Source organism: Saimiri boliviensis, chromosome 4 (assembly GCF_048565385.1).
Source record: "Saimiri boliviensis isolate mSaiBol1 chromosome 4, mSaiBol1.pri, whole genome shotgun sequence".
Taxonomy (NCBI): domain Eukaryota; kingdom Metazoa; phylum Chordata; class Mammalia; order Primates; family Cebidae; genus Saimiri; species Saimiri boliviensis.
The window spans coordinates 10,914,992-11,050,145 of record NC_133452.1 but is presented as its reverse complement, the minus strand read 5'-3'; the positions used below and the strand labels follow the sequence as shown (position 1 = coordinate 11,050,145).

General features: G+C 43.7%; 1 protein-coding gene across 3 annotated transcripts; it reads left to right on the top strand.

Annotated features, from left to right (window-relative positions):
- The first annotated feature begins 28,371 nt into the window (after window positions 1-28,371).
- FNDC1 (fibronectin type III domain containing 1) lies at window positions 28,372-130,165 on the top strand. Of its 3 annotated transcripts, XM_039467946.2 has the most exons (23): window positions 28,372-28,644; window positions 57,791-57,985; window positions 60,351-60,437; window positions 60,859-60,927; window positions 75,248-75,454; window positions 79,263-79,361; window positions 81,175-81,292; window positions 83,181-83,368; window positions 84,093-84,200; window positions 87,952-88,140; window positions 89,726-92,341; window positions 94,043-94,143; window positions 96,359-96,470; window positions 97,612-98,052; window positions 105,054-105,122; window positions 107,497-107,640; window positions 110,020-110,250; window positions 114,998-115,106; window positions 119,755-119,834; window positions 123,058-123,087; window positions 123,829-123,990; window positions 125,631-125,753; window positions 129,386-130,165. In XM_039467946.2, exons 1-23 carry the CDS (start codon window positions 28,536-28,538, stop codon window positions 129,499-129,501), a joined length of 5,703 nt encoding a protein of 1,900 aa, XP_039323880.2. In that variant the 5' UTR covers window positions 28,372-28,535; the 3' UTR covers window positions 129,502-130,165. The 3 variants fall into 3 exon arrangements, with proteins under 3 accessions (XP_039323880.2, XP_039323879.2, XP_074253285.1); XM_074397184.1 differs by lacking the exon at window positions 28,372-28,644 and having other exon boundaries at window positions 57,750-57,985; XM_039467945.2 differs by lacking the exons at window positions 57,791-57,985; window positions 60,351-60,437; window positions 60,859-60,927.
- The last annotated feature ends 4,989 nt before the right edge of the window (window positions 130,166-135,154 follow it).

The following is a 135,154-nucleotide window of genomic DNA, read 5'->3' as shown; positions in this document are numbered from 1 at the left end:
GGATGGGGAGTTAGTTTTACACATCCTTCTTTTCTTTCTTTCTTTTTCTTTTCTTTCTTTCTTTCTTTCTTTTTTTTTTTTTTTGAGTGATAGAGTCTCTCTCTGTGGCCCAGGCTGGAGTGCAGTGGTGTGATCTCGGCTCACTGCAACCTCTGCCTCCCGGGTTCAAGCAATTCTCTACCTCAGCCTCCCAAGTAGCTGGGATTACAGGTGCCTGCCACCATGCCTGGCTAAGTTTTTATGTTTTTTATTTTTTGTATCTGTAGTAGGGACAGGGTTTCACTATATTGGCCAGGCTGGTCTTGAACTCCTGATCTTGTGATATACCTGCCTTGGCCTTCCAAAGTGCTGGGATATAGGCATAAGCCACTGCGCCCGGCCCACACATTCTTATTTTCTATACCCAAATACCTACCACACTACCACATTGCGAACACACAGCTGCTGCTCAGGAATTTCTTGGTAATTAAATGAATGACTTAGAAAGCAGAGTATTTTCTTTCTTTCTTTCTTTCTTTCTTTCTTTCTTTCTTTCTTTCTTTCTCTCTCTCTCTCTTTCTTCTTCTTTCTTTCTTTCTTCTTTCTTTTCCACTTCCATTTTAGGTTCAGAGGTGCACGTGCAGGTTTGTTATTTAGGTAAACTTGTGTCATGGAGGTTTGTTGTACAGATGATTTCATCACCCAGGTACTAAGCCTAGTACCCATTAGCTGTTTGTCCTGATCTATCCCTCCTCCCACCCTCCACCCTCTGAGAAGCCCAGTGTCTGTTGTTCCCCTTGATGTGTTAATCATTTAGCTCCCTCTTCTAAGTGAGAACATGTGGTGTTTCATTCTGTTTCCGCATTCGTTTGCTAAGGATAGTGGCCTCCCTTTATGTCCCTGCAAAGCACATGGTCTTGTTCCTTTTACAGCTACACTGTATTCCATGGTGTCACATGGAGGAGGCTATTGCCATTGCCACTACCTCTTTACCACGATGGCTCTCTGTGTCCCTCTGGTGGCAGACCCGTGCCCTGCAGTGGATATTTCTAGCACTCCCACAACATTCAATGTGAACAGCATGGATTGTTAAATCTTGAAGGTCCTAAGTCTGTGATTGCAGTATTTCTCCGGCTAGATTATTGTGACACAATCTAGACAGCCTCTGAATTTCCTACAAGATTAAACATTTGTTTAAATTTTGATGAAGTTGAAAATATAACCATCTTCTGGGTGACGCGTATCATTGCTTTCCAATTACATCCTGCACTGCAGTTCTGTTTTCACATTTGTGTTTCAAACTGCAAAACTTTTATCGGTACAGGGAGCCCCAGCAAAGCCGGCTCCCCGTACCGATAAAAGTCTTGCAGTTTGAAAACCGCAGCACGCTCTGGAATAAGCAAGCCCCGCGTAAAAGACTTGTGCCGTCAGTCCACGTTGAGTGGTGAGCGGCGATGCAGTTTCAGAAATGCCACATTCTCTCACATTCGTTTTGCCAGTTGAACTCTAGTGATTTTGGTGTTGTTATTAATTATCTTAAAAATGTGCTTTGGTGATACTTAAGCACTATATGCCCGGCTTACACTTCATTTGATAACTGTGTATTTGCATGAGTTATTACAGTAAAAATGAAGTAATTCAAATGTGGAGGTCTGCAGGCTTTCCCTTTAACAGTGGGTCAAGTGTTGACTATGTGAACAGCAAATGATGCAGCTGAGGCCCAGATGAATATGTCAATGTACCAGCAACATGTATTTAGTTGGGGGCAGACCCAGAAATGCACACGTGGAGCACGAGTTCAACCTCCCAGTCCTGCGTTCTCACCACCAGGCCACCCAAATTGTCTGGATTCAAGAAAATCTACTTTGATATTGACAAACTCCATTCTCTGCTTTCTTTTGCTTGTGGAGACCTGATCTATAATCACTTAAATATAATCTACACTGAGGCTAGTTACTTCTTTCCATGTTGATTCAAGTCACAGTGTATTTCATGTTGTCCATAGCACTTTGTTTAGCAATGTTAAAGGTATGTTATTCTTGCCCAAGAACAGCTTATAATTACATGCACTGGGGAGGAGAGACATGTGGAAATGCAAGTGATTAATGGACAGCGTGGCAAGGTAAAGCTGGCACTGCTTGTCACTGTTTTCATTCTTTGTATCCCTGCAGTAACATTTCTGAAAGTCTCCTAGGCAATCAAGAAGGCAGCCCCAGTCCGCCTTGACTCAGGTGTGTCGGTCCGGGGGTCATGGCTCATTTCTGTGTGGGAGAATCCGGCAGATGAGCCACAGGAGGAGGGTGGCTGGAAGACACACTGTTCACGAGGTCTTATTGTGTATGAGGGCCCAGCAGGAAGAATCAAACCCTCCCAAGGCTGGAGTTTCCTTCTCTCAGAGCTGGAGAGCAATTTCTTTGCCACCAGCACTGACAATGTGCCTTGGCTTGAAAAGCAGCAAGCTCTTATCGTGGCTGGCCAGGGGCCCCTGTTGCCAACAGGGCTGCACGTGCCAAAGCACTGCTGCCGTGAAGTGTCTGCCTGCATGTGCACAGTGTGTGCATGTATCAGTGTGTGCATGTGCATGTATGCAGGCATGCTCCTGTGCCTGGGTGCACACATCAGTGTGTCCACGTGCCTGGGTGCACACATTGGTGTGTCCACGTGCATGTATGCAGGCATGCTCCTGTGCCTGGGTGCACACATCAGTGTGTCCACGTGCCTGGGTGCACACATTGGTGTGTCCACGTGTATGTATGCAGGCATGCTCCTGGGCCTGGGTGCACACATCGGTGTGTCCATGTGCCTGGGTGCACACATCGGTGTGTGCACGTGCATGTATGCAGGCATGCTCCTGGGCCTGGGTGCACACACATATGTGCCTGTGTGCTGGAGGCGAGGCCAGCTTCCTTATGTGTGGGACATGCAGCAGCTCTGGGTAGAATCTGTTTTTCAGGCAGTGAGTGATCCTTCAGCTGGGGGTCCTGCAAGTTGGGACCGGGGCATTCCTGGGTCCTTTTGGCCTCTCAGACCTTATGTGACTCCAGTGTAAACCCCTAAACGCGGGCCTTAGCTGCTTCCAAGTTCCAAGATAATTCGCTATGAATGTGCTGAGTGTTTTTGAAATTGTGGCCCTCTATCTCTAGGACCTACAGAGTCCTCTACCTACAGTGTCAGGAAGAGTGTGTGGAAAGATGCCAGAGCATATGCAAACTAAGATGGCCGCTCTCCTGTGGTATACGTGATGCACTCACCCCCAAACAATGGAGTGTGTTCATTTCTCACCCCTCGGTGGGCAGTCTGGGCCAGGTGGTCTAGGATGGCTCCCTCCTGTGTCCTGTGGTTGGTGATGGCAGCTAGGGCAACGTGTGGCTCATCCTCCAGCTGGCTGGCTGGCCTGGGCTCCTTCACGCGGTGCACGGGCAAGGCTCCCTCACCTGTCACCTTGCTGATGTCCCACTGGCCAAGCCCAGCTTCAAGAGGGGTGAAGGCATACTCCACCTCTTGACAGGCATATCCACCAAGTCTTGTGGCAGATGGGTGGAGAGGGATGTCATTGAAGACTTGTTAGGAATTTTCCCTCCTTTGCAGCTGAGCAGCAAAGATGAAGACATGGACCCCACCCTCACAGGATTCAGAGTCTGGGATGGGAGTCAGGTTGAGGAGTGGGTGGGGACTAACGGGCCCCATGACCCAGCATCAGACTTGACTAAAGGCCAATAGGGCTCTCAGTGGACCCCGTAGTGTGACATAGAAGATGCCGGAGTGGGCTGCACAGAGAAGGGGCTGTCCAACCTGCCCATCAGTGGAGGGCACAGCATGCACCATGTCAGGGGCATGGAGGGGAGGGGCTGGTGGGGGAAAGGAGGCAAATGAGGCCACCAAACTGCAGCTAATTTGCCCTTATTACAGGAAGGGTGGTAGGATATTGTTATTGCTTTTAATCAGTTTCACATTCTTGCCCAGGTAACTCTTTTTTTTTTTTTTTTCCAAGGAGTAGAGTTTCTGGGTCATATGATAACTCTATGTTTAACATATCAAGGAATTGATACACTTATTAAAAGTGGTTGTACCACCTTGAAATCCCATCAGCAATGTATGAGAGTTCCAATTTCTCCATATTCTCACCAACACTCGCTATTGTCTTTTTTATTTCAGCCATCCTAGTGGGTGTGAAATAGTATCTCATGGTGGTTTTGATGTGCATTTCTCTAGTGAAATGCAAATGAGGTTCAGCAGTTTTCTTTTTTTTCCTATTATTATTTTTTTTTATAAGAAAAAGAATAAAGAAGAGGAAGAAAGAGAAAGAGGAAGAGGGAGAGAGAATGGGGGTATTGCTTTATTGCCCGGGCTAGAATGCAGTCTAAATATGGGCATGACTATAATTGTCCTTAATAATGGACACGTGAAAGAAAATGAGGGAAGAGAATAACAAACAAGGAGCCAACCAACATTTCGTTTAAACTTCTAAGTTGATATGATGTGGTACTGATCTACGTATTCCTGTATTGGATGCGTATATATTTAGGATCTTTAGCTCTTCTTGTTGTTGCGTTGATCCTTTTATCATTATATAATGTCCTTCTTTGCTTCTTTTGATCTTTGTTGCTTAATTTTAACTTCTGCTTTTTATTTATTTATTTTAGCTCTCTGTTTGGTTGTTAAATCCTTCTCCATCTCTTGTTTTAAATCTTTGTGTATCCTTGAATGTGAGATGGGTCTGGATGCAGCATACTGATCGGTTTTAGTTTTTTATTCAAATTGCCTGTCTGTCTTTGGATGGGGGATTTAGTCAATTTAAATTTAGAATCAATAATAATATATGTGAGTTTAATACTGCCAGTTAATATTAGCTGGCTATTTTGCCCATTAGTTGATGTAAATTCTTCATTATATTGATGCTCTTTTTGGTATTTTTTTAGAAAGGCTGATACTGTTTGTTCCTTTCTATGTGTAGTGGTTCTTTCAGAATCTCTTGTAAAGTAGGCCTGGTGGTGATGAAATCTCTGAGTGCTTGCTTATTCACAAAAAACTTTATTTTTCCTTCACTTATGAAGCTTAGTTTGGCTGGATGTGAAATTCTGGGTTGAAAGTTCTTTTCTTTAAGGATGTTGAATATTGGTCCCCACTCTCTTCTGGCTTGTAGGGTTTCTGCTGAGAGATCTGCTGTAAGTCTGATAGGCTTCCCTTTGTGGGTAACCTGACCTTTCTCTCTGGCTGCCCTTAGTATTTTCTCCTTCATTTCAACCCTGGTGAATCTGACGGTTATGTGCCTTGGAGTTGCTCTTCTTGAGGAATATCTCTGTGGTGTTCTCTGTATTACCTGGAGTTGAATATTATCCTGCCTTACTAGGTTGGGAAAAATTTCCTGAATAATGTCCTGAAGTGTATTTTCCAGCTTGGATTCATTCTCTTCCTCACTTTCAGGTACACCTATCAAGCGTAGATTAGGTCTTTTCACATAGTCCCATATTTCTTGGAGACTTTGCTTGTTCCTTTTTATCCTTTTTTCTCTAATCTTGTCTTCTAGTTTTATTTCATTGAGTTGGTCTTCGACCTCTGATATCCTTTCTTCTGCTTGATCAATTCGGCTGTTAAAACTTGTGCATACTTCACGAAGTTCTTGTATTGTGTTTTTCAGCTCCATCAATTCACTTATTTTCCTCTCTAAATTGTGTATTCTTGTTAACATTTCGTCAAACCTTTTTTCAAAGTTCTTAGTTTCTTTGGATTGGTTTAAAACAAGTTCTTTTAATTCACAGAAGTTTCTCATTATCCACATTTTGAAGCCTGCTTCTGTAATTGGAACACACTCGTTCTCCATCAAACCTTGTTCCGTTGCTGATGAGGAACTGTGATCCCCTGCTGAGGGAGAGGCGTTCTGATCTTGGGTATTCTCAGCCTTTTTTGGCTGTTTTCTTCCCTTCGTTATAAATTTATCCATCTGTGGTCTTTGTATTTACCGTCTTTGTAACTGGGTTTCTGAGTGGACGTCCGACTTATTGATTCTCAGCGCCGAAATCTGAGCAACCCACTGCACCGACTAAATCAGCGGCGTTAAGACTGATGGTGCTTTTCTGACTCTGCACCAAGAACCGACACTCCGAGGCGCCGGCAAAACCGCCTCGCCAGTCACAAGAGTCGCGCTGGCGACCCGTGGGGCTCCTCCGCTGGGAATCTCCTGGTGCGTGAGCAACAAGAATTCATGTGAAGGTGTGGCGTCCTCTCGTTCTTTGCGCTCTCACTGGGAGCTACAATCCCGAGCTGCTAGTGATCAGCCATCTTGGATCTCTCTGCCCAGGTAACTCTTGAGCTTACAGTAGCCCTCGCAAATTTACCGAAAGGTTCTGTTTCTCCGTTTCTCCCTTTCTGGCATTTATTGGTGCAACTGACAGAATAGAATGAAAAGTATGTGCGTGAGTTTCTACCCCAAGCCCAAGGATGATTTATGCAATCCTTTTTGCATTTCAGATGCATATTGATGTTTCTGTGGGAGTTACCTTTATTATCCCAATTATATGGTGAAAGGAAAAACACATTTATACATTCCTAGCTGAGGGGGTTGCAACTTCAGCTTTTCTGATTAAATTTGGCACACGGATTGTGGCGACACGGAAAGCTGAAATTGCTGGAGTTACTATTTATTGTGGCCTGCAGCCGCTGTAGCAGAAATGGAATTTTACTTGAGATCATAAAGAAAAAAAAAAGGCCTGGGGATTTTGGGATGCATAATTGCATGGATGTCTCTGTAAAGTGGCATCGAATGTGATTGACACTCCCGCTGGGGAGGGGTGGAGGCTTCGGCTTTATTTTGATCTCTGCGAGAATCCCTCACATTCCACCTCCCTGTCATTCTCTTCTTCCACTCTCTTTGATTCCCCTCTCCACTCCTTTGCCTCTTTTTTTCTTGCCTTACCCTGAAAGAGGAAGTAGGCGTTTGTGCACCTGAGTACATTGTGCTCATAGATCCTGAATGGAATAGACACCAGACCTGCCTCAGGGCTCAGCAAGGAAAGGACAATTCACTGGCAACTTTCCCACAGGGGCAGGCAGAATTATTCCTCGGGAGAAGAGGAGACACTACGGGAAGACAGATCAGAAACTAGAGTTAAAAAATACAATCATTTTCATCTTTGTGTTCTATTCCAGGGTTTGGCATAGAGGAAAGAGGGAGGAGAGGGGATTTTCTCATCCTTAAAGCTTCTCTTTGAGAGACAGAGAGAGAATAGAAAGAAGAAAGGGAAGAGGGGAGAGGAAAGAAGAAAAGCAGGGAGAAATTGGGGGAGAGGAGAAGATGCTGGGATGGGAGTAGGCGGTTCTGCTGCTTTGTGCTTCTCGTGCTGCCCCACAGGTGGGACTGGGACCACATGATTCCGGGGGAGGTTTGCAAAATACCCGCCCAACTAAGCATGCAAGGGTGTTAGGGCAAGGGTGTCACGGCAGCGTTGTTTATAATAGTGAAATGTTGGAAACATATTTAGTAAGAAGGCAATAGTTCAAATTATGTTTTGCTTCCAATGGAATACTATGCAGACATGAAAATTATGTAGTAGACCTCTACTTATTTGTAGTAAAAGCTATTTCATGATGCATGTTTTTAAACTAAGAAAAGCAGCTTGCAAAACTTTACAAAACAACATGTCTTGTTGGATCATCTTTTTGTAAAAACATGTATGTATAACTATATGAAAGTGCACACAGAAAAATCCAGAATGATATATGCTGAAATGTCAACTGATTTTTTTTCTGGGTAGTAGGATTTGAGGGTGCTTTTTACATTGTTCTTTATATATTCCTTTCTCTATTTTGCGGATTTTTAAAAATGGGCTTAATGTTTTGAAGCCGCCTTAGGTTCACAGCAAAACTGAGCTGAAGGTACAGAGAACGAAGCATCTCTCCCGACCCCGCCCGCAGGCACAGCCTCCCCCGCCATCGCCTTCCCGCAGCACAGTGGTTCACTTGCACTCCAGCAGACCCTCACTGACACATCACCATCACCCAGAACACAGTTTACATTAGGGTTCACGCTCGGTGTTGTAAATGTTGTGGGTTTTGATAAATGTGTAGTAGCCTGTATCTATCATGATCATATCATAGAGTACTTGCCTGCCCTAAAAATCCTGTGTTCTGCTTATTGACACATCTCCCCAACCTCTGGCAACCTGTTGTCTTTTTACCATCTCCATACCTCTGTCTTTTCCAGAATGTCAGAGCCTTTTGAGATCAGCTTCTTTTACTTAGTAATATGCATTTAAGTTTTTTTCTTTTTTATTTTATTTTTTATTTTTTTATTGCATTTTAGGTTTTGGGGTACATGTGAAGAACATGCAAGATTGTTGCATAGGCACACACATGGCAGTGTGCTTTGCTGCCTTCCGTCCCCTCACCTGTATCTGTCATTTCTCCCCATGCTATCTCTTCCCACCTCCCCACCCCCCGTCCCTCCCCCATTTCCCCCCAACAGACCCCAGTGTGTAGTGCTCCCCTCCCTGTGTCCATGTGTTCTCATTGTTCAACACCCGCCTATGAGCGAGAATATACAGTGTTTGATTTTCTGCTCTTGTGTCAGTTTGCTGAGAATGATGGTTTCCAGGTTCATCCATGTCCCTACAAAGGATGTGAACTCATCGTTTTTGATGGCTGCGTAATATTCCATGGTGTATATGTACCACATTTTCCCTATCCAGTCTATTATCGTTGGGCATTTGGGTTGGTTCCAGGTCTTTGCTATTGTAAACAGTGCTGCAATGAACATTCGTGTGCACGTGTCCTTATAGTAGAGCGATTTATAATCCTTTGGATATATACCCAGTAATGGGATTGCTGGGTCAAATGGGATTTCTATTTTTAGGTCATTGAGGAATCGCCACACTGTCTTCCACAATGGTTGAATTAATTTACATTCCCACCAACAGTGTAAAAGTGTTCCTATTTCTCCACATCCTCTCCAGCATCTGTTGTTTCCCGATTTTTTAATGATCGCCATTCTAACTGGTGTGAGATGGTATCTCAATGTGGTTTTGATTTGCATTTCTCTGATGACCAGTGATGATGAGCATTTTTTTCCTATGTTTCTTGGCCTCCTGTATGTCTTCTTTTGTAAAGTATCTGTTCATATCCTTCACCCATTTTTGAATGGGCTTGTTTGTTTTTTTCTTGTAGATCTGCTTTAGTTCTTTGTAAATTCTGGATATCAGCCCCTTGTCAGATGGGTAGACTGCAAAAATTTTTTCCCATTCTGTTGGTTGCCGATTCATTTAAGGTTTTTTCATGTCTTTTCATGGTTTGATAGCTCACTTCGTTTTAGTGCTACTAATAGTCCGTTGTTTGGATGTACTATGGTTTATTTACCCACTTACCCACTGAAGGATATCCTGGATGTTTCCAAGTTTTGACAATGATGAATTAAGCTGCTATAAAGATCTGTATGCAGATTTTTATGTGGATGTAAGTTTTCAACTCATGTGGATGGACACCAGGAGCTCAATGGCTTGACTGTGTGGTGAAGGGTAAGTTTGCATTCGTAGGAAACTGTGAAACTGTTTTCCAAGGTGACTGCACCATTCTGATTCCCACCAGCAGTGAATGAGAGTTCCTGCTGCTCCACGTCCTTGCCAGCATTTGGTGTTATCAGTGTTTTGGACTTTTGCCATTTAAAGATAAACACATAATTTTTCTGGAGTCAGAAAATCATTAGAGGTATTGTCCTTTTGAAAATAAAATCCATCTTATGTACAGCCTCAATGAGGTTATCAGAAAAACTCTGAATTCGAAGTTGGTCATCAGAGATCTTCCTGCGGACTCCGCCTTCCGTATTGTAAACTTAGCTCATTTGCCTGCTTTTCTAAATCCGTGTTTCTCCAAGCTGTGCACTGGAATCACCAGGAGAGCTTGTAAAAATGCAGGGCTGTACCCCCAGAGTTTCTGATCCAGTTGGTCTGGGGTGAGGCCTGATAACTTGCATTTCTAACAAGTTCCCAGATGAGGCTGATGCTGCTGGTGTGGAACCCGCTTGTCACACCTTGAGGCATGCTGTTCTAGATCAGGAAAAGGTGCCTCATAAAGTTAGAAGGAATAATCTCCTTTCTAACGTTTCCAAATTTTCTAGAACAAATGCTCCTTTAAAAATATCATATTTAAAATATTTTAAGAGCATTCCTGAATTTTTATGAGACCATTCTTTTCAGAAAATAGATAACACATCTATAGGAATAAATATAAAAGCCATTATCTGTACCTATAAATTGAATTTCAGACAAAGTCAGCTGTCCATGGTACGTCCTGCCTCAGGTTAGGTGTTACTGACTACCTGCATTGTGTGACCTTCTTGTAGACTGTCTATTTGATATATTTTAAGCTTAAAGCCATTGCTCAAAAAGTCATTTGACATTCCATGGTAAAGAATCTCAGTGAACCTGAAGAGTGCACACCCTTGTTTAAAGTGTTTTAAACAGCACGTTATTCTCCTCACTCTGCTGGCATTGTGTGCACAGCCACTGAGTCATTGACACCGTTCCCTGTCACACCCGCCCTCAGAGCTCCCTGCATCCCCTGTGCAGTCAGCTGGAGGATGCTGGATTTTCTGGTCAATGCTCAGGCTTTTCTCAGGTTTTCCTGAGCCCCCCTCACCAGTTCCTTGTACTCTCCTCCTCTTTCTAAAGGACTACCCTTGGGTTGGGGAAGCGGCTGGGAGCCCAGCTCTTTGGAGCCCAGCTCCTGCCTCCTGTGGGGCCCCTGGGCTTTACACCACAGGTCTCCTCTGCAGGGTCAGCTAACGCTGCCCTCTGTGGGGTCTTTGCTGGGCCTCCTCCTCCTCCCCAGCCTGCCTTTCTTGCTCCCTTCCTCTTCTGCCCTGGGAGTGCTGGCATCATAATCAATAAATCACCTACACACAAATTGTATCAGTCCATCTCACGCTGCTATAAAGAACTGCCCAAGACTAGGTAATTTATGAAGGAAAGAGGTTTAGTTGACTCACAGTTCTGTAGGGCTGGGGAGATCTTAGGAAACTTACGATAGTGGTGGAAGGGGGAAGCAAACATGTTCTTCTTCACATGGTGGCAGGAAGGAGAAGTGCTGAGCAAAAGGGGGAAAGTCCCTTATAAAACCATCAGAGAGGCCGGTCACAGTGGCTCACGCCTGTAATCCCAGCCCTTTGGGAGGCCGAGGAGGGCGGATCATGAGGTCAGGAGATTGAGGCCATCCTGGCTAACATGGTGAAACCCTATCTCTACTAAAAATACAAAAATTAGCTGAGTGTGGTGGAGCATGCCCGTAGTCCCAGCTACTCAGGAGGCTGAGTCAGGAGAATTGATTGAACCTGGGAAGCGGAGGTTGAAGTGAGCCAAGGTCACGCCCCTGTACTCCAGCCTGGCGACAGAGCAAGATGCTGTCAAAAAGAAAGAAAACAACAACAACCCATCAGCGCTCGTGATAATGTATGCACTGTCATGAGAACAGCAGCCTGGGAGTAACTGCCACCATGCTTCAGTGACCTCCCATTGGGTTCCTCCCATGACACGTGGGGATCATAGGTACTTCAGTTCAAGGTGAGATTTAGGTGGGGACACAGCCAAACTGTATTACAAATCGTCACCTTAGGGTCTACTTCTGGGAAATCTAACTTCAGATACGAGCCCTTTGTATGGTATGAACCCTAAGACATGCCTCAACAGAGGCCGTCCACACAGTATTATTAACAACAGTGAGAGTGTCCAGGTGGGAATTCTGCTAGGAGCAAGAGCATGTAGGGACGTAAGGCCCAGGTGAGGTCCTGAAAGGAATCCAACTCTTGCCCAAACATGCAAAACATATAGATGAGAAAGTTTAATAATGTGTAGGGCAGGAAAGTAGCTGGGACGTATTAGCCCACGTGTCATCTTCAGGTCCTCCTTGCCACCTGACCTCTCCCATTCACCGTTCAAGTAGTGGAATAGGATGGGGACAGGCTGTGTGCTGGGTCTGGCCTCTCTGGGCCTCTCTGAGCCAGGTGCCCCATGGGCTGCTGGAGCTGCCCAAAGGTCCCTGTGTCCTTATGTGTGGCACAGAAGTCATGAGGACAGCTGCTGGGTACAAAGGATGATGTAGTCAGGAACATGAGGAGCTTGAGTGGACAGAGGAATGAGGGCCTAGTGGTACCTTCCCCAAAGCTTCTGCACCCTCTAGGTATCCTAGAACTTAGACACAGCTCCCAGGAAAGGAGAAGGGAGACTCTGAGTTGACTGAAATTGTTCCTCCTCTTCCTGGTAGGACTGGGTATCAAAATAGAAATCCAGCTGAAGTACAGAAAATAAAGTTCTATTTTCTGCTTCCATGCATTTGAGCACTGGGGTCCATACCCACTAAAAATACAGGGGCACCTACTACATCCATAGTGTAGAATGCAGCCTGGTGGTATTTGGCATATTAAACTTTTATGGGGTCAGGTGGCTTCCGCATCTGTAAGGTCCCAAACATCTTAGACCCTCAGGAAGGTAAAGGAGTCGGTTAAATCAATGCATCACAAAAACAAAAAACAAACAAACAAACAAAAAACCCATGCAAAATTCACGCCCACATTTTATGCTTTGCTTTGACTTGCTTCGCTTTTTAAGCTTGCCCTGAAGCCAAGTAATCCCTGATTCAAGTCTTGTGAAAACTAATCAGAAGAGTTTTGTTTAACAAAGCAAAGAGAAGGCAGCTCTTCAAAGCAAAACGTTCAAGGGATTTAAGTTTTATGAACACACATGTATCGTATTTGTGGAGTCCCTAATCCGGCCCAGACACTGAGGTGGCCCCTCGGTGTCTGACAGAGATAAACAAGGGTAGGGGACCAGCGTGTCCTTTCCTCTACAGTGAAGTCTTGAAAGATGGGTGCATCAGACCCTTGTTCCCTAAGGGACTGCTGCTTCAGTCACTGGACTGGGACTGCTACTGCAAAGAAGATTGAGCCAGTGTTGTTTTTATCTGCCTGCCTTCCATTCTCTCTCTTTCTGATAATAGCGTCTCTCCATTTTCTTTTGGGGGACATGGAGATGTAATAAGAAAATGTCTCTGATTTTTGTCTTCTGCTTTTCTGTTAAATCGAATCCAAGCGGTTTGTGCTTGTCCGGCGTCCGGAGAACTCTGCATGCCGCCCTCTTGTGGAGAAAGGAGGTCATGCTGCCCAAACGGGGCCGGTCAGATGCTTCCTCCGGGGAACTGGAAGTTTTAAGAAACGCAAAAAGGGAAAATGATTGGAAATGATTTGTCCAGAAAGAGGAGCCTTAGATAAATTGGCAACGGTTTCTGCCCTAGAGCTTTTCTGATCCTGTTTTTCCTGAGACGTTGTTATTCAGCCTTTTCTTTAATCCAGCGAGATCTTCCATATTTTTCAAATACCGTGTGTTTTTTGTTTGTTGTTGACTTAATTTAGCGGGAGTGTTTCTCTACTGTTTGCCAGTGATATAAAGGATATGTTCGTTTAATACTTTGACAAATACCTCTAATTGTCCTCCAGTCGGAGGTAGCATTTGTATTTCTACTCACGGTTGGAAGCATCTGGGCTTCATTTTTATTTGGATTTCCTTTAAATATTTCTGTGGTGTTATGAACAGAGAGTCTCCTTCTATTCAATTTTCCTAATACAATACCACTTTAATTTCCCAACAGAGTGATGCTGCTTATTTCCAAATGAGGGAAATGCTGTTTGCTATAGTGGGTTGGCCAACAAATAACCTATTTATTATTGCCAAAAAACAACTGGTTGATATTAACTTGCCAGAGGTGTAACTGATGAAATGACTTAGTGTCAAATTAAGTGGAGTGATTCACAAGGATGTGAGCCACAAACTTGGACACTAAGTATTCCAAAACCAAGCATTCTTACATGATCACCTTAGCAACTGTAAATAATGACATCACCGGCAAATACCAGCAGCAGAATAGTCAGGCATGATACGAAACAATCCTTTAATTAACATCATTTTACTTTACTTTATTCTTAGGAAATTACTTTATTCTTAGGAAAACCATTTGTAGAAGTAGCATAATTTGTGATTTGAATTGAAGGCATATAAGAAAGAATTCAGATTCTCTAACTGGGCAGGTAACATTACTAAAATGATGTCCCATTTGCATAGAGAGTTCCTTGCCCTTTGTGGAAAAAGAATGTCTAGGTGATTTTTGGAAAATCTGAACAAAGATGAACGTAAGTAAAGGTGAATCACAGTGAGTACACAATCACCAAGAATTGTGTGTACTGGAGACAGTGTGAAGAAATGAAGCCATGCCCACACCCAACTCCTTGAAACATTTTCTGTAAAATGAATAAAGGAAAAAAATTATACATTTGATTTTTGTCTCCTCATTTCACCTACTTTTGTTGAGATTAAAAAATTGGAAATTGTCCAGAGCAGAGAGATGTATAGTACTGGAACGAGGACTTTCAAGGTTTTACATAAGAACAACTGTGTTACTCAAAATCTTTGACAGCCAGTAAATAATGGTAATGTAATATAAATAAATATAGAGCAAGATCAAATCAATAACCACCATATGGTTATAGGGTGTTTTATAGGATCTCAGAAAGGAAGATTACTTAAGTAAATAAAGTTGTGTTGTTTTGTTACTAAGATACGTGGAAAAGATTGCCTTTCATGTGCCAAGCAATGCAAAGGACAGCAGGAAACCCCACCAAGGGCCTGAAATAGATAGACTCCCTGCCAAGGCCTCCATTGTGGAATAGACCTCAGGGTAGTGGACATCCATGCTTCTCATATTTCACAATTAAGAGTGATGTTTGCTGTAGGTTCTTTGTGGATCCTATTCATCAGTTTATGAAATCTCTCTTGTGTTTTCAGTTTAAGAATTTTTTTTAAGATGTTGAATTTTACCAAATACTTTTTATGAGTCAAATGAGAAGACCATATGGTTTTTCTCCATCAATCTATTAAATGTGGTAAATTACATTTATTCTAATATTAAACCTCTTCTGAATTCCTGGGATAGAGCAAATTTGAACAAGATTAGACGTGGCTGGATTTGGTTTGTTAATGCTCTTTAGGATTTTTGTATCAATGTTTATCAGTTAATTGTTTGTAATTTTCCTTCATTATATCATCTTTGTCTGTTTTTGGCATCAAGGCTGTGTTAACCTCATAAGAATGCTACTAGGGGATTGTCTCATTTTTCTAAATGAAATGTTCCAATCTTTCCAGATGATTGGAACCATTTTTATTGAAAGGTTTTTAGAATTTGTCCATAAAGTTTCCTGGGCCTGTGATTTTCTTTATAGGAAGATTTTTAACTACTAATTACATTTCTTTAATAATTACAGGACCAATTGGTCATTCCCTTTGTTTTTAAGTCAAATTTTGTAAGTAACAATTCCAGGAATTAATTTTTTACATGAATTTTCAAATTTACTAGCATAACATTTGATAAGCAGATGACGTAATTATGATAGGTAGACAAAACAAGTATGATAATTCATAACAATCTTCTTTTTTTCTTTCTTCCTTTTTTTTGAGATGGAGTCTCACTCTTTTTACCCAGGCTGGAGTGCAGTGGTATGATCTCAGCTCACTGCAACCTCCACCTCCCAGGTTCAAGTGATTCTCCTGCCTCAGCCTCCCAAGTAGCTGGGATTACAGGCATGTGCCACCACACCTGTAATTTTTGTATTTTTAGTAGAGATGGGGTTTCACCATGTTGGCTAGGCTGGTCTCTGACTAAACTCCTGACCTCAGGTGATCTGCCCACCTCGGCCTCCCAAAGTGCTGGTATTATAAACTAAGCCACCATGCCGGGCCTTCTTTTCTTTTTAACATCTACTGTCGGTGTAGTTGCGCCTCCTTTAAATCTTACTAATTTTTATTTGTGCATGCTATCTTTTTTAAAAAATAAATCTCACGAAATACGTGGTGATGATATTAGTCTTAGCTAAGAACCATTTTTGTTGCATTACCCTCTGTTGTGTCTTTGTATTCCTTTTCATTAATGTCTGCTAATATCTTAATTACCTCCTTCCTTTTATTAAAAAAAGAATTTGTTAATTTCTCCTAACTTTTTAATGGGGTATTCAGCTTATTTTCATTTCTATATTTTTAAATACAGGCTATATTTAAGGCTTATATAGCTTTATATTTAAGGCTGTATATTTCCCTCATATATACATATTAAGGCTATACATTTTCCACTTTTGCAATATACTATCAGTTATGTACAAGATTTATTATTGTTCAGTTCTGAGTTTTTGAAAGTTTATATTATGATTTTGTCTATGTTTGATTTCTGAAAATATATTTTAAATTTTGATTTTTATGTCTGACTTCATTGCACTACAGTGAGAGAACATCGTATAATATTTTTTCTTTGAAATTTGATATGGCTTATTTATAGCCTAATTCATAACCAATTTTTATAAATATTCCATGTGTGTTTGAGAATAGTGTGTATTCTACACACAACAATCAAAGCAAGCTTCGGAATTGTTTAGTTCAAATTTTCTTTACTACTTTATCTGGATTATCTACCAATAATAAGAAGGAATGTTGAAATCCTCTTCCTTTATTTATTTATTTATTTATTTATTTATTCATTTATTTGAGATGGAGTTTCGCTCTTATTACCCAGGCTGGAGTGCAATGGCGTGATCTCAGCTCACCGCAACCTCCGCTTCCTGGGTTCAGGCAATTCTTCTGCCTCAGCCTCCTGAGTAGCTGGGATTACAGGCACGTGCCACCATGCCCAGCTAATTTTTTGTGTTTTTAGTAGAGACAAGGTTTCACCATGTTGACCAGGATGGTCTCCATCTCTTGACTTTGTGATCCACCCGCCTCGGTCACCCAAAGTGCTGGGATTACAGGCATGAGCCACCGAGTCGGGCCTGAGATCCTCTTCTTTTATTTATTTAGAAGTTAGACACAAAATTTGGTAGTTGTTACTCTTAAAATTTTGCCATACTTAATGAAAAAAACGATAAAGTTTACTTTCCATTTTCCCTTCTGAATAGTGTAAATTCATTTGAACATGCTTAACAATGCATACCCAACTGGATTTCACTCTTTTTCATTCACGTCTTTTGTGTATTGTTTTTAGCTGGGCATGATGACTCATGCCTGTAATCCCAGCACTTTGGGAAGCCAACGTGGGTGGATCATTTGAGGTGAGGAGTTTGAGACCAGCCTGGCCAATGTGGTGAAACCCCATCTCTACTGAAAATACAAAAATTAGCCAGGCTTGGTGGCTATCTTGATTTATTCAACTCTATCTTGAATAATTTTTTGACATAAATATGAAATGCACTTATAAGATCCTAAGTGTTTTGAAAGGAGCACAGTGGAGAAGTACCTGAGGTGGTCACAGCTACACAATTCCACCCAGCCCCTGCCAGCAGACTTTGCATTGGAAGGTGGGGCTGGAGGTGGATATACTCAGTGGATGATTTCAGGGGACTTCAGTCTGAAGAGCTAAAAAGCTAAAAAAACTTCTTTCTGATCTGAGTTTCAGTAAAGAGGAAAACAAACCCAAATAAGCCAGAGACACGATCTTGAATGAATGACAGGCAGCTCAGGGTTCAGGACATCAGAGCAAAGCAGGGGCAGGTAATATGGGGAGTGGGTCCTTCAGTCCCTTGGATGGGAGGCCATGCTTGCCATGCAGATTCTCCTTCCTAGTTGGATAATCCTGGTGAGTTTCTCATCTTGGAGAACCTGTAATAATATGATATGGTGGCTCAGCAGTTTCAAGTTTCCTTGTGATATTTGATACTTGGCATATTTTATTTTTTGCCAACAGTTAGAACAAGACATCTTGCTGTTTAAAACACACTTCAGTGACATTTTTGTGCTAGGCAATAAACCAAGCTAAGAACTGCATGGAAAGAATTTTCAGCTTGATTATTTAGTCTTGTTAAGGAGTTTGCTAGCTCTTGTAATATGCAAAGCGTATTAGTTTGTTCTTGTACTGCTGTAAAAAAACTACACGGGAGTGAGTGGTTAATTTTTTAAAAAGGAGGTTTAATTAGCTCACAGTTTCACAGGCTGTATGGGAAGTATGGCTGGGAAGGCCTCAGAAAACTTACAATCACAGTGGAAGGTGAAGGAAAAGCAGGCATATCTTCACGTGGCCAGAGCAGGAGGAAGAGAGAGAAGAGGGAGGTGCTACACGTTTTCAAAGAAGCCAATCTTGTGAGAACTCTACCATGAGAACAGCAAGGGGGAAATCCACCCCCGTGATTCAATCACCTCCCACCAGGCCTCACTTGCAACACTGGGGATCACAATTTGACATGAGATTTGGGTGGGGACACAGAGCCAAACCATTTCACAAAGCAACCACATTGATAAATACTGTGATAAATACTGATAACCACTGTGATAAATACTAAAGGTGCATGAGGAAGAAACAGCACCTGGAATTATTTTTTAGATGAATAATATTTTGGTATCAACAAAGCACAAGGCCCAATCATGTATTATGAAGCAGAAGGATTGCTTGAACCTGGGAGACGGAGGTTGCAATCAGCCCAGATCATGCCACTGCACTGCAGCCTGGGCAACAGAGTGAGACTCCATCTCAAAAAAAAAGAATTTAAAAAAAAAAAGATTTGAATAAATGTTGTAAAAGAGTTGTTGCAGTAAACTGATTAAGTGAGGGAAAAATGAGTGGGGGCTTCCAGGCCAAGGGAAGTACAGGAGAGTGAGCAGAGGAGAGGCGATCTATCAGAGCAGTAAAGTGGGCCCCCCTGCATTGTCTCCATCCGCAAACGGCTGCACAGGGGCCCCGTTAAATCAAATGAGGCTGCAAATGGAGTCTGTTCTGGATGGGCCGCTGCGTAGGATTTATGAGCGGCAATGTATGTCATATTTTATGAACACAGAAGGATACTTGCTGTAAAATCAAATAAGGCTATAATCTAGTCTTATGTATTTATTTACTGAGACAGGGTCTCACTCTGTCATCCAAGTTGGAGTGCAGTGGTGCGATCGCTGCTCACTGCAGCCTTGACCTCCTAGGCTCAAGCGAGCCTCCTGCCTCCACCTCCTGAGTACCTGGGACTATGGGTTTTGTGCCAACATGCCTGGCTAAGCTCTAGTTTTAAAATATTCTCAGGGACACAGAACAGTGGGACACACTGAGAGGCACCACAGGCCAGGGTATAAATAAGAGGGAAAAGGCCTAGAGCAGCAGAAAGTCATGTCCTGTGACCCACGTGGAGCGGGCCTGAGAGGGCCGTGCACGCATGCGCCTTCCCCAGCAGCAAAGCCTCAGCTGGAACAAAGGTGAGTGAGCCCAGAGTAGAGTCAAAGGAAGACAGTCATTGGTTCAGTGAGCCTGAAAATACACAAGAAAGCAGGGATCTTGTTGCCGTGTCAGCCTGTGGCAGTGAGACTCCACGTTGGTCCTCTGTGATCCACTAAAGGTCTTCATGCCCCTTGTATGGTCCACACCCATGTTGAATCAAGGCTGGTCTGTGTCACTAATAGAATATGGTGGTAGTGACAGTGGGTGACTTCTGAGGGTGGTCTGAAAAGGCATTGCCAGTTCTTTTTTTTTTTTTTTTTTTTTTTTTTCTGAGACGGGAGTTTCGCTCTTGTTGCCCAGGCTGGAGTGCAATGGCGCAACCTCGGCTCACCACAACCTCCGCCTCCTGTGTTCAGGCAATTCTCCTGCCTCAGCCTCCTGAATAGCTGGGATTACAGGCATGCGCCACCGTGCCCAGCTAATTTTTTGTATTTTTAGTAGAGACGGGGTTTCACCATTTTGACCTGGATGGTCTTGATCTCTTGACCTCGTGATCCATCCGCCTCGGCCTCCCAAAGTGCTGGGATTACAGGCTTGAGCCACCGCGCCCGGCCTGGCATTGCCACTTCTACCTTGGACTCCTGCTTTACTTGCTTCAGGGAAAGCCAACTGCCATGCTCTGAAGATATTCAAACAGCTTTGTGGAGAGGCACTGAGGCCACATCTCAAAGCCAGCACTTTTTTGTCAGCCCCAAGTGAGTTAGCCAGGAAGTGGATCCTCCAGCCCCATTCAAGCCTTCAGATGATGGCAGCCTAAGCCCATGCAACTCAGGAGGGACCTCCAAGCCAGACCTACCCAACCAGGCTGCTTCCAACTTCCTGACACATAGAAACTGAGAAAGATAATGGACAATTATTGCTTTTAGTCACTGCATTTTGGAGTAGCTAGAACACACATTTTCTGAACACAGACAAACAAACAAAACCTGTCACATACTCAGGTAATTGTTCAAGCATGAACTACAAGAGAAGGAGATGGTATGGGAAGTCTCCCTCAGTCAGTGCCTTTCTAATATTACCTGTTGGCCAAAGAGACTGATGACGTTATGTGAGTTTAGAGAGCTTTCTCTGGCAGCAATGATTAATATTGCATTTGCCAAACCAGCTGCACGATCTGATTAGAGAAGTTATGATGTCAGCAAATTGCAAGGCGTTCAATATCTATCTGTTGAATGAATGAAATAAACAACAAACAGGGCAAGTGTCACTAATTAATAAAAAACTTGGATTTGCTACAAAATTACTCGCACTTATCCTCCTTCACCTTAGAAACAACACACAAATATCTTTTGCAAACTGCTAGTCTCACTGTACCAGTAGAGAAATCTAACTGTATTTTAAAATGTTTTTAAAAATTTTAAAATTGCGTTTGCTAGAGTGTCTCGGCCTGAGGACATCTGTCCACTGAGTTGCTGCTTATGCATGGTGGGTGTTGCACATAGCCAGGGTCTGGGTATGAGGGGCCTGCAGCAGGGAATAGGTCCAAGCTTACACTGACTTCTTGCAGAGGGCAACTGTATTAGTCCATTCTCATACTGCTATCAAGAAATACCTGAAACTGGGTACTTTATAAAGAAAAGAGGTTTAATTGACTCACAGTTTCACAGGTTGTGCAGGAAGCATGGCTGGGAGGCCTTAGGAAACTTATAATCATGGTGGAAGGCAAAGGGGGCGCAAGCATGTCTACATGGCAGGAGCAGGAGGAAGAGAGTAAAGGGTGGGAAGTGGGGTGCTTCACACTTTGAAACAATCAGGTACCATGAGAACTGTCCCATGAGACAGCCCTAGGGGGATGGTGCTAAATCGTTAGACATCACCCCATTTTCCAATCACCTCCTACCAGGCCCCACCTCCAACACAGGGGATTACAATTCAACATGAGATTTGAGTAGGGACACAGAGCCAAACCATATCACCAATTCTACCAAGCTTGTGCTACTGCATAAAGAACTTCCTTCATGTATGCATGCATATACACGTGAACTCACAATTGTTTATTGTGTTTCTGCTGTGAGTCAGGTCCTGTGACAGGCTGTAGGGGCACAAGGTGAGCAAAAGCAGATGTGATCCCAGTCCTCACGGAGCTTACAGTCAAGCTGGATGATGGATGAGTAGCCATGGAGATAAGCATGAAAATTCAGCCATGGGAAGGACCACAAAGGCAAATTCTGTGGTGTTGTGAGTGAGTAGAAAGGGGAGATTTTACCTGGTCAAAGGGTTCTGGGAGAACTCTAATAAAAGCTGAGCTTTGAAGGATAGGTAGAAGGGAACAAGGGACACGATTAGCTGGTGCAAAAGCCCTATAAAGAGGCGGCAAGATGACCCCGAGACTGAAGGGCAGGGTGGCTGGGGGATCATGGATGGGATCTTCTATGGAGACAGGCGAATGAAAAGGGCTCAGTGCTGCAGAGGAGTTGGAGGAACAGAGGCAGTAGAAGCAGAAGACAGGCCAGGACAGGCTCTAGTGTCAGAAGTCAGGGAAAGATGCTTCCAGAATGAGGAAGAGGACTGTAGGCTGAATGCTGCTGAGGGCTCACAAAATCATGATTGAATCTAGACAGAGAGTAAGGTCCCTTCCCAGAGTGAAGGTGACCTAGAAAACAGCTCAAGCCTGCTTTTTCATTTCAGGAGCATCATATGAGTAACAACTAGCTATGACCTGTGAGCTGTGATAGGGAAGCACATTGATTTGGATGCTACAGAATCACAGAATATTTTTTCCTGGATATTTTTGTGCCGACTCTAAAGAATGTATGGAAAATTGACTTTGCTTCTCAAGTGTGGCCAGAGAGCAATGGTTATAACGTGGATGCAGACGATGGTGCTTTTTTCTGAAGTCAGGAAAATCTAACTATAAATAAGAGGCCCTCATCCAAAATGCCTTCCTGCCAACATTTTGTTACTAATTCCACACTGGAAAATGCTTCTTTTGATGGCCTATAGTGGAAAGAGCAATGCGTTTGCAGGTAGAGTTTACCTCCTGGCTATGCTATCTCCTAACTGTATGAACATTGGCTGGACACAGAACCTTCATTTCTGCCTCTGTAAAATGGGCATAATAATGTGTCTCCCTTGGTGATGGTTCACGTGGATAAATGAGTGCACACTTTGTGAGTTGCAGAGCACCACATCTTTATGGAGAAAACCAGAAAGCCTTATCAGTCACTGATTTACATTCCAGTTAGAAGGAGGTGATAGGATCCTTGAAGGAAGGCTTGATGGGTGATGAGAAGGCGCAGTATGAAAAGGCATGATGTGCCTGGGTAGGTGCCTGAGAGGGAAACGCCACCCGGGAGGGAAGGGGGCTGGGGTCACCTCTGGCCAGCTGTCTACTTCATCACTTCTTCCAGCCAGTCACATTGCACAGATGGCAAAGCCCTCACCAGCTGTCAGCTGGTGCAGATGTCACTTCATAGGTGACCACAGGTCTGTGCTCCGTTTATGGACCAGGTACACAGGTGGGGTTCATTATGAGTCTACTGAACAAATAATGAATGTCCCCATTTCCAGAGTGAATGCCTGTCTGTCCTCATGCTACCTGAGGCAGGAGGGACTTCAGTGGCACCCCCTGTACACACCAGCATGGGCTCAGGTGGCCAGCTCTGCAGTGCTCACGGACTAGCCGTTGTGGTCTGCTCTTGACAAGAGGCTGGGAGTCAGAAAAATGCATCCTGGGAAGGTGGCCAGACATATGTTTTTCTAGCTTAATGCCGGGCCAACTTTTAAAACTCCCAACTGCAACTTGAAGACGACAATTTGAGCTCTTGTTCTACTCGGACTCACTAACGTCTCCTTCCCAGACTGTGCTCTTTTTAATTCCACAGGATTAGCGCGATTAGAATGAACGTACCCCGATGTCTGCCTATGGGAAGCACACAGAGGGTTAAAAATTTCCTTGGTGGAAAAATAAGTAAAGTAAAGAAAGTGTTGGGCAACATTCATAAAAATTCCATTAAGCTCCATGGCCTGAAGATCACAGCACGTGTCACACTGGATTGTGATTGTTTTCATTTGTTTCTTTGCATATATGTTGCATTTGATTGTGAGTTCTTTGAAGCATGGGCTGTGTCTTAGTCACATTTGCAACCCCAGATTCTACCACATGGTCTGGAACAAAAATAGGGGTTCAACAAAGGATGTGTAAAGGAATAGATGAATGATTTCTCTTGTCCTCACTGACAAGCGGTAGTCGGCAGAATTGGAATACCTTCTTCCATGTGTGGAATGTGAGAAGGATTGACCAAGGCCATTGGACAGAAACTTAGAACATAAATCTGTGTGGTTTTTTTATTTAATCATGCCAGCCATCCATATGTGAGGCTGGTGTCTGACATCTTAATCCTTTATGTTTCACTAATTGCCAGTAGATTTGTACAACAGAAGAGAATTGCCTTGGCGCTGGCTTGCAGTGGAAACACGTTAGAAGTTCTGTGCAGAGAAAGTGTGTTTTGGGCAATGATGGATTCACAGCAGGGTTTTTTAAGAAGTACCATTTCTTTCCTGCATCTCTGAAACCCTAAGAACATGAATGATGCAACATTGAGGTCTCATGCAGTTGTTTGCTAAGTGGGATTCGTCCCTATCTGGATGGTAAGGAAGTGTCTCTGATAAATCTGCACTGGACATGGGGTGTGCAAAACAGACCTTTATTTATCCTCTCTCCCTTGATCCTCATATTTTAATGAACATGGGAGAGAGGGAGAAGACCTTCTGAGTGTCATGTGGTGGAGAGAGTTGTGCCCTTGAGGTCAGAGGCTCGGACTGGACTCCCAGGCTCATCAGTTAAAGGGCTGAGCACTTGCCACACAATCTCTTGGAGCCTTGGTTTTCTCCTGCAGAATCAGAATAGTGCCTCTAACGTTGTGGTGAGAATCAGAACAGAATGAATACTGTTCAAAAAAAAGTAGTAAAGCATTATTTTGTTATTTTATCTTATTCCCAGTGAGAAGTTATTTCTGTCATCCTTCTCCCAGGGCAAGGTGAAATCGAGACGGCAGTGTCTACCTGCTCGCCTCTAGTTTCTTTTTCCTTTTCCCTCTGTTCATAGACTCCTGGGGACTGAAGTGTTCCTCCAGATCTGCTCTGGTGTATTGAGCTCCCCACAGTCACCACGAGCGCTGTAGGTACATTCTCTTTTGTTCTCCTATGTAGCCTTTAAAAGCACGTCACTATTGTGTCATGCGTATTGTGTCATGTCCTGCTGCAGTCAAAATATGCAGATCTATTCAAATATAGTGCTTAAAAAGGAATTAAAGAGCCACGCGAGCCAAACTGAGGACTGAACGAAATTTGATGTCAGATGAATAATATGAGACACCCACTTTCAAAACTCGACTTGAGTCTGTACTGAAAGGTCATTTGAATTTGCTTCCCATTTATCTATATGAAACACAAGAGTAGCATTTTAATTTACCCTGTCACATAGAAATGTCAAAACAATGTGTTTAAAGGGTGCCGAACTCCTTGGATGTACAATTACTTTAAAAATAACTAGAACCAGAAACAGTGTATATGAACATAGGCTGATCTGTAAAACCAGAAAAAAAAAAAAAAAAACAAAAACCCACAGAACTAAGGCAGGCTAATAAGGCATTGATTTTAATGACTGGTCATCTAGCCTCAGAGCAACCTTTGCTCTGTTTGGTTTTGATGAACTTTTATTCTATTTTTAGAAGCAACAATCAGGAGATCAGGAAATTATGTGAAAAAATAGTAAAATCTTAAAATCTTTCACAGGACAACAGTATTGACAGAGTGGACTCAAAATTGACAAGAAGGAAGAAAACTTGAATGTGCTTCTATTTGTGAGATGACCACGTTCAGGACAGATGATTGACTCCTAGTTCCGTTTTCTTAAGATCTTTTAAACCTAAAGGTAATTATACCTTAAAAGTCACTTTTATGATACTGTTGATGAAACACACACTCTCAGATTTGTAATGAAATTAGAATCAGGACTGGTAAGTGTTGGTAATTTTATTTAATATCAAACAGCCCATGGTTGAGGGTTCTGAAACTCTAAAATTGGAAGTAATTTTACCTTGTGCTTCACTCTGAAATGTACCCCTAAGAAAGTTGCTCTGGTAAGTATCATTCTGGGGAGGAAGACAAGTGCATATGCATCCATGAGGATGCAGGGAAGGAAACTGATATCTGATGAGCTTTCACTGTGTGCCTCTACAGATTATGGCATGCGATTAGTTCATAAAACAAAATTAATGAGTGACATCCTGAAATTACGGAAGTCCCAGTGGAGAGTTAATGAGCAGCATGAGAATAGTGTGACTTGGTGTATTGCAAATCCTCTTTCTCCACGTCCAATGAGTCAGAAAATTACCTGAGCCGTATCTTTAAGATGCATCCAGAACCTCGTTTGGTTCTCATGCTCCACTGCTATCCGTCATGTTCAAGAACCGTCTTGCCCCAGTGGGATTGTAAGAGCCTGTTTACTGGTGTCTCCTCTGATCAGAATTCTCCTGTGTCGCCCTTCACCTCTTGGATAGAAAGCCTAAACCCTTCCTGCAGCCTGTAAGGTCCTCTCTGCTGCCTCCCTTCCTCTTCCTGTAACTTACTCCTGCTATTCACCTGCTTTTCATCACTGCTAATCCTCGGGGTCTAGAGCAGTGTTGGGTATAGAGTAGATCACAATAAGTATTTGCTGAATGAATGAATGAATGAATGGCAATTAACCTCAGCACTTCCTGGATGTTACTCTGTGTTTGGTTTTGTGATGGCCTCTTTTGGGCGACAGATTAGCAATAAAGATAAATCTTGTCCTCTTCAGAATAGGGGGGAGTGCACTAGCCAAGACTCATTGCTTGTAGAAAATAGACATCTCATTCCAAGTTAGCAAAAGGGAATGTGCTCTCCCCAGAACCAGTGTTCAGAAGTGCAGGGGTGAGGCTGGAGCCCAGGACTCTCACAACTGTCAGGCACTTTTCTTCCTGGTTGGCCGCTTTCTATGCATGGCTTCCTTCTCTCTGGCTGGTATACCTCAAGGCCGGAGACAGAGCCACAGGCCCATCCTGGCTACTGCACTGGTGTCCAGTGGCTGCTGTAACAAATAATTACGAACAGCGTGGGTGGCTTAAACAACAGAAATTTGCTCTCTCACTGTCTTGGAGACCAGAAGTCTGAAATCATTTCCACTGGACTGAAGTCCAACACAGGCACTGGGGGAGCCTCTTCCAGCCTCTAGTGGCTGCCAGCATCCCTTGGCTATGGGTGCATCGTTCCAATGGCTGCCCCTGTCCTCACCTGGATTTCTCTTGTGTGTGTCAAATCTCTCCTCTGTTTTATAAGTTACATACATGACTGCATTAGGGCCCACCCCAATAATCCACGATAATATCTCCATCTCAAAATTCTTAATCGCTTTTTAATAAACCATGTAAAGTGATATTCACAGGGCCAGGGACTAGGACAGGAATACCTTTTGAGGGGGCTGTGTTTCAGCCTGCCGTGGATATCATTCTTCCAAATCCATGAATAATGGGAGAAAAAGACCTTTCCACCAGTCTCTGTTAGAAACAGTCCTGCCTCTGAGTGACCCTATCTAGGCTACTGCAGAGCACTGAGCCAGTGGGGAAGTGGGGCTTTGAGAAGGAGTGGGAGTAAGGAAGGGGCCTGTCACTTGGTTATAGTTGGGCAGGGAGCCACTATTCCCCCATAATAGGCAGAGCCGGGTGGCTGCTGGTGAGACAGAAACCACACAGCTCCATGGGGGAAACATGACAACATAAGGGAGTAACGCCAGAAAGCATGTGTTTAGGCTGGGCTCCGTGGCTCACCCCTGTAATTCCAGCACTTTGGGAAGCTGAAGCGGGCGGATCACTTGAGCTCAGGAGTTGGAGACCAGCCTGGGCAATATGGGAAAACCCTGTCTCTACAAAAATACAAAAAATGAGCTGGGCATGATGGCTGGAACCTGTATTTCCAGCTACTTAGGAGGCTGAGGCAGAAGAATCGCTTGAGCCCAGGATGTGGAGGTTGCAGTGAGCCGAGATGGCGCCATTGCACTACTCCAGCCTGAGCGGCAGAGGCAGAGGGAGACCCTATCTCAAAAAACAAACAAACAAACAGTATGTCTTTAAACAGTAAAATGCTTGCAAACTTTAAGAGCCATAGAACTCACCCAGCTGCAAAGATTAATAAAGAAGAACCATCGCTGGGAAGCAGGAGAGTTTTCTGGAAAGGAAGGCGGTAGGTTTATGCCTTTCCTGGATGCACAAATTCAAAGAGATACTGTATTTCCAGTTTTCATCTATTTACAATTCATCTAGCATCTATCTCTCTCTCTCTCTCTCTCTCTCTCTCTCTCTCTCTCTCTCTCTCTGCAGAACACAAATCCTGTCAAGTTTTGGGTTGTCCCGAGGGACAGTTGACACAGCGCTGGGTGGCGAGTCCAGCCGGGTCAGCTGCCGGGTCAGCTCTGCGAGGACACCGGTCCGCGGACAGCAGCACGCGGCGCCCAGGACCCGGCCTTCCTGGCGCTCCGGTCACCGCCGCCTCCAGGGGCGCTCCGAGCCCGCCTGGAAGGAGGAATAGAGCGACCTGGGGCGGCGTTAAAATTACAGAAACGGGAAAGGCGAGGTCAGCTGAGTCCGTGGCCTGGGCAACAAAGCGCCCCGAAAACGGTTCCTTTTCGACCCGCATCGTGAGCGCCCCAGAAATGACAGCCAGACGCAGCAGGGTCTCAGGACGCTGAAAACCCCTGACGCGGGCGCGCTGGGTGCGGGGAGGGACGTGCGAGGACCGGGCTGGCCACAGGACGACAGCGCTGCGGGCTGGGTGAGGGGTCCTGGCCCGGGTCCCCACAAAGGGCATTCCTGGGCGCGATGGGCGACTTCCCCAGCCAGAAAATGAGAGGGTTAGACCAGGGGAGGAACTTCCCCAGCCACTTGGCGCAGCACAGCGACCGCCGAAAGTTCAGAACCGCTCAGTCCGTCCGGGGCGCCCCGGCCCCTCCGCCCCGCGCCCCGCCCGCCTCCGGCCCTGGTCCCGCCGCCCCCATCGCCGGGGTCGCCCCCGCCGGCCCCTCCGGCCCCGGCCCCGCCCGCCGGCAGGGGGCGCCCGAGCGCGGCTAAAAGGCGCGGCGGGAGGTCGGCGGCCTCAGTGGCGGAGCGCGGCTGCCGGTGCGCGGCCGGAGCGATCGCCGCGGGGCCGGGGCGCGGCAGGCACAGCGCAGAGCGCGCGGAACAGACGGACGGCGGCGCCTCTGCGCTCCCCAGACTCCGGCCAGCGCCCCCCCGGCCAGCCGCGAGCACCCAGCCCAGGCCCAGCCCGGGCTCCCGATGGCCCCCGAGGCTGGGGCGCCCCTGCGCGCGCCGCGCCGGCTGCCCTGGGCGGCGCTGCTGCTCGTGGCCGCGCTGCTCCCCGTCGCTTCCTCGGCGGGGGCCCCAGGTACGCGCCGCGCCCGGCCAGGCCCCCGGCGCTCCTCTGCTCCCCATGCCCCCTCCCGCGCTGGGGCCCCGCCGTCCCGCTCCGCGCTGGCTGCTCATCGTGTCACTAACCTGTGCGTCCTCGTCACTCGCGGGTCGGGACACTTGGCGCCCTGTTTGGGAGGCGGGAGCGGGGACGCCTCGGTGCCCGGGGAGCGCAGCGCGCTGGCGTTTAACTTTGCGGTCGCCCGCCCTGGGGTCCGGAGGCTCCAGTCCTCTAAGTGTCCTGGGAGATTCAGGCACAGGGGCGCGGGATGAGGGGCAAAGGGACTTTCGGCGTGCGGGCTGGGGGAATGTCTTTTTTTTTTTGCCCAGAATTTCCCGGGAGTGTAGGTTCTTTCTCCGCGTTCCCCTCTCCCGCGGACGCACTCGGGAGACGGGAGGGAGGCAGCGCGCGGCTGTTCTAGAAGGGCGCGGGGAAAGGCTGCGAGCTGCCGCGGGCCGTCGGGTGCCTCTGCGCTCGGGAGGAGCCGCGCTCCCGTGCCAGCCCCGCTCCAGGCGGCAGAGGCCCGCGCGCTCAAGCTGGGAGAAAATGTTTGTTTTGAGAGGAGGGAGAGGGAAATGAGAAAGGAGTCGCGTCCAGAGAAGCTCGCCCTTCCCCGACGGCTGAGGCACAGCCAGGATGGATGCTTGCTTTGGGAGCAGTGCTTTTCAGAAAATGCTAGCGAGCTCTTGTCAGATTTCTTGCAAGTTTCCTGCAGAGAGAGACAAGTTTGTGGCGGGGTTTTCATTCCTAAGCCTTTGGCGGACCTTGTTCCCACCTCCCGTGCAGGCATTTTTAAACTTGAAACTGTGGTTTTTAGGTCATTGGTTTGTAGAACTCCAAGAAGCAGACAATGATTGTCAGATACTATTCCAATGAGGGCACTTGCTTTAGGATGCTATTTAGTGTCTATATTGTTCTCTTACTTCAGGGGTAAAGGAAGAAAAGTTGGGGGCCACATTGCTTTGTGACTTTTTGGTAGATACATCATCCCAGTGCTTGATTCAGGTTTCTACCAGGTATTCTGACGCCAGTGCCACTTTTTCATAAAAGGCAGTGGCTGCTGTAGGGTCTTTTCCTTCCCATTAGTGATCTCTAAGAAAGTATTCACTGACTATTTTGCACAGTACTTGAGAGGAATCAAACTATTTTAAAGCCTTCCAACTTCCCCACCTACGACTCCTGGCTTTTGTTTTTCTAAGTTAAAATTTTCCGAGTGCTGGAAGAGTTTTTGTTTCTGAAAATGGTCTGAAACTGGAACCAGTGCTGCCCTGGCTTTGTGGCGATTCCAGCCTTCTGCCTTTCCGATTCCTCTGCCACCTGCCTGTGAGTTGCACGCGAGTGGGTTCCGAGTAGGGTTGTTTGAGAGAGCTCCAGGAAACCCACCGCGATCTGCGCTGTTGCTTCTTTCGCCTTCTGCTCTGTGGATCACTCAGCTGAGGAATGCTGGGGTTGGACCGCTTCCCAGCCCTTCTCTGTACTGTGTTGACGTGGGAGCTGCAGTGAAATGATGAGCAGACTAGAAGTGGGCAAAGGAGGACAAGCACATTTCAGAATGACATCTACCACATTTAAATTGAACAATAGAAGGATAGAAACAGACATAGCAGCCTGTAGATAGCTCCCCATACTGTGGATGAAATCATGGGGTACGTCATTTCTTTCATGGACTCCTTTTGACAGCAACACCATGGGCAGACTGCTCCCTCTCTCTGGCTGAATTAATGCATGGACCAAGCGAACTGCTTGTGTCCAGCCCCACTCCCCCGCCCCCACCTTTTTGGGGCCAGAATCTCTGTAAGGAAGTTACAAGGGCCACATAATAGTGACAGACATGATAGCTCCGGAGGGACTTTGTTTAAAGCAGGGCACACTGAAGATCTGAATAACCCCTTCAGCTTAGGTTCAATTAAACATAAAACAAAATAAGCAAGCAGTGCCGCTGCTCCCACATGCATCCATCCCTACAATAGGCTACTATGCAAACATTAAAGTTATGATGGGCTTGCTAGTCTGGGATGATCCATTTTTCTAAACACGTGTGGATGAACTCACACAGGCACGTATTTACAGTGGATATCTTAGGGTGGTTACGGATGATTTTTATTTTCTGCTTCAAAAACGCTTTTGGGGAATTCTCCATGTCAAAACTATTTTCAAAGTAATACTAAGATTACTAAGATGCTATTTTCCTTTTTCACAGTTGACATTTGCACTGAGGGTGTAAAAGCTTGATGGGCAAACTGCAGGCGCCTTGCTGTAAATCAAGGCAGAGATAATCACCATACCTTTATTGAATTTTGGGGGGGCCTTTGCAGTTAAAAAATATTTGCCAGTTTCGTTAAGAATGCCCTTGATGCCACAGTAAAATTATTAATTTTACCAAATCCCTGTATCTTTGAATGTGTGTCTTTTTAATAGTGTAAATAAATGGGAAGGACACATAAGGTACTACTGCTGATGACCACGTTCAGTGGCAGCCCGAAGGGGAGCACTGGTGTTATCACGTGAGTTGTGCATTAAGCTAGCTGATTTTTTTAAATGGAATGTGATATTTACCACAAAGAATGACAACAGACAAACTAGAGTTATTCTGACTTGGGTATTTGGCAGATGTTAAAAATGAACAAAGGGAGCCTGCTACTTCTAGTAAAATAACTGCTATTATTTCTTGCCAGTGATAAAATTTGAGCTTTGAAGTGAAAATTAGAATTTGCCAACTTATTTCCATCACTATAAACTTGAAATTATCCCAGTATTTACATTTTTTATGTGAGATCAATGGTGATATAAATGAATGTGATTTGTAAATGTCATATTACAAAATGTGTCAACATTTAGCCGATCTGCATGACCAAATAAACCAGCAGATCCAAATGACCAGTGTATAGCCTTACAACAATCTTGCATGGGTAAAAGATCTATTCAAAGAGCACAGTAACACAATGGATCTTTAATGTAACGAAATATGAAACATTCTTCATTCAGATTCTAAGAAATGGCTACTTGATGAGTTTTGGTGTAATATCAGAGATTTTCAAAATTATCCAAAAAAGCTATTGCAATAGTTGCCCAGTTACATATACGTGTGAGGCTGGATTTTCTCCAACCAAAACAACATACTGCAATAGATTGAATGCGTAAGCAGATCAGAGATATTCTATTAAAAAGATCTGCCAAAATGTAGAAACAATGCCACCCTTCTCACTCATTTCTCTTCATTTTGGAAAACAGTTATGTTTCATAAAAATACATTTTTATGTCAACATGTAACGGTTTATTATTGTTATTTTAAAATAATTAAGTATGTATTTTAGGCTTTTCTTAGTTTTAATTCCCAGTAGATTCAGTAAGGACAGATAAAACCCACAGACACATAACCTCCATGGCATCCTCATAAATTTAAGAGTAGAAGATAATTCAGGCGCCAAAACGTTTGAGACACACTGGTATATATGGAAGGAAGTAGGTTAAAAATCAGGGTGCCTGGGCGTGAGCAGCAGTGCTGTTCTGCACCCCGGGGCCTTGGGCCAGTCTCTGCTCTGGAATAGACCAATTGAAGGAGACTCCTTTCATCTCTGGAAACCTTTAGAAGCTTTCCTGTGGCTCAACCTGTGTGAGGCTTTTGGGGATTCCCTCTTACTTCAGTCCTCTTTGAGAGAATGTAGTGAGACCCGCTCACCTTTTATCTTGTGTATTGGAGCCCGCCAATGGCAGATGGAAGACCTGTTTGTTCATCAGCTGATCATGAAATTTATTCCTGTGGAATCAGAGGGTTGTAACAGGATTGCAGAGTGACAATTCACATCCCTGGAAAGTTATCACCAGACACTTCCAGAGCATGATCGATATGTCCTACCAAGACCATTCACGTCATATTTAAGTTCTAAAGACCCATTCCCTGAAAACGGGAGGGGAGGGGGAGTGCATTCATCTCCTTTTGCTGTAACAAGCTGCCACACACTTAATGACTTGAAACAATAGAAATGTACTAGCTTTATTGTGGTGCTAGAGATCGGAAGTCCAAAATGGGCCCCACTGGGCTAAAATCAAGGTCTGCATCGGAACTTTAAGGGAGAACTTGTTGCCTTGCTTGCCCTTTCTACCTCCCAGAGGTGCCCACATCCTTGGTTCTGGGGACTAGGACAAGGACATCTTTGGGAGACCATTCTGCCTACCTCAAGGTATGAGGGTGGGGCGGGGAGTCTGGAAGCAAACATTTCGGGAGAGGCGTCATCACCTGTGGCTGATTAAGGAGCAGACCCCTTTTCCTTGTCCCCAGTGGTACTTGGGGATTTCTTGAGTTCTAATTACACTGTTATCTGGAGTTCTTCGTTCAGTTAAAAATAGGGGTATTTAAAGGTGTAAAACTAATGGAGAGAAGAGAATATGTATATGTATGTATCGACTTGTGAGTGCATAGGGTGTGTCTGTTAGAACACCCACGAAACTGCAAACTTTGGTGACTTCGGGGAGGCGAACTGGGTCGCTGGGGACAGCGGTGGATACCGTTTCATCCGTCTCTTTTACCACCTTTCGTAGATGCATGTTAGAGCATTTGGAATCACGGAGGTGTTGGTTACTCACATTCGTGAGCACCCTCTTTTCCTCCCCAATGTTAGTTATCCTTGTCTATGAAAAACCTGCATCGTCCCTCGGCCTGGCCGGGGCAGCACTTGCGCTCTGAGGCCCTTAGAGGGCGCTCCTGGCCTTCTGGAGGCGAAGCCACCGCCCGCGGGCCCTTCCGTGCGGCCCTGGTTGGAGGGGAGCACTTAGCTGAAGCTGTGGCTTTGCAGAGATAAGCAAATTAGGACAAACATCCAGCCGTCTGCCCTGCTTCTCCCTTAGTGCTTGCCTTTTGGCAATTTTTCTGCTCCTGGGCGCTTCCTTCCAATATTACGTTGGAAAGGACAGATCACTCATTAAGAGTCGAAATGGCTGCGTGTTAGCAAATTCAAATAAGCGCTGGTGAGAAAGGAAATTGCCTAGACCTTCAGCTGGGGTCAGGAGCCCGGTGGCTGTTGGGGTGCGCTGGGGCCTCTGCAGGCCGCCACCAAAGCTGCCGCAGCTGAAAGATAGGGTGAGCCTAAGGGATGTCACAAGGGTGCCAGACTCAGTAACTGCCTCCTTTGCCCTGATGGGTCCCCTCTCAGACTCTCCTCTCCACCCTCAGGGTTACTTTTTGTATCAAGGGAGGGTAATATTACAATTATAATGTCTAATTATGATGATTATGTAGTAGTCTAATTATTATAATAACGTTACCCTTATCAATGTGCAAAAATAACTTGAGAGGTGTTTGTGTTAATTACAAAGTAGATGCCGCTCACATTCTTTTTTTTACTATGGTTTCATATCTGTGAAGGAAATGATTTAATTATGGCATCCTCATGCTCTGTAAAGTACAATCTACATAATTCTGTTTTCAGTTTTATGAGGAGTTTTTAGGTGTACATTTTCACTTCCTTTTAATAATAACTGGAAGTTTAAAGTGTTATGGAGTTTACCATTTCTCTCTGTTATTTCATTTAATTTTCGCAGTGACCTTGCAAAGTCAGTAACATCCTCATCTTGCTACTGGGGGAACTGAGGTCAGAGAGGTTAACTGGTTTTCCCAAAGTCTGTAATCTAATACTTAGTCTTTGGAACCCAGGTCCCACACTCTCCCTGCAGACACCCCTGTTCTGGGTGCTTTGAATATTTACTGTATCCTCTTGTTTTCTTCTCTAGGCTGGGTGCGAGGGTCAGTACTCACGTTTTTGATCTGTTCAGAATGCCTTCCTAAGTTTGCTTTTGTAACATTGCTGTTGGCTGTTGAGAAATGATTCTGCCAGACACTGAAATGTGTTGAACTCCAGTAGGGCTTGACTTAAGATGGAGTGGCAGTGAATCTAGCCTCTATTACAAGATGGATTTGGCCCAGGAATATGGTCCTTGCTGTGGAAAGCCCCCTTTCCTTGGTGGTTCTGTTAAAGCTCGCATGTCAGCTCCTAGAAGCCGGTGCTGGGTGTCTAACCTGTTACCCAACCCTTCACCACTTAACGTCAGGGGATCTCTGTGAATGCTTGATCTTTACCATGGAAATCATAACTTTGAACCTTTGAGACTGTATTTAAACAGAAGGCTCCTGGAAGTGCCACACCTTGTGCTAAGACATTCAGTTTTGTTTACTGGACCAAGGAACAGTGCTAAGAAACATTAGTGGCTAACGTACATGGTTGGCAACTCCCTGTGTCTCACAGAGGTGGGTGAGACTGATGCTCATAGCATTAAAATGTCTTGAACTTCTCTGGAGAAATGTGCCATTTAGGTGCTGGGCTCTGTTTTATTTAGGGACTGTTTCATGGTGCCATGTCCCTTCATCTGGTTTATTAGGTTCTGGCTGAGCCACTGATTTGGCTATGTAACCTTGGGTAGGTCATAACTCTTCAGGTCTCAGTTTTCTCATCTGCAAAATGAGGGGATTGACCTAGATGTTGTGAAGGGCCCTCCAGCTCTAACTTTGTAGGAGTCTCCATTTGAAGGATGTCCATTCAGTCATTCATTCATTCAGCAAGGGTTACCAGGAGTCAGACAAAGATGCAAAGTCAGATGAACATAGTCCCTGCTGTCAGAGGACACACAGGCAGGGAAGGCTGGATTAGGATAAGGCAGACAGGTGATATATGCTAGGACAGAGGTGCCACAGGTGTCTTGGGGGTAAATTGACTGGGAGGTCAAGGCCAGCTATATTTCAGCTGGCTTTTGAGAAGGGCGTAGGCATTAGTTGGGGAAAGACGCCGAGGAAGAACATCTCAGGTGGAGGAAAAGACCACGCTCCACGTGTGAAGGCACATGCGAGGAACCAGGAATGCTCCAGGTGGCTTGTGCTACGTGCTGCTCTGGGGCAATGGTGGCATTCAGGGTTGGAGGCATAGGAGGCAGCCAGCTCAAGAAGGTCCTGGGGTTTGACCTGAATCCACAGTGTTGGTGGCCACTGAGGGAGTGCCATAAGGTGACAGGTCTCTGGGTTAGTAGGAGGTCATGTAGCAGCCAATCCCAGTACTGCAAGGGGCTCTGGTCAGAAGGGGCCACTGAGGCTTTTGTTCATTGTTTGGGGCTTTCTTTATTATAATATAGACAAAATGCCTATATTGTGTCACCTCCTGTCTTAACTCAATTGAAGAATGATCTTGGTTCCATGTTTTCTGAAATGGCTCATATGTTCTAGATCAGTCCCATTTTGGAAAGGGCCGGTAGCGTGAGTCTCAAGTATTCAGATGTGGGCAGTCTGGTAGGATTGGTTTATAGTGCAGGTCTTGAATAGTTGAGTATAGTGGCTTTGGGGTCGGGGTGGGTCTGTGGCAGAATTCAGTGTGGTTCCCAAGGAAAGACCTTGTGTAATTTTAGGAGTTCGTGGGGAGTGCTAAGTAACTTGGCTTAAAGAGGAAATGAAAGGGCCAGGCACAGTGGTGCCAGTGGTGCATGCCTGTAATCCCAGCACTTTGGGAGACTGAGATGGGCAGCTCTCGAGGTCAGGAGTTCAAGACTAGCCTGACCAACATGGTGACACCCCGTCTCTACTAGAAATACAAAAATTAGCTGGGTATGGTGGTGCATGCCTGTAACCCCAGCTGCTGAGGAGGCTGAGGCAGAAGAATCACTTGAACTTGGGAGATGGAGGTTGCAGTGAGCTGAGATCATGCCACTGCATTCCAGCCTGGGCAACAGAGCAAGACTCCGTCTAAAAAAAGAAAAGAGGAAATGAATGGACATAATTTATTGAAACTTCTACTAAATCTGCAAACAGAGTGGAGATGAGCACAGGCTGCTCTTGAAGAAAAGTGTGGATAGTGGGTACTTTAAGCACTAGTGCTGTGGCTGGAGTTAGCTAGCATTTTCATAAAGTATCTGAGAAGGGTGTGCAGCAATGTCTCCTCATTTATCGTGACCCCACATTTGTCTGGAGATAAAGCCTCATCCACAGTCACTTATGGCAGAACTCAAGAAGTTGGATGGGGTGTGCCAGGTTTGGACAGGTGTGGTGTCCTAGGAGCTCAGGAGAAGCCACTCTAGCCAGACAGGGGAGGGCAGGACCCGGGGCAGGCGGGCTCAATGTGAGCTCCTTCTGCAAAATCAGGAGGAGAAGCTGCTTTTGACAAAAGCGCCATGAAATTTGCGGTGCTCTGGCAGAGAGTGGGGAAAGCCACCACGGTGGCACAGACTCACATATAAAATCAAACCCCGTGCAGAGAAGGCTCGCCCCCCAGTCATGGATGTGTGCTGGCGATGATGTGTCAGTCACACTTAGAGGACAGAAAGCTTAGGTGTGCCCTTCACAGAGAAGCCAGCGTGCTGTGTGTACTTCAGTGCCCGTCATGAGAAGCTTTCAGTGATTTTCCTCCTATTTTCCTTGTTTTCCCTCTTGCCCTTGGCCATGGGTTATCTCCACGGAGCGTCCAGAGCGATCATGTTAAACCACCAATCAGATCAAATCACTCCCTCGTATAACACCCTCCAATGGCATCTCAGGACATTTGGCACGAAGCCTCCGCCCTCGCCTACCAGGCGTACGGGATGTTTCCAGGTTCTGCCTCCAGAGCTCACTTGGCCCCATCTTCCCTTTCCTTGAAAAAAAAAAAAAATCTGTTCTCATGGCCGATTGTGGCGTGCCCATTTCCACCCCCAGACATAAGGGTTGGGGTTTTGGACTTCACTATAGGCTTAAATGCTATTTTTCAAAAAATGTTTTTAAAAAGTTTTAATTTTGAGATAGTCATAGATTCCTGTGCAATGATAAGCAGCATGAACGTTGTCAGGATCAAAATGCAGTCACTTGTGCTAAAAACCCTGACAAACAGAGCGAGGAAAGGCCAGGAAGGGAGGTTTCTCATGCGCGAATGCCTGGCTCCAAGGACTCTCGCCAAAGACTGAAAAATTGCAAGCTTGCAAAAGGCCATGACAACCTGACATCTCCCCAGCAACTTCCTGTCCATCCTCAGACTGGCGCTACCCTCTTCACTGATCCTTGTATTCAAGGATAATTATCTCGAGACAATCACTGTCTTCCTTATTTTCCCTTTAAAAGCCTTTGCCTTCCTTTAACTCTCTGAATATGCGTGTAGTTCACCATGGCATACAAATTCCCACTGCAGTACACACTCCTAAATCAACATCATTTTCTCTTGGAGTCTCCTTCTCTGCTGTTTCGTTTGACAGAAGTAAGGTGGACGTACCATGCACCCTCCACCAGCTTCCCCTAAAGCAGGCGTCCCCAAACTTTTTACACAGGGGGCCAGTTCACTGTCCCTCAGACCGTTGGAGGGCCGCCACGTACTGTGCTCCTCTCACTGACCACCAGTGAAAGAGGTGCCCCTTCCTGAAGTGTGGCGGGGGGCCAGATAAATGGCCTCAGGTGGCTGCATGTGGCCCGCGGGCCGTAGTTTGGGGATGCCTGCCCTAAAGGCAGAGTTTGTGTAGCTGGAATGTGGCAACCCAGCCAGGACAGTGAAGATGCAGGACCATTCTGTGAGAAGGCCCTGGAGCTACCTGATGTAGCCACATTTGCCTCCCTTCCTCCCATCCACCCGACAAATCTGTTCTCACATTTTATAATTTCATCATTTCAAGAATGTCATATAAATGCAGTTCTACACTGTCACCTTTTGGGATTGGCCAAAGCCTATTTTTAAAAAGTATTTTGCCCATTCTGCTTGTGATCAATGCAGTTAGCTTGCAAGTGTTTTTTTTTTTTTTTTTTTTTTTTTTTTTTTTTTTTTTTTTTTTTTTTTTTTTTTGTAAATAGAGAAGTCCTGGCTTGCAACTTGGCATCTCAGGGAAGTGCGGCCACCACCCTGGTCCAAGCCGTATTACCTGGATTTTTGCCGTGACCTCTCCGTCGTCTCGCTGCTTCTGTCCCCTCCCAGAGCACTCCAGTCTCAGGACAGCAGTTGCAGTGAGTCTAATGATGCACAATGTCACAGAACCTTCCAGTAGCTCCCCAACTCCCTCAGATACAAACCAGGGTCCCAACACATTTTCCAGACTATGCGTCATCTTTTCCATACCATGTCCTTCCTTAACCATCTGCCATCTGCTTTGGCTCCCCGCCCCTCACAGCCTCCTGGCTGGTCCTCTGATGTACGAGGCCCCTTCCTGCCTCAGGGCTTTTGCACTGGCTCTTCCCTTTGCCTGAATAACCTTCCATAAACATCCGTGGCTTGATGGCTGGGCACAGTGGCTCATGACTGTAATCTCAGCACTTTGGGAGGCCAAGGTGGGCAGATCACCTGAGGTGATGATTTAAGACCAACCTGGCCAACATGGTGAAACTCCGTCTCTACTAAAAATACAAAAATTAGCCAGGCATGGTGGCAGATGCCTGTAGTCCCAGCTACTCAGGAGGCTGAGGCAGGAGAATCACTTGAACCTGGGAGGTAGAGACTGCAGTGAGCCAAGATTGTGCCACTGCACTCCAGCCTGGGTGACAGAGCGAGATTCCATCTCAAACAAAAACGAAAACAAAAAGCGTCCATGGGTTGATGGCTCAACTCTTCAGGTTCTTTGTGCAGCCTCTTCTCATGGGGCCTCTGGACTTCTCCCTGCCTTTAACAGGGTAATCTCATCCTTCTCCCCAGCACATCTTGTCACTGCCTTGTTTTGCTCCACATCCTCATCAACACCCATCATTTCATGATTTTACTGGCTTATTTGATACTTGACTGTCTTCCTTTGCTGGAATGTAAGCTCCATGAGGGCAGAACATTTTGTTCGTTTTATTCCCTGCTGTAGCCTCCTTGTCTAGAATGCTGCCCATAAATAGCAGAGGCTCAGTGACTCCTTACTAAATGACTAGATGTGCTTTCTTTGGTATTAGCTACATATGATATATCTAAATATATTTATGTATGTTGACAGGCCTCCAGCAGAATATGGGGCGGTGACGAGTGTGTGACAGTGTTCTGCTTCCCTTCCACCCTAGCTGCGTAGTGTCAGCCTATGCGTTAGTGAGCGAGTTGCTTTGTGTTGGAAGTCCATCTTCAGCTAGAGAGAAGAATTGTATTTACACAGTGTGTTCATGTCCTAGGGCTGTTGTAATAAAGTTCCACAAACTGAGTGGCTTTAAACAAAAGAAATGTGTCGTCTTGCAACTCTGGAGCTGGAAGTTTAGAATCTGTAGGGCCGGTCATGCTCTCTGGTAGAGAAACTTTCCTTGCCTTTTCCTAGCATCTTGGCTTTTAGACACATTAGTCCAACCTCTGCCTCCATGTCATATGGCATTGTCCCTGTGCTACAAAGACACTCGTCATATTGGATTAGGTTTGGCCATCTTGACTCTGTAAGACCGTATTTCCAAAATTTCCAAATAAGGTCATATTCACAAAACCAGGGGTTAGAACCTCAATACATTTTTGGAAGGGATACGATTTAACTCATAACATACGGTGTGCTTACCAACATGATTTCTTTTCTTTTTTTAATTTTTAAGTTCCAGGGTACATGTGCAGGATGTGTAGGTTTGTTACACAGGTAAATGTGTGCCATGGTGGTTTGTAGCACCTATCAACCCATCACCCAGGTATTAAGCCTGGCATGGATTAGTTATGTTTCCAGCGATCTCTCTGTAGTGTTGCTGCTCCTGTCTTCTCCTCCAATACTCCAGTCAATAAGGCAGTGATAACGCAAGTGTCCATGTATCCTCATTGTTCAGCTTCCACTTATAAGTGAGAATATGCAGCATTTGGTTTTCTGTTCCTTTATTAGTTTGCTGAGGATAATGGCTTCCAGCTTCATCCATGTCCCTGCAAAGGACATGATCTCAGTCTTACGGCTGCATAGTATTCCATGGTGTATATGTACCACATTTAAAAAATCCAGTCTATCATTGATGGGCATTTGGGTTGATTTAATATCTGCTATCATGAATGGTTCTGTAATAAACATACATGTGCATCTTTCTTTATAATACAATTATTTATATTCCTTTGGGTATATACCCAGTAATGGGGTTGCTGCGTCAAATCGTGTTTACAGTTCTAAATCTTTGAGGAATCACCATACTATCTTCCACAATGGTTGGACTAATTTACATTCCCATCAATGGTGTAAAAGCATTCCTATTTCTCCATAACTTCGACAGCATCTGTTGTTTCTTGACTTCTTAATAATTGCCATTCTGACTGGCGTGAGATGGTATCTCATTGTGGTTCTGACTTGCATTTCTCTAATGAACAATGATGATTCCTTTTCAATAGGCAAAATAGTTCATCAGCTTCCAGCACTGGGCCATAGCTGAGATGAAGAAGGTATAAGCCCCTGAGCTGCATTGTGTGCTGAACTGTCAACTTGGAGTTCCAAAGACCTATGGACATTCAATTGTCTTAATTGTTTGATCAAGCCGGCCTAGGTCTTTTACTGATAGATTAAATAGTAAGTAATTAACTTATATCTTCTGTAGGCAAGGCACTGTGTGAAGCTCTGGGGTTACAAAGATTTAGTAATGAAGTTGGGATTGCTATGGCAATAAGTGACAGACAAATGTGATAAATGTAGCAATATAGGATCATCTCAGACTTTCTAATCAACTTCTACTTGCCAGAGGTAGTGTTTTTGCCCTGAAGCATAGAGAATTGTAAGATCAGGAAGAGGAACCACCAACTTTGTCTGAGGACTTTGCCTGGCAGACACACATTGGTGTTGACTCAATCTGAAACTCAATCAACACATTTTTTTTTCCTATTCTGTAAAATTTGGGATGTGCCTTTCTCTTTTCTCTGTCTAGATTGTGTTCTTGAGCTGAGACTTCCAGGCCATGAGATGAGGGTAGCCTTTCTCTGCCACAGAATGTCCATGGTCCATGGATCTGACAGCCTTTGACCTCCTCGATGCTGTGGAAAACCACCACGTTCTCTTTTTCTGTAACATGTGCTCAGCTCCAGTCTGTTTTTTAATACCATTTTGTTCCAGCCCATCCAGCGATTTTCTTCTACTGCTTTCTGATGGACTGGGAGAATTTAAGCATCTTGTTTTGGCTAATAATTCTCAGAATCCACACATGTACCTACTGATGTACAAACAGACCACACCCAAAGGATGTCAGGCCTTGGGCTGATTTATTTTCACAGCTGCATCGTGGCTGCACTTTCCATGCTGGCACCTAGGGAGGATGAAGTTCAGGGACGAACACTAGATGTCATTGGAGCAGACTGTGTGTCCTTCTTACTAAGCATGCAGAATCTGACTTGGGGTCCTTGGGATGAGTTCCGTGGGGTCCACTGCCGCTCTGAGAATGTAATGAAGTTTCATTACAGAAACTAATTCTCAGCATTTTGAGGGGTCGAGGATAGGCTGGATCACAGCCACAGAGAGGGACTGACTACATATCCTCTTGGAATTCAAGCCCTGGAAAGCAGTGACCCAGGGCTCCCACACATGGGGGAAATTTCTAGTAAAATCACTCCTTGAGTTCCACTAATGCCATACTCTGTTCTCTGATTATCCTAGCTTTGGGAGGACTTCCTTTCCTCTGGGCCCTGATAATGTTTCTTGTTAGTGGCACTCAGCTGATAGCAAATGTCTGATACCCTCCCTCTTTCGTGTGCTGATGTAGTGCTTCCTTCAGTACACTGAAACCCATTGCCTTTCTTATATGTCTCCAAATTAATTCACTTGTATTCCCAGGGGAGTGCTTTGCTTAGTAACTCTATGTCATCCAAATGAAGAGCATATTCAAAGATGTTTATCTTTGAAGGTAGGGAAATGTGTTGGAATTTGACTCGGTCTGTCCAGTCATTTTGGACTTACAATCAATAGGCAGATGGAAGAGGAGAAGTTGAATCAGATTATCTAAGTTTCCTTTCAACCATCAAGATTTTAAAATTCCAATTAAAAGTATGTTTTCCCAGATAGAAGAAAGTGAGGACCAAACAACAGCTCTGCTGTGAGAGGGAGGATTGGCCAAAAGCTGAGGTGCTGGGAATCAGGCTGGGTCATTTTGTATTGGGTTCTGATTGGTGATACCAGGTGTTCTGTGGCATTTATTCTTCATGTTGATATTATCTCGCATGTGTTGAGTGTTTCATGATTTTCTTTCATATTTTATTCTTGCATCAATCCTATGAGGTAGGTAGGATTAGCCCCATTCATAGAAAATTGACTGAGTTAGATATTTGTAGAGAGAAATTTCAGTGGCATATTTGCTTTGTTTGGGGGCCTTGAATGGTGGTGGGCACTCTCCTTCAAGAGGAGAAAAATGGGCTCTGTTCAGCCTTGATTTGACATTGATGGACATTCCCTTCTTCCTGAAAATCTCTCTTGCTTCCGTGATGCAACTTCTTCTGGTTTTTCTACCACTAAAATTTCAGATTTAAACTGTCATCCCTCAGACCTCTGTGTTCTTTGGGTGGAGATGTCGAGTAGACAGTTGGGCACACTGGAGGTTAGAGGAGAAGCCAGGACTGGAGTTGGGAATTCAGGAGTCTTCCACCTGTGGATGGCCTTTGCAGTCATAACAGCAGGTGTGCTACAGGAGTAGAGGAGGAGGCAGGAGTGCAGTAGAGAAGAGGGAAAGCCAGACCTGGGCTCTGCAGGGCTCTGCCATTTGGTGTTCTGGCAGAGGAGGAGGAGCTGGCAAAGGAGACCAAGAGGGAGTAGCCAATGACGTGGAAGAGAACCAGGGAGTATGGTGTCCTGGAAGTAGTCTAGTGGTCACGGAGGACCCAAGAAGAGGTGTCTCCAGGAGGAGATGCTCACTGTTGCTGAACATAGAGTAAGTTGAGGAGCAAGAGATGCTGATTTGGCAGCATGGAGTGCTGACAGTCACAGGATCTCATTCAGGACAGGAGCTCATGTGTCCCCAAGAATTCAGCTGCTGCCACTGGCTTTCAGTTTTATAGCTTTGGTTCTGATTTCTCTCCAGGTTTATACTTATTGCTTTTAATTATAATTATATCTGAGAGGGAACAAAGTATAGTAGAAAGATCATGGTCTATAGTTTCAGATGGGTCTGAGCTTGGCTGGCACTTACTAGCTGTGTGCCCTTGGGCAAATCACTTAACTCTCTGAGACTCAGTTTCCTCATTTATAAAAATGTGAATACCAAAGTGCAGTGCACAGGTTGGAAATGGGGATCAAAGAGAGGACAGTTATGATAATACAGAGCTCATTTTAAATCGCTTCTGTATTGCCAGTTCCTCACTTAGAATCTGACACACAGTAGGCACTCAGTAAGTATCTGTTCCATAGATGAATGAAGTGGCTGGCACTAAGTAGGTGGTAAGCAAATGTTCCTTTCCTTTCTTCTATATTTCCTTAAATATTTTTTCTGTATCACAAATGGATCCAAAACTTAAACTCTTAGTTTGTTAGGTGTGTTGTATATTTCCACCTCTTTATTGATAATTTACTTATGCCCATTCATAGTCATTAAATGAGTTATTATTGTCTGAAGTGTTTTTTAAATGGCTCATTAGCAAGTGGGGTAGTCCCTGGGTATATGTGATCATTGGTTCCTGGTCATGCCTGTCTCATTCATTCTCTTTCAAACCTACCTCTCCAGAACCTTTGCTTGTCTTCTCTTCTAAGGCTGTTTTTCAGGGAGCTTTCTGAGTAATATGAGTGGTGATTTTGGATACAGCAATGCCCAAGTGTTTAACATAGTTAGACAATGACTTTCACATTTTGGGAAAAGGAATACATTTTCAGGGAGTGTTTTTGGTCTGGTATGCCAAGCAGTTTATAGTAGGCTGAGACTAGCCGGACTAGCAAACAATGGTCATTCTTTAAGAAACTATTTCTTGGTCACAAATTGAATTTGAAGAATGTGCAAAAAATTCCACAAAAACCTGGAAAGTGCTGGCTTCTAGTTGGCTCCCTGATGCCTGTCAACGGAAGGCATGAGTCCTTCCCAAGTATAGGCATTTGCTCTTTAGTGCCTGTTTTCTTTTATGATTGTTATAAATAAATATATCTATGGAATTCCTCCAGGTCCATTTCCCTAAACCATTCTAGAAAGCTGGTGGTTTAGATGGAGGGTGGGGGGAATCTTGTTTTTTCTCTGAAACAGTAGTTTTTGCTTACAATGGTTTCTAAACAAAATGGCCAACAACTTTAAAACCTCAAATGCTAATGACTGGATTCAGCGAGATCTGATGGTGAAGTTCAGTCTGATTTATGGCTGCATCGCTTTCTGAGCAGATGTAATTACTCAAGTCAATGGCATAGTGTCAAATAAGCATTGGAACTGTCAAAATTAAATTCCCAGAGGGGATCACTTAACAGTAACAAACAGAAAGTAATGAAAATTAAACCAAAGCAGCTCTCATTTAAAAATCCGAGAGATGATTTGATTTTACAAATACAGACATGATGTTAGGTAGCAGTGGATTGGATGGTTAATAACATGGTATCTGCACAACAGTGGCTAAACCAGAGAATTGTTCATCTCGTTCACCAGTAAACTTGGGAGTAGGGAGACCAGAACTGTGTCATGGTTTAACAAGGTTATGGACACATAGCCTTGTTTCCTTTTCCACTCTGCTGTCATCATTCTCAAGATTGTCATGCCATCTTTTAAGCCGGCAGCTGCATCTCTGGGCATCATCTTGACATCCCAAAGAAAAATAAAGGAGGAAGGTTCAAAGGGCCGCAAGTCCATAACAGCCAAACCTAACTCCTTTAAAATGCTTTGTTAGAAACGTCAGGACTGACTTCTCTATGTCATTAGCTAGAGTGGATCATGTGGCCAGTTTAGCTGCAAGGGAAGCTGAAACGTCATGACAGTGTTTGGTATTCCAGCCTCTGTAGTAGAAGGCAAGGGAGAAAGAAGCTGGGAATAGCTTTTGGGTAGCCAATCCATAGTGTCTACGATGGTGGTTTTTGAATTTAATGCAAGCTGCTAGACTGTTACATAGTAGTTGGGAAACTAGACTTGAATGGGACTAATAAAAATTTAGCTTAAAATGTCTCATAGACATCTTGAGGGATAAAGGAGATTTATCTTAAGAATATTCTCTGGGAAAATTACAGTCAGTTCCTGCTGGCTTGAGAGTTTGATTTAAGATTTGCTAGTTGAAGTTTATTTTGAAACAGTTTCTTCATGCTTCATTTTATTATTCCATTTTTGTATTTTTCTGCTTTGTAGATCTTTTCCAAGTTGGTGGGCGGTGGGGAAGGAGGAAGTAAAGCAGGAAGATAGTGAAAGGGAATAATGAAAGATAAACTATATTAATGAATATTCTTTCTCTTCGCTTCAACTTCTCCTGAAATGCAAATAAACAACCTAGAATCTAACACATTCTAGGCAAACTTTGTCCATGAGGAGCCATTAACCCTTGAGGTAATGAGAGTGCTTCTGAATGGAAGGCTTAGTTTGCCAGCATCGTGCAATGGTGTAGGCAACCTTGGCTGGAGGTTGGAAGCCTTAGGTCCCTAATGGTGAAAGTGGGCTGTCCAGGCACCCTGAAAGCTCTTTCCTGGGACCTTTTCATGTGAGGCGGCATGCCTGGAAACACCCTGCATGGGCAGCTTACATGCAGCCCCCAGGCAGAGCCCAGAGACACAAGGGTCTCTGGCACAGGATGAAGTCTACCGAAGCCTGGATGTGAGGATCACCCTGATCCTTGCACTTGCACGGAAATGGGTGGAGGTGGTGGTGGTGCTGACAGTCTGCAGGGGGTAGAAATGGATCTGACAAATGCCATGTGAAGATTGGCCAGTGGCTTTTCTTTGGAGATTTGGGTGGCTTCACCATTTGGCTTCTTTGAGATGATGAAGAAAAAATGTGATTCACAACCATATTCAGTGACCATCCAGTATACCCTTATAAGCACATTGGCATGCATGCATGAAAATTTGGCCTTTTAATCTGAATAAAAGGATACTTCGCTGTTATCAAAATGCTGAAAGAATGGCCAGTGACAACCATGGGGAATTTAGCTGGGGCTGGAGTGGCTGGAGTGGTGAGCCCAGGGTGCAACTGGCTCCTCTGCTCAGGAGTGAGTGTTGGCTGCAGCCAGTGATGGGGACCTGCAGCCCAGGGCAGGGCTCCTCACTCCATCAGTGTCCACCCTCCACAGGTGAACACAAAAGGACACTTTTGGGCCTGGAGTAGACTCCAGTAAGTGAGAGTTTCATGGGGAAATTGACCAGGCAGTGAGGAATGTGAACCAGGGGTGAAGTCTGTAGGGCACAGTCTGCTTCCATAGCTGTCCCCCATCTCCCGTGGGACCTGGGACACCTGCTTGCATTGATGTTCCTCTCTGACCTGACACAGCACTGTGTGGCATCAGAGGTTTTGTTTGTAAAGCTCTTTCAGTTCCCTTGTGTGTTTTATAGTAAGTTCAGACTCTGAAGAGCTAGGGTTTGATTTTATTTTTTGTACAGTTATCCTTAAAGAACCAATGTCAACCGTGGAAAATACTTTTATTGAACCCCATGCATATTGAGAAATGTCAGAAGGGGACCCAGGTAGTTATTTTCATACCCAGACTGTGTCTACCCAACAGCAGCCTCCTCAGGGAAAATCCAATCCGCCAAATGCAAATTCTATTAGTATTGATTTTTCATCACACAGCCACAAAACAAACTGGACTTACAGGTTTTTTTTTTTTCTGGGTGTGGCTGGTTCATAAATAGTTGGCACATATAATTCCAACATTGATTTGAAAAAATATTTAAAATTTTATCAGTCATTTCAGTGATTCTAGAGTTTTATCCATGTGTTGTCAACCATGTGATGTTTCCGATTTCTGAATATTTCTATGCTGTCTGGTATCATATGAATAACAGCTGAATTTTTCCACCTTTCATCTGAATCGTAGTCTCTATGTCATACATTACATTGATTCCTACCTCTAAGCTATACTGCTATCGCAGTACATCCTAACCTTTTCTGGCTTATTATCTATTGACTTTTTGGTCCAAGATGTGTGGTTATACTGAGATCTGTGTTTTCTTCATTTCAGAGTCTGGGAAGTATTTGGCGGTTTCCAATGGAAAGTAAAACTTGAATTTCAAAAAAAGATGAAGTAGGGAGACTTAAATAAGCATGAAGGGTTTGTTGCATTGAAGAGCAATCTTTGGTATACTTAAGAAATAATTTCAGCATTTTTGGGGTTTTATGGGACCAGTGTATTTCCAAAGCCCTTGACATTCCTTTGGGGATTTATTTGTAACTTAGGCTGTCCTCACCAGCTCCTCGGCATTTGCTGCAGGCTGGGTGGGCTGCCGTGAATGCTTTGCTAGGAATGACAGTCATACCAGGTGGATCTGCCTCAATTTCTTTGGGTGTGTCCAAATACACTGGCTGCAGGGGTAGCTTCAAAAATGTTACCTTTTTTTTTTTTTAAGTGTAGTCTCATTCTGTCCACCAGGCTGGAGTGCAGTGGCGAAACCTCAGCTCATTGCAACCTCTGCCTCCCAGATTCAAGTGATTCTCCTGGTTCAGCCTCCTGAATAGCTGGGATTATAGGCACCCACCATTACACCTGCCTGGCTAATTTTTGTATTTTTGGTAGAAATGGAGTTTCACCATGTTGGCCAGGCTGGTCTTGAACTCTGACCTCAGGTGATTCACCCACTTCAGCCTCCTCAAGTGCTGGGATTATAGGTATGAGCTGCTGCACCCAGCCAATGTTTACCTTCATAGAATATCTTGATTAATAATGACCACCATGGCACATGTATGCCTATGTAACAAACCTACACATTTTGCACATGTATCCCAGAACTTAAAGCATAATAATAATAATAATAATAATAATAATAGTAATAATGTCCTAGCCCGTCAGGGTCTGACTACAGATGGCAGAAATCCAACTTGAGTTCATTTAAATTCCAGAATTCATTGGTTCTTGGAGCTATACCATGGGAAGGGCAGGGGTCCAGCTGGCCTGTGGGATGCCTAGAACTATGGCTGTAAGCATCACTGGAACTCTCTCCTCACCTCTGGTCTATTCTCCATGTGACAGCAAGAGCTGGCCACCAGCAATACCAGGTTTCTTCCTCCACAGCCTCATGAGCAGAAGCACAGGCCACATCTCCGGTCCAGCTCCAGTTAGGACAATTCCTGGAAAGTTCCCTGGGCAGTTTGGGGTCACAGGTCCATTACCAGAAGAATTAGGGGAGCTTTACTGGATAGACAGAAATAATGTGTATTCTCTTCATGGTACAGTATGGATTGGCTTCCTTATAGAGATTTTGTGGTGGACTTTAAGAATTTAGGCAAGTGGGAGGCTTTGGATTCACTTAGTCTTACTTTACGGAATCCTGAAGAAATGGCACCAATTTCAGTGAATGATGGCAGGGGCCACAGTTGCTGAGGGAACCCTCACCCCTCCTGGGCATTGGAAAGAATCTTTCTTGACTGAGGCTGAATACTATAAGACATAAAGGAGGAAGGCTATGTGGACTTTAATTTCTTTCGGTTTTAAGCTATAAGTCAAAGAAAGTCCTACTTTTGGACTTTAAATTGCCCCTGGGAATTTAGTGATGGGAAGGATTTCTGTGAAAATCTGGGTGTTTTTGTATTGCTTGTATTGTGTTATGAGCAGATGGTCATGTCATTATGTCATTTCTTTCCTGGGTCTATGCTGGGCTCTTTTGGACTATTGCATGAACTGGGCAAAATTTGGCACTGGAATAGGACAGGACAGCAGTAAGTTTTTAGCCCAGAGGTCAGCTTGACTTTGGAGTTGGCTAAGAATGAGTTCACTCATTTCAAAGCCTTCTGGGGTCCTGATAGGGGTGATATTCCCATATTTAATCCCAGGAAGACACATGGCAGGTCACTGATGAATCCAGGGCATCTCCTGAAGGTGGGGTGAGGTTGTCCTCATCCTCACTCTGAGGGGCAGCCACAGTCTGACCACAGGTTGACTGTCACACCCAGTGGGGTCAGGGACAACCAGCTGGGGATGTTCAGGGAGCTTCCATTCTCCTCTCTAAGGAGAGGAGCTGTGGTGTTGAGGAGCACAAGAGAGGATGTTTCTGGCCTGTCCCCATCCTATACCCCACGGTGCAGCTGAGGTCTATTGGGAGGAATACTGCCTGGTCGGCCTTCTTTCTTTACCTGGTGGTGTGAATGGATCAGAAGCCACAGGCATGTGTGTCTCCTCTTAGGCCTGCCTTCCTTTGGGAAGGCTCCATTTGGCATATTCCCACAACCCTGTGGGAATTCATGGGGTGAGGTCTAGGCCAGTTGCTCTCTGTCACACCTGGGAAGCTGCATGCTGAGCAGTCTGCCCTGCAGGCTCTTTCCGGGTCCTTCAGTGGTCCAGAACTGGAGCAGGGAGACCAGGAGGTAGAAAGCACAATGATGGCCACACGTTAGAGTCCATACTCTTCAATTCAGCTTTGTCAGTGATAAACCCAATATTTTACTTTCTGACTGTTACCTGTTTGTTCAATTCTGTTTTGAACTCAAATGTTCATCATCAGGACTTTCGTGTCTTATGCTTCAAATTCAGGAATGGTTGCTTTATACATTTAGCCTGGGGAAATGTAATTTGTTATTGATCAGCTCACTATAAATATATAGGCCCTTCTTTGGTTGCCCAAATGTATTACATTTGCTGTTTGTATCAGTTCGTTCTCACACTGCTATAAAGAACTACCTGAGACTGAGTAATTTATGAAGAAAAGAGATTTAATTGACTCACAATTCTGCAGATTGTATAGGAAGCGTGGGTGGGAGGCCTTAGAAAACTTACAATCTTGGCGGAAAGTGAAGGGGAAGCAAGTACATCTTTACCATGGTGGAGTAGGGGAGAGAGAGTGAAGTGGGGGACGTGCCACACACTTTCAAATAACCAGATCTTGTGAGACTCTATCATGAGACAGCATTAGGGGGATGGTGCTAAACCATTAGAAACCACTCCATGATCTAATCACCCCCCACCAGGCCCCACGTCCAATACTCAGATCACAATTCAACATGAGATTTGGGTGGGGACACAGAACTAAACCATATCACTATAAGAGATGGGTCCTAGGAATCAATGAGCTGTGTAAGTACAGTAGGACCAGGAGTTATGAGATCCAAAGAGAACTCAAATCTATTTTTGAAGACTTGATTTTCAAATCAAATCAAATGGATTTTTAGTTACTTGAATAATTTTCTCCAGGAAACACTTGGTAGAAATATCAAGAAGAAATAGCATTTGTTTTTCATGCAACTGTTCCATCACCCATTGTCTCAGAAAATATTTGGTTACCTATTCAACATTTTATTAGTGGATTTTTCTACCTCATTTGTGGATTTTGGCTTCTTGTCTACAATAATTATGTGAGTGGTAAGCACTGTTTCGGTACAATCACAGAATTAAAAAATGTAAGCATGTTTATCAGCTGCTATTTTGTTTGTAAATAGTAGACTGACTGTAAATCAAACTTAAAGTATTCGTTCATTCACCTCATATTTATTGAAGGTGTTTCTAAATGGTAGGCTAACTGTAAATCAAACTTAAAGTATTCATTTATTCACCCAGTATTTATTGAATGCTGACTCTGAGCCAGCACTTTCAGTGCTGTAGCACATTTGGCTAAAATCAGTGAGTTTCAGAGTTAAAATGGAGCATATTCAAGGGACTTGTGCCTGATAGAAGATGTTTTTTCTTTGTTTCTCCCTAGATTAATTGTGCTCTTTTTTTTTTTTTTTTTTTTTTTTTTTTTTTTTTTTTTTTGACAGGGTGACAGAGTGAGACCCTGTCTGTCTCACTCTGGGGTGGGGTGGTTCAATGATAAATCATAGCTCACTGCATTCCTGCCCTCCCAGGCTCAAGCAATGCTCCCACCTCAGCCTCCCATGTAGCTGGGACTACAGGTGCACGGCACCACGCCCAGTGAATTTTTTTTTTATTATTATAGAAATGGGGTTTCATCATGTTGCCCCAGACTGGTCTCAAACTTCTGGGCTCAGGTGGTCCACCTGCTGCAGCCTCCCAAAGTGCTGGGATTACAGACATGAGCCACCATGCCCAGCCATGTCGTGCTCTTATAACTACCCCTGTCCCACTCTAAAATCTACCATCCATTCATCTTTTTCCTTTTACCTTGAGAACTTAATGAAGTAACTATATGTGATTAAAACAACAACAACAACAACAACAACAACAACAACAACAACAACAACAACAAACCGGAAACAAAACCAAGAGAAAAGTAATGCTTTTAATCCAGAAAGTTTCAGTTACTATTTCAAATCAGTTTTCTCAGCATAATTTCTCTATGAATTGTGGCATTGTGGCATTGTTTTTACCATTGATTCACTTTATCAACTGATTCTGCACCTTCCTTCTCTTAATTCTGAGAAATCGTGCTTGATAGAGTTCACTTAAGAGGAAGCATGTTTATTTTTGTCCACCATGGATATGCCTGGACACTGAAGGATGACTCTGAACATCTAATTCAGGTGCTTGGACAGGTGGTGATGTCTGAACCAAGATTTTGAATAATTGGATATTGAATTTGATTCTGAATATATTCAGTTTGAAACTCATGTTGGACCATATAGACAGTAGGGGAATTTTGGTCTGGAATGGTTAGGCCAGAATTAGACATGCAGAAGTCAGCGGTTTTGCTGATAGTTGAAGCCTATGTAGCATCCCACATTCCTCTCCCTGAAGGCTTCCTGGGACGCGTCTCCCTACTTCTTGGAGCCCAGGACAGCTTTTTCAGAGCCTTGCAGTCTCTTGAAGGAGGGAAGAAGGTCTGGCGCTGTGATGTGATTTCTTGGACAGATCTGTACCTGATGCCTTTAGGGGCTGGGATCACTCTAGTTCCTCTCCAGACTTTAGCTTTCATCTTGATTTATAGACTTTCCTCAGGGACCCAGATTCACGGAGTCCCTGAATTGAAACTGCACATGAGGATGTTGTCTGGGACAGCAACTAAAGGATCCAAGTAGAGGTCTGGGGTCAAGGTAGAGGTCACAAACTGGCCGCCAATGGACCGAGTCTGGCCAGCTCGTGTGTATGTGTGTGTTCTTATACAGTGTGTGTGTGTGTGTATGTGTGTGTGTTTTAATGGAGTTAACCACCAATTAACATACAATTGGGAGTTTTCACACAAAAATCAGAGTTTTTAGCTTCTTAGGAAAAAAAATCTCAGAATGTCTGACAATGTGGAGCCTGGATACTTTTTGTCTGAATTTCTTTTTGTCAGCAGGAACCTAAACTGAATTGTGCCTTAGATGGAGCATATACCCTCCATAGATGTCACTTGCTGGAGGTTCGCGGTCCTTGTAGGCATTTCATGGTCTTTATGACTTGTAGGTGTGGTCATTGGAGACTCCTGGGTTGATCTCGATGGCCTGACATATTTTCCTTTAACACATAAACCATTTAAGTGAGCACCAAGTGTGTGGGCAGCACTGAGTGAGAAGGTGAGGAAGGGGCAGGTGAGATATGGTGCCCTGTCCACTCTGATGAACAGACCCTGCAGATATTGGTCAGGTTGGCCCAGGGACCTACCTCTGGACTTAGGCTTAGTTCTGGACTCAGTGTGTCAGCAGCCCTGGGGAAATCTCTGGAGGTCTGTCTGTGCAGGCTGAAGACCCTTCAAGGACAGACACTGCAGAGCCATTGGAATCTTGGAGCTCATCTATCTAAGAGCAATCATGGATCCATACTTTGACCCTTGAACCAAACTGGCCTCCTTGGGCCCTTTTGGATAAGACCAGGAGTTGGTGCTAGACCAATGTAAGAAATCTAGTTGCTGACCATGCCCTTACTTTTCATTCTCCAACAAACCAATAGAGGTCATATTCCCCATGGGAGCTATGGTGCAGAAGTATCTAGCCTGGCAATTGCTGGGTGTCTGAAAGACCACCAAATATTATCTGGCCACTCAGTCCCCAGCAAAACATTCTTAAATCTGAATAAAGCTTACTGGTATGAACTTTGGAAATGATTTTGCTGTGTTATGAAATTTTTGGAGTCATAGCAGGCTCTTACTGGGTTTCTTCTTCTGTCTGGAGCATCTTACCATCTGTCAAAGACAGCCTTGAGTGAGGAAGGACACAGACAGGAAATTCTTTTTATTTAACCCAAGTCCCTTAGGCTGCAACTTAAGCTCATTTCCTCGTTTTGGATCCTGTGAAGATAAAAAACAGCTTGTCATGGCCCTACCTGTCTTGCAGGGACTGTGAAGTTACCTCCCAGTGTTCCCTCTGTTGGACTATATAATTCCTGTTGAACTGATGTTTGAGTTTGTCCTTTCTCTTTAGAGGCACAGTGCATGGGATAGATAGCTTTAAAGAATGTATCCAGTATCGTCTTCCTTAGATGAGAATACTGTACATGATTACAAAGATTCTATGATTCATTTGTCTAGTAGAGAGGATGGTCTGTTTCAAGTTTCCAAGAATTCTTAAAAATAAATAAGGACTCACCTTGTCATATTCACCTTGGTGCTCTCAGAGTGCTGATTCCACAACCCAGACCTCAGAATGCAACCAACAGAACCTGAAACCACATTCACATTCCTTGTACCTTTATTTCACATTGAAGGATTGCACTCATGAGACATTCAAAACAGTGATCAGGAATAGAACAAAGTTTCATACTTCTAACCCCAGGAATAAGTTTTCTGTCAATATGAGCTCATGCACATTGATTTGTCTTTGCTGAAATGATTGTTCCTTAGTTAGACACTGGTTTAGTGACTTCACTCAGAGCTGAGGCACGGAGGATGAGAGGCAGGGCTGGAATGATGGGTGGGATTGGTTTTTATATGGGCCTCCTATGTATCTTTTTGTCCAGGTCTCTCTGAGTTAGGCATGGGCAAGTTAGGCATGAAGCACCAACAATGAATCAATTTTAATATCAAAGTCGATGGGAGTCCAGGAAATGAAAATATTTCCTCATCAGGTCAGGTGTTTTGTTTAATTGGCCCAGTGTGTGTTGCGGTGGGTGGGAGGAAGAGGTCATGATATTTGGCCTAAGGCATTTCAAGAACCTTAAATTCAGGATTGATCTTTATAAGGAGATGGACCATAAGGTTGCCTTGTAAGGTGTGGTTTCAGGGTCCCCAAAAGGCCTTTATGGTAAAAAACAACCTTCATTAGGTAAGTCTCTAAGGCTTAAATAGTCATTATTACAAAGTCACTCCTGTGGTTTAAAGTTTTGTCATAAGAATACAAATGTCCCTGAGAGTGAACATCACTCACTTATTCCATTCCTTCCAGAGACAGGGGCCGATGAGGACCCGCAGCACAAGGTGCAGTGATTGTGTGAGTAGGGAGGAAGAGTGCCCTGAAGAGAGGAAGATGGCGGGGGAAGGTGGGGTGGAGGCTGGTGGGAGTGGTAAACAGCTCTGGAGGTCCTACAGTTTCTTTTAGGATTGTATGCTTCTGTGGATATGGTCATTGATCATTGATAAGAGACCAATTCTGAGGGCCCATGAGCCTCTGGCAGAGCTGGGCTTTGGAGTTGGATAAAGCCGTGTTTGTGGTTGGCTCCATCCCTGGTACAACTGTGTGACTCTGGGCAATTCACTCACCCTCTCTGTTCCAGGCTTTGATTTCTTCATCTGTAATCTAGAGGGAGGAAGTATTTCCCAGGAGTGTGTGTTGTGAGCTCCTCTTGTAGTGTAAGTTTAGGTGCTTAGAACAGTGAGCACATAGTAGACTCTCCATGAGCCCATTTCCCATTCATTTCAGGTTCCCATTTTCATGTTTTAGGCTAAATCTGCATCATGTGGCCCTTTTCTTAACATGCAAATGCTGACCCAGGCAGTTATTGAGACACAGAGTTTGATGGTATTTGGTGTTTGGTGAGAGGAGGACAAACGGTCATGTGTGGACACACTTGGACTCTGATGGAGTGAGCAGATGAAATGGCGTGCATGAGATTGTGGCAACCAGAGGTAATTTCCCTTTTCCTTCTTTTTTATTTTTATTTTTTATTTTTTATTTATTTATTTATTTTTTTGAGACGGAGTTTCGCTCTTGTTACCCAGGCTGGAGTGCAATGGCGCGACCTCGGCTCACCGCAACCTCCGCCTCCTGGGTTCAGGCAATTCTCCTGCCTCAGCCTCCTGAGTAGCTGGGATTACAGGGACGCGCCACCACGCCCAGCTAGTTTTTTGTATTTTTAGTAGAGACGGGGTTTCACCATGTTGACCAGGATGGTCTCGATCTCTCGACCTCATGATCCACCCGCCTCGGCCTCCCAAAGTGCTGGGATTACAGGCTTGAGCCACCGCGCCCGGCCCCCCTTTCCCTTCTTTACCCTGCTCGTGTTATCTGAGCTTTTTGATGGGTTTGAATGGCTCTCCTTACGCTGGGCTGATGCATCCATTTGAAATGTGGATTCTCGTGTGAGTTAGAAATTATTCTGTGCTGTGTCCAAGGGTAAACGCAAGGTATCGCAGGGAAGAACAATGAACAGATTTACAAACTGCTCTTTTCACATGTCAGTAATAAAAGTAAATCATGTTCTGGCCTAAGTAGGTATGTACAGACTGAATCACATGTGCCTGGTAGAAAATGTGACAGTATTTGGGTTTCACAGTTCTCACATTTTCGAATGTCTGTTCAAGATCTCACTTTCACTGAGGGATATTTGGAATTAAACTGTAAAGAACAATGCGATTTGTATATTCATTTATTCATTTTCTTGGGAGAAACACTCAACCATGAGCTTCCATTTGCAGTTTTCGAATATCTTGTTTTGCTTTTACACACCTTTTGGTCAGTGTGAAATGTTGGATTCCTGGGAATGATTCCTGCTGAAGTTGCTTGTAGGTAAGGAAAGGTAAATGAAAATTGGAGAAGAGTAACCACGATTGCTAATTTTAAATGCCCAGAAAGTGATTGGTGTCTTCATAGTCTTTCCCAACTCAAAATTTCCAAGAGAGCGTGAGGCTACTTAACCTGTGATTTCTCCCTCACAGGTCTACAGGAACTTCACCTCTGGAGTTGGGAGGGAATGCTTTGTAGATTTTTGTCTGTGTCCATAGCCTAATATCATGCTTTTGTCTCCAAAATAGACATTCTTTCTCTAATGCTTCAAAATCCTCAAATTCATACTCTTCATTCATCCCTTGCATTTCTCTAATGAGTTCTTTCCCATGCTAATCTTACTCCAGAGGCAATGGGCAATTTTGGAAAGAGTGATGTGTGTTAGAATTCTCTATGTTTACTCTGTTCAGTATTTTCATCCAATATAAAAATCACATACTAACGCACACATGTGTCATCACACAACACTCTCCTTTTATTTTCTTCTCTGAGACTTCAGATGTGTTTTTCTTAATTGTTACTAAGTTTACAGGTTGTTGGTTTCGTTTTTAGGCTCCTTTTTTCTTTCCTGCAGCATGCCTTGCTTTACTCAATAGTCAGTTTCAGTTCCAGGTTTGCCCCAGATTTGTTTGACTGTTGCCTGAATATTTTGCATACATTTATATTATATTGCATTACAGTATCAGTTACATCGTGAGCTGAGAGATTTTGTTTGACAAAATGTTATGTTTCATTTTAGTAATTTTGAAAATGAAGAGAATTTCTTTGAACCCTCATAACTCAAGATAAAAATGTGGTTGTACTTTGTACTAACTTGCTTTTCTTCTGGAACAAAATATGGAAACATTTAAACTAGATATATGCAGATAGAACTGGAGTTTTACCGCCCCTTTACGCTACTGATGATCTTGGTTTGTTTTCTTTGTGGAAATGAATGCTTTTGCTATCTCACTTAGAATACAACGGATATTCTTCTTGATCAGGACAGTTTTACGTCGTTTTCTCAGAGGTGTTTTAAAGATTGTCCAACTGTATCACACAACATACTAACTTATTTACTATATAATGCTACTGGAGAATATGGCAAATTACTAATTTGTTATTCTTGCACTAGCGAGGCAATGTAATTAAACCAGACAATGCCTAGAGTTTATTTTGATTTGTTTCCTTTTTGGTTTGAATTTACCACCCACAGTTATCCGAAATGCATGAAGGCTTGTGGGTTCAGTATCTTTGTTTTGTTTCCATACTGTAATACTGTGCAAATACATGACTGTATTTAAAGTCTTTCGGATCATACTGATTAAACGTCATTTACTGTTTTCCTAACAATATCAAAGAAGATTAAAAAAATTCATTCTCCCAATCTGTTATTGCCACGAGTTGATAGTTGCGCTGTTTACATAGTTGACCACCCACTGAAGCCAAGGCACGTGAAACTGCTGTCCACTAAAATGGGCCTGAAAGTCACGTGGGACCCACCCAAAGATGCTACCAGTAGACCTGTGGAGCATTACAACATTGCCTATGGGAAGTCACTGAAAAGTCTTAAATACATCAAGGTGAATGCGGAGACATACTCCTTCCTTATTGAGGATGTGGGTAAGTGACACTCTGATCTTGTTCCCCGTCAGAATTAACTGTGCACCAGCGTTCTCAGTTACTTTCTCAGGATGACTGTGAGACAACCCATGGCTTGGCTCAAGGTCCCTCGCAGTTCTTTGGGAATAGAGAGCTGGGTTCTGAGACTCTCATGGGAGGCTGCTGATTGACAGCTGGCATCGGGCCCTTGGGCTTCCCCATCCGTGCATGTAAGCTCAAGTATTTCTGTCTCCAAACTGATGCAGCAGATGATTTTTAGTTTCTGAAAGTGCTCTTGGAAAGTAGATTGATCATTTTTTACTTCGCAGAAACTTGACTGCTAGACAAGCAAGCTGACCTAGGGACTTCTAACTTATATGCCATTTTATAAACAGGGATTGTGCAAGCTGTATGTCCCTGTAAATGTGGAATATCTTATGCCTAGCCACGTCTGGTTAAAGATGTAACACTTTGCCCTATTTAAATTTGATTTTAACTTGATTCTGAAAGTTTGGAATATTTGAGAGCTTGCCTCAATATATTTTGTCTTACAAGTGCAGATGTAGTTGGTTTTGGGCTTAGGCTTTGAGCTGCCTCTGAATCCTCTGTCTTCTACTTTTTGATTCCAGTAACCTGAAGCCCCATTGATTCTTGCCCCGTGTCATGGCCCAACATTAAGATGGATCATCAGGAAAGAACAGAAGTTGGCATTTAGGAAACAGGTCTCCCCTTGTGCCACCTTAGCACTTTGATCCTTTAGTGGATCATGATCAGCTGAGAGCCCCACAGCTTTGTTCCCCTGACCACAGCTGACCACACTTACTCCCTCTCCATCTCCTGCACTTACATCACACTCCCTGGGTAACAGAGCACAAAGTGTATAAAAGGGAGATGAAGGAAGACAGATTCCCTTCCTCATGGCTTCAGCTAAATGTCCATTTCCCTGAATCTCTTCCACATCACTCTGGCTCGCCAAGTCCGGCTGTGAGGTTAAATGGAGATTCTGTCAGATCAAAGGCATGAGCAGATCATATTTGCTTGCTCAAACCTTGAGTTGTTATGATGGCTGCAGAGAAGAAAAACATGTGAAAAGAGAGTCATAGAGCTCACTAGAAAACAAATAGTATCTCCCAGACAACTTTCTGATGAGTTAACTGAATGGGAATCAAACACATGTGTATTAAATGTCTTTGAAATATAAACAAGCTCAGAGTAAAGAGAGAAAGTGTCTGGCGAAGCATGATTTTGCATTCTGCCTGACCCCAGGTCATTTCCCAATTAGCCTGGCGTGTGGTGCCAAACCCTAAATGCCACCAGGCCCTGCCGCAGTGAGATAGAAGTCGCACCAGTCTTGATCACAGCAGATGTCCCAGAGGGTGTCAGCCAGGCTTCTGGTCCTGGGCCTCTGGCTTGAGAACTGAGTGAAATTTTGTTACAGCAATGCTCCCTACTTTGAGAAATGTCATTGTCATTATGACCTTTGACAGAAGTAACTCTCCAAACATTATCTTCTGAAATATCCACAGACTTTCATCTCTTCAAGGAATTGGCACCCCACTTACCTGTCACAAGAGAATGATTAATTTTCAGGAAACCCAGCACTTACAGAGTTTTACTTTGCAAAGCTACACTTTCAGGGTGCACTCCCCTCATAACACGGGTCTTGGTTTTCTTTCCCATCCCACCAACTTTAGGAGCTCAGCCTAAGAGACCTCTGTTATTTGGCCTTGACCCCTTGATGAAAGTCAAAAAGTGAAGCCCAGTTATGTCAAGATTAGCATTTCTAAGACTCCAGGAAATATATATTTTCTAGCTTTTTGTTGGAATGGTCAAAAACAACCTGCAGACATAGTAAAGGGACCATTTTATTGTGAAAAAGAGAAAATTTTGTGAAGCTTTATGCACTGTGGTGAAGATTTCCCATATGGTATATTTTATGAGTTTCATTGACATTTCTTATTATTTTCCAGAGATTTTCATTTGGAGCCTCTAATGGGGAAAGATTATTAGTAGTGACTGACAGTGTGTGTTCAAACACCTATTTAGTGGACAGGGATTTCCTGTTTCCTACATGGATTTCACATTAAAGCCCTCAAAAGCTCTTTTTGTTGACTGTTTATGACTCCAGGTTTATTACACATAGCATGTGCTTTGTGTAAAATAAAGTTTATGTTCTTTGGGTCATGTGGTTTTTGGTTGCATGAGAAGAATGTTAGTGATTTTAATTTTAAAAAAGTGACATCTATCATTACGCTTGTCACTTAATTTTGAGTTTTGTATTTGCTTGTAACTGGTATAAGGAAGATGGTTATTCATGGTTAGTGAGTGAAACTGTGTCATTCTTGGAGATCTGAATCGGTGGCTTGATATGAACCATATGTTTCAGAGCCGGGGGTAGTGTACTTTGTGCTGCTTACTGCAGAAAACCACAGTGGAGTGAGCCGTCCTGTTTACAGAGCTGAAAGCCCACCTGGTAAGTCTTATCTGGAATCAGAGGCTGTAGTGTTGTTACTTAGATTGAGAGAGACATCCTTTCTTGCTTCCCTTGCTTCTTCCAGTAAATACAGAGTTATTAAATAATTTCTGAACAAGAACTTTTTAGACTGTATAGCAAGCTGACAGATTGAAAAGTGGAAAAGACTTATCTTTTCTTTTAAAATAGTTTGAATGTAGATTATTAGCATTTCATCCAGATGTTTTGAATAAGCCATGTGTAAAAGACCAAAACTATGTATTGTCCATAAAACTGAGGAGTTGAGTCACTAATATGGGCTGAGCAGATTCTTTTGAAGCTTGTTGAAAAGATCATTTAATTATACATTATGGATGCACTGAAATGTGGAAATCCCAGTGGTCCTCATTTCTAACTATCAAGTTGCATTTCCCTAATTTAGGAGGTGAATGGATCAAGATTGATGGTTTTCCCATTAAGGGTCCAGGACCATTTAATGAAACCGTCACAGGTACTCCTTGCTCCTTCATGTCAGATTCATGTCTCCACTGAAGCAATGTCTCGCGAGAGAGTTGTGCTTCCGTCACACACATGTGCTCACAAACCTTCATCAAGTTCCCATCGCTAAACTAACACACGCCACACAGTCTGGGTCTATCTGTTCTGCATCCGATGAACTAGACTGTAACCAGTGTTGCTTACTGTTCACCATTCTTTCGTGTTCTCACGTGGGGAGGTGTCTGCGTCTACATCTGGGGATATTGTCACCCTCTTCACAGGCAAATATGGTGGTTGAGATGGCAGTACTGACCAGATCAGATTTATAGCTCTTCTACCTGTGAATCCATGAATGGGGCCCCCACAAAATAGTGGCTTTTATGGGCTAACATGTTGCTTCAAGTCTTGCTTTTTTCTTACGACCTTGGGATATTTTGTGATATGTTAATGACCTACCTTCCATCTCTGCTCCATATTTGTGTATCTGTTCGTTTTCTCATTTGGATGTTGATGTTGTCTGGTCATATTGTTTAATTACTGAGAAAAGTGTTGACATTTCTTGTGTGTTTCTTGAATATATTTAATTGATGGTGAAAAAATAATGTAAAATGAATGCAGCTATTTCAGAGTATGGTTGCGTAATAATATCTCAAAGGCACTATGGTAAAGAGCTATGTTTTATTTTCATGTGTTAATGTGTTTAAATACGTCAATCTGGTGTTACTGTTGACAGGAAGGTGAGTATGATGAAACCAAGGACATTTATCTGCTTTTCAGACCAGATTTGATGGGTGTAGGTGGTTCTCAAAGGGTGCATGTTATACGAAAAGGGGGTGGAAGAATAAAACAATTAGAAAGGAAAACTGGCTTTTGGGTGAGAGGTTAACTGTCCTTGTTCGAGTGACTACGAGGTGTTGCAATGGCAATGTCTTGCAGGTGATTTGAGAAGAGACAATGGAAATTGGAAGAGGGAAGTAAGAATAAGATATGGATTTAGGAGTCATGCTCTGAAGCAAGAGTTAAAGCAGAGAGCACACGAGTGGCTGAGGTTTAGCAGAGAGAAGAGCGGGAGGCTGGGGATCAAACCATGGAAATACTGACAGTCAAATGGTCAGCAAGTTACTACACCTAGCAAGGGTGCGAAAGAAGAAAAGCTGTTTATTTTCAGAGGTTGTTTACCCCTGAAGACACACACCTCAACAGGCACACATGAATCTTTTACTGATGGGTGTTTGTGCCTCTCATTTGAATCTTATGTTTTGTGTTTTAAATAAGCATTTTATGTATGCATCCTTCCTGATAAAGTTTTTCGAATGACAGCAGCTTTAGAACAAGTGATTTTCTTGCTTTTTCAGAAGTAATTAACTTCCTATGCCCTCTTGAGTAGTGTATGTGCACACAAGTCTGTGACCTTTGCAAGTGAGCAAGCAGAAGCCCTGGGGACCAGGGATCAGGCAGCCATGTTCCAGCTCATTACTGGTTGTATGTACTGTGAGATTATTGAACTTCTCTCTGCAGGAGGCTTTGTAGGCCCTGGTTAAAGCACTCTGCTATAATACATGATGTTTCGTTTGTCATACATGATGACTAAAAAAGATATCAGAAGAAATTGCTGGCTCAAACCACTTGAAGCATATAATATAAAGCAGAACTGAAAAAAAAATAGGAATATCCAGAAAGCACATACCAGGTTGTAGTACTCCACAAACTACATTTCATTGTCAGTAAAAATCATAATTGTTGTGAAATTACCAATCAGTGATCATCATGTACCTATACCTTTTGATGAGGCTTGGAAAATATGATCTGCTATTATTCTGAGAAATTGTTAAATAGATGATAATCTTGCCAAACAAAATAAGTATTCAGAATACCCTGTCTTCATTCAAAGAAAGGAATTCGCCTTCAAAAATGCAGACATTAGCACTGGGACCTGGTGTAAGGCCAAGAGGAATTCACTTTAGTGCTTTGACTTATAGGGTCTCGTGTCTTTCCTGTGTTTTATTAGAAACCAGAGGAATATCCATTTTTTTTTTATGCTGCTCAAAACAGTGCCTGCAGTTCTGATTCCAGAGGGCCCCCTTTTGCAGGCTTACTGCCATCTACTGAATTGTCTTTACCTAAAAATAGGACTTTAATTATTTAATTCATTTATTCCAGGCAGAGTTCTAGGTGCTAGAGATACAAGACAGACAAGGGCTCACCTTAATGAAACTTATTCTCTAATGAGAAAGAAAGATAAACAAACAGCACAAAATGATGCATATAGTCTATAAGTTTGCTGGGGCTGCCATAACAAAATGCCACGGACTGGTTGGCTTAAACAGCACAAATTTATTTGTCTTGATTATTGGGTCTAGAAGTTCAAGGTCCCGGTGTTGGCAGGCTTGATTTCTCCTGAGGCCTCTCTCCCTGGCTTGTAGATGGCCACCTTTTTGCTGCATCCTCGAATGGCCTTTTCTCTGTGAGTATGCATCCTTGGTATCTGTGTGTCCAAATTTCCTCTTTATAAGGTCACCAGTCAAATTGGATGAGGCCCCACCCTAATGACCTCATATTAACTCACCTCTTTAAAGACCCTGTTTCTGAATATGGTCAGATATTAGGACTTCAACATATGAATTTGGCAGAGGGGACACAACGAAGCCCATAACAAACTCATAAATTCTTTGAAAAATAAACGGCACTATCATATAGAATAAGCAGATGGGAGTGAGGGTTTGGGAGACTAGGAGACCCTGATAAGACGGTGGCACCAGGTTGAGACTGTGAGAGACTGTGAGGGTGAAGCCACGTGGGGAGGAGGAGAAGGAGGAGGACCATGCCAGAAAGCCCTGGAGATTGTGGAGGACTTAAGTAATTCTCAGACTGGTCACTCATCCAAATACGAAACCTCTAGGGTCTCCGAAAATGACAGGACTGAGAGAATGCAGCGCGAGGGCGGCAGTTTCGGCTTCTGCCAGTCGGCAAACTTTCTTTGTACTTGATGCAGAATCCCTCTGGCTGGGATGTAAATCTGTATCCTCTTGTTCTGTCCCCAGGGAAGAGATGTCACAACTCTGTTCATGTATTGGAATACTATTAGGTAGCTTTTCTGCAGACTTCTGCAAGTTGTTTTGACTTTTTTCTGTAACAGGATCTGGGTAACCTGGCAGTGCAGGGCCAGGCCCTGGGGGTCAGGACAGGGACACAGACTCGTCCCCACTCTGCTACCTGCCAGCCCAGGGCCTCAGCGCAGCTCGTTAGTCGGCTTTTGTCAAACTTCATCCGGGAAACAGTGTGAGATTCTGTTTAGCTCTGAATATGATGGTATCTATTTAATAATTTTTAAGGTTTTTCTAAAAATCAAGTCCTCTGTGCTTTCCTCAAGTTTTGGAGCCTAAACTAGGCCTAGTGCTGAAATCAAAGTCTGATTTCTGCCTTGTTTTTCTTTACATTATATTTCAGTTCATGACGCTTGCTCTTTTTTTTTGGACAAATGATAGCTTGGACTCAAGTTCAACACAGAGTCCACAATTACTCCTCGGACATTTCCAGTGAATGCTGCGTGACACTCACCTGTTGTCCAGGCATTCCCTTCCTTATCTTGGTCACCCACTGGCTTCCAGGTTGCTCCCTAAATCCAGTACCTTCAGGCACTTGGTGCATAGTGGGTCTCCATGCCAGACATCCGTGACAGAGACCCATTTGGTATTCTCACCTCCTGGCTCTAACTGCCATTCCCCTCATGGAGTTAGAGACAGGGTTTATCCTTTCAAAATCTAGAATCATGGAATTCACATCTGATCACCATCCTCTCACTGCTTCAGTGCCCTCTTGTCATGAGCTTAATTTCAGACCGTAGCAGACTTTGGATCTGTAGACCCTTCCCAGCTGCAGCGTCCAGAAGTTGCCACCGTCCTGTTTCTTCCTCACTTTATCCCGGTCCCGTCGTTCCAACCACACGCCACAGGCAGGTCGTCCCGTCCTTTCAGTGGCTTCACTGCTGGAGCGCTGCCTCTGCCTCTGCCCGTGGCCCCGCCAGGACCCCTAGCTACCTGGCTTTCTCTGTCTGCCATGCTGAGGGCTGGGCTTTGTGAGACTGATGAAATGCTGATCTGATCTGAGTTGCTCCGGCTCATCTGAGTGGCTTTTCTCACTTCATCCAGGCTGTGTGTAATAAACCCGGAGTCATAAACAGTCAACAAAAAGAGCTTTTGAGGGCTTTAATGTGAAATCCATGTAGGAAACAGGAAATCCCTGTCCACTAAATAGGTGTTTGAACACACACTGTCAGTCTCTCCTAATGATCTTTTCCCATTAGAGGCTCCAAATGAAAATCTCCAGAAATAACAAGAAATGTCAATGAAACTCATAAAATTTAGCATATGGGAAATCTTCACTACAGTGCATAAAGCTTCGCAAAATTTTCTCTTTTTCACAATAAAATATTCCCTTTATTATGTCTGCAGGTTGTTTTTGACCATTCCAACAAAAAGCTAGAAAATACATATTTCTTCGAGTCTTAGAAATGCTAATCTTGACATAACTGGGCTTCACTTTTTGGCTTTCATCTAGGGGTCAAGGCCAAATACCAGAGGTCTCTTAGGCTGAGCTCCTAAAGTTGGCAACTTCCTGTTTGTACTCACGCGGTTTCCCTTCTTTCTGCCACAGTGGCTAGTCCAAAATGTCACCGCTTTGCTCTAGCCTGTTTCCTGGCCTGAGTTCCTTTCACTTCTAGCAGATGACTTGCTTCCTGCTTCCCTGGGGTGGGGCGGGGAGGGGGGAATGAAGGTTTCAGCTGGCATCGCTTCCCTCCTTTCTTCTCCCTCTGAACCCTCACTGCTGCCTTCCCTCCTGCTGGCTCTAAGGAAGGGCTGCTGTCACCTTCTCTTTAAGGCTGACTTCAGCTAATCAGTTTCTTGGAAAGCATGGTAGACCTGAGGGCGGCTCTAGGGTGGGATTCAGCTTTGGATCTCTCCCAGTGCTTAGCTCAGAAAGTTGATACTTACTGTTGAACTAATTATTTGACACCAAAGCAATGAAACTATGAAAACACAAAAAACTAGTTTGGCATTGTAAAGATTTCTTATCTAGCACTCTTTTCATGGGCATATCTACAGATTGACGGGAAATGTATACCCCAAACATGTATTTTGGCCCTTTCTGTCCGTATTTCATCAAAATGAGCACCAATTTTCAGGCATATTATCTTGCCAGTTTATTTAAATGTGACTGATGTGGTAGTTGAAAAGTCTGGACCTAGAGTCTTGAGATGGCTCTCTTCCCAACCTACTGATTCAAGAGCATAATTAATCCACCAAATATCTCAACTCTGCTCACCTCTGCACATCTGGCTCTGACTAGCCCTCAGCCACCAGCAACCCCTGTCTTCCCAGCACCTCAAATTTCTTAGCTATGAAATGATGGGATTCAACAAGAAGCTTCTAGATTCCTTTCTAAGAACTTTCTTAGGCTCCGAAGTTCTTTCTAAGGTTCCAAGTTTCCTTTCAGCTTTGAAATGTTGTGAGTCTATGACGCTGAGTGGACTGATTCCACTTTTAATGAATGATGCTAAGCTTTGTGAGCAGTAGAAAACTGCTTGTCATACTGAACAAATGGCTGTTTTCCTATTTCTTTACCTTACTTTGAATGTTTTAGGTCAGTGCATTCAAAAGTCACAGTGAAGGAAGAAATGCTGAATTGTAAGATCTGCATTTTGAAAATGTGCCTGAACATACCAAAGGAGCACAGAAGAAAGACTTGTCCCCAGTGATATGCTGGAAAGCGCCTCTCCAAGGGCCCTCTTGTTGGGTGCCCTCCCCTCTGTTTGTAATGGCAGAATTCTGCCGAATGAACCAGTGGAGCTGGCCATGCCAACTTATTTGAACTGACATGTGTCGTTGGCACTCAGTGAAAAAGGTGCTGGCACAGTAAGCCAACAGGCAAAGCAAGGGCTTCACCAGATAGTTCTGCAACCAGGTAATGGAGCTGCTGTGAACCAGACTCGTACTTAACATGTACCCCAATTCAAAATCATGGAATTAATTACGGACCAAAGACTGCCTTCTTTCCACATACTAATTTCAATCAAAGTCTTTTGCCAATGGGGAATGAATAATGTCTGTGGCATTATTTTCGCAGTAGCTTTCTCATGTAATTATTAGTTTTATTTAGTGTGCAGTTCACTGGGCAAAACTTTCTGGTTCATGGCCTGGTTGGTGAGCTCCTCAAGGGCAGAGTGCTTTGAAGTACTCATCTTCGTTTCTCCAGAGCCTGGGACAATTGCACAATGGTTGCTCAGGAGACGTTTGTTCAGTGGAAATACATTTGGAAGTTGCTTCTGCCCCATACCTGTGCTTGGTAGAGGGGTGAGCATTGACAAGAGTGTTGACAAAAGCTAGGGCTTGGATGTCGCAGAGATACCTGTGAGATCAGGTTGACCTCCGCCTAGTTCAATGTTGATTCGGGGGGATTCTGGGCAAGTGAGTTTGTTGAACTCAGGTTGGCGCTAACTTTAGCCAGAGGTTCCGTCTTGCCTTTTTCCACTTTGAGGGCCTGGGCAAAAGAAAAAAAAAAAGTGTGCGTCTGTAGACTGGAATTATTTGGGCTGGCTGGTCTGTGAAGATGAGGTGTTTGCACAGCCAGACCCATGGGCGGTGAGGTTGCCTGTTCACTACTCTCTCCCAAGGAAGCATTGCCTAGAATGAGCCCTTCCGTCCTAAGGGCTCAGATCTCTTTATCCGAGTCTTCATTTCCACCTCTCATGTTAAAATGTAGCTAGACTTTGTTAATTGTAGAGCCCATTCCTTAGGTAGTAAAGACGTGGGAGACAGAGGTTTATGTGTGGAGCTGTTTGGTTACGTTTAGCCAGATGCCCTAGGGGAGGAGCAAAGGCCTCGGGAGTCCCTGCTGGCACCCCCTGCAGAAATGCCGTGGAAAGGAGGTAGAAAGGAGCTAGCTGGCCAGAAAAGACGATGACTGGGAGCAGCCTTCTCCTACCCTTGAGCTGAAACCAGAGGCATTTCATGTAAGGACATAGCAGTGGGGGTGAGACCCTTTCTTAAGACACCAGGGTGTGTGCTTATTTCAGAGGCTGATGAGTGGCAGGAGGGGGAGCTCTGGGAAGCTGGGTGGTCCCTGCCTGTGTGGCCTTGCATGAAGTGCTTGCCTTCAAGTCCTGAAAGAACCTATGGTCGTTTAATAAAACCTAATACTTCTGATGAGGCCAGCATCTTGGGGTTCAGATGCTGCTTTCTGATTGACAGCTGGGCTTTTCTCCGATGTCTGCGAGAAAAAGAGGGCAGGTGTGGGTCTGTGATACCTTGAGGGGGGAAAGCAGATCCTTGCAAATTCAGATATTAGTCCTGAAAGGAAGCATTTTCTTTTTAAAGTTATCAACCTACTCATATATTATAATTGGATCTTTCATTTGCAAGTGAAACAAATGTGTGTGTGTGTGTGTTGGAGACCAATTAAAAATGGAAGTAACCAATAACCATTCAACAAAACAAGGTCTTCGATTGCCAGAAAACAACTGTGTTATTCCCAAAGAAAACAAACACAGAACTTTAAACTAAAACAAACAACTCCCGACAAATCGAAACCCTTTGAACTGAGGTCTCGTTTTCTCTAGAATGTTGAACACTCCTCTTTGCTTATAGGCTATGAGGCTGTCTCTGTGTTGTACTGCAGGGGTCCAGAAATGTCAGATGTTTGTATTCCAGCCATTAAGATCAGTAAAGGATTATTGCTTTCTTTGCTCTCTGTGGCCCTCATGAATCCTCTGTGGGAATGGCTGAAAACTAAAGCATACGCCCATACCAGTAACGGAGAAAACTTTCATAGCTGGTCCCCCAGAGAAGCTGCCTGATGGTTCCACACTGTGTTGGTGGGGATTGGGCTGGGGATGGGGAGTGAGTGAGCCAGGCTCAGGGTAGGGCTGACCCCAAGCTGCTGTTGCAGATGGCACAGCGATGTCTACATCAGAACCATGAGGTGGCTGAGGACAGCAACTGGTATTGGTTTTCTGGGCCTGGAGAGAAGCCACTGTCACAAATGGGGCACAGAGACCCTAGCCTTGCCTACACAGTGGTAGGATAAGGGAAAGATTCTCCTCAAAAGGCTTATGATCTGTACAAATTGAGAGCCATATCCATGCAAGCAACTGTAGAACTTCCTAATTCTTGTGATCATGGCAAGGGCTTCACAGCCATCCTGTGTAGAGCTCTGCAATGTCACTAATTCAGCGGATGATGAGTGTCTCAGGGCCACCTGGCATTCTGGAGCAGAGCAGAGCCTTGGCCCTGTACCGTGAAACTGACGGCACCAAGTCGTTTTTACTGACATTCATAGGACTCTACTAGGGTCAGTACCAAAGTCAGCTACTGACTGACATTTTTGGCTGACATCGGGAAGCCACTGTCATGCCAGTGATTCTCAGGGCTTCTCAAACTGGGGTCCCCAGAACTTGGGAGAACATGATGCTACCAAGATTCCATGAAAGTATAAGGTCAATGGGCCACATCCAACAGGAAGAATTTTCCTGATGGCTGGGCTTGAAAATGTTATTTTTAATTTTAAAACAAGCCCCAAAATATTATGGCGTAGTCTATAAAATGTAAATGCAATTTTGAGATAAAAATGAAGAAAGATCAGGAATGAATTTCCATGCTCCAGGCTTCCAGGGAGGGGTTCATTCTCTCTGCTGTTAGATAAACTTTGGTGAGAAGTTGGAAGAAAGTTTAGTTGAGTGGTAGAGTGATTCAGCACTTCTGTGAAACAGACAACATGTACTCTTTGAAATCCTTCGAAAAGGAGTGGCCCCAGGATGGCTTGAAGAGTTTGCTTTGCATCTGAGACAGTCCTGATGGATTTAGGATACCACACTTGGGGACACAGATGCCAGCAACCTTGCACCAGCATCAGACAGCAACATCCCTTTCTTTACTGGTATCAAGTGGCATTTCCTGGGGCTTCCTTGTTTGATGACACCCAGGATGTCATTCAGGATCCTGGAAAGCAAGAAACCAGAGTCTCTGAAATATTTGACACTTGCTGTGGGCAGCAGAAATCTAGAACTGAAGGTGATTATGTTGTCTGGTTTGTTTGGAAAGTTAGTGTAAATGCTTTATAATGCTCTTTGGGCCTCCACGATCCATGCCATTAGTAATTGGCATTGATTAGCTCAGGGGAGATCAAGGTCTTTCCTTTCTTTTACTTTTCCCTTTTTCACCATTTCCCCCCCCGTTTTTAAGACCTCTTCTCTTCTCTCAATACCTGAAAATGCAGCAAAAGTTTACTGACTGCAGGGGTTGGCCATGGGGCACTCCTCTGGCATCTCTGAAGGAAGCAGGTCCTTAGTGTGCTGGCTAGGTGCTTGACTCTTCATTAAGGGTCTTTCCCAGAGCACTAGGTACTTACACATTTAAGAGGAATAGTGCAATGAGCAGATTTTGATGGGACACATGGCACTGACATCCCCTGAAAGAGCAGTAAGGTCCTTGGGAACTGTGCCAGCTTGTCTGTAAGTGGGGCACATGCATGTTTTGCCAGGGCATCCTGGTGCTACCCACCACATCCTTCACCAGTGGGGTTTGGAGGCACCAAGAGGACCTTTGCCCAGAGCAGGTGTGATGCTGGTGCCTCTCATGGCTACTGGTGACACCAACTCTGCAACCACCGTGAGCTTCTCAACAAGAGCTGCCATGGAGAGAGCTAGGGCTACAGATCCGACAGACAGGGGTGCCAATGCTGCCTTCAGCCTCCTGCCTTCTGGTTTTGAGATATTCCCTTAGCCTTTCTAAGCTTCGATTCTTTGATCGGTAAATGGGCTGCGATTGGGTGACTTCAAGGATGGCTGCCAAGTGCCCCTTCTCCTTACCGTTAACTAGCTGGGCCTATCCAAATATCACAGAAAACCGGTAAATAGTTACAAGTACTGAGGCTGTTTATGGGAGAGAAAACATGGCATTAAAGAGGGACTTTACAGTAAGTATTGCAAATATTGGGTATGTAGAAAGAACTGGAAATCAACTCAAAGGCGTTTCGGAGGGTTATGTGTTAGAATTTGCACAGGAAGAATGAGCCTGTGGCAGATCAGGCTGGGGAGGCATTTGCTGGCACTGACCGACCTTGGAGATGTCAGGAGCACTAGCCCTGGGCCTGAGCTGGGGTCGGGGGTTCAGATGCAGTGTGGCCAGCAAAGCTGGTGTCCTGCCTTATCCAGCTATCACTGATCCTGGATCCACATTCCCTCCCTTTTCCCTGCCTGTCTTTGTTCTTCCTCTCTGGCTTCTCACCTCTTCCTTATCAAGCTTCTTCATCAAGAGTGTGCAGAAGGCTTGGTCCTGATGGAGGTGGGAGGCCGGGGCGTGTTTTCACCTGGCCAGGTGCTTCTGGTGCACAATGAACTTTGAGCACCATGGCTCTGGCCTAAACGGCTGGACACTCCCTCACCCCGCCTCCGCCTGCAGATTGGTGTCCACAGTTGTACTGGAGACTGGTGCTGGGGATGGTGGGGAGCTGCCTGGGGTGAGGTGGGTATTTGAAGGCTTGTGAGCATCGAGGCCTGCTCTTTCAGGCCACGGGGAGAGGAATCAGGGCTATCTTTGTGAAGCTGGTGGTCAGTGCAGCGGGATGTTAGGTTGGTCAGTGGGACAAACCAGACAAACTGTGGCTCTTCGAGGCTGCAGATGGAGTGAAATCTCACCTTTTCTTGGAACTGAGCATGTGGAGACCTTGCCTTGGCGAGTCCTGGGCCAAGAGAAAGTCACTAACAGACAGCTGTGGTCATGCATTTTACACCAATGAAGAGTGGGATGTGGAGTCACTGATAATTGCTAGATGTTGATGAAGATGATGAATAATGCTCTTCATCTGGCTATAGGCAACCTCATATTTAAAAAGATTTTCAATGTAAAGGGTCATTGGCAATAAGCCCTCTCTTTTGCTTACATTTGGTGCTTCGAAACACTTTTTTTTTAGTGCTCCTGTACGTAAGGCATGGTGGTAAGCTCATTTACAGCTCCCATTCTGAAGGGGACTACCCACTCAGGTAGTGAATCTAACAAATGAGGGAATTCATTTTTGTTAGGGCCACAATGACAACTAGTGTGCTTAGTACAGCATGTGCCAGGTATGGCACAGAATGCTTTGCACGGTTATATTACAAAGCCCATGTGCTGTGAACTATTTTAAAGAAGGAACTGAAGTTCAGAGAGAAGTCTAGACCACATAGCCCATAATAGATTCAATTCACTTTAACTTCAGAGCCTGTGTAAGCCCACTCCAGAAGCTACCATGTTTAAGTAGTATAGAATGGGTAAAGCATCGTCTTGAATTTTAGAGTTTTTTCCTTCATAAAAAGAAAAGATGTTGATTCTGTACAACTTCAGAATATTTGCCAGTTGGCACAGCCGGTGGCACAAATCAAGAGAAGTACTCGAATCCTGTCTGGTTTCTGAGGTCTACTGCAATCCGATGGTAATTTTTCATCCAGGGGACCTGCCAAGTGGGTGACATGTAATTAGTTGCTGCAGGTCTTCTGTTATCAGCCGGTTCTGAGTGCAAGTAACCTGATTCTGTTGTATCAAGAGCAGTTGAGGGAATGTGTCCCACCAGGTTTGAGGTGTCCCATTCAGAGCTGGCGGACGTGGGCTCCAGTACCCTTGGCAGTTGTGACTTCCTGTTTTCAAGATAAAAGACTTACAAAGATTTGTTAGAGAATTTCAGAAGGCTTTGGTGAGGCTATCACACACAGCCCAGAGAAAATACTTAAATAATTTAATTGCAGATGAATTTGAACCATATGGCTGGCTTTCTTAATGTGCACATCAGTTTAAAAGAGGATTACCAGATGATCTATAAAAGATGTTTGATGGTATATATAACCTAGCGTATTAAAGAAAGGAAATTTTCAAAATACCTCAAAAAAAAATGGGGTTGGTTTTTCTAAAACCAAAGATTTGGAAGACAGACAATTGTGTTTAGAGGGAGGACATTCTCACTTCACTCTGGTTGTTGTAGAGACAGCGAGCGCCATGTTGTCTAGGGCACAGTCCTCCCCGGGGGGCTTTGGTGACAGTCCATCTCTTGTCCATCTGCTACCTGCTGAGAATACTGTTTTGTTATATGTAATGCCTACTGGGCAAGGCAGTAGTGTGTTTATACTCTGAAGGGAGCCAGTTGGCTCAAAACCCTTGTTTCACACTCATTAGAAGAGGTTGGGAGGTTGGGGGGATGGCCCATGGGGTGAGGGAAGCTTAAATGAAAGGGGCGTTGTGGAAAGGGGATGGAACTGGGAGTCAGAATGGTTGAACTCAGGTCCCTGCCTGGCCCTACACAACTATGTGACCGTCCGTCAGCTACTACCTGCTCTCTGTGAGCCACAGTTTTCTCACGGGGGTGGTGATATTTATCCTTCTTACCTTGGAGCTGTTGTAGGGATCACTAGATAAACCATGTGAGAGCTTGCTGCAGACCATAACATTCCGTAAAATAGGGAGATTGCAAGAGCCAGCCTCAGCCCTGCGCCCGAGGCTGTTCAGTGGGCCTGGTGCCGTTCTAGGATGGACAGCAAGGCCAGAGCCTGGAAGGGGGGAAGCACGTGCAGTGAGCAGGAAGCCGCTGTCCGTGCTGTTGGGCTGTGTGGCTTGTGTTTAGTGAACCTGGCATGGTTCAGAATAGGGCCACCAGCAGTCACTGTAGCCAGCAAGCTGTGCCATTTGCAACCAGGCTTCTTGTCCTTGGAACTTCACTCCTGACTCCTCAGGGAATCCTCCACCTCAGGAAATTTCAAAGACCCTTTAAACTTTTTTTTATTGCAGCTTATTACTGTGGAGTGTCAGGGGTTGCAAGTCAGAATCAGTTTGTCCTGTAGCAGAGATCTGCCATCTTCCCCAAGGCCCAGCAGGGACAGTGTGGCCCCCAGGAGCAGGTTCCATCTCCAGACGCATGGCTTGGAAGGTCTTGGGACTGGAGCAGAGCTCAGGGCACAGGATGCTGTCCCTGCTCAATGATTTATGTTTCAGCTGACCCACGTAAGACCCGTGTGTGTGTTCTCAGTTGATCTGCTCATTTTACTGACTATACTTTTGGATTAAAAACAAAATAACTTTAAAACAATTACTACTTTGATTACTGGGGAAAGTATTTGTTGAGCATGACGTGGTGTTCTCTTAGTGTCCTGTAAGAATGGGGTGCCTAGTGATTGGTTGGGTAGCTCCAGCTAATCTACAAGTGGACATTCCTTTGGGTTAGATTCAGGACATTGGAACCAGGTGCCTGCCATTTCAGCCTCTCCAAAGGTTATTATTTATGTGTTCCTGAAGTGCATGCTAGCTCGTGATATTAGATTTTGTTTTTATGTCTTAGTGTTGAAATGTTAGCCTAGCTGGGAATTTTCAAGTCTAATAAAAGCAGTCAGAATTGGTGATGGGGTTAGTGTATATAGTGGAGGAGGAATGCTTGGGAAGTAACTGCCTTACACAATTAAAGAGGTGCTCCTTAGCCTAACTGGATCCCCAAAGGAGGGCTAAGAATGTAGTCAGTCGCATATTCTAAGAGAGGGAAGGTGGTAGTCACATGATCTATAACCCTTGTTTCCAAATATACCAGCTCTTACTTGATATAAAAGCACATTTTAAGAACTAAGTATTGACCACTAGAATGCACTGCTTTGAGAAAGTTCACAGTGAGAGCATTTTTTTGAGATTAATTGGCTTAGCAAGAGGATTTCTCAAAATTGATTGATGTAGCAAGAAACAAAACAAAACAAAACAAAACAAAAACCAGACATTGAGGACAGCAGCGATGGTGTAGCATGACCAGGCTTTGTCTGGAGGAGCAAGACTTAGACATGGAAGAAATATTAAGACCCAAAATAGAAATCAGTTAGCGATTCATTGTGGAGGCAAGGAAAGCCCATCTTTTCAACATCACAGTGAAAAAGCTTTCTGGAGGAGAGTTTTAAATAGCACATAATGCCGCTCTGCTATATTTTTGTAGTGACCTTTAGCTCTTGCCAGGGAATATACAATTTTGGCCTAAAGGGGACGAAAGGAAATAGATAAAAAGGGACATTGGAAAACATCCAAGATTTCTGGCGGGTGGTCTCATAACATGGAATTTTTAGATTTCTTGAGACCTTTTGGTATGAAATGTGGGAGGAATAAGCGGATAGAGTGTTGCTACCCTTGGGGGGAAAATGTCCTTACTAGAATTAGTTACCAACAAACGTACGTTTGAAGCCAGCAGCTCATTGTTGAGGCCCAGTGTTTGGAGACCTCATGTGCGTGATGGCAAACCCTAAGCGGGCTACTGTCTAACCACTTCTGTGTCCTGCCCTCTTTAAGACAAGGAAGTGCCCAACAAGCCCTTGCGTGTGCGTGTCCGGTCCTCAGATGACAGGCTGTCCGTTGCGTGGAAGGCGCCCCGCCTGTCCGGAGCCAAGAGTCCACGCAGATCACGAGGCTTTCTCCTGGGCTACGGGGAGAGTGGCCGGAAGATGAACTATGTTCCACTGACGAGAGATGAGCGGACACACGAAATTAAAAAGCTAGGTGAGTTTCATATGCATTGGTATTCAGTGTTCCTCTGGTCCTTGGGATCATTTCAATATTTAGACGCTCCTTCATGGAGAGCATTGCGTTTTGATTGGAACGTCCACTTGCCGGGTGTTACAATGATTTGAATCTCTACTGTTTTTTTCCATGCCCATCTTGGACGCCATCATTTAACCTTTTGTTAGTGGCAGCTCCAGGCTGCCTTCCTAGTGCTGGTCAGTGGCTTCCTGACCCAACAGCACAGATTCTCTGAGTCAAGCCATTTTTCTGGACTTAGGGCTAATCTTGTCATCTTGACTGTTTTTGTCATTTTGTTCTTTGAAGCTCTGTCTTAGAATTTTAGGACACTGGGCCTTGCTTGGGTCCCATTAAGATGAAACATGGTAGCCGAGTGAAGCTGCAAGTTAGCCTGTAGTACTCAGAGTTCTCTAGAGAATGAATGGAATAGACAGAACTAATGGAATATATATATAGTGTTTATTAAGTATTAACTCACATGATCACAAGGTCCCACAATAGGCCGTCTGCAGGCTGAGGAGCAAGGAGAGGCAGTCCAGGTTCGAAAACTGAAGAACTTGGAGTCTGATGTTTGAGAGCAGGAAGCATCCAGCACGGGAGAAAAATGTAGGCTGGGTGGCTAGGCCAGTGTCTCTCTTCATGTTTTTCTGCCTGCTTGTATTCTAGCTGCACTGGCGGTTGATTAGATTGTTCCCACCCAGATTAAGGGTGGGTCTGCCTTTCCCAGCCCACTGACTAAAATGTTAATCAACCTCTTTTGGCAACACCCTCACAGACATACCCAGGATCAATGCTTTGTATCTTTTTCTTTTTCTTTTTTTTTTTCCTGAGACAGAGCCTCACTCTGTCACCCCAGCTGGAGTGCCTCCCAGATTCAAGAAATTCTCTGGCCTCCGCCTTCCAAGTAGCTGGGATTACGGGCATTGCCACCACAGCCAGCTGATTTTTATATTTTTAGTAGAGATGGGAATTGATTTCACCATGTTAGCCAGGCTGGTCTCGAACTCCTGACCTCAGGTGAATCACCCACCTCGGCCTCCCAAAGTGCTGGGATTACAGGCATGAGCCATTGCGCCTGGCCAATACTTTGTATCCTTTAATCCAATCAAGTTGACACTCAGTATTAACCATCACTCAAGGCATCCTCCCTTTTTTTCCAACCCCTTACTGGGTAAAGGGAGCACTGGTCAGGGAATGCTGATGGAAACCTTTGCTTCTTCTGGCCTGGAGGGAGTCCTGATCTTTGTAGGCCTTATTCATCCATAAGCCTGGGTAGCGGACATAGGCCTGGTTCTGAGGGACACACTCATCCCTCAGGCCTGATGCCTCCTGCCTACAGAGACAGTGTGAGAGCTGTCTCACCCCTGCTGCCTGGTTCTCTCACAGGTGAGTTGGAAGGAGCATGGGGTAAGCATGGCTGGGCCCCTTCTTCTCTGCCCCTCTTGGGGAAGCTGGGCCGCAGAGACCGCACGCGGGCCCAGGGCTGCTTGGGTGGAGAGCCTAATTCTGGGTTTTGTATAAAGTACACTTGCCCCATATTCTTCAACTTGCTTCTTACCACTGTCATAAGGCTTTCAGCCCCCACAATTGGCTGTGCTTGCTGGTTCGAAAAAAAATCACAGAACTTTAAGAAATATATTGAAGGCATATACAAATTTCAGTTGTGGGAAATTATTTGTTTCTTGGTGGTTCTTGAGAAATGATGGGACACTACTTTCCACTTTTTTTTTTTTTTTTTTGAGACGGAGTTTCGCTCTTGTTACCCAGACTGGAGTGCAATGGCACGATCTCGGCTCACCGCAACCTCCGCCTCCTGGGTTCAGGCAATTCTTCTGCCTCAGCCTCCTGAGTAGCTGGGATTACAGGCACGCACCACCATGCCCAGCTAATTTTTTGTAATTTTAGTAGAGACGAGGTTTCACCATGTTGACCAGGATGGTCTCGATCTCTTGACCTCGTGATCCACCCGCCTCGGCCTCCCAAAGTGCTGGGATTACAGGCTTGAGCCACCGCGCCCGGCCTACTTTCCACTTTTAATTACTTACATGTGCCCCTGGACTGTGAGGTTGAATGGCCATTTGTTTGTTTACTTCTGGCGAGATTCCATCATCAAAAGCACTGAGTCATGAACAGCTCTGAAGTGACCCCTCCATATAGACGCTTAGTCTGATGCTCTGTGCATCCAAGTGTTACAGACTATTCCCTCCCTTTTATAAAACATGCATTTTAAAATCTTCTAGTGGAATAAGAGGTGAGTGCCGAGTGCCTCCGTATAAATAATTTACTCATTTATGGCTAGAGTGTCACCCACTTTCTCTGTGTGGAGAGCAGACTGTCGAATATTATCCTTTTCCCTTGAAACCTCTGATTCTTCTATGGCAGCTCACTCTCCATAAACAGTCCCTTGGTGTGAGAATTTTGAACACAAGTCTTCTTTCATGTTTAGCACGACATGATTGTAAAGACAAAGGGGTGATTTCCTGCTGCCATCTGAACATGTGGCAGTGCCTGAAGGAGACGTGTGTGCTCTTAGTTCCCTTTAGAATCTTAGTGTCACCTCTGTTAACTTACCTGGGTCCTACCTGATAATATAACTATCAGCACTAGAAATAGGCCAGATTGCCTCATTTTTATTCTTGAAACGATTAAAGCTGCAACAGGAGCCTTGCTCAGAGAGTCTGGAGTGAAGCATTGATAGTTTTGGATTTAGGGTAGATTATGAGTAAGTGTGTGGCCCTGGGCAAGCCACTCAATTGTTAGGGCTTTATGTCCTTATATGTAAGATAAGAAGGTCAAATAGAAAAATAAAAAAGGTTTCACCTTGGTCTCAGACTTCATGATTCCATAGTAATTGAGAGGAGAAGTTTTGTTCCATCATTGCATTTTTTTTTCTCCAAATACAATGGTCCCTGGTGTACACCAGGATTGGGTGCAGCGTTCCCTGAGTATGTCCAAATCTGTGCAGACTCGAGACCCTGCAGAATCCACATATTGCAAAGGCTGGCCCTCCCTGTGCGCGGGTTTGGCGTCTCTGGAATACAATTCTATCTGCATCCGATTGAAAAAAATCCACGTATAACATGGATCTGCACAGTTCAAACCTGTGTTGTTCAAGGACCGACTGTTCAGTTTTCAAGTTCAGGTTAAGTTGCAGGCTAGTGGGACCCTCGGAGGGGTGGGGGCAAGAACTGACTGAAAGAACCATCCAGAAATAAGAGGTACATTTGAAGTCTTCCATTTGCTGTTAGCAAATCTTCAGAGACTCTGTTTTGAGGATTTTAGTTTTGAAGGGCACAGCATTCCACAGGGAAGCAAAGGCCTGGGCTACTCATGCTGCACCGTTGGCTGTTCTTTCTTTTCTTCTTTCTTTCTGATAACAGATAAAAACAGAGTCACCCTCTCTTCTCAATTTTGGAAGTAGAAAGAAATTGGGCAAATTATGTGGGTAAATGTGTTACTCTTTTCTTTTTTAAAGCACGTATCTCTTTTTGATGAGTTTGTTTTATTTTTATCTCTTTTTGACGTTGATGAGATAGAAACCCGTTTTCCAGGAAGTACTGGTAAAAATCAGTTGCCCATTTTCTAACATAATAGTGTCCTTTTTGAGTTTAATTCCTACAGTTCTTGAGCTCACCCTTCATTGTCCTCAAGAAGAGGGAATGCCCCCAAAAAGATGAAATGGGAAAAAGAGAGGGAGGAGGGAGGCAGACACCTGCCTCTACCCGCAGGGGTGTGTGTTCCTGAGAAATCCAAGCTAGAATCTCATCCCTTACTCGCTGGTCCACAGCCTCGGAGTCCGTGTATGTGGTCTCCCTGCAGTCCATGAACTCCCAGGGCCGGAGCCAACCAGTCTACAGGGCTGCCCTAACAAAGAGAAAGATTTCAGGTACGTTTCTAAGGATGCATTTGGTCAAACCATAGTCTGGTGTGAATGCAATGCTGTTTTCAAATGATGAATTACATAAATTCCATTGAGGCTAAAAGAAATAACAGGGCAGATGTGGTCACATTTTGGGTGTAAGCATGCTGCTGCTTTTTTTTTTTTTTTGAGATGGAATTTCACTTTCGTTGCCAGGCTGGAGTGTGCAACGGTGCAGTCTTGGCTCACCACAACCTCTGCCTCCCAGGTTCAAGTGATTCTCTTGCCTCAGTCTCCCAAATAGCTGGGATTATAGGCATGCATCACCACACTCAGCTAATTTTTTGTATTTTTAGTAGAGACAGGGTTTCTCCATGTTGGTCAGACTGCTCTTGAACTCCTGACCTCTAGTGATCTGCCTGCCTTAGACTACCAGAGTGTTGGGATTACAGGCGTGAGCCACTGTGCCCGGCCTAGCATACTGCTTTTATACGTAAAGGCTGGAGTGCTCTTGCGATGGAGTATATCTCATTGTATATTTTGAGCCACTTCACTGTGCAGTAGATTTGCCATGATAGGAGCAGCCAAGAGTTCATTCCCTTAAAGTTGCAATCTGACCCAAGTATAAATTGCCCTGGGTAATGCACTGAATGAAGTGAGAGAGAAGGAAGAGCAGGTGGGAGGCAGTGCATGCAAGATAAACACACAAATGTTATTTCTGCTATATTTGCATTAAAATGGTATTGGGAATCCTCAGAAAAAGCATCATAGTGGTTTGCTGATAGCCTGATCGTTGTCCACATAGTTACGTTTTCCCATGTCCCTTCACAGACATTATCTGTATTCCTGCTATATTAACGAATGACAGGTACCTTTTCTGGACCACCTGTCTTAATTTAAAGAGGCAATCTACAACATAATTATTTTCATGAATTCACAACATAAAATGAAAGTTATACTTTTTTACCTTGTATGAAGTTCCACAAATACAATGTTTCATTCGTATTACTGATGAATTGCTGTCATAGGATAAAGTCCCTGGATCACTTTTCTAGCAGGCTAAATATTTTCACCTTCCCCTGCTGGTGGCAAAACCCACATCTTTTTGAAACATGGTCCCTGAAAAGTGAAAAGAAAAAATGAAACAAAAAACTAACATAAACAAAAAACCCAAGAGAATGTGGAATAATATTGAAGATCTCTTCTGAGTCTTTTGAACTAAGACTATAAGCTTTATGACTGTGATATGTTCTATTGATGACAAAGAGAAATCTCTCTAAGAAATTGGCAAACTGACTTCTAGTTCATATATGAACATATTTTAATCTGTCCTGGACTCATACATTCTAAACTGTGAGGACATCAAACCCAATGTGAATCTTGTGGTTGCTTGAACCAGAATTTTCCTTTCATGCCATGATCATCCAGGAAATGTGAGCTGAACTTTCCTTTGCCTAAACTTTTGCTCCCCATAAAAATGTTATTATTTTCCAGAAACTTGCAGTGTATATTGAGAAAACACTGAGTTACTTGGACCATCTTTCATCTGGGCAAAGCATCCCCTTTGTACTGTTTGCTATGTCGGTTGGGTTGGGCAGCTTTTAAAGCGAAATGCTCATTTTTCAGCCTGTATTTAAGAAAGCAAGATGGAGATTTTTATTTTTCTTACACGGACCAATCAAATAATTGTTTACCTTTCTATCAATTTTATTTTGTCTACATTACACACAAGCAATCTAAAAATTATGCAGGGTGAATAATGGCCTGTCAAGGTCTGAGGAGCTCAGAGCAGAGCCCATTGTGAGAGAAAGCCTTTCTATGGGGCCCATTGTCATTTCAGAAGAGGATGAATTGGAAGTTCCTGATGACATCAGTGTCCGGGTCATGTCATCCCAGTCTGTGCTTGTGTCCTGGGTGGATCCTGTTCTGGAAAAACAGAAGAAAGTTGTTGCATCAAGGTGCTTTTGCTTATTTATTTGCCTTTATGTATGAGAGGTGGGATTTTTCTGGCCCTGAAAAGACATGTATTTCATGATTTTATTTTCTGACTGACGTGAATGCTGGCCTCTTTTGTAGCTGAGTAGTAAATCCTCTGTGACAACCTAGTTAATCCTAAGTGCGGTCACACATTTCCCACAGACGTGACCAGGGCCTTGTGTGTAGTACACACAGCAGGAACTCACATCTCACGTGCTCAGAGATTATCCTGTGTCTGGAAATTTCCTAGATTCCGTTTCTTTCTTTGCCCCATTTGTGTTTTGCTTTCTCCCATTGACGTTCTATTCATGCACAGGGCCCCGTCTCACCATCCCTCCTGTTATCCAGGAAGAGTCGCTGTAGGATGGACTTTATGTAGAGTGTGGACAATTGTCTAATGCCTCACACTTAGTAGTTCCTCATTAGGCTTTGCTGAACACTGACTTGCTTCATATCTGGCTCATTTTATACATACTAAAATGCACCTTATTTTCTCTTAAACCATGATGTAACGCTGTTCTGGATTTTATATTCATTTGCAACAGCAATAAAAGACAAACCAATCATAAGGTTAAAATATTTTATGTTAAAAGGCCACTACTGAACACCATTTCTTGTTAGTGGTAGATTAATATAGCTATCCAAATTTTACCTGTTCAATGACTAAATACATTATGTAACCAGAGAAAGCCACCGATGTGGTGGCCTGGTTATTATGTGTTAATTTTTCAACCTCTCTGCAACCAGGAAAGGGGAATATAGTTTAAAATGGATAGCATATCATGGTGACATTATATACCATCCATATATTAAAAAATGATTGTTCATGTTAGATATATAGTTTTCTTTACTGTCTGTTAGTAAAAACGATATCTGCTTTTTTTGAAAGACCTCAGAAGATTCATGGCAATTCTCTCCCTAGCCGTATGGTCCTCTTCAACACGAAGTGTTCCTTTTACCATTGGACTTTGATTTCCAACATCTTGCTGACCACAGAAGCCTTGAGTTTTCTTAGCAGAACTGTTGTGTTAATTGGTGTGCCATGTCTTCAACTGAAATCTGATTTTAAAAAAAGCTCATTTTTAATGCATCGAAGGCTTTCTACTGCAAAGAGTCCACAATTTCTTTGTGGACAACTTCTTTGAAAGAGAATCTAATAAAGGCGTTTGCAGCTCCTAGTGTGTTGAGGGTGTCTGCTGTCTGAGGTTGCTAGGCTGCCCATGTTTGGCCATACCTCACTCCCCTCCCTCCCCATAATCAGGCACCACAGTTCCAGAGCAGCCTCCTCCATCCTGCTCTGTTTGTTTCCCATTTTTGCTCCTTTTCATGGTAATAAGTCTACTCAAAACCACGTGTTCCGTTCCACCTGAACCTATGGAAAACATGCCTGATGTGGCATGAAATGAGTCTTTTTTGTCTTTCTTTTCTGAAGAGCTGAGGTACCTCGGGCCAGTTCTGGTCCCTACTGGTGCCTTGAGTAGACACAAATACAGACCCCACAGACACACACACATACACAAACACACACACTGTCTCACACACACACATCCCTGATAAGGCAGTTGCCTCATGAAAACTTGTCTCCCTTATCTCCCTTCCCTTTATAATCTCTGCTTGCTCTTTTGAGCAGTAAGAGTTTTTGGTCTTAAAAAGACACTAAGCTCTGTTTTTTTCTCCTACTTTAGGCAACTTTACTTGGAACTTAAGCAGATTCTCTGAGCCAATAACAGTCAAAAGTTTATTTTTCTCCTTCTTGATTTTACTATGTACCCCCCAAAGTCATCACTTACGAGGAAAGAAAAACAGCAAGACATCTAGTGTTGAGATGCAGAGAATTTGGATAGATCATTGTGTTGTGTTTGCTTATAGACAGTACACTGTGCGCTATCGAGAGAAGGGAGAACTGGCCAGGTGGGATTACAAGCAGATCACTAACAGGCGGGTGCTGATTGAGAACCTGATTCCAGACACCGTGTATGAATTTGCAGTCCGTATTTCACAGGGTGAAAGAGACGGCAAATGGAGTACATCAGTCTTCCAAAGAACACCAGAATCTGGTCTGTATTTGAAATGACCTTTGAATTTTCAGTTTGGAAATTACACCCAAAATAAGATTTAAAGACAATGTAAAATGCCAGTAGTGACAAAGGCCAGCATGGGTATTTTTGAGTCATGTTTAGCCTAGATTTTTGTAGAGTGTCTGTGCATAAATGCAAAGAATTTAAGGGACCATCTGCTGGTCTTTTCCACTAGCACGTTATTCATGTTGTTTTGATGTGTGGAGCACACTGCGTCCCAGTGTGTAGTATGCATCAGTCCCCATCGTATGCATGAATGCCCCGGAAAATGCATGGCTCTCGTATGTAGGAGAGCCTCTCCTTTCCTGAAGCTGAGGTGGCATTTGATTCTGGGAAAAATTTTGGTCTGTATCTAAGGCTACCATTCTTTTCTCTTAAACTATGTCTTCCAGCGTTTTGCTAAGAAGAAGTTGGAACTGGATCTTAATCTTCCTTGTATATTTCAACATTAGGCAATGAAAGAAACTCTGAATTACTAAAAGCATTTCCCTAGATATGTCTAAACTCACTAAATGAATTGGTTGCAGTGACATAAATCACTATATCACACAAAGAACCAGTGCGGGATTTTCTCTCACGTATAATAAAAATTAACGCAGTAGCTCTTCAATAATAAAAATGTGCAACTACAGACCATGTGCTGTTTCCATCTAGAGCATCCACCAAGGCATTTAAAAATGTTTCATTCCTTGTTATTTTGTAGCTCCTACCACAGCTCCTGAAAACTTGAATGTCTGGCCGGTCAGTGGCAAACCTACAGTAGTCACTGCATCTTGGGATGCACTACCAGAGACTGAGGGGAAAGTCAAAGGTAGGAATCTTTTTCCCTACACTGTAAGATGCATTGATTCTGATACACATGGCTTCTGTTTATGGCTTTGTTGACTGATAAAGAAATAGGGAAGCAACATACATCCAAGAGGTGCTCACCCAAGGGACAAGAATATTTCATGCAAGATTTTCATTGCCCGAGATCCAAGCAGTCAAGAATGTGATTATTATTTTCATCTTCTTATAAAGTTTGAAGACTTTTTGCTGTTGCTGTTGGGAAATATGTTTTTCATTGCATGGGTGTGACAGCGTAACCTTTCCCTATCTGAACGGCACCCTGGTTTTCATGCTGTGGGTCTTTTCATTGTGCTGGGATGATTACAAGAGCAGGAGTCAGGAGGAATCCTGCAGAACCATCAATATCTTTAATGGGACCATAAATACATTTAATGGGTTTGAAAAACGCAAATAGTAATTACTGGAAAATGAATTTCCCTATTTGTCACCATTTGTTTGTTTATGTACTTATTGATGTCAAGGAAAACAACACCAAAATAGCAAAAGAAACTAGATATTTTAAAGAATAAAAATAGCGTACAATATTTACAACTAGTTAAATTTTAAAATAGTCTGTTGAGAATACTAAATAAACACACAAATCTTTTATTTTTAATGTAAAAGCATTTAAGAACCTTTCAGAATCTGTTTGGAGGCCTTTTAAACAGCCATGCGGAAGTTTCTTCTGGCACTCCCTATGTAGATGTACTGTAAGGGTAGGAAGGAATGGATGTTTTATTCAAGAAAGAAATAATTTTTATTGTCATTAGATTTGAGGGGCAACTGTAAGTCTAATATGTCCAGAATCTATAAAATGTGTGTGTAAGCTTAAAGAAATCCAAAAAATTATTACTAATCTCCTTTGAGAATTTCTTAATTGAAAAAACTGAGTGGTTCTCTCCCTTTTTTTTTTTTTTTTCCTTTAAGACAGAGTCTTGCTCTGTCGCCATGCTGGAGAGCAGCATTGCGATCTCTGCTCACTGCAACCTCCTCCTCCCAGGTTTAAGCAATTCTCCTGCCTCAGCTTCAGCCTCCTAAGTAGCTGGAAATACAGGTGTGCACCCCCACACCAAGCTAATTTTTGTATTTCTTTTAGTAGAAATGGGGTTTCACCATGTTAGCCAGGATCTCCATCTCTTGACCTCGTGGTCCACCTGCCTCGGCCTCCCAATGTGTTGGGATTACAGGTGTGTGCCACCGCACCCAGCCCATGGTTCTCTTTCATATTCATCCAAAGCATCTTTGCTGCCATCTAGAATGTCTTTTGTGGAATAATAGAAGATAAGGAAGGTAGATGTGGAATGGTATTTTCTATACTTAATGTTTTTTCACTTTTTTTTTTAAAAGAATAGATCGTATTCCTCTTCTCTCTCTTTTTTTCTTTTTTTGCCATTGGAATAAATCCACAACAAGTGAAGAGAAAAATATTAATTTGGTCCCTTTAAATCAGGGGTTTTCAATCTTTTGGCTTCCCTGGGCCACATTGGAAGAAGAATTGTCTTGAGCCACACAAAAAAATACACTGACATTAACGATAGCTGATGAGCTTTAAAAAAAAAAAAAAGGTCTATGCATAAATCTCATAACATTTTAAAGAAGTTTATGAATCTGTTTTGGGCTGGATTCAAAGCTGTCCGGAGCTGCATGCAGCCCGTGGGCCACGGGTCAAACAAGCTTGCTTTAAGTCATTCTTTTTACAACAATTTGAACTTTAACTCCCTCTGTATTAAGTATTGTTGTGCTGCTGAGAAGACCTCTGAAAACTGAATAAAGACTTTTTCCGGCTAACTACTTTTTGTTAGTTAAAAAATAAAAAGGTAATTATTGCACCTCTAGTGACTTTATTACCATGCTACTTATGTACCCTTCCTCTCTCCTCATCTTAGTTTATATTTATAGTTCCTTGGTGACAGAAGTTCCATGATAGTCAATTAAAAATTGCCAGAAATAATAACAGCTACTGAGTTTACATCTAAAAGAACTCATGTATCTTAATCCTGCTTAGTTTTCAAAAGGTTGTAGTGGTGAGATTAAAATTAATAATTACATCAGGGCATTCTCTATGTACAAGAAATACAAAACATAATCGAGAATATACTTCGACATAGCTAAATTTCTTCTCCAGATGGATTTAATTTATTTTAAAATTTGAATCACAACATTTTGTAGACAATGGGCTTTCTTAATTCTTACTTTTGACCACCACAAATGACAAGTTTGTTGATTTTCAATGAGAAATGACTGTGTTTTTCCCAGACAAATGCTGCAAAAGCATTTTTGGTTAAAAGTTTTTTTTTTTTTTTAAATGAATGTACTTTTTAAAGATTGGAGCTAAGGGAAAAGAAACGATCATCCATGCTCCTGATAATTTTTGACTTTTCTGTGATTCTAGCTCCTACTCATTTCTTTTTCTTTTTTCTTTTCATTTCTTTCTTTCTTTCTTTCTTTCTTTCTTTCTTTCTTTCTTTCTTTCTTTCTTTCTCTTTCTTTCTTTCTCTCTCTCTTTCTTTCTTTCTCTCTCCCGTTCCCTCCCTCCCTCCCTCTCTCTCTCTTTCTCTCCTTCTCTCTTTCTCTCTTTGTCTTCTTCTTTCTTTCTTTCTTTCTTTGTTGAGACAGAGTCTCACTCTGTCGTCCAGGCTGGAGTGCAGTGGTGCGATCTCGGCTCACTGCAACCTCCGCCTCCTGGGTTCAGGTGATTCTCCTGCCTCAGCCTCTCAAGTAGCTGGGACCACAGGCACACACCACAATGACCGGCTACTTTTTGTATTTTTAGTAGAGACGGGGGTTTCACCTTGTTGGCCAGGCTAGACTTGAATTCCTGACCTCAAATCATCTGCCTGCCTCAGCCTTCCAAAGTGGTGGGATTACAGGTGCAAGCAGCTGCGCAGAGCCCTTACTCACATTAATTTGATGTTTTGTAAATCTTGAGTTCATTGAGAGGAAAATAGGCATGACGGTTTTTAGTTAAAGGTGAAAATTAATTTTTAAAATATGATTCCCTTATGTTATAATATTTTCATGTGAGCATAGACATATTTTAGTTCCTTGGACTGAGTTTGCTATGGTTTTCCAAATTCAGGGTTATTATATGATTATAGATAGAGCCAATGAAAGATAGAAACATTCAATATCACATAAATCTTTTACTTAGCAACTTTTCTTCACAGCTCTAAAATGCTGTGAAATATCTTTATCAGCTTATATTGACTAAGAGCTTTTATAATTCCTACAAAAATAAAATTATATTTCAAATACGGAATTTTTCTGGCCAAATGTGCTAATAAAAATAACCCAGGTTAATAAAATGAAACTCTTGAAGGTGTCAGAAGCTATTCAGGATCAATTCCTAGCAGTTGTTCCTTCTTTTTCCTTAGTTTCTTCTATCAGGATCTATTCCATCATAACAAATTAGTAAATAAATACAAGTTTAGAAACCCAACAGTGTATACATTTGGGGGAAATTGTATGAAGACTGGCCTCCTGCCTTTCATATGTTTAATTTGCTTAAAATAGCCAAGTGTCAGCTAATTAAATATACAGCCCTGTCTGGGTGCCCAAATGAATGTGAGTTTACCTCCTGCTGTGTTTTCATGCTCCAGCTGGTGACTTGGCGTGCATTGCTAGTGTATTAATTTGAGTAATGCACGTTCAGATTCATCCTGCCCACAGTCTGTCTGCTGGACACAGGACTGTTTTCAGTTTCCTCCTTCCAACCATCTGCCAAATCATTTCAGAATATATTCTTTCATATGCCCCGGCTCTCAAACCATTTGGAGCAAAGTCTCTCACCTATCCTGGAGACACGACTTCTGCCCTGGTGGATGGCCTGCAGCCTGGGGAGCGCTATCTTTTCAAAATCCGGGCCGCAAACAGGAGAGGCCTGGGACCTCACTCCAAAGCCTTCATTGTCGCTATGCCAGCAAGTAAGCACCGTGTGTCTTTGGCTGTCTTCTGTCTCTCTTCATTCCTGCTGTTTGTTTTGTGTTCCTTTGAATCATGCTCTTGGGTTTGGAACTGCTCAACAGATGATTTTTCCAGGCTAAGCTACATATTGATTTTTAAAATGTTTTTGTGTTCTCTTTAGAAATTAGTCTTCTCAAAGACTAAAATGTTATTGATTGTTGATAACATTAATAATTATTGCAGTATTATTAGTGTATTAATTATAAGATTAATGTGATGTCACTATTTAATTTTGGGCTTGTGGTGTGAGGGAAAGAACATTTTTACAAATGGGAATGTGACATTTTCGTTATTAGTGCTCTTCAATTTCCATACAGATTTAAAAATGTTTAGTTTGCAAAAGCAGAGAGGACAGGAAATGGGTGAGGGTTAAAAAAATTACCCACTGGGTGCAATATTCACTGATTGGGTGATGGGTTCACTAGCAACCCAAGCTTCACCACGATGCAATACATCCACATAATAAATCTGCACGTGCAATCCCTGAATCTAAATTTTTCTTTTAAAAGTAAAATTTAAAAATAAAAGTAAAATTCTTGGTTTGTATTCCATTACTGAGAAATGCAACAGTAGTCAGAAGGATTTCAGTTGTCCAGCTTACCTGATCAGTATCAAAACCCCCACAAGTTAATCAAGATCCACAGCTGGAGAGGAGTGCTTCTGGACGGTGTTTTCTTTTCTACCTCCTCACATTTATGCTGGATATTGGCAGCTTTTCCTTCGCTTTGTGCTGTGGAGACCCATGGTATACTGCAATATTAGACAATTTTTGTCATGGAAAAATCTGTGACATGGATGACATTTGTCCCCTCTGGCTCTCTCACTGCAATACAGATTCCTCTCTCCTCACAGAATCTCTTCCCTCAGTCAGTCTGTGCTGAAGACAGGGCGATTACAGTACATTTAATATGATTGCTTATCTCAGGAGTCTTTTTAGTTTAAGCCTTATTTTAGAATTAAAAATGTGTCCATTATTAATGGAATTTTAAACAAGAAGGAGGAAGCAGGCAAGGACATGTTATGGGAAGAGGGAACTTTTTGTAATGCCTTAAAAATTACAGATGGGTTGCTCCTCACACGTTCCCCTGTCACTTTGAGTATAGATTATTCAGCAATTTGCACCAGGTGTATTCGTATTTCTTGCCTATTCAGGACAGCTATTTTATAATGCATTTGTAATACACTGACAATCAGTTATATTAAGAAAATCCTATATAAGATTTTGCATTTATAAAGTAAATGAGTTACTTCGCAGTACTCATTTCAGAAATTCTTCAAATAAGATGTGGCATAACCTAGTTGAATAGAGATTCAATTCACGTATATTTTTCTAGGACTGTATTGGTTACTTAAAGCAAAATACAAGTTTTAAAAAGAATGCTTTCATTGGGAAAATAAGTTTCCAGTGTTCTAAGGAATTAGAAGTTATTCATGATGACTACTGATTTGAAATGCCTCCATACACTGTCTTAAACACTTTGTATCACCTCCGCCTTGGCTTTTGAGTTTTTTCTTTGACAGGCAGTTCTTTAAAATCTGTTGCAGCCAGTAAGGCGGATGTTCAGCAGAACACGGAGGACCGTGGGAAGCCCGAAAAACCCGAGCGTTCTTCACCTTCACCCAGACCTCCTGCTTCTCCAGGGAGAAATGCCAAGGACCTTCTCCTTGACTTGAAGAACAAAATCTTGGCCAATGGTGGGGCGCCCCGCAAACCCCAGCTTCGCGCTAAGAAGGCAGAGGAGCTGGATCTTCAGTCGACAGAAGTCACAGGAAAGGAAGAGCTGGGTTCCCAGGAGGATTCGCCCACGTCGCCCTCGGACACCCAAGACCAGAAACGGCCCCTGAGGCCGCCAAGTAGACACGGCCACTCAGTGGTTGCTCCCGGCAGGACTGCGGTGAGGGCCCGGATGCCAGCCCTGCCCCGAAGGGAAGGCATCGATAAGCCTGGCTTTTCCGCAGCCACCCACCCCCTCCCAGGGACCGCCCCCGCCGCTTCAGCCTCTCCTGCCCACCACGCGGCCACCCAGGGCACCTCCCACCGTCCTTCCCTGCCTGCCCGCTTTAATGACAATGACTCGGTGGACTCAGACGAGGACGAGCTCTCTGTGGCTTCCCTCCACCCCAAAGGTGCCTCTGCCCAGCCTCGGCCAGCTCTGTCCCCCAGCCGCCTGTCCCCCTCCAGCGTTCTGCGAGACAGAAGCTCCGTGTACTCCGGCGCAAAGCCAGCCTCGCCGGCGCGGAACACCCCCCATTCAGGGGCCGCAGAGGAAGATTCCAGTGCCTCGGCCCCACCCTCAAGACTTTCTCCACTCCGTGGGGGATCATCTCGGCTGCTGCCCACCCAGCTACACCTGGGGCCTCCGCTCTCCAGGGGCGGGAAGGATGGCGAGGACGCCCCAGCCACCAACTCCAATTCACCATCGCGGTCCGCCACGTCCTCCTCAGTCTCTTCTCGTCTCTCCTCCAGGACGCAGGTGTCTGAGGGAGCGGAGGCTTCTGATGGCGAAGGCGACGGTGACAGCGACATGGAAGACAGCGGGAGGCAGGCGGAGGCCACGGCCCAGACGCTGCGGACCCGGCCTGCCTCTGGACACTTCCATCTGCTCAGACACAAGCCCTTTGCTGCCAACGGGAGGGCTCCAAGCAGGTTCGGCATTGGGCCGGGACCTCGGCTGCAGCCCTCCAGCACCCCACGGTCCACTGTGCCCTCCCGAGCCCACTCCAGGGTTCACTCTCACCCCGCTTCCCACTCTAGACTTGGTTCAGGTATCCATGGAGACGAGGAGGATGAGAAGCCGCTTCCTGCCACCGTTGTCAACGACCACGTGCCTTCCTCCTCCAGGCAGCCCATCTCCCGGGGCTGGGAGGCCCTAAGGAGGAGCCCTCAGAGAGGAGCCAGCCTGCATCGGAAGGAGCCCATCCCAGAGAACCCCAAATCCGCAGGAGCAGATGCGCATCCTCAGGGCAAATACTCCACCCTGTCTTCCAAGGCTCAAGACGTTCAACAGAGCACAGACGCGGACACGGAGGGACATTCCCCCAAAGCGCAGCCGGGGTCCACAGGCCGCCACGCATCCCCTGCTCGTCCGTCCGCAGCACGGCCACAGCACCACCCCGGGCCCAGTGTTCCCAGAAGGACGACACCCGGCCGGGCCCCAGAACAGCACCCCCATCCTCCTGTCTCTACGTCCCAGAACCAGCCGGGGCCCCAGAGCAGAGACACGGGGCGGTCACCTTCGCAGCCCAGGCTGGCACAGGCCCAGGCCGGGCGGCCCCTCCCCACGTCGCAGGGCCGTTCCCACTCCTTCTCGGACCCTTACACGGCGAGCTCCCGAGGGGTACTCCCCTCGGCCCTCCAGAACCAGGATGAGGATGGCCGGGGCAGCTACGACGACGACAGCACAGAAGTCGAGGCCCAGGATGTGCGGGCTCCAGCGCACACCGCGCGCGCCAAGGACGCAGTCGCGTCCCTTCCCAAGCAGCAGATGGAGTCTCCAACGGGCGCAAGTGCCGGTGGCGACGACAGGTCCCAGCGCCAACATGCGAGCTCCCCCGCTAGGCCTAGCCGGCCCAGCGGCCCCCAGTTTCGGGCCCGGGTCCCCGGCAGGACGACATCGCCCTACGCGGGGCATAAGGAGGAGGGCGCGATCCAGGCCACGCCCGGGAAGTCGGAGCCTCCTTCCAAGCGGCCCCTGTCCCCCAAATCCCAGCAGTCTGTCTCGGCCGAGGAGGAGGAGGAGGACCCGGGGATTTTTAAAGGCGGGAAGGAAGACCTTCTGTCTTCCTCTGTGCGGAAGTGGCCCTCTTCCTCCACTCCGAGGGGCGGCAAATACACCGATGGGAGCTTCGCCAAGGACGAGAGGGAACCTGCCATCGCGCTTGCCCCTCGCGGAGGGAGCCTGGCTCCTGCAAAGCGACCTCTCCTCCAACCTCCAGGCAGCTCCCCCAGGGCCTCCTACCTCCCTTCCCGACCGCCGCCTCGCAGCGCTGCCACCGCAAGTCCGGCGGTCGCAGGCACCCACCCCTGGCCGCGGTACACCACGCGCTCCCCACCCAGCCACTCCTCCACCACCCCGATGTTGTCCCTGCGCCAGCGGATGATGCACGCCAGATTCCGAAACCCTCTCTCTCGCCAGCCTGCCAGACCCTCTTACAGACAAGGTAGTTTATTTTTTCAAACAGTCTTTCTTTAAGGTGTTCAGTAGTGTTCATGGCAATGCCGGAGAGGTTTTTATTCTGTTTTATTTCGCACCTACTATGTCCAAGAACCTTTAAGAACTTTGCACATGTGACATAATTTCATCCTCTGAACTGTCTCTAGGGTTTGCATTGTTACCCCTGTTTTCCATATGGAAGCTGGGCTCAGGATCTGAGGGGCTTGCCCTAAGGCAGACAGCTAGGGAGTGGCGGAGCTGCCATTCCAATCCCAAACGGCCTAATTTCACAGCCATGACTAACCCATATTCCCTCTAATTCCACAGTCATTTCACTGTCACTTTGCCTCTTTAAATTTGTTGGTATACACTCTTAACCTGTGAAAATGTGTCACAGCCACGATGCCAGTCTCAGGTTCTTCTTAGTTGCTCATGTGCCCACGTGTGTTTCAGGGATCCGTAGTAGCTGGTTAGTACATATGCAGGCTTACCTTGTTCTTGTTTTCATCTTCTGCATGCTAACCTCTCAGCCAAACAAACCCCAAAACAAACTCAGTATCTTGGGTATGAATTGCTCAGTGCAATTAGTGAATGTTGTCTAAAACCTCCAGAAAACGCACGTTAAAAATCATTGTCACAAAGAATAGTCACAGGCAGAGAGGTGTGCCTTATGTGTCTGTAACAGAGGATTGAAGGAAGTCAGCTATGAACTGGAATCTATGTCCAGGGCAGGGTCTGAGGTATTTACCATCAATTTGCATTCAGTTCTTCAGTGATGCTTTAAACTCTCCTTGCGTGTAATTGGGGCTTTATAGAACACTCTTGAATGAATGTATTTTTTTTTTTTTGCTAATCTGTACAATGTATTGTACAATGTAAAGACATAGAATAATGCCCCGTATCGAAGTCAGTTTTCCACTAAGATAGGTTATTTTAAGCAAACCTAACACCCTGATAATAGATGTAAAACTCAGCTTTCCCTTGTACATAGCAGGAACTCAATAAATATTTAATAAATAAATGAAGGAATGAGAGAAATAAGTGTCTGACCTGCAAGTAGTGGCCAGAAAGCCCAAGCTCTTTTCGGAGTCAAGGCTGGACCAGAACAGGCTGGAGCTGATGAGAAACATTTCCATGTGAGGCAGAGACAGACAGAAATGACAACCACAAGGGTGCTGCCATGTCTTCTTACTGTCTAAGCAAATACTTCTCAAGCAACCCCACAGCGTTCAGCAAGCTTTGAGACAACATCAAGCATTTATACTTGGCGACTGATGACTAGGACCTGAGTCAGCTGGAAAAAGTTGTGTTTAATTTAACATGTCGAGAAAAGTGGGGCAGCATCTAGTACATTTTAGACATAATTTTCTCTGTCCTTCCAACCTTTCCTTTCTCCGCCTTACACAAGGCTAAAATAAAGCTCCAGCTACTAAGGTCTTAAGTTTTCTATGGCAAATTGACTTACACTGGATACACTCATTCCTGCAGTATTGTCAGAAAGCTGTGACTTTACTGTATTCTTAACAGACATTCCTATTTGTTATGGAGAAGCCATAATTTAAGATTATCATTATCTAATATATTTGAGCTATTGGTTTAAAATTCTGTTTGAAATGATGTGTTACTACTTATAGTTTGGTATGAAGCCAACTTCCCGGAAATGCTGAATTTACCAGGCTCTGTTATTTTTATTTTTGGTACTGTGTAGGTTATAATGGCAGACCAAATGTAGAAGGGAAAGTCCTTCCTGGTAGTAATGGAAAACCGAATGGACAGAGAATTATCAATGGCCCTCAAGGAACAAAGTGGGTAGGGTAAACTTCTTTACACATACCCGTTGTTTTCATGCTGTTGAGAAGAGAATAATGGTGGACATTGTGTAACGATAAATGAAGTGGTCTTTATTTGTTCTTTTTTCTCTAGTTTTAACTATTCGTATATACTTGTATAGAGTTTCTTTCATACTCAGAAAAATCTTTGGTTCTCTTGGTAACTAGCTTGTTTTCTTCTCATAGCCAGGATAAGGCTTGGGCCTTTGTTTTTCATTTGTAGTAGAAAGGTCAGAAAGGTCAAATGAATGCATGGCCCAACCATAGCAATTATAGACCCCATGGATGGCCTCTCAAATGAACTTATATTTTCCCTCACGTGGTCGCTTCATTTTATTTTTAGGTTTTGTGTATTGTTTGATTAAACATTACACATATTTTCTGTAAGATGTCTCAAATCCTTTCTAAAAGGACACAGGGTAAAAACAAACAAATAAATAAACAAAAACCCTGAGTGATGTTGGCAGTTTTTATTAGATCGTCTTTTGAATCTTCCAATAATTGTTGTTGGACTAAAACTATTTATTAGTGCTTTATGTATGTCTAAGCTAAAAGCTTTAACTGCTTGAGGTTAAGATAAATGTTTAGGAAGTTTTGGTGGGTTGAGGGTAATAGACAGAACACTTTAAAATACTCAGGAATTTAAAGTACTTTCTCTAAGAATCAAAAAAAATTTATTTATACTGTAATTCTCAATCAAAACTTCCCATTTATAACGATAAGTTTTAGAGAAATGTACTAAAAGACTACGACATTTTCAGTCATGGGTGATTTAAAGATGCATGTTATCATTCCTATTTTTTTTTTTTTTTCGAGACGGAGTCTTGCTCTGTCACCCAGGCTGGAGTGCAGTGATGTGATCTGGGCTCACTGCAACCTCCGCCTCCCGAGTTCAAGCGATTCTCCTGCCTCATTCTCCTGAGTAGCTGGGATTATAGGCACTGCCATCACGCCTGGCTAATTTTTGTATTTTTAGTAGAGACGGGGTTTCACCATGTTGGCCAGGCTAATCTCGAACTCCTTACCTCATGATCCACCTGCCTTGGCCTCCCAAAGTTCTGGGATTAGGAAGGGAAATTTATAATAGGAAAAATGCACATTCAAGCAAAATGCTGTTGCAAACAGTGTTGAATTGAAACAGTATGGGGTAGATTTCAAAATAGGGTTTATATAAATTTTGTGTTAATTACCAAAACAGCGAGTGGCTTGCTTGCGGGCTTCCTCCAGTAGCCTGAATGTGTAGAGCAGTGGTTCTCAAACTTAAGCCAGTTTAGGATCACTGAGGATTTTGTCAAATACAGGTCTTGGGTAGCTGGGTGACTTGAGTATCTGACAAGTTACTATGTGTTGCTGAGGCTTCAGGTTCAGGACCATGCTTTGAGAATCACCAGCCAAGAGCATGAGCTTGTTCCTTAATCGAGATAATTATGACTTTCTTCAAGTTTTGCAGTTCCTTAGAATGTGACATTTTTTGCCTGCATACTATATTAGGCAACTTGATTACAAATTATATTGTTTTTGTTATAGCAACTTTGATTTTTAACATTAACAGCAAAATTGAAAGATTTTATGTCTTTAATATGCTAGCAATATACATTCATTGAAACAAGTTAAAACAATTCATATTGAAACATATGAAAAAATAACATTCTTTACCTAAACTGCTTCTCAAAGATAGCCACTGTTAACAGTTTGAGGTTTCACCTTCCATAATTTTTTTCTCTGCAGTTTTAATCTATGTACACAAATGGATATATTTTTATTTTTGCAAAATAATCAGCCTTGTAATCTGAGTCCACATATATGTAGAATGTATGTCAAATTGTCTGCAAAATACTCTACCATATGGATGGGCCATAAATTATTTAATATCTTCCCTCACTGAGAGACACATTGCTTCTGTCTTTTCGGCATTAGACACATGTACTTCATGGTAAAAATATTTCTAACATCTTTTGTGATTTGAGAAACTTAAAACAATTTCCATATTATATGGGTAAGCAATTATAATATGAAAGATGACTGTTTTGCGCCTTGTTTTCTAAGACTTTATGAATGATATTGACAAAAAGAATGTCTTCTACTCACATTACGGTTTTCTTCTTTGGAAGCTTCAGGCGTATGTACATGTAGTTGGACTAATGTGACCATTTCAAAACATCCAATATATTCTTTCATCTGTGTCATGGATTTAGGTTGTGGACCTTGATCGTGGGTTAGTATTGAATGCAGAAGGAAGGTATCTCCAAGATTCACATGGAAATCCTCTTCGGATTAAACTAGGAGGAGATGGTCGAACCATTGTGGGTAAGGGAAAATGGTTTCTAAAGAATCAAAGCCCACTGAATTAGCTATAGAATCACAGCTTCACTCTTCCTTCGCCCCCTCGTCGATAATGATTGCTCTTGGTGTGGTGACTTTTACCCACGTGGGAAGAAGAGCCTCAAAAGAGGCAGCCCTTGGTGTTTCCCCCAGACTGCTTTGGCTCTACTCTTCCTGCAGGCTGCACCTGCTAGAAAATGTGGCCCTTTACTTTGTTCTTAAATTGGCCCTTTTAGAGGAGGGGTCCACAAACTACAACCGGTAGGTTGTAGTTCCGTACCTGTTTTTGTAAGCCCTGCCAGCTCAGAATAGTTTTTACTTTTTTTTTTTGAGATGGAGTCTTGCTCTGTTGCCCACACTGGAGTGCAGTGGCACAATCTCAGCTCACTGCAGCCTCCACCTCCTGGGATCAAGCGATTCTCCTGCCTCAGCCTCCCGAGTAGCTGGGATTACTGGTTCCTGCCACCAAGGCTGGCTAATTTTTGTACTTTTAGTAGAGATGGGGTTTTGCCATGTTGGCCAGGCTGATCTTGAACTCCTGACCTCAGGTGATCCATCTGCCTCTGCCTCCCAAAGTTCTGGGATTATAGGCGTGAACCACCATGCCTGGCCTAGTTTTTACATTTTTAAATGACTGCCAGAAAAAAGAATAGTTTGTGATGTGATAATTATATAAAATTCACACTTCATTGTTCATATGCAAAGTTTTATCGGAACACAATACACTCACTTATTTATGCATTGTCTAACTCATTTGTTATGTGTTGTTTATGTATTGTCTGTCTTCTTTTTTGCACTCTAAAAGCTGATTGACTAGTTGCAACAGAGACCATCTGGCCTATAAGGCTTAAAATATTTACTTCCTTGCCCTTTACAGAAGTTTTCCACCCTTAAAGCAACACTTTCCCCTTTTAGAAGCAGGAATGAGGCAAAGGAAAGTATTACTTCCTCTGCTAGACACAAGAGTTATCTCAGGAGAATGGGCATACCGATGCAATATTCATTTATCCCTTTGCCTTTTACTGATTAAAACACGTTCATACATAAACTTTGAGAAGACACTTTTTACTTGCTTTTTATTGTTTCACCTTGTTTAATTCATAGCTATTGGTTGATTTTGTTTCAGATCTGGCAGGGACCCCCGTCGTGAGTCCTGACGGCCTGCCCCTCTTTGGGCAGGGGCGACATGGCACACCCTTGGCCAGTGCACAGGATAAGCCAATTCTGAGTCTTGGAGGAAAGCCGCTGGTGGGCTTGGAGGTCATCAAAACAACCACCCATCCCCCTACCACCACCACACAGTCCACCACTACTGCAACACCCCTGCCTACCACTACTACCCCTAGGCCCACCACGGCCACCACCCGCCGCATGACCACCACCCGCCGCACGACCACCAGGCGCCCAACAACCACGATCCGAACCACTATGCCGACCACCACCACCACCACCCCCAAACCCACCACTCCCATCCCCACCTGTCCCCCTGGGACCTTGGAACGGCATGACGATGATGGCAACCTGATAATGAGCTCCAGTGGGATCCCAGAGTGCTATGCTGAAGAAGGTAACTGGCTTTGTTCTAATGCTAACCACTTACCAGGCACACTAGCATGCCGCAGCTCAGAGCAGGGTGGCGGAGCCTGCAGGGGAGGGATGAGAACTGCACACAGCAAAGCAGCAACCAGATGCATTTTGATCCCAGCAGGTTTGTTTGACAGTACTAAGCTAAGGTTGGAAGACTTAACAAGAAAAATATTGCATAGGACATATTTATATGAAAAAGTTATTTGCTGCTCACTTAAAGTCAGATGTAACTGGGGTCCTGTGTTTTATCTGGCAACTCTTATCACAACCCAAGTCAAGAATTTAGCTGAAACTTGTGACATTAGGTGTTTGGACTAGCATTTCCCAAAGTGTGTTCCAATGGATATTGTAGATTAGTGGTTGTAACATATTTGTATATACTTAAAAGGTTCTGTGATTAGCTATGTGATTTAAATAAGGTTGGATAAATTTCTTACAGTTGTAACACTTAGATCATTGAATAGTCTCATTGAGAATCTCCAAGAAAAGGAATGTTTCCCCAGCATATTCAGCAGCTGAGCACTTTTTTGATCAGCCCTCCTCTGGGGAATGCCAATCTTCATGTGGCTGGGCTTCTTGTGGGAGTGTGGAGTGTGGGCTTTCCACTGGGTAAGAACGCACCATTTCCCTGTCTCTGCTGGTCTGCACTATCCTGCCACCTCTGATATGAGTCTGTCTTCCTTCTGAGAATGGCTTGTTCTCCCTAAAGAGCAGGAGCTAGGACACTTTCATCCAGGTCACGGTGGAGCCTGTATATCAATATGTCTCCATCCTTTCTGCTCAGTCCCATGCTCAAGCTGCGCTGGAAAAAGTCGTTCTAGATTTGCATCAGGGATGGAGAAGATAGATTCATCTTCTTTCTCTCAGTGTGAAATGAATTGCAATTTCAACTATAAAGCTTAAGTCTTTTAAAACGAAGGCAGAGTGAAGACGTTTCAGGAATCAAGCCTGGAATTCTTATGCAGCATTGTTGACCATGATAAGCCCAATCGTTGTGAACATGAATATTGTGTCCAAGATGAGAATTCTGTTAGAATTTAGTCTTTCTGCGGAGAAGTTCCAAGTAAACAGGAAAACTTGACACATCTAAAAATTTCACACCAAAAGAACATGGAAATACATACAGAGGGAGAGGAACAATGGGAAGAAAATGTCTCCTCTGTCCATTGACCCAGTGAGTACAAATTTGAATTTATCTTTGCATTTCTAGGGTTAAAATATTATGTTAATTTCCTGACATCTGACTTCTGCATGCATTAATGTGTTTAGTTTTAAAAGCTGAAATATAATGAAAATGTAATTACTTAATAGTTTGCTGTAAACAAAAAAGCGACTCTTTTGGATTTGGTTTTAATTACTGTTACTATTATTTCACATTTTATTTTGTCTGCTTTTATTTAGGGCGTCTAACATGTTCTTTTTATTTACTTTGTATTTTTGGACTTTTGTTTGACATGAAAGCCCATATTTTTCTTGGCATTTTTGCCTCTTATTTTCTTTGCAAATCATGACATATGTATGTTCACTGCCGCCCGTCTCCTGATTCTCTAGTCCAAGCTAAAGAATAATTTTCCTCTGGATAACAATTTGAAAATAAGTAGAAATCAACACAAAGTCTTGGGGAAAAGTTAAATTTGGGGACAGCAACATAGCATCCTTATATTGTATTTTAATGCACTATAATTTGTTGTTTTAAAAAGACTTCCATATGGCCTTTCTTCCTTTCTGAATTCTACTGTTCTACTAACAAATTCATTAAACATTTTCTTCTTTGTTAACTGTAATCATAGTTAATTTTATCTTTTAATCTTTTTAAATCACTTTCTTGATGCACGTTTGGCATAGAAAAGGTTTTGCATATTTAACCCATATGTGTGGACGAGTTTGACACTCATGAAATCATCATCCCACTAAGACCACAGACACATCCGTCACCTCCCAAAGTTTCCTCCCACTCCCACTCCTTTATTGTTATTATTGTTCTTTTCTCTTTCTTTGTAGTAAGAACACACACCATAAAAATGGTCATTTTTTGTGATAAGAAATTAAATTTTTACTATTACAAAGATACATGCACATACATGTTCATTGCAGCACTAGTCACAATAGCAAAGACACAGAATCAACCCAAATGCCCATAATGATAGATCTGGACAAAGAAATTGTGGTCCATATACACAATGGAATATTATGGAGCCATAAAAAGGAACAAGATTATGTCCTTTGCAGGAACATGGATGGAGCTGGAAGCCATTATCCTCACCAGAATAACAACACAGGAACAGAAAACCAAACACCACATGTTCTCACTTATAAGTGGGAGCTGAACAATGAGAACACTGGACACAGGGAGGGGAACAACATATAGTGGGGCCTGTTAGAGGGTGGGGCGGGAGAAAGGAGAGCGTTGGGAAAAATAGCTAATGCATGCTGGGCTTAATACCTAGGTGATGGGGTTGATCTGTGCAGCAAACCACCATGGCACACGACTGCCTTGGTAGCAAGCCTGCACATCTACTCCAAAACTCCTACACATCTACTCCAAAACTTAAAAATAAAATTAAAAAAAATTAAATTTAAAAAATATACTAGCTCAATTTAAATAAAATTCATATACCATAAAGTTCGTCTTTTAAAGTCGGTGGATTTTCATATAATTGGGGCTGTGCAATGACCACCACTGTTAGACTCCATAATATTCTCATCACCCCAGGGGAAGTTCCACACTCATTAGCAGCAAGCCCACATTCCTCCCTTCTCCCAACCCCTGGAAACCACTAATGTACTTCCTCTCTCTATGGATTTACCCATTTGGGACATTTTGTATAAATGGAATCATTTATATTAAAGTCATATGTGGCTTTTTGTGTCTGACTTCTTTCACTTAGCGATTGTTTTCAAGATTCATTCACATTATCAAACAGATCAGTACTTAATTCTTTTTCTCCCATTGTATGAATATACAGCATTTTTTCCATTCATCAGTCAGTGGTCATCTGGGTTATTTCCACTTTTTGGTTGTTATAAATAATGCTGCCTTGAACCTTTGTTTGTTTAGTTTTGCTCTTCTTGATCTGACTTCTCCGTTGGATAATAAACTCTTTGCAGTTGAGACAGTGCCTTCTGTCCCATCTCTAATTCCTTGTGGTACCTAAGTATGCAGCTTCGGATATCTAAGCAAGACCTTAAGGTGTAGGCATTCCCCATGTCCTAAATGCCAGTGCTCTGTTTTCTTTTTCTTTTTCAGGTTCTGTTTCTAGAGCAAATCTGATGATAGAGGCTATACATAGAATGTGATGAGCCAGATGAATGTCTTCAAGAATTTGTAGCATGACCTTGTTACAGGTCACAGAAAAACATCAGTCATTATGGAAAACAGATCTTCCCCATCACAGCTGGGTCTCCAGATAGAAAATACTGAGAAATTGAAAAATTCACTTGAGCTGGACCAACTGAACAATGTGCAAATATCCCTGAGTTTCAAATGACTGTCATTTACCTTCTGTCTCTAAACTTCTACTGAGAATAATTTTAAAAAATATTTTTTAATATCTCTGGAGCAAAGACCTTACTTGTTTGGTGACATTTTTCACTTTTTTTTTGGTGACTACATGGATAAACTACAGAAGAGAATAAACTGCACTTCTAGGGTTGATGGCTGGCACTGTTTATGTGAAGAGCATTTCATGTCGGTGCTGGGTTGCCTTGTAAGATAGCCAGTTTTACATCATTCTGATGGTTTAAAATGGCACTCAGGTGGGCCAAGTCAGGTGGTCAACTTTTTTTTTAAATTGTGAATATATTTCATTACATCTGGAAGTTGTTTTTACTTGGAGTCAAGATGGTTCTATTTTAGAAAAATTATGCCTGAGTTTTTTTTTTTTTTTTGGTCTTAAGAAAAAGAGTGCCGGAATCACTCAGTAGGTTGTTTACTTAGTGCCAGAGGACTTAACTGTCACTCATCTCAGGAAGTGAACTCATTTGCAGGTAAAAGCATCATTTCTGTGACCTGCTGCATGAACTGGAGTATTTCAGCTCTTCAAGGAATTACCCATAACAGCAGAGTCCATGAAGGAAATGATACACTTTTCCCTTTTCTTGTTCACCCTGGGATGCAAAACCTCACGATGTATTCATTTTTGACCTGGCTAAAAACAATATGAAAAGAAATGACACTGAACTGATAATGAGGAAGAGCAAGATGATATTCCTAGAGGTTAAATTGACAAGGGAAAGAAAATGATAGGCCAGGAAATTATGGCAAGATAATCCCAAACTTTAGAGGGTGTGAACCTGCAAACTGATTTGAACAAGCTCAGAAGTAATTTGTCTTGGCTCTTAGGCATATTGACATTGGAATAATCGAAGGAAAGTTTATGTTTAATAGTTTTTCATGAAATGGCCACTCCACCCTGAAACGGATGGATAACTTACAACTTCTCTCTGCTTAACATCCATTGGCTGCATTAGCACACACCAGAGTCATTGCTTCAAGGACTATCTCTTGGGCCTCTGAATAGGAGCTGGGGGCTTCTGAATAGAACTGTGATTCCAGGAAGGCTGGACAGACCACTCGAGGTTGCCGTTGTCTTTCGTGGGTGGGGTTTGTTTTTACAATGTAACATTCATGTCATTTAAACTAGGCTAAAAAAGACTAGTAGAATAATGACATAGGCGTTTATATACCTTCCACTTCAATTCCCCTTCATTACACCGTGGAATGGTGATTCTAATAGAACATCTTCATGTTTACAAATAATTTTATTGGTTAGCTCAACTTTTAAGAAGTGGAGGCAGTTTTATGAAGTATAAAGTACGTAGTCTTTGGAGCCAGAGAGCTTGAAGTTCACATTCTGTTTTTGCTGTCTTTTACCATCTGCATGTCTCGGGCATGCTGTAAATCTTCCCAGAGCCTTGGTGTCCTTGGCAGATGTATTAGTCTGTTTTCATACTGCTATAAAGATACCACCTGAGACTGGGTAACTTATAAAGGAAAGAGGTTTAATTGACTAATAGTTCTAAATGGCTGGGGAGGCCTCAGGAAACTTACAATCATAGCAGATGGGGAAGCAGGCACATCTTACATGGTGGCAGGTGAGAGAGAGAGAGAGAGAGAGAGAGAGAGAGAGAGAGAGAGAGAGAGAGAGAGACAGCGCAAGTGTGCAGGAAAAACTCCCATTTATAAAACCATCAGATCTTGTGAGAATTCACTCACTATCATGAGAACAACATGGGGTAAACTTCCCCCATAATCCAATCACTTTCCACCAGATCCTTCCCTGGACATGTGGGGATTTTGGGGATTACAATTCAAGGTGAAATTTGGGTGGGGACACAGCCAAACCGTATCAGCTGAGAAGCGGTTATTTATAAGCTCAGTGAATCTCAAGGGTTTGGTGTGAAATTAACTCAAATAAGATATACATAAAAGTGGCTGATGCACAGAAGACATCCAGGAAACCATCCACTAGTCACTTTTTCCTGTTTTCCCAACCTCGCTCCCTTTTAAGGGTGCCTTAAGTTTAGAGAGTTCTATATAATTGCTGTGGGCTTCAGGTCAAAGGGAGGAAAGGAATTCCTTCAAAAAAAAATTTTTTTTTTGAGCTATAAAATCTTTGCCTCAAGATTTTATCAGCTATAGTGAGATGCTCTCCTTTTTTCAGCTACATCTATATCCCCCAAGTACAGAAATAGTGTAATTGATTCCATGACACCTTTTCCAAAAGACTTCTGCTTAAACTACCCTGATAATGGAGGCAAAGATGCCTTTTATGCTTAAATCACTCACCTAACCACATGTTACTCATGCTCATAATATCAGTTTAGTTATTATTATTATTATTTTTTGAGACGGAGTCTTGCTCTGTTGCCAGGCTGGAGTGCAGTGGCACAATCTGGGCTCACTGCAACCTCCTCCTCCCAGGTTCAAGTGATTCTTCTGCCTCAGCCTCCCGAGTAGTTGGGACCACAGGTGCGTGCCACCATGCCTGGCTAATTTTTGTATTTTTAGTAGAGACGGGGTTTCACCATGTTGGCCAGGATGGTCTCGATCTCTTGACCTTGTGATCCACCTGCCTCAGCCTCCCAAAGTGGTGGGATTATGGGCATGAGCCATCAGTTTAGTTATTACAGGAATTTTAATAGTTCTAACTAGGGTTTCCTGGCTTTTCCAAAAATCACATTTGAAATTTCATATTACATTTCAAGTATAATTCTGTAGTCAAAATAGATCTATTGGTTAATACAGCCCCATCTGTCTGTAAAGAGGAATTTGCAATCACTGATATATTTTTCCAAACTTCCTATGCAAATCAGGAAATCTGATTTATCTCCCAAGTCCATAAGAGACGGTGGGAGGTCAGTAGGAAGTAGAGAAGCACAGGAAATTCTTGTTGGTAGGGTTTGCCAAGTTGGCGCATAGAAGAGGTAGGAAATTACCCTGTTTCTAGAATATTCCAGAGGCAAGATGGATGGGGCAGAGGAATGAAGACTGATGAAGAGGGAAGTTCACACGAGAAGGGGCTTTTGTCACCATCCTGAGCACCAGCCGCCCACTCTCTTTTCTCTCTCGTGACTGCTTCCTGAGAGCACCTGCTGTGATGTGAGGGGAAGGGGCTTCCCTCAGCATCAGAGCCCTGCAGGCGGAGTTGGGGGTGTGAGGGGGTGGCGATGGTGGGAGGGAGCTGAGAGAGAGCTCAGTGGTGCTGATGCTGAGGAGTCTGGGAATGTGGAGCGGGGTGTTTGCTCCTGATGGGGCGGGCATTTGTATCACCCTTTTCTGGGCCCAAAGGAGAAACAGTCTGGGTTCCATGTCAGTGCTTTGATGATTTTCCTCCTGAAAAAGTTGTGGAGACTCGGGCCTTGGGGACTTGTTTTTGTGACCTACTCGAGGTGAATGATTGTTACGCTCTGGGGCCTGCTTCTGAGAAAACCGCCGAGAAAGAGCCCTGGGTGACCGGTCCTTCTCTCTGTCCTCACTAGATGAGTTCTCAGGCTTGGAGTCCGACACCACAGTACCCACCGAAGAGGCCTATGTTATATATGATGAAGGTACAGACTGGCTTTTGAAAAATTGTTTGCACACTTTCTTTTCTGATTGAAAGATCTGATCGTAACTATTGAGTGGGCGATCTTGATGGAGTTTCCTTTAGACCTTTGGGCTGGTGGCAATGCCAAGGGCTGGCTTAGAGAAGGGTGATCGTACTCCACGCTCCCACATCAGCCCGAAATGCATATTTGATCTATGAAAAACATTATGCTTACCATGCAGATGCAGCTTCCCACCTGGTCCCTGTGCTCCCCGTTCCCTCCCTCCCAACCCTCCTGGGGCCCAAGGAATTCTGGAGTTGTCCATCTGGGCTCCCCTTCGACCTTTATTTATAAAACTTGGTTTAATCAAATGCCACTTCCTTCCTTGGCTCTTTTCTTTCTTACCCCTTTCTTTTCTGTCATTTTCCAATTACATAAAAAAATGTGATGCTTAGACCTGTTGATTTCTTATCACAAAATCTTTTCAAGGGTAAGTTTATAAGGAACATAGGCTGGCCACAGTGGCTCAAGCCCGTAATCTTAACATTTTGCAAGGTCAAGGAAGGAGGATCACCTGAGCCCAGGAGTTCAAAACCCGCCTAGGCAACATAGCAAGACCCTGTCTCTACAAAAAGTTAAAAAATTAGCGGAATGTGGTAGCACACACCTGTAGTTCCAGCTTTCTTGAGAGGTTGAGTCAGGAGGATCCTTTTGAGCCCAGGAGTTCAAGCTATGATGGCATCACTGCACTCCAGCCTGGGTGAGAAAACAACAACCCATTAAAAAATATTTTTTTTAAGGTTAAGAATACATCTGGGAGAGTCACTCAGTAGATGGTAACTAATGGTATTGTTAGTATTATTATACTTAGGACCTTGTGATTGGTTTGTGTGATTTGGAAGTTGCCTCTGCAGTTGCAGAAATTCTTAAAGGAATCTTGTCCACACCCAGTGCCAGCCTTTGACACCAGGGCTCAGGATTCTACTTTTGAGCTCTACCTTTTCTGTGATTATTCATAGATCTAATTGTCTTAAATCACAACTGTGCAAACAACTTCACCTTTGATGCTATTTATTCATAATAAAGCTCGATGTAGTGGTTTAATCCCAAGGTTTTCAAACAAAACTGACTTAAAAGAAAAACAGCAGGTGTTAGAAAGCAGAAGATTTTTTTTAGTGCCTTTGAAACTATGAAGCATCTTATCTTTGAACAGTTTGGAAAAGGGGCAGAGTTTTATTTTCTTTTTTAAATATTAAAGGATTAGTTGTCTTGGCAGGATTAAACGCATGCCCCCCCCCACCCCCCACCGCCGCCATTACCAGAAAAAGTTCATACACAGAAGAAAACAAGTTTGTTTTTTTTTTTTTTTTTTCTGACATGGAGTCTTGCTCTGTCACCCATGCTGGAGTACAGAGGCATGATCTTGGCTCACTGCAACCTCCTCCTCCTTGATTCAAGCAATTCTCATGCCTTGGCCTCCCTTTCGAGTAGCTGTGACTACAGGTGCATACCACCATGCTTGGATAAGTTTTGTATTTTTAGTAGACATGAGATTTCACCATGTTGGCCATGCTGGTCTTGAACTCCTGACCTCAGGTGATCTGCCTGCCTCCACCTCCCAAAGTACTGGGATTACAGGTGTGAGCCACTGTGCCTGGCCTGAAAAACATTTTTTAAGAAAAAAATTCAAGTTTATTTTTTTGATGTGATCTCTTATTCTCTAAAAGGGAACATTACGCAGGTAGAGCATGGCCTTGGGCCAGTGCCATCAGCTAAGGATGAATTCTAAGTTTCTCTCCAGCTCTGAGTCTAAAATCCCATTTTTCTTGTCATATGTGTTTCTTTTTGCCCTTCCTCTCTTCTGTCTGCAGCTGCTTTTCTGCAGGGATAGAAATGGGAAGAAATAGTATTTTAGTAGAAATAAATTACGTTTGGGCATAGCATTGATTTTCTTGTGTGTTTGTGTATGTACGTGTGTGTGTGTGTGTGTGTGTGTGTGTCTGTCTGTCTGTCTGTCTGTCTGGGTTTTAGCCTACAGTTGAATGTTAAGAAGGTATAGCTTTGGGAGGCTGAGGCTGGCGAATCATGAGGTCAAGAGATTGAGACCATCCTGGCCTCACATGGTGAAACCCCGTCTCTACTAAAAATACAAAAATTAGTTGGGCATTGTGGCATGCACTTGTAGTCCCAGCTACTTGGAAGGCTGAGACAGGAGAATCACTTGAACCCGGGAGTTGGAGGTTGCAGTGAGCTGAGACCACACCACTACGCTCTAGCCTGGTGACAGAGGGAGACTCTGTCTTAAAAGAAAAAAAAAAAAAAGAATATATCATTTGACTGTAGACAATACCCCTTTTCTGGCAGTGCCCAATACAGAGCTTTCATTTCATTTCAGATTATGAATTTGAGACCTCGAGGCCGCCAGCCACCACCCAGCCCTCGACCACTGCTACCACCCCGCGGGTTGTCCCAGAAGAAGGTGCCATTGGTTCCTTCCCTGAAGAAGAATTTGATTTGGCTGGAAGGAAACGATTTGTTGGTAAATATTACGTCTTTATTCAGAGGAACATGGGTTTTTAACTTCTTCTCTTTGAAGAAGAGCATAACTAATCTCGGCCTGGCCAAGACAGTGCATTTTGAGAAGTCTTCCCAGAGTGAAGTTTCCACTGGGCGTGATTGAGTGAGTCAGTCTGATGTAGATGTGTATTATTTTGCTTTCTGACAAAATCAGAAGAGGGGAGGATTTGGTGTCCAACAGAGGAAAGCTGAGAGAGGCTGCCCTGTGTAGACTAAGAGTAAGAAACTCTTAAAAACCATCAGAACCAGGGAACATCAATGTTTGTATTGCAGCCATTTTTTTGTACGACAAGACTTACCACTGGGCCTTGTGTGTGTACTGTTTGTTAAATTCTTCCTAGAAGGTTAGCCGTGTACTGAATCGAGCCACTAGCACTTATAGTATCACAGAGAAGAAACTTTTTTCTTTGGTTATTTCCTATCACTTTCATTAGCTTCAAGGATTTGTGATTCAGAAATTTATTTCACTCTTCTTTCTCAGTAATTAAAACAGTTTCAGCGGGAAATTCTGTGTAACTAACCTGCATTAAGCCTCTTGAGTCTTCTTTTCCCACGCCCTTAATGAACTTCATTAATGAGACAGCTGGATTAATATATTACTAAGTGGAGACAAGCAACAGCTTAAACTAATATCACACTTGGCTGTTTCCAAAACAACTGTTCTGCCATGAGCAGAGAACGACTCTTGCCAGCCAAGATGTAGTGACTGGGTGTCTAACCACACATACTTGAAGAACAAGAATATTAATTTGAGGTGGCGTTCCTGAGGCCAACAGTAACACACAGCTGCCTGGCTGCCTTTATCACAGGCGCTGACTTCTCTCCCGGCAGTTCCATGACGGGAATTGAAATGCTTTTAGTGCTATTATTAGCTGTTCCACAGAACTCCTCTAAACACCGAAGGCTTGCTATTTATTGTCTGGCTCTTTTCATAAGTCTACAACTCTCTGAAGCCTAAGAGCCTACTCCCCAAAACTTCCTGATAAGACCCATGGACATGAAAGGCCTAACTTCAGACTAATTTTTGGAAAACACTACCTTACTATGTTTCAGGGATTCTGTATCTTTGTTCTCATTAGTTAAAAAGAACTTCTTGACTTCTGCCTTAATTTCATCATTTGCCCAAAAGTCAAATAGAGAAGCCAAAAATTGCATTCAATCCAAATAGCCACTGAGAACGACAACCTAGCACCAAAAGATACAGTGGAATCTTCAGAAGCTGCCAGACATGGTTAGCTGAGATCTCTTGAGAGTTTTGCATGTATAAAGCCCCAATCCCGAGTCCCTGAGATTTCTAATTTAGTGAGATATAATAGAAAGAGCTGAGCCAGGCACAGTTTCTCTCGCCTGTAATCCCAGCACTTTGGGAGGCCGAGGTGGGTGGATCACCAGGTCAGTAGATCGAGACCATCCTAGCCAACATGGTGAAACCCCATCTCTACTAAAAATACAAATATTAGTTGGGCTTGGTGTCGTGTACCTATAGTCTCAGCTACTTGGGAGGCTAAGGTCGGAGAATTGCTTGAGCCCGGGAGGCGGAGATTGCAGTGAGTCAAGATGATGCCATTGCACTCCAGCCTGATGATACAAAGCGAGATTCCATCTCAAAAAAAAAAAAGGGCTGGGGGTGACAGCCTCCTGTCTGACCCTTACATACTGGGCACTGTCGGCTTTGGTAGACAAGATGGTAACATGAGGCCACTGGTTCATATCCCGCCTTACTCCCAGGACCTTGTATCCACTGAAATAACGTGTGTAGAAAAAACTTCAGCCATCTGTAAATGTGAGTAGCTGTTGTTATACTGAGCAGTGATGTTTTAGACAGCAATTCAGGCCTGGGCTTATGCACAGATGCTCCAAATTGCTGTTGGGGTTTATGAAGCTCTAGGGAAGGCCACCCAGGGCTGAGGGTAAAGGCTGTATATGTTGATCAATATACATTTTTTCCTAGTCCCAAGATAGTCAAGGGAATGAACTTTGCTGAGAGAATGCCTGACTCACACTTTTCCAAATGTTGGGGTACGGGAATGGCAGAGAGCTGCAGGCTTATATTACATCGAATTACAGTTTCATGATCTTTCAAAACCACTTTGCAGGCATAGTCATTGATGTTGATGGAGGCAATAGGATCTTCTGGAATTACCAGATTGAAAGACACAAGCACATGGATCTGTTAAGGAGAGCAGGGGATGTGTTTATGAGCTTGGCAGTAAGGCTGTTGGAGCCTCTGTCCAGCAGGGAGAGACTGAATGGTGGGTCTGACTCTGCGGAGCAGATGCTATGTCTCTGCCTCCAGAAAAAGCCTCCGGCAATCCAACTGGACATCTCTGTTCTTTTCCAGCGCCTTATGTGACATACCTAAATAAAGACCCATCGGCCCCGTGCTCTCTGACTGATGCACTAGATCACTTCCAAGTGGACAGCCTGGATGAAATCATCCCCAATGACCTGAGGAAGAGTGACCTGCCTCCTCAGCATGCTCCCCGCAACATCACTGTGGTGGCCGTGGAAGGCTGCCATTCCTTTGTCATTGTGGACTGGGACAAAGCCGCCCCAGGAGATGTGGTCACAGGTGTGTTCTAGGCAGATATCAGAGTTCCCATGATCTGTAGGTGGGAAATGTGGAGAATAAAGAGTGATGGATGAGTGGATGGATGCAGGCATGGACGGATGGTTTGGGATGAATTGGGTGGACGAATGTAGTTGTCTTCCTTCAACAGGATGAAATAGAGGCAACGATGGAGGCCTCATGCGATAGTGTAGGGAGTACTGGATGAAAGTCAGAGGTCCTAAATCCTCGTTCCAGATTGATTTGCATGATCTGGAGCTCAGTACTTCATCTTTCTGAGCCTTGGTTTCCCCATATGCAAAATATGACTACATTTCTAATATCCTGTAATCTTGCAAATGGCCAGGGAGTCTAGCTAGCCCCTTGTAGGATCAGATCCTGCAGTGAGCGTGATCACGAAGCTCCCACTGTGTCGCACAGCTGTCCCTTGTTGGAGTCAGCCCTGGGCTTGTGCCTCTGCCTCTTTCTCTCCTTTCATGTCCACTGGGTGCTTCCAGACCAATCTGGGTGCTTCTCAGTTCCGTATGTGGGAATTGGCGGTGATAAAAAGATGCCCAAGGATCTTGAGGCTCCTTGGCCTCTGAGATGTTTAAGTTCACTCTGCCAAGGATATATTTGAAGGTACATCTTGAAATGTAAGCTCTTACAGAAAGAGAATTGATATTTTCTTTGAATAGTCGCAACTTTTTTTCTGGGCCTCTGAGCTGCGTAAGAGGAAGAAATACGTATGCATGTATGTGGCTTTGTATGCCTCTGACTGTGAGGTAGCAGTTGCATCAGAGGTCAGAGTTCAACATTCTCTACATTGTTGTGCTAGCGCTATTTGTATAATTCAAAATTTCTAGTGCTTGCTCTGGTGTTCCCAATATTATATCTTACAATGGAAAAATGTGTCCAAGAATATCCAAAGAGCATCTTCCCTTGTGGAATTTGTACAGGGGCACAAAAGCCGGAATAAGGGACACAGAAAAGAAGGCTTCTGGGTGTTCTGCCAGGTGAGACTGAAGGGCCCAGGGTGCAGGGAGGTTGTGGGATTGAGGAGTTTGAGTCTTTAGCGGAACTAAAAGTCAGTCCCGGGAAGGTGCGACATGGACCAGCGTGAAGTCCAGGGTGTTCCGAACAGAATGGAAACCGTCAATGGAAGGAGGAAAGCTTGTAATCTAACAGCAGAAAATCTTTTTATTAATTGAACACACCTCTGTGAATGGTAATTTTTAAAAGCAAGCAAGAAAGCATACAGAAAAAATAATTTAAAACCTTACTTTAAGCAGTTTAGCTTTTGACCTCTTGCGTCACAGATATTACTTAACATGAATATCTCACTGTGCCCTGATTCAAGGGGCTTCTAAGAAGCAGTGGCTGCAGGATGAGCGCATTGGCCCCGTTAAACATGCTTAAGGGTTCTTGCAGCGAAGAAGGAGCTTTCAGGAAACCCCTAACAAGTATCTGACTTAATTCAGACGTGATTTCTGTATCGTCCTGTAGAGGGCAGGCTTCTGAAACACGCATGCCGTCTAAGGTCATCAGTCCAAGCCGCTTAGAGCTCCCTAGAGCCTCTGTGTCCTTACATCCACCACCCTGCACCTCATCCAAAATGAAAACTCAGAGCCCTAATCAAGAGTACTCACGACACCAGCATAAATAATATGGATGAGGTATTTTTAGGGCACTCCCAATACAGAACCGTGCCAAGGCCTGTCAAGCTGATTACTGTGGAACAGTGCAGCACATGACGGCTCTGTGGTGTGGGGAAAAGACTCCACAAGGCTCAGAGAGAATGGCGGTGGCTCTTCATCCATTGGTCAACCCAGCACCTGCTCTTTCACCTGCGGAACAATGAAGTGGATACATCCTGAACTTAAACAAAGCATCACATTATCAGATCCCCCTGCAGGGTGTTCGAATCCTGCAGGCAACATGCATGTTGCATGCTCTGCTCATTTTCACTTGCCATTCCTTCTTTCACAGGCAATCAAGTCAATGTGTAACGAGATGGTGCCCAAACAGTGTGAAACTCCTAGAATTCCTGCCCGCAACCTGTTGCTTTCCCAAATCCCTCCTGATGAATGAAGTTATTACTTTATTAGGAGTGATTCTGTAGGAAATCACCAATGTGATGACCTCTTAGTTTTTCAGGACCATTTCATCAGTCGCTTTCAGGACTGGTTTTGATGAGAACAGAAATCAGGAGTTACGCTGTGCTCCGCAAGCACATTATCAAAACCCCAAAGCCTTCAAAACCCAGACACAGGATCAGCTGAGAGACCAGAACCTCACATGGGAAGCACAGGGTTCTGACGGAAGCCAAAGATCCAAGAGTCTGAGCTTTGCCAGCTCCATTGGAAGCCGGGTTTCCGTGGTACATGTGTGATCTCTGTCCCCTCCTGGGTAGGCCATTGTATGCAGCACAAGTCAAAGCATGCGGTGCTTGACTACACTGTGCCAGAGGGGGAATGCCATGGGGAGGGCAGCAACACTTCCCAGGTTCTCACGAGGGCTCTCCTCCAGGGGACAGCGTGGGAAGGGCTCCAGGGCCCAGTTCACCTGACTTCCAGGCCCAGCTTGCCCATTTGTTAGCTGTGTGATACTAACCAGTGGTCAGAGGGTGCTAAATGTAAAATCATGTGTCCCTCTTAGGTGCATTCAATGCTGTTGATCTTTTCTTTCTTTTTGACTTGCGTGATCTCTCTCATTCTCTTCATCTCCTTGCAGGCTCGTACAACATTCAGTGGTGGAATTTCTCAAGGCTTGGTCCTAGGGCCCCTGTTCCTCTGGCTCAGTCTTCTCTGCCCTCAGAGTCTCATCCATGCATGTGGTTTTAATTCATCTCAGAAATGAGTCATTGATTTATATCTCAAGGCCAGGGCATCCTCTGCTCTGAGCCCCAAATAGTAAAATCAGATGCAAATGGCAAAATCACTTGATGTCATCACTGGGATGTCTCCAGAGCATCTCAGACTTGGTGTGTAAAAAGTCAGACTCACAATCATTCCCATTCCCAGATCTGGCCCTCTTTCCCATCTCAGAGAACTGTCCCACTTTCTACACACTGGCTCAAGCCTGAACCCTTGGAAGCATCTTCAAGTCTCCTATCTCAGTTCTATATTCAACTCATCATTAAATCTGGTCAGTGTTACCTTCTGGATTCCTCTTGAACCCATCCATTTCTCTCCATTAGGTGCCAGGCTCATCTGAGCTCTTGCTGTCTCTCATCTGCTACTGTAAGAGCTGTCTACCTAGACTGTCCCATCCACATCTGCACTCCCGCACCCAATCCATTCTGCATTCTGCATTCTGCACAGAAGAGATGTGTTGAATATGCAGACCCAGTTGTATAGGGTTAATGTCTTTAATGCCTTTCCCTTTCTTTTCGAATGAAAAGCAAGAGCCTAGTGTGGCCCACGAGTGCTGCCTATTTCCCACCCGTGCTGCTTCAGCCTCAGCTAATGCCACCCATTCCCAGCACTTGTGGTTTCCAGCCACACCACCTCCTCCTGGGTCCTCCCGCTTCAGTGTCTTGCCCAGGATTCCCACTACCTGGAATCTGTCCCACCTCCTACCACACAGCTTACCTGCTTCTTATCCTTCTGATGTCAGCTTCTTCTCTATGATCCCAGGGAGGCTCTTCGTGTCCTCCACGGTGGGAGAGCTCCCCCCACACCCTCTCACAGCACTGTGGGCTGTTCCTGCAGAGTGCTCAACCCAGATTTATAATTCTGTTTCTCAGTCAACCCTGCTGCTTCGTGAGCTCCTGGTCACCACTTTATCTCCAACACTTAGTATAATGTCTGGCAAATAGTAGTTGCACAATAAATATTTGTTGAATGAATCAGTAAATGTGAACTTAGACAAGACATTTAAGCCACTGCTAAGACTCAGTTTCCTCATGTGTCAAAGTGAGGAAGGCAATTTCTACATACTAGGATCGTGAGGATTGATCAAGGTCAAATTCATTTGAAAGTATCTAGTTAGCATAATGCTTGGCATGAAGGACGTGCTTGACAAATGTTTTCTCTTTCTGTGTACACATAAGAGACCTAGGATGTGGGACGCACTGAGCAGTGGGATGAACTTCACTTTGCCTCCTGGGACAGCTGTAAAAGCTGGGCTGGTGTCAGGGCCAAGGGTGCACCTGCTGAGGTCTATTATTAGCAAATAAGACAGGGCAGGTTGGAAAATAGAAAGAAGAGTTGCCTGACTGCTGTGATTAGACAGCAAGGGCAAGGGCAGCACAGATACTTGACAGTAAGAAATCCCAAGACAGCCTTCACCAAGTGGGTGTGGGAGCCTTGGGAGTCTGGAGTCTCTCAGCCCTACGCACATGCACAGCATCTGCCAGCAGCGTGCTTCGTTTCTTGTGTAGGGCAGTGGTATACTATCTCACCGTGAAGTTCTTAAAGACGTGTGTGGAGGGCACTGCTTTTTTCTTCTGCTTCTCTTTTCTCTATATGGTCAAGATGAGATGTGATTAGTTCTGAGGCCATGGGGAAGCCTGGGGAATGAGCCAGAGAAGTAGGAGGCCAGCAGGTCATCAGGAAGTGTCTTAATTTTGTCATCCCCATCTGGATTCGGCAGAAGGTACCAGCATTACATCCCATCCTGTCCCACGGTGCTGCATGCGCTCCTTCCTGCAGTTCCCACAAGGAGCTGCGTCTGCAGCTTCGCCTCACTCCTGTCCTCAGTGGATTTCATCTTTTGTGTGACTTGGTTCCTTGATGCCCATTGGGTTTTTCCCTGTCTCCATTTTCAGGTTACTTGGTTTACAGTGCATCCTATGAAGACTTCATCAGGAACAAGTGGTCCACTCAAGCTTCATCAGTAACTCACTTGCCCATCGAGAATCTAAAGCCAAACACGAGGTACGATGTGTCAGTCATTTCGAAACACAAGATGAGACCTGTGTGCATGATCACTGATACGCTTTGGTTGGAAATGAAGAGAGGAATCAAAATGTTTTTATGATTTCTTTGAATAGTCTGTTTAGCTCTAATAGAATGTCAGTGCGTGCTTACCATAGTTCATATACGTTTCTTAGAAGAAATGACTGTATGTATTGTCATTGTTAGGCTATTGTGCTTATATCTTCCTCCCTGTTTTCCTAAACACTACCTACCATTAGGGAAAGAAAAGTTGTTCTCTGTGTTGAAAGAACTGGTCCATTTTTAGTCCCCAGTATTGTGGTGCTAGGCATCATAACCTTCCTATGTGACAATGGAGCAGCCATCACTAAACACTTTAATGAACCGCCTCCCAAACTCTATGATGTAGAAGTTCACATCCTTCAAGAAAGATGCATTTTACACATTAGTAGAGGTTACACGCAAGTCTTCATACAGTAGGCGTGGCTGGCCAGAGAATCATTTTGGAAGCCAGAGTTTATGGCCCTTGGCACGAAATAGGCAAAATTGGTTCCCAAGAATACAAAGAGACTGACGGTTCACTCCCCTTTTATGCTGTCTGGTTCTGGTGGCAGTGACCCTCTGAAAGCTCCCGGGTGCGTGAGCATGGGAAAGCACCAAGCACCTGATGGTCCAGAGCGGTGTGCTGGTCAGCTGGCTCTCGGGGGAAAAAAATTTCCTGGTTGATAACCAAATCAGAAAGGCTTCTGAACAAGCTGTGAATTTTCCTCAAGACATTTTAACATGCCATTTGGGCTCACTTGAGCTGAGCTTTCATAAATTATTATGAATTTCGGGATTTGGCAAATAAAAAAGCAAGTAGTAAACCAAGAAGCTGAGAAAGCGCTTGTTTTTACTTTTCCTTAATAGTAATGGAAAATTGATGTTTTAATCAATTAGAAGATGCGAAACTAACAAAATTGGAGAGAATGGAGTCAATGCCCTTTTTTTTTGGTCATGTACAGAGTGCCAATGCTTTTGTAGCACAGCCTCAGTATCAAAAGGCCGAAAGAGCCCTTCCAGAGGCCTTGCCACAGAGCTCCTTACAATAGAATCTGAATCACAGGCTCCTGACTCGCTGAGTTCAGTGTTCTTCCCACAACTTTTGCTGCCAGACTGATGTTGAGTTTTGACTCATGTCAGGAGATGGTTACGTAGGGTGACGGTTTACTTATTCTTTTAACAGGTATTATTAGAGAGTGTGTGCGGCTCATCCAGTCAGTCTTTACTGCACGTTTCCTGAGCGCAAGGTGGAATATCTGGGCTGGGCTGGAGAAAATACACATGGCCCTGCCCTCAAGGAGTTTACGGTCTGATAGAAGAGGCAGATTTTTTAAAAACCAACATCAATATAAACCTCCTTTAGTGCGTGTTGTGAGGGAGAGGTCCACCATGCTCTGAGAGCATGTAACGGGGGGATTTTTTTCTGAGCTTGGGTGTAGAGAAGGGAATTTGAACCATAAGAAGCAGTCATCCTGGAGAGAAGGTGGTACTCCCAGCAGGGAGGATGCCTCAAAGAAGAGTGTTTCCTAGGAAGCAAAGGAGGCTGTTTTGGAGGAAGGGTGAGGGGAGGTGGAACAGACGGTGCCAGAGGCCCTCGGCTTGGCTCCGAACACACTCAGTGCGTTGAGACAGAGGAGGAGCAGCAGCTGCTAATCTCTCTCTGCCACGGGGCTTACCTGCTATGCGCTCTTCTGGTAGAGTTGCTGGCTGCTCCTCCTGCATTTCCTCAAAACGCTTCTGAGCAGCTGCTAAGTTTTAGAGCTAGGGAAGTGCAAGTGTGAGGTAAGGATGCTCCTTTTCCGCTGTGTCGCCGGAACGCTGGTCATCTCTGAACTCACTTCGGTTGTCTCAGTCCTCATGGGGCCTCTCTTGGAAAACCAGCTTCCGGGTCAATGCAGAGGCCAGAGCATGAAAGTGAGCTTTGGTTATTTACAATTGGATCTTGCTTTTGACTTTAAGTGAGCATCAACTACCTTAGTCACCAGACAGATGCCCAAAGAACTCTTTGGAGTCTGCATATTTTAAGTCCTTACTTAAAGCACACAGACTTGTCACGATTGAGGCTGTTCAAAAGAAGGTGCCAGAAGCTTTGCGGCATGGATTTCTTTTGTTACTTGGCTGAGGCAGAGACTATTCAAAGTATGAAATGTATACTTTAGTCCATCGAAAAAGTTTCATGTAGGTTTTAAAAATGGAATTTTACTTTTTGCACAATTTCATGTTGTTTTTCAGCTCAGCGTATTTAAATTCCCTTTGACACCTTAGGTGAGGTTCTAATTGGAGTATGTCTTTGGAATGGTCACATGTGAGTTTCTGGAGGCCCAGAATTATTGTGTCAACAGGGGAGGTAGATTTGGAGAATATTTAGGTTTCAGTGTCAAAACAAAACTGATACAAACAGATCCATCTGAATAGTCTCCTCAGCCCATCAGTCACCCTTCTGCCACCTCCTTGATGGCATAGAGGCAACTCCCTCCATGGAGTTGACTACTCAGCAGAAGTGTCCCATGGAGCCCCTGAATATGCATTCTTCCTTATGTTTTAAATTCCTTTTTTTAAGAAGAAAAAAAAAAGTAACTGTAAAGTTTGCCCAGGACCGCAGATGTGTGCCAAACCCATTGCTCAAACTGCCTGCAGAGTTTTGCCTTAAATAACTCCACAACCACTACATAAAGTATGTGTAATTGGGAAAACACGAGCTGCTGAGTGAATTGAGATTTGGAAACTCATATGTTCTTAATTGTGCATATCTTTTTATTTAAATTGCAATATAAAAGAATACTCCTAAATAAGATGCAAATGGGCTTAAGAAGACTCATTTTACCCAATGGCTTTTCTTTGCTTTCTGTTTAATCAAACCCAAAGTAAAATATCTCTGTTCTGAGGCCAGAGACTGCCTTGGTGATCCAGCAGTTCGGAAGGTTTGAGGCCAGGGCTGTTGGTGCAATAGGCCTGATAACCCTTTGCTCTCTGAATATGAATAATTCACTTTTTAAAAAGGTAGTGCATTTTAATTAGTACATAGAATCTGTGTGCCTGACTTAATCAAAGAATTTTATAACATTTAAGTGTGACATTCTTACTGGCCAAAAGCTAGAGAAGAGGTCCCTTGTGAACTCTCTAAAATGACAAAGCCACAGAGCCACCAGGGATTTTTTTTTTTTTTTGAGTTGGGGAGTTGGAGTCTTGCACTGTTGCCCGGGTGCAATCTCGGCTGACTGCAACCTCCATCTTCCAGGTTCGTGCACTTCTCCTGCCTCAGCCTCCCGTAGCTGGGATTACAGGCACCCACCACCACGTCCGGCTAATGTTTTGTATTTTTAATAGAGACTGGGTTTCACTATGTTGGCCAGGCTGGTCTCGAACTCCTGACCTTGTGATCCACCCACCTCAGCATCCCAAAGTGCTGGCATTACAGACATGAGCCACCGCACCCAGCCAGGATTCTTTACTTTTCTCTTCATTCTTTACCATTCTCTTCATTCTTTACCTTGCTTCAGCAAGTAGCTAAGCACTAAAAGAGAACATAAAATATTTAGAATCAAGAGGTGAAGAAAACACAAAGATTAAGAGTAGATACAGTGGGACACAAGTGTGGTGTTGGGCTTTATTACTTCTCTAACCACCATTCTCTTTCTTTTGCTAATAAGAATGCAAATTAGATGCTTCAACACTCAGTCTCCCTCCAGATGAGCTGGTTGACTCAGGCAGTGTGCTTTCCACACATTCTCTGCTCCAAGACAAAGTTTAGCCCTACAGAAAATCCTCTCTCTCTGGATCTTTTCCCCTTCCCCTTCTTGGACTTGTTTCTCTTTCCTTGAGGCACAGAAGCTCATAACTCAGTGACTTTTAAGGTGGTCCCTTCCCAGCTCCAAAGCTAACCACAGGGTTTCTCATGCACTGAAGACACCATTGTCGTGTCAGGTCTACTGAGGAGTTAGTTCATCCCGTCCAGTTCATCTTCTCCCTTCCACCGTAAGTTGATGGTTGCTAAAGCAAATGTCCTGCTCTTCTACATGGACTCCAGGGATATAATTAGGTTACAGTTTGAATTCTGCTTTGTAGTGTTTTGCTCTGGTACCTTTTCTCTCTTGGGCTGTGGAACTGAAGCAGAGATCAGTCTTAAACCAGAGGAAGAGCAGGGCTAGAGGAGCGTCTCGCCAGGGATGAGCTCGGGAGAGCCTGCGCAGAGCAGGGATGGTCCTGATGCAAAGGAACGTGCAAGCAACCTGTGTTCTAATATGTCCCTTCTATTGCCATTAGAGCGAAGGAACGCATGCTCACTAAGCGACCTATGTGCTAATAATGTCTCTTCTATTGCTGTTAGCATGAAAGAACACGTGCTCATCAAGTGACCTGTGTGCTAATATGTCCCTTCTATTGCCATTAGCCATGTGTCTCTGCTATGTTAATTGTATTATTTAGGAAATTTATTCAAAACTGAGGAAGTTCAGAAAAAAATATGAAGACTTACTGGAGTATGCATTCGTAAAAATTAGAACTCAAAGCCTGCCACAGCTCAGGTGTTTAGAAATTTACGAGTCTGTTTCATTACATAGAAATCAAATGCATGTCTCTTTCAAAACATGTTTTCTTCCAATTTCAGGTATTATTTTAAAGTGCAAGCACAAAATCCTCATGGCTATGGACCTATTAGCCCTTCGGTCTCATTTGTCACCGAATCAGGTATGAAGGACTTCGCATTCTAATGTGTTTTACTTTTCCAAAAAATGAAATAAATAATCTAGAATGATGACTACAATAGAATAAATCCTTACTTTTCTATTTAATGAGCTCACGTTGGATATCTGTTTCTAAAGTAAACATTATTTGCTTTGTGCTAGGGTAAAACTTGAATAATAAAATTAAAAGTAATTTTCACTGGTTCTCTGAGAACAGAAAGGTCAAATTCCAATGAAAGGAAAAAAATCTAGATTTCAGCAACATGGGAAAGATAAAGTTGACTCTGTCTGTACAAAATTTAGTTGCAGAGATTTAAAAAAATTATTGCAATCACCTGAAGAACACACATGTCATGTGACCTGACAGGCAGTTGCTTCTCCAATGAGTCAAGTCATTGGATGCCCCTTTAGTAGAAGGCAGAGATGTCTGTAATTAGATATCTAATTAAAGATTGAGAAGTTAATTATAATATCATTGTGAAGTTAATTACAATATCATTGAGAAGTTAATTACAATATCATTTAGTCTTACAAACAGTATCATTCGGAGCATGCCCTTGCATTTTGGGGTCCTGTTGGGCAGAGCTCTCGGTCCCTTCAAGAAAATGTTCCTGGGCAGGGGTGGTGGCTCATGCCTGTAATCCCAACACTTTGGGAAGCCGAGGTGGGAGGATCTCTTGAGACCAGGAGTTCCAGACCAGCTTGAGAAACACAGGGAGATCCTGTCTCTACAGAAAAATTTCAAAATTAGCCAGGCATGGTGGTGTGCGCCTGTAGTCCCAGCTACTCAGAAGGCTGAGGAGGGAGGGTGGCTTGAGCCCAGGAGGTCAAGCTGTAGTGAGCCATGATCACATCACTACCCTCCAGCCTGGGTGACAGAGTGAGACCTTGCCTCTGAAAAGACAGTTCCTATGGCCTATGTCTAAGGCAGCACATGCAGAGCCAGCTACCATGACAATTCTTGGCCTAGAGACTTTTCCATGTAGGAAGCCAAGCTGAGTTCAGAGCAACCCAGCTGAGCCAGCCCTGCACCCAGCTTCCATTTGGCTAGATTGCCTTCTACATGCAGCCTGATCTCAGAAAATGGGTCACTGGAAGATTATTTTTAAGTGTAATTATTTAAAAATCTACTGAGTCAAAATACATGGAAAAAATACAATCTTTTCTAAGAATATGCTTTATACCAGAAATGTAGGCAAAGGACCTCAAACATGTTTTCATCTATTTATTTAAGAAATTCGTTTCTTTGGTAATTAAGAAAGAGCAAGAGAAAACTATTATTTGTGGTTAATTTGTTAAAGTAAGGGATATGTCTGTGATTATGACTGCATTTCCTAAAAACAAGGTGGACCTTGGCAGCTGTCAGAATTAACATGAAAACTTTTTTTTCAAAATTCAAATCCGAAAAGCTATCGAGAAAATCCCATCTGAAATCTTTCTGAGAGTAAAAGTGATATACATATAACTTTGGGAAATGCAGTGTAGTTTTGAAAAAAACAGCTGTCGTCTACCTTGTCCTCCAAGAGAAACTTCTGACTCATTCTTTATGGCCTTCAAGGCATGGGTGAGGAAAATTCAAGGCCCCACCCTACCCTCTGAATAAGAATCTCTCTAGGAAACACTTTCAGTGAACTCCCAGAGGAGCCTCACCCACATGAAAATTGGACAGTTACTTGCTCTGGTCGTCTTCCTTTATTCCATCAGTTTATTCAAGTTTCTCCTTCATTTTGTGCTACCCTGCTGAATGTGGTTAGGTGAGCAGCAGGAAAATTACCAAGTAAGTGAATTATGGCATTTGCCAAACATAACAACCTGAAAATTAACATAGAAAGTAAATGTAGTGCGTGACACAGGCTGCGCCACGAGGTCAGGTTTTGCTGTCTGTGCTGGTGTCATTGTGTTTGTTTCCCTCCACCTGCCCCGGGGTATTTTGGACTTTCTTGGCAGATGGTTGAACTTCAGTTCAGAGAAGGGGAGCAAAGAAAGCATTGGACACTTACGGCGATGGTGTGCCCCTCTGTTTTGTGGATAGCAGAGGATTTCAGAACAAATGATCTGTACAAAGGGTAGCCTAGGGAACTTTGGGGGTGATGGAAATATTTCGCGTGGTGATTTTGGCAGGATTCTATGAACCTATGCAGGCATGAACATTCACAGGATATATACCCTAAAAGAGCAACGGACTGTATGATAATTAAAAAAAATAATAAAAGAATGGTCCAGATTTACCTAGTTCGTGGCATTTATAAAAATGTACTTTTTCTAAAGCAGGATTCTTTAAAAAGCTAGTGTCATATTCTCTTAAATGGCACTACTTGGGCTAAGGTTGAGACATGTTTTACATTTGTTGAGGTATAAATGGCATACAGTAACCTGCATATACTTGAAGTGTACATCTTAACATATTTTGAGTTACGCTGAAGCCATTGCCACTGTCAAGATAGTGAGCACATCTGTCTCCCCGACAGTTTCCTCCTGCTACTGTGCAATGCAGCCTTCCCAGGCCCCTTCTCTTTCCAGTTTATAGGCAAACATTCATCTGTTTCCTGTCACTGTAGATTAGTTCACGCTTTCCAGATTTTGATGTCAGTAGAATCATACAGTGTGAACTCCTTTGACTGGCATCTTTCACCTAGCGTAATCATTGTGAGATGCATCTAAACCGTTGTGTGTATCAGCAGTTCACTCTCTTTCACTAGTGAGCGGTGTTTCACTGTATGGCTGTGCTGCCGTTTAGCTAGTCAGTTCACCTGTTAATAAACACTTGTGTTGTTTCCGCTTTTTGACTATTACAAACAAAGATGCTATAAACATTTATGTGGAAGTGCGTTGGATGGACATGTTTCCATTTCTCTTGGATAAATGACTGAGTGGAATGAATGGATTGTATAGTAGGTATATGCTTACCTTTTTAAGAAACCACCACACTATTTTCTAAAGGTAGGCCATTGTTTTAAATGAGTACTGAATTATTTTGTAATACCCAATATCAAAACTTTATTATTTTCAGGGATCCACCGCTTCTAGGTAAATAGCAACACATTAACTAGAAAACAGTTTTCTCAAAAGGAAATGTTCAGAAAATAAAAACAAGGAAAACGTTGGCATCTATCAAACCTTATTTTTTTCTTTATTCTGATTTAGCTCTTTCAATTATAGTAACTATTTAAAAATTGCATGATTGTGAAATATGATACAAAGTCCATTATTTCTTTTTCATTCTGCAGACAATCCTCTGCTTGTTGTGAGGCCCCCAGGTAAGTTTATCTTCTTGGTAATCTGGACATTCCGATAATCAGGTTGAATATTGAATATGAGATGGCTGTGATTACTCACAATGAGAAAGTCTAGACCATTTTTGCAATTTCCTGTCAACTTCAATGCTTTCCTTGCACTCTTCATCCTGACCTTCTTTACTCTATGGGAAAGAATGACCTGGGATTTTTTAAATAGAGCCATAGCAATCAACATCTATGAAAAAAACATTATGGAGTAGCCAGTCCTATGAAATAGATACTTTATTTCCATGACTCATTTGAATATTTTAAATCACTGAAAAGATAGCAAAAGGCAACAAGGAAAATAACAAGTTTTACTGTATTTTTCAAGCAAACTGAGAAAGCCTTGTTGCTTAAATGCAAAACGGATCTTCTGAGTGACAAGAAGTGGAGTCTCTACAGAGGGATGTGGGGACAGGATGGCATGCCTCAAAAGACCAAATCTGCCATTACAGCTTATTTTCCTTCCATTTAGAGGCTTTTCTTAACTCTGAGAATCCTCTGTTGAAATGTAAATACTTTAAATATGTTCAGGTAAACACCCCAAATATACTTTAGTACTGAAAAAGACAGAGAAAGAGAAGGAGAGTGGAAACACTTTGCTCAAAAAAGCCCTGCAAGGAGGGGAAAGCCCAGGGAGGAAGTCCAGCTTCCTGGTATTGTGTGACAAGACACACTGTGGACTGCTTACTCTCAGCGGCTGTGCTTTGTATTGTCAAGGTGGTGAGCCTATCTGGATTCCATTTGCTTTCAAACACGATCCCGGCTACACGGACTGCCATGGACGGCAATATGTGAAGCGGACGTGGTATCGAAAATTCGTGGGAGTTGTTCTTTGTAATTCTCTGAGGTATAAAATCTACCTCAGTGACAACTTGAAAGGTAAGTCTTTGTGGATGGTTGGCTGTGGAAGGTATGGGACATTTTGATTTTATCATGCACTAGCTTGTCACCACGGGTGCATCACAATGTTTACGAGGGCTGGAACTATGATTGTGGCTCACTCTGCCTCAACTACAAACCAGTTTTATAGATTCTACTTTGAGAATACTCGTTTTTACACTGGCACCCTAAAACTATTTTAAAAGATTCACTGTGTTGGCCGGGCACAGTGGCTCACACCTGTAATCCCAGCACTTTGGGAGGCCAAGGTGGGCGGATCACTTGAGGTCAGGAATTCAAGACCAACCTGGCCAACATTGTGAAACCCCATCTCTACTAAAAACAAATAAACAAACAAACAAACAAATGAAAAGTTCACTATGTCTTAGGAATGACATAGTGACTGGCTATGTCATTCCAAAATTCTGTTAGAAATCTAAGGCGCCTTTTTTTTTTTTTTTGCCACTAATACAGTAAATAATGAGTATGAGCGTGAGCTGGAATAATTGAGGAAAAGTTCCCTTTCTAGCCCCTACCAGAGCCACAGCTTTACAGAGAAAAAATGTAAATGGTGGAACATGTATCAGCAGTAATATTTGTTCTGTGTCCTAATAATAATCACATTGTTTTCATCACGGTTTAGATTAAAGCAAAGAATAATTCGAGTGCCTTGAGCTACTAACACTTCTAAAAGTGATTTCTATTCAGCTGGGTTTTCACTCACCTACCTACATAGCAAACTTGTTTTTTATTTTAAAACTTGCATAACTTTAAATTTTTCAGTGTAGAGATTTTACAAACTTTACCTCAGCTGGTCTACATTTTGTCATTGGTCAAAAAAATATTTTTAATTTTTGTTTTTTTCTTGATAGCAGTGATCATTTAAAAACAGTGTCAAAACAAAGTCCCCCCTCTGACCCCAACCCTAGCAATTTCTGTGTATATGCTTCTCCCAACAACCACTCTCTGTCTGCCTGTCTCTGTCTCTCTCACACACACACTCTGTGCTCTTTCCTTTCTCTTCCACCACTGCCCTTTTCCTCCCCTGCTTCAGCATTCCTAGGAGAGGCTGCCTAACCATATGTCATATCCCAGGATTGGGAGACACAAGTTTGTCCTACTGTGCAGCTGTGGCTCAGGACCATGGACAGCGTCTCATGCCACAGGCACGCCCATTCCTAGTTACGCATGACAACGTGTGTACCTATGCAACAATCTTGCATGTTCTTCACATGTACCCCAAAACCTAAAATGCAATAAAAAAAAAGAAAATAGATTCTTCTATTTGAATAAACCTTCCTGCCTTTCATAATTATTTCATGATACTTTCTACAACTACCATAGTTTTCTTCATTCTTTTTTTTAGAATTAAGAAATAGAAAGGTCTACTCAAAACTGCCTATAATGTTAATGCTGTAGTTCCCACTTACTGTTCATTTAGTATTTAGTATAATTTGATCTTGCTGAATTCTTACATTTATCAGATTGGTGCTGTTATCACCATTTTCAGACATGAAAAGTGTAGCACACACAGTTTAAGTCATACGCTCAATTCAAACGGTCTCCAAAGTTTGTGCAAACTTCTAACCAGTTCTGAAATTCTGTACATAGTTGCTGACTTAATCAATCCCTTCATGCAGATACCTTCTACAGCATTGGAGACAGCTGGGGAAGAGGTGAAGACCATTGCCAATTTGTGGATTCACACCTTGATGGAAGAACAGGGCCTCAGTCCTATGTAGAAGCCCTCCCTACCATTCAAGGTAATACAAACAAATGCCTGATATATTACCCTGGGAGGTGGGAGAGAAGGGTTAATAGTGGGGGAAATCCATAGTAGGTCTGCCTTTCCCTTGTCATGTGAAGATGGATGTTGGGAGCACTTAAAGTCATAAAAATAAAAATAAAGAATCAAAAAAATACTCCTATTATATATGGCTGAGGGGGTGAGCCTCAAGGAGGTGGGAGAATGGCATGAAGAAAGGTACAGGGAAGGCAAAGATAAACACACATGCAGACCCACTGTGATGTTTCAGGAGGTAACCTATAAGCTGTTTGATTGTGGCATTATAAGGTGAGGACAAATACACTAATCTCAAAGGTTAATGATGTAATGTTATTAACTCTCTTGGTCTCCAAATGAATAAACAGAACAACTGAATACAGTCTAGCACCTTTTTCATTATGCACTCAGCTCTGAGTGATCAGGCATTTTCAAGATACGAGATGTTCTGATTTGCTAAATTTTTAGATTGGAAAAAATACTGTAGGTAGCTGCATGAATTACCCATTTGCAAAAATTAAAATACAGTGTAATACACAAAACAGTAAAATAAGCATATTAGTTAAGGTTCTTTCATCCAAAGAAACAAACAACCAACAGGCTCTATTTATCTATCTATCTATCTTTCTATCTATCTATCTATCTATCTATCTATCTATCTATCTATCTGTCCGTCCGTCCGTCTGTCCGTCCGTCCGTCCATCCATCCATCCATCCATCCATCCATGTATTATCTGTCTCTACTTATCTATCTCTCTAGCTATCTATCATCAGTCTATCTATCCATCCATGTATCCATCTATGTATGTGTCCATCTATTTCTCTATCCATCAATCCATCCATCTATTATCTATCATCTATCCATTCATCCATTTATCCATGTATCTATCTACCCATCTATATATGTATGTATGTATCTATCTATTAATCTATCATCTATCTACATCTACCTATCCATCCATTTGTCTATCCATCATCTATCTATCTATTCATCTATCCATGTATCTACTCAACAATCCATCCACCCACCTATATCTATCTGTCTATCCATCTATATATCCATTCATTTATCTATGTATCCATCTGTCTATCCATGTATCTATCTACCTACCCATCTATGTATGTATGTATATATGTATCTATCCATCTATCTATCCAACTATCTATCCATCCATATCTGTCTATCCTTACATCTATTTATCAATCATCCATCCATCTATTCATCTGTTTGTCTATCCATCATCTATCTATCCGTCCATCTATCCATGTACCTACCTATCTATCCATCTATCCATGTGTCTATTTATGCGTCTATCCATCCACCCATCCACCCATCCATCCTCCTATATCTATCTATTGATCTATCCATCCATTTGTCTATTCATCTATCTATCTATCATCTATCCATTCATCCATTTATTCATTTATCTATGTATCCATCTGTCTATCTAATCTATCTATTCATCCATCTGTTATCTATCTATTCACATCTATCCATTCATCCATCTATACATCCATCCATCCACAAATTTATCATCTATCCATTCATCTACATATGTATGTATTATGTATTTATGTATGTATGTGTCTATCTATCCATCATCTATCTATTCATCTATCTGATCATCCACCTATTTATCTATCTGTCCATATCTGTCAATCCTTACATCTATGTATCTATGTATATATCTATCATCTATCTATATCTGTCTCTCCATCTATCTATCCATCCATCTGTTCATCTGTGTATCTATCTATCATCTATCTATTCATCCATCTATCCATGTATCTACCTATCTATCCATTTATCCATGTATCTATTTATCCATTTATCCATCCATCCATCCATACATACATACATACACATATATCCACCTATATCTATCTATCTATCTATCTATCTATCTATCTATCTATCTATCTATCATCTACCTACCTACCTACCTTCCTACCTACCTATCAATCAATGGACTTATTTTAAAGAACCAGCTCACACAGTTGTGGAAACTGGCTAGTCCAAAATGTGTAGGGTAGGTTGTCAGGTTGGAGATCCAGGGAAGAGTTGACGTTGCAGTTCAAATCCAAAGGCTGCTTGCAGGCAGAATTACCTCTGCTTAGGGGAACCTTAGTCTTTTTCTATTCAGGGCTTCAACTGATTGTATAAGGCCCACCCACATTATGGAGGGTCACTTGCTTTACTCAGTGTGGTGATTTAAATATTAATCTTGGCCAAATGCAGTGGCTCGCACCTGTAATCCCAGAACTTTGGGAGGCTGAGGTGGGAGGATTGCTTAAGCCCAGGAGTTTGAGGATGAGGCAACATAGTGAGACCCCATATCTACGAAAAAAATTTAAAAAAAAATCCAGGTGTGGTGGTACATGCTTATAGTCTTAGCTCCCCAGGAGGCTGAGATGGGAGGATTGCTTGAACTGGAGACGTCTAGGCTGCAGTGACCTGGAGGTGACCTAGTGATCTAGAGGTCTAGGCTGCTTTTGGGTCAGAGCCATTTGCTCTGTCCTACAAGCCTGTCTTGGTTATCTGGCTCCACTGGAAGTGGGTCACAGCCTGGGCAACAGAGCAAGACCCTGTCTCCAAAATAAAGAAAAAGGAATAAAATAACAGATGTTAATCTCATCTAAGAAATACTTTACAAAAACACTTAATGTTGGATCAGATATGCAGCCTAGTCCAGTTGACACATAAAATTAACTATTACAACAAATCTACAAAATATATCACCTTTCTTCATTTTTTCTGGGTCTTACAGTCCCCCGGGTTTACTAGTGCCTGCGTTATCTGTATTCCATGGTGTCCCTGTGACTGTGATCATGGGACTGACTGAACAGAGCTTTTGGGTATTCAGCACACTCACTGGTGGAAGGGCAGGCAGCTATCTATTTGGCAAAAGTAAACAGGGCCAAAAGTGTGAGAGCAGTTACTGAGTTTCTAGAAAAATTTTGAGAAGATTGGGGCATCCCTTCTACTTTAAGGGATAAATGGTCCGAAATGCTACAGGATTTCTTTGAGAGATTTCCTTGAAAGGTCTAAAAATCTACCCGAGAGTCCAGGAATTAAACCTTGGAGGATAAAGGTAAGTCGGGGGCCCTGAGCTCTCCAAGGATGGGGCAGGAACCTGTCCATCCGGGTCAGGGCCTGCCCAGCAGTGAGTGTTAACCAGCAACTGGCTAAAATTATCCTCTTCTGTGGGGAGAGAGCGATCACACCATCCTAGCTGTGTCACACGCATGTGGGGACAGGATGGTCCCTACACATCTGCTTGGGATAAATAAATACTTTACGCTTAGTCACTGGGTTCCTATGGAGGAGACCTGAGCTGGTCCCCAGCTCCAACACGGCCCTCAAGTTATGGCTGGGCTATCCCATGAGGCATAAGAGACCCCAGGCTGGGGTCGGGGCTGGGCCTGAGGTCCTGGCCCTTACCCAGGGCTGTGGCAACTCCTCACAAAAATGGTTCGGTTTATTCGGAAGTAGCGTTGTTTCCCAAGAGCAACTTACCAGAGGCCTTCTGACTGAAGGAGGCTGTAAGGATGAGTTTTACCTGTTGGTTCAGGGGCCTCTGACACGTTTCCCTTCTCCTGTTGCTCTTCCAGGCTACTATCGCCAGTATCGCCAGGAACCCGTCAGCTTTGGCAACATTGGCTTTGGAACTCCCTATTACTATGTGGGCTGGTACGAGTGTGGGGTCTCCATCCCTGGAAAGTGGTAATCACAGGACAATCGTGCTGCAAGCTCGCCCTGCCCATCCCCACCAACTAAGTCGCACTAGGGGCTGTGAGCAAAAATAGCCAACGTGCCCAGCCCTGCTGCCTCAGGTGCCAGGAAGGCCACAGATGGACACTGGCCATTCTGGTCATCTCAGTCTGGAACTCAGTGCCACTTCTTGGCATGGACAATGAACAGGATTCATTTTGCTGTTAACTTTGCTTCTTCACTTTTTTTTGTTTGTAATAGCACATTCCAGAGACATGAGACACCAGCTGCTGACTCAGTGTGATTTCCAGACTTTTTAGGCATGACATTCGGACACTTCGGTATTTCCAGGAGCAGCATATGCATGCTGTTCTTGCTTCATGGAATGCTACGTGCTTTCTGTTTTTCTCATTTTGGATTTCTCCAAAACTAGCTGAACTTAAGCTTTAGGTTCCTTTTTATGCAGTAGAATGGAATTTCTAAAAACACCACCAGAGAAAATAAATATATCTTACTTGAGATTTATTCTATGGACTCACCCACTACTACACTAAATGTATCAAATCTTATTTGTAAATTCTCAATTTTGATATATATATGTATATGTGCATATACATATCCTCACTTGTCTGCAAGAATATTGATTAAATTGCTAAATTTGTACTTGTTCACTAGATAAATGTGTGTGGGACTTTTTGGGCAAAGTGCTGTATAATAACATCTTTTAGAAGCATCCAGAGATATGTACTATGCATACTTTAGCAACAGGGGAAGGTATATATTCTTTTTGTGGGTGCTGTGGGGCTCTGAAATGATGAGGAGAATAAGATACTGTCAGTATCAGTACGAGAACTGGCCACACCATTGACAGCTGCACAACCAGGTGCATTCTACCTAGGGCAACGATCTTTCCACATCCAGGTGGAAAATATATTTGTTGCCGCCATGGAGGCATATCCAGTATGTTCCAGATGGATAAAGATTTTAGGTCCCAAATGATTTAAAAGTCTTGTTTTAAAGAATCCTTTTGGTCTTTCCTTCTTATTTCAATATCTGCTCATTGAAATGGAAGCATCTTGCCTCTCTTGACTGTAGTACAAGAGAGTTTATTTAAGACATTTCATTCTGATTATTTAAAACACATTGTCCTTTCCGTGAGCATGGTTGGTCCCTGTCCCTCAGGCGGCACAGTGCCATGAAGGGCTTATCTTCTTTCACAAAGCTGTCAGCAGAAGAGCAGCAATGGTGGAAATGGGTTGGAGGCATTATTTTCTGGGGGAATTGGGCTGCACCCCTATGCTACATCCATTCAACTGTAGAATGCAGTCCCAGCTCCTGGAGTTGATTATTATCAGTGGCAGCACTGAACTGAGGTGAAACCTAATGTGTCTGGTAGTTTTGAAGGTAAAATATACAAAGGAGAATGTAACTTTGCAGGGTCTTTGGGATGGAGCCATGATGTCTGGTATTTTCCTCATTCTACAATCTCCTTTCTACCGTCAACAATGGTAAAGAAAATACAAGCATTCTGACCTCCTGGAAAAGCAGAATCCCTTAGGGAGACAGATCATGTGTTACCTATGTTTTAGTTTGCAAAACAGGGTAGAAGTCTTTAAGCAGCTTTGGGATCTCATATATAAAAAGGGAACTCAAGAAGGAGATGCCCTATTTTTAACACTGATCAACATTCAAATATGCTTTGCAATGCGAAGCCAAAGATAAGATCTGTAAATATAACTGAATGTCCTAATAAGCACATAACTTGCTTCCTTTATCTCCTCTCCCTCCAAATTTCTATCAGTATCTGTATTATTCTGTTTTCACACTACTGATAAAGACATACCTGAGACTGGGTAATTTACAAAAGAAAGAGGTTTATTGGACTTACAGTTCCCCCTAGCAAGAGGGGGGGCCTCACAATTATGGTGGAAGGTGAAAGGCACGTCTCACAGAACGGCAGACAAGAGAAGAGAGGTTGTGCAGGAAACTCCCATTTTTTAAAACCATCAGATCACGCGAGACTCATTCACTCTCAGGAGAACAGCATGGGAAAGACTCACCCCTTGATTCAATAATCTTCCACAGGGTCTCTCCCACAACACATGGGAATTGTGGGAGCTATGAGATTTTGGTGGGGACACAGAGCCAAACCATATCAGCATCCACCAGCAGGAAAAGATGCTAGCATGAGCCATTAAGCGAGAGAGCACCAGCAGATTGCTCATTTCCTGCAAATGTTTTCTTGGGTGTAAATAATTCAGAATGCATGAGAAAAGAGCCATTTGGTCTGTCCTACAAGCTTGTCTTGGTTATGGGGCCCCACTGGAAGAGGTCAGCATTAGGGCTCAACATAGAGATAGAAGTGACTGCTCCTCTGTGATTCGCCACACCTCAGAGAAGTTTACGCTCACTTCACAGAAGTACAATGAATTCACTGGCATACAATGATTTTTGAGCTCTGCCTGAAATCTTTAGGCTGTATTTGATTACAGAAATTTGAGATTTTATTAAAAATAAATGTTTGCAATTTTAGATGAAAATTAGCATAATTCTTGTCAGAGCTGCCTAAACAAAAACAAAAATGATGTATCTAAGCATAGGCGGTAAGATTGATGATCAATATTCTGCCCAAGTTAATCAAATCTCTAGAACTGCGTAAGTTCTGGAAGCCACATTTTAGGAAGTCTATTTGCAGGGAGATGCCAAGAAGGAGGCATTCACGTTAGTAAGAAGTTTGAAAACCATTTCGTATCAAATTAGGGTGAACTTGATGGGAATGTTTACCGAAAGAGGGAAAAACCTCACCTATTTAAAAAGCCTGTGAGAAACATGACAGTTGGCCAACTCTTAAGGTCAGAAGTAGATAAAAGTGGGAGTCAGGAAAACAAAATTTGGCTCAATATGACAAAGAGTCTTAGAAGGATCCAACTATTAAGTGAGCCTCATTGGGAACCAGTGAGATGTCTGTCCCCAAAAAACTAAACGTAACTGGAAATATCTAAACTTTGAACTTAACGCCCCTGGCCTGTGAACTCAGGATGTTTTTTTGTTTTGTTTCCTATTTAAAGGGTTGTAGACAAAGCAGTTAAACAGAAACCCGATAGTGTTCAACAGGGCCACGTGAGATTCATAAGGCCTAACATATTTACTGTTTGGTCCTTTAGAAAAAAGTTTTTGTACCCATAGATTAGCATTTTCTTGTGGTTTGAAAAAAGTCTAAACTATGTCCTAATTAAAAAATGAGCATAAACTACTTAATAGATGTCTGTTCCCTCTCCTCTTACTTCAATTATCTTTATTTGCACCATCACCTCCCAGTGCTGAACACCTGAACTCTGCAGTTTGTGGCTGGATCCTGGGTTGCCAGGTTCCTGTTTGGCTGGTCCCTGGCCTGAGGGGCGGTCTCAGGAAGTGGCAGCCTCTTCTGGAGGTATCGTGCGTCTCTCATATAACCATTTAGTTCATAATGGTTGATAATTTCCAGTTTTTACCAGATGAGTTTTGACTTATTTTTTCTCCTTTGATCTATTCAAGCTACACATCTTGGTTGGTTCGAGCAGGTGGAGGATTTGAGAATGTGAGGAGGAGTGGGTTAGAATGGGTTTGCTTCTCCGGGCATGGAAAGACTTCCTAGTCGATTGGGCACAATGACAAAATGATTCCACGGATAGAATCGGCCCATGTTGCTGCCACACCTCATGTGTTGTGGATGCCTTACAATCCTGCCATGCCTTCTCTGATTTCCTGTCAACTCCCTGTAGTTTCCACGGGGGTTTGTCCCTCTGTCCCCCCGTCCTCCAACTCTACTCTGTCACCCTCTCCTCCATCCCTTACTTCCCTTCTAAATTCCAGGAAACCACCTCACTTTGCAAAGCAAATTGGAGCCACCAAATTGTATTTCTCCTTGGCGGAAACTGCATCTGTGCTCATCCCTGAACCTTCTTGCAGAAAGCTGCCCCTTCAGGCCAAGATGAAGGGGAGATTCAGATACTTTGATCCCCTGTGACTTCAGTGTCTCCCTCTTTAAAGATTCTCTCCCAACAGTCAGACATGCTGGAGTCTCCCCATCACTCCTGCCCCTTCAGCTCCCATCACACTGTCCTCCACTTCGAGCTGAACTTCTGGAATAATCACCCTTGTTTTAGCTCTGCGTCTCCTCCGCATCCCATTCATTTCTCACTCCACCACGCCATGACTTCCAGGGCCCCCTCCTCACACCCTCACTCTCCCAGGTCCCCAGTCACTCCCAGGGGCTGAGTCAGGTGGCTGCTGGGCAATCTGTTCTGTCTTGGTCTTTCAGCAGCACCTGGCAGCATTCACCAGCCTGTCCTCTTGAACTTTCTCTTGCCTGGATGTTTCCCTTCCCTGCTCCGGAATAGTAGCTGGGCCTTCTCACCCTTTTAAGGGGATGTGGTGCTTTGGGGTGAAAACATAATACCTGAATGCCTCTTTCTCCTCGGACTTTTCTTTCAAAAGCCAAAACACACAGAGGAGGATGTGTAAGGGTGGAAGTTGGGCTAAGTGAGTGCTTTTGGGGTTGTTATGGGGGCACGACTTGCAAAGAGCAGTGGACGAGGAGACATTCCCCCAAAGACTGCACAGCGGACACCGGGCTGGGCTTCTGGGGAGGGGGCCCTGCGGACCACTCCTTCCCGCCTCTCCGGGATGGGGCAGAATGCAGATGGCTGTGGTGAGCCCCTGAGGCTGGGCCTGGGCATGCAGAGGCTCCCGGCTCACCCCACCCTTATTCTTACTCCCCACTTCTTTGTGGTGGAGCAGGAGGGTGCCTACCTTCTGTCAGGGGGCCATAGAGGCTCTGGCAGTGAACACAGAACTGGTGACACGTTACTCCTCTAATTCACCGAGCAAGGGTCAACTGACTCCAAAATATATGCCAGGCACATTTGGAGATACTGTGGCACAGAAATACACAGGCCCCTGCCTTCATGGAGACTGTGTCCAGGTGGGAGCAGAAGGAAAACACGTGGCCAGTGTGCCAGGGGTCAGGCGGTGCAAATGAATGAACGTGGGTAGAACAGATGATGGTCCCGTAGGCGAGACGGCCCTGAAGACAACAAAGAGGCCCGGAAGTGCTCGGGTCCTGCAGAGGCCTCACACACCGTGGGGCTGGGAGAAGGGAGGCGAGCACAGCGGGAGCACCGCAAGTGACTGCAGTGAGTCCGCTCGTGACTCTTCTCTATCCCTGCTTTCCACAACCTTAGTCACACTTCCACAGAGGCAACAAAACCACCGAACAGATGCGGATCTTGTACGCACAGATTAAGCAGACATTTATCATTTACTAACTACATAAGGTGGTGCTGTGATGGGAGAGGAACAGCCCAACAGTAATCAGACGTCCCGTTCACACTAGAGAAATTCAGGGAGACTTTACAAAGGAAAGCCAACCAAAATTAAGGCCATTGAGGCAGAAACCGTTTGATCAAGGCTTACTGGAAACCAAACGGGAGAATCGACCTAGGAAGACACATCAATGAAGGGGTGCGTCCCCAGATCTGCTACAAGTTGGAACGTTTTTATGACAGTTTAGGAGAGGGGCGAGGGACTCCTGTTATCGGGGCTGTCCACTGGAGGGTAGGATACAGAAGTTACAATCATGGGCTGCAGATGACAACATACAGGCTAAAATGCTTCACAAGCAAGACAGT

Excerpts from the sequence above, each read along its gene's own strand:
- FNDC1 (XM_039467946.2), top strand. The coding sequence starts at position 28,536 with ATGGCCCCCGAGGCTGGGGCGCCCCTGCGCGCGCCGCGCCGGCTGCCC. Across the intron at positions 107,641-110,019 it reads TGGAAGGAAACGATTTGTTG|CGCCTTATGTGACATACCTA; the intron begins GTAAATATTACG and ends GTTCTTTTCCAG. Across the intron at positions 123,088-123,828 it reads GCTTGTTGTGAGGCCCCCAG|GTGGTGAGCCTATCTGGATT; the intron begins GTAAGTTTATCT and ends TGTATTGTCAAG.